General features: G+C 42.9%; 3 protein-coding genes and 1 pseudogene across 14 annotated transcripts in view; 3 read left to right on the forward strand and 1 right to left on the reverse strand.

Moving 5' to 3' along the window:
- The first annotated feature begins 338 nt into the window (after positions 1–338).
- TMEM150C (transmembrane protein 150C) lies at positions 339–88,952 on the forward strand. 2 transcript variants are annotated; one of them, XM_033214272.1, is made up of 9 exons: positions 339–377; positions 854–1,031; positions 68,510–68,599; positions 69,744–69,797; positions 69,933–69,965; positions 70,066–70,133; positions 76,682–76,809; positions 82,935–83,112; positions 87,725–88,952. In XM_033214272.1, the coding sequence occupies exons 2-9, from the start codon at positions 952–954 to the stop codon at positions 87,931–87,933; spliced, it is 840 nt and encodes a 279-aa protein (XP_033070163.1). In that variant the 5' UTR covers positions 339–377; positions 854–951; the 3' UTR covers positions 87,934–88,952. The 2 variants fall into 2 exon arrangements, with proteins under 2 accessions (XP_033070163.1, XP_033070164.1); XM_033214273.1 differs by lacking the exon at positions 339–377 and having other exon boundaries at positions 980–1,287.
- On the forward strand, positions 76,986–82,427 carry LOC117086243 (annotated as a pseudogene).
- Positions 88,953–111,493: 22,541 nt separating the features above from the next.
- ENOPH1 (enolase-phosphatase 1) lies at positions 111,494–143,174 on the reverse strand. Of its 3 annotated transcripts, none has more exons than XM_033214283.1 (6): positions 143,051–143,174; positions 127,627–127,728; positions 124,795–124,997; positions 120,445–120,577; positions 118,163–118,286; positions 111,494–112,580 (listed from the first exon to the last, which is right to left on the reverse strand). In XM_033214283.1, the coding sequence occupies exons 3-6, from the start codon at positions 124,917–124,919 to the stop codon at positions 112,441–112,443; spliced, it is 522 nt and encodes a 173-aa protein (XP_033070174.1). In that variant the 5' UTR covers positions 124,920–124,997; positions 127,627–127,728; positions 143,051–143,174; the 3' UTR covers positions 111,494–112,440. The 3 variants fall into 3 exon arrangements, with proteins under 3 accessions (XP_033070174.1, XP_033070173.1, XP_033070172.1); XM_033214282.1 differs by having other exon boundaries at positions 142,824–143,120; XM_033214281.1 differs by having other exon boundaries at positions 142,795–143,114.
- A 676-nt stretch (positions 143,175–143,850) lies between these two features.
- HNRNPDL (heterogeneous nuclear ribonucleoprotein D like) overlaps positions 143,851–144,179 on the forward strand; it is a 5,294-nt gene continuing 4,965 nt past the window's right edge. For 8 of the 9 annotated variants that reach the window (XR_004437933.1, XR_004437934.1, XR_004437935.1 and 5 more), the window contains exon 1: positions 143,986–144,179. This exon is cut by the window's right edge and continues 290 nt beyond it. Coding sequence is in view for 6 of the 9 variants with exons in the window: in XM_033214274.1 (XP_033070165.1) it covers positions 144,027–144,179 (153 nt within the window). In the remaining 3 variants the exon portion in view is untranslated. The other variant, XM_033214276.1, reaches the window with a different exon arrangement.

The following is a 144,179-nucleotide window of genomic DNA, read 5'->3' on the forward strand; positions in this document are numbered from 1 at the left end:
GCCGAATTGGAGAAGATTCTTAGAAACACCTGGTTGGGACGGGCGCGGTGGCTCACGCCTGCCAGCACTTTGGGAGGCTGAGGCGGGCGGAGCACTTGAGGCCAGTTTTGAGACCAGCCTGGCCAACGTGGCGAAACCCCGCCTCTACTGAAAATACAAAACTTAATCGGGCATGGTGGCTGGCGCCTGTAATCCCAACTACTCAGGAGGCTGAGGCGACAGAATCGCTTGAACCCGACAGGCAGAGGTTACAGTGAGCCGACATTGCGCCACTACTCCAACCTGGGCGACAGAGCAAGACTCCGTCCAAAAAAAAAAAAAAGGAAAAAGAAAAAAGGGAATACCTGCTTGGAGAGACAGCAGTTTAAAGGAGACAGGTGTGGTACGGAAGTCCCCAGAAGAATGGAGGGCAGACTGACAAAGGCGGATTGATAAAGGAGAGCCCCCTGTGGGAGGCCAAAGAGGCTGTGTTTGGAACCTAGGCTCATGATGAGCCTGAGATAAAAGTGGCATTGATCCATGCTGCTGCAAGAGGTCACTGACATGGTGCCATGGGGTCCCATGGTAGCTTGGGGGTCTGGGGTGGGGGAAGCTGTCAAAACGCTGATGAACATAGTTTATGACGGACTCAGACGAGACCCGGGGAGGAAAGCTGCAAGGTGGCGCTGGGAGGGCAGCTTTGGTGTCTGCTGTTCATTGCCAGGGTCAGAAGTTGGCTCTGTGTTTGTTCAACAGGATGGTAAAACAAAAACAAAACAAACAAACAAACGCGGGACAGCGCTGAGTGGAGGAGAACTACATTCAGCCAATGGGCATGAAAACGAATTTTAGCTGCTTTGTGCAAAAACCCTAGGTGTGCGGACGAAAGGGAGCCACGCAGAAGGTTACAACAGGTCAGGAATAAATAACCACCAGGCGGAGGATCCCAGATTCCGTCCTTCCTTTTGTTGGATGAGGAGTGCCAGGCAAACGCGTCCACAAAGGCTTCGGAAGGAAGCGGCTCGCCTGTCCACACCCGGCTCCTGCCCCGGGTGACTATTAGGGCCCCCGGGGGGTGGCATAAGCCCGAGACCCAGGGGATCAACTCTCCCCGAAGGCCTAGCAGCGGGGACCCCAGAATAAGTCGGGGGCGGGCCCCGGCGCGGCAGGAGGGGGCCGGGCGGGCGGGCGAGCAGATCCCACCCCTTCCTGAAGGAAGCGCCCTCCCCGCCGCGACTGCTGCCGCCTTCGCCGCCGCCGCAGGTCACAGCCCCTCGAGGCGATAGCGGCCCCGCCGCACCAGAGCAGGTAGGCGCGGCGCCCCCTCCCCTGCCCGGGCCCGTCGCGCAGCCAGGGGGCGTCCGGCCCGGCCCCGCGCGCAGCCAGCAGGCGGAGACCGGGGACGGCGGGGGCTGCAGCGCTGCTGGGGCGGCTGGGTCCGCCCGGCTGCGGGGCCCTGCTCGGCTGCGGCCCCCTCCCATAGCGTCCTGGGCGCGGGGCCTCGCGCTCGAGCCCTCCGCGGGCGCACGCTTCCCGGCGAGTCCAGGAGTCTGTGCCGGCTCTGCCCCGCGCGTTGCGAACGCCCGAGCCGGCGCGCCTTGGTCCCAGCAGCCGCAGTGCCGCCAGCCCGCTTGCCCGCTCGCCCGCTGCGGCCCCGGCCCCGGCCCCGTCCTTTGACAGGTGTCCCCACCCCATCATCTCGTTATCGGGTGGACTCGGGTGAGAAGCGACCCCAAGTTTGACCTCCCGGTCCCTTCACTTTGCCGTTAGCCAGGTCAGGCTGGCTCGGGAAGCAGGGGATCCGGGAAGGAGGCACTAACTTGCTTTGCCCTGTGTACCGCCCTCCACTCTAAATGCACAGTCTTCTTTCCTTTCCTGGGTGCATACTTGGGAAGAAATGGGATTTTTGGTTTTTCGGCGGGAGGCTGTGGTAGGTGGGTTACCTAGGCTCTTTGGTAATCCGCTGCAATGAAAAGTGATTAGCTTTGGGTTCTGGAGAGAGTCTTTGAGTGGTTTTCCCCTCCTTAAATGAATCAAATGGAGAATGAGAGGGTTTTCCCATTTTAAATTCATACTCCTTTTCTCTCTACTCATTCCTTTCCTCCACCCCTACCCCTGCAGCACTTTATGATGTCCCAAACATTTCACTGGTCCTTTTGGTCAGATTTATTCCAGCCACACCGCCTTTCACGGTCGGGCCAGGATTGTGACTGCATGTGGGAACAAAGCTCAGGTAGAATGGAAGTCCATCCTCCCGAGTGAACCCATTCCGATGTCCTACATGCGAGGTCCTATTGGGGAACCAGATATACTAATGCCATGTTGAAAAATAAAACCAAACAGTTATTGGATCTAAAACAATAACAAAGCCTAAATGGCAGGATCAGTTTCTGCTTCTTTCTCTGCTTGAACCAAAGACATTTTAATAGTGCAGGGCATGAACTCCATTCTGGTCAGCAGTTCATCGAAAGGATACTTGAGTGTGGGTGTATAAACTCCATCGTAGCAGTCATTAAACTGGCCTACTTAAAGTTTCCTATTCAAGGAAAAATTGTTAGGCTCATATATGTGACCTATCAAAGAATTTTAGTCTCAGCTCTCATGTATCAAATCCCAAACTTTTTCTTGTATGTGTTCTAGAGACTCCATATTTCCAGGATTAACTATAGCTGTCATCTATTAATGAGCTAGAAATGTGAGTTTAATCTTCAAGGCATAAGCATAGGAATTTTAATGGTGCGTTCCTTATACATTATTTAATAAATGTTGCAAGTCCCCCAAGTTGGAAGCTTACAAACTGGACATGGTAAATAAAAGGGTAAAGAAGTTTTGCTAACAATAATAACCAGTTGATAGATGTTATGACATTCACAAATATATTAAAGTATTTGAAAAACACTTTAATGCATGTTTATTATAGTCTGCCATTAGCTGAATGCAATCTGTTTGGATTATTTAAATCGGCATTTAAGTCTTCAGAGCAATTGCTTAATTTGTGCATTTCTCACAAATGCCTTTTCCGTGTTGCTTTGTGAGGGGATAATCTGCTCTATGGAGTAATTTTTTTTTTTTGCATGAACACAATAATGCGTTATATTTAGCCTTTGTTGTAGATCTACCACAATCATGTTCACAATGACCTTGCAGGGGTTTTTGTGCTCACTTTACCTGCTTTGCAGTTGTCAAGAGGGAAGGCCCTTTGCTTTACACTCTTGTCTATCTTCCTGCTTTGTCTCCCTTGTGACCCACACCTCTTTAGTACAGTGGGTCAGATTAGCAGGGCAGCCTGGAGTCATGAGAGAGGAAAAACTAGCTGGCCCCTGCAATCTCAGCCATTTGGTTTCACTGTAATCCGGCCATTTGGGATCAGTTCAGTAACCAATTAAGCAAGACAAACACTGACAAGATAATGTGTTACTTCTCAGTCATTCGCTTTCACAGAAGAATCGGTAACGCTCAGAATCAGCACTACAGTGTGATTAGGTTCTAGTAAGGGTCAAATGAGATGTATGCTGAAGTTCCCAAAACATTATAGTTATTGTCCAAGTGTTATTGAATCCGGATCTAAGTTCATGAAAAGAGTAGGACTAGACACAGGTGTGTAATAAGTGTGCCCTACTTTTTTGTTTGTTTTTGAGACAGTCTTACTCTCTCGCCCAGGCTGGAGTGCAGTGGCACAATCTCAGCTCACTGCAACTTCCGCCTCCCGGGTTCAAGCTATTCTCCTGCCTCAGTCTCCCAAGTAGCTGGGATTACGGGCATCCGCCACCATGCCTGACATTTTTTGTTTGTTTGTTTTTCTTTTTTTTTTTGTATTTTTAGTAGAGATGGAGTTTCACTATGTTGGTCAGGCTGGTCTTGAATTCCTGACCTCAACTGAACCACCCACCCTGGCCTCCCAAAGTGCTGGGAATACAGCCATGAGCCACCATGCCCAGCCCCTGTCACACACGTCCCTGTGAAGAGAGTCCACCAACAGGCTTTGTGTGAGCAACATGGTGTTTATTTCACCTGGGTGCAGGCGGGCTGAGTCCGAAAAAGGAGTCAGCAAAGGGTGGTGGGATTGTCATTAGTTCTTACAGGTTTTGGGATAGGTGGTGGAGTTAGGAGCAATGTTTTGTGGGCAGGGGGTGTATCTCACAAAGTACATTCTCAAGGGTGGGGAGAATTACAAAGAACCTTCTTAAGGGTGGGGGAGTGCAAAGAACTTTCTTAAGGGTGGGGGAGATTGCAAAGTACATTGATCAGTTAGGGTGGGGCAAAAATAAATCACAATGGTGGAATGTCATCAGTTCAGGCTATTTTCACTTATTTTGTGGATCTTCAGTTGCTTCAGGCCATCTGGATGTGTACGTGCAGGTCACAGGGGATAAGATGGCTTAGCTTGGGCTCAGAGGCCTGACAGCCCTTACTTATTTTAACTATAAAATTTTACTCCTGGAGCTGATGGTGCCATGTATCTTTATGCTTTTCATAGTTGTTTAACTATTTTCAAACTTATTCAAAAATTATTGGAACTTTAAGTTATTGTTATCACCAAATATCATTTCCTGGTATGTTTAGATTTTTTTTTTTTTTTTCTGGTATGTTTAGATTTTGAAAGACAACTTGTGGCAATGGAAAATCAATCATCATGCAAAGAGATTTTTAGATCAGCTATTTGGAACATTTTGAGATAATCGTGAAATCTTTGGCAGTAGCCTTCAAATTCAGCCCCAAACTGTTCTGAGTCAAACCAGCTCTGGTAGGTAGGGCTTGAAGCTCTTTTACCAAGTGAGAAATGAATATTTTCCTTTTTGGCATCTATAAACAGCCTGTTCCAGATCAGTGCTGTCCAAAAGAACTTTCTGCACTGATGGACGTGTTCTATAATCTGTCCAGTATGATAGCCATGAGCCACATGTGGCTATTGAACACCTGAAATGTGGGCTAGTGTAATTGAGGAACTGAATTTTAAATTTTATTTAGCCTTAATTAATTTAAATAGCCACATGGGGTTAGTGGCTACCATATTGGGCAGTATAGTTCTAAATTTTCTCCCCACGTTTCCTAGAGAGATAGCACTTAAGGGCAATTATCTTTTAATTAGAAAAAAAAAAAGTGGCAGTTGGCATTGATAATACTAGAATTGAGATTTGACTTCATAATCCTATTGCTATGAAAAACCACTTGTGAGGCCACGTGCAGTGTCTCACGCTTGTAATCCCAGCACTTTGGGAGGCTGAGGCAGGTGGATCATGAGGTCAGGAGTTCGAGACCAGCCTGGCCAATACAGTGAAACCCGTCTCTACTAAAAATACACAAAAAAATTAGCTGGGCATGATGGCAGGTACCTGTAATCCAAGCTACTTGGGAGGGTGAGACAGGAGAATCGCTTGGACCCGGAAGGCGGAGGTTGCAGTGAGCCAAGATCATGCCACTGCACTCCAGCCTGGGCGACAGAGCTAGACTCCATATCAAAAAAAAAAAAAGAAGAAGAAGAAGAAAAGAAAAACCACTTGCACTTGCTCTGAAGAAGATATTTTGTGGTGAAGTTCAACTCTACTCTAAAAACAGTTTCTCTTTTTAATTTCTATATGTCTGCTAGCCCCAATAATAAGCAGCACCCAGAGTTGTTTAGATGCTTGGCCCCTCATGTTAATGTTCATGAACTGGAGCTTATTTGCTCTTTTGCACATTATAGATCATGTATTCTTAGAGTCAGTTTCTTTATGTTTCAATTTTTCAAGGGAGAGGAGGTTCAGGGAAAGGTAGGAAGTAGGTAGTGATGCACATCTCTCGCGCTCTTCCCTTGATTGCAATCACAGAGACCCTGTGAAAAGTCTGACGAATGGGTACTCCTGGCTCCAGGAGCAGCTGAAGTCTCTGCCTCTATTGAGCCCTTCTTGTCTGGTTTCTTTCTCTTGGGTTTCAAACCCAGATCCTCTTGCTCAAGTCCAGCCTGTGGAGATTACCAAATCCACTTAAGGTATAACCTACCATTATTTTTAGTAAAACCATAAAAATGGGATTTGATTTAACATCAACCATGTTGTTTCCATTTTTAAACTAATTTGCTCTGATTAAAACCATTATTTTGATCATAGAGAGGGACATGTTGTTAATTAGACTGTTTTACAAGACGCTGCCTCTCATGTTTCTTGGGTGAGTGATGCTCCCTCACCCAGCATAAGTATCTAGGGTATTTCTGTCCAGGCCAGGGCTCAGGGTCCTGGGGGTTCCCCTCCTCTGGAAGGGACTCTCCCTCAATCAACTATTTAAACATTTATTGACTATGTTTGTGCCAACTAATTAAAGTATAGATTGAAATAACCCCCAAATTTTCCGTCTTGAAGGTATTAACACCCGTGATAACATTTCCCAGATTAGTGTCCATCCCATAGGGTGATGGGGGTGCTTGAATAAATGTTCCATATAATCTTTTTTATTTATTTATTTTGGAGATTTACAATGCACAATAGCATGGTAAAGCATCTGAGATGAGATACATATACTTATTTAATTTTTTATTGTTAATGTTTTCTGTTCTTTTCTTTTCCCTTTTAGTAGAGACAGAGTCAGGCCAGGTGGGGTGGCTCACACCTATAATCCCAGCACTTTGGGAGGCTGAGGTGGGTGGATCACAAGGTCAGGAGATCGAGACCATCCTGGTGAACATGGTGAAACTCCGTCTCTACTAAAAATACAAAAAAATTAGCCACGCGTGGTGGCGGGCGCCTGTAGTCCCAGCTACTCGGGAGACTAAGGCAGGAGAATGGCATGAACCTGGGGGGCGGAGCTTGCAGTGAGCGGAGATCGCACCACTGCACTCCAGCCTGGGCGACAGAGTGAGACTCTGTCTCAAAAAAAAACAAAGAGAGACAGAATCTTACTCTGTCGCCCAGGCTACAGTGCTGTGATATGATCATATCTCACTGCATTCTTGAACTCCTGGCCTCAAGATATCCGCCCACCTCAGTCCCCCAACAGCCCCCCAGGTAGCTGGGACTATAGGCGTGTGCCACCATGCCTGGCTGTTAGTGTTTTCAAAACAATTTTTCTTACAACACTTACTGTAGTATTTTTCAAATTACGTGTTTGGGTTGTAAAATCAATTGAACAGGTTAGGATCAGCATTTTTCTTGATGAAATAAAATGTGTAATAGAAGTGGTCGCTGTGCGTCCTTCTTAGTGAGGGTTACTAGTGTTTGATGAAACTTTGGCTCCTCCATGTATAACAAGTACCAGGCCACAAGGCAGTGGAGAGTAGTGGTTAAGAGCACTAGAGAGGCTGGGCACGTTGGCTCACGCCTTAATCCCAGCACTTTGGGAGGCTGAGGCAGGTGGATCACTTGAGGTCAGGAGTTCAAGACCAGCCTGGCCAACATGGCAAAACCCCATCTCTACTAAAAATACAATATTTGCCAGGCGTGGTAATGTGTGCCTGTTATCCCTCCTCCAAGAAAAAAACAAACAAACAAACAAACACTAGAAAAACAGGGTCCTGAACCCCTAGGTTCAAATCCTAACTCTGCGTCACTCAGTCCATATGTAATAAGCAGCATATATGCATATTTATTATTTGCATTATTATTACATAAGTGTATATGTGTATACTGGTTCATGATGTAAAATATTGCCTATGAAACTAGGCTTGGGATCCACTTCAGGAAACACTGACCTAAGACAAAAATAATAGCTAACAGTGAGTAACATTATTGCGTGCTTACCAAGTCCTCCATGCTGAATGCTTTACATCTGTTATCTTGTCTCTCACAACAGTCCTTTGATGTAGGTATTGCCATTATCCTGCAGTACCTACATCCCAGTAAGTAGTGAAGGCAGAATAGGAACCCAGGCAGTCTGGTGACGGCCCAAGCATTCAACCACCTCACCTCCCATCTTACCATGTGATAGTGATACATAGATGGACACCTACAAAACTGTGAGGTTCAAAAATTGTAGAGCATTGTACAAGTACAGAAATAAGCCGATGCCAGTTATTTTCTGTATAAGAGGAGGCCTGATGGGTGACAGGGGAGTCACTTGCACATTTAGGCAGGAAGAGACCTCACTACTGCCAGCCTGTGGTCTCTGACGGTTAATGTCCTTGAAAAAGCAGCCGTATGCCCAAAGAAATGTGCTTGTCCCAGAGACTGACTACAGATTGTGTCTCCAGAGCTGTCTTCCTTCCCTCCTAACCACTTCCTAACTTCTGCACACATTTGTTTGTACAAATAGGACAAATGGTCTAAATAGATACGTCCATCTTATAAATCTACCACTATTTACTACATCCTAAGTTGTCTTTTCAAAATCACCTCCTGCCCACAAGTGCCTCGTGACATAGTTTTAATAAAATAAATAGAAAACAATGTTGTTTTAAGAATTTCACATGACAAGAGAAGTCTTGAAAGTGAGGCTGGAAATATTTTTTCTCCAGTGCAATCTAGAAAGTAAAACTAATTTCATTTTGGAACTAGATTTCAGTTTTCCTTAAAGGTCAAACTTAATGTAATTGAATCACTTGAAGTCCATAAACTTTGTCAGGTAGACTAGAAGAAACAACAGCTTGCCATCATGCTTACTTTTCTTTAAAAAGTACAGAAGCTGTGTCTAACATGTGAAAAATTCTAAAGCTATTCAGATTTTGCTCAAGGCTGTAGAATCGTCCATCTCTGAGGACAGTGATCCAGACTCTATCTGTGGAATACAAAGGAGCAAGATGAACTGCCTTTGAGAAAACATTGAGAGTTGGGTAATACTTTTAGACAAGTGTAGACAAAGCTTAAGAAGTAACTGTGCTTAACTATGGCAGTATAGGAAATTAGCCCATAGTTTAAATGATGTTATTTAACTCTGAAGCAATTATAATGAATTATAATGACAATCAACTGAATATAAACATAAATGTCTCCAAAAATAGCATAGCTTTACTATTCATCAAATATTTTGTTTATTAACAAAGTAGATTTCTTACTCTTTTTTTACGCTTATGATGACTTGACTGCCAAAGAAATATTTAAATGGCAATAAGTGGAAGTTTTAAAGCATAAATTAAAACTGTATGTAGCTAAAATTAACATTATGTATTTTTTAAACTCTGCTGGTTGATAAAATAGTCTTTCAAGTTATTTTCATTCTGTTGATTCATGAGTGAATAGTGTTAATTAAGAAATGTTCAGCTGGGCGTGGTGGCTCAAGCCTGTAATCCCAGCACTTTGGGAGGCCGAGACGGGCGGATCACGAGGTCAGGAAATCGAGACCATCCTGGCTAACACGGTGAAACCCCGTCTCTACTAAAAATACAAAAAACTAGCCGGGCAAGGTGGCGGGCGCCTGTAGTCCCAGCTACTCGGGAGACTGAGGCAGGAGAATGGCGTGAACCCGGGAGGCGGAGCTTGCAGTGAGCTGAGATCTGGCCACTGCACTCCAGCCTGGGTGACAGAGCGAGACACCGTCTCAAAAAAAAAAAAAAAAAAAAAAAAAAGAAATGTTGATACCATTGTAATGCAATCCAAATAGAAATAGTATTTTTTTTTACTGAACTTGAAGTATTTGCAAATTAAAATTAGAATTCTGTAATATAATCATCCTGGAACTTCTAATGGAAATATACCTCCTGGAATTTCTAAATTCTAGTTTGCACTAAAACTTAAAAGTGTATTTATATAGAAACACTGATAACTAAAATATACCTACATGTAGTAGCAGGAATATCAACTTGTGGGTGACATTTTTTTCTGCCTTTGTGGTAGTATGTTCCCACATACCATAGACTTCAAAAGTATGGCATTTTGAAACATTTTCCAGTCTTGTCATTGACAGCACAGTGTTCACAAAAACCATATTTATCTCCTGTATTTTTAGCAGCTAATAGAATTGTTCTTGAGGAAGCTGATTATCTTTTCTATGACATTTTGATTGGTGTTTCCCCATTTTAATTTCAGCTTACATGTGGCATAAAATTGATTTATATGAAAAGGAGTGGCTTGCCATTTTATAACAAAATTTTCATTGTATATGTATGCACATAAAAATAAAGACGAAAATTCTCCATTAACTGATTCGCAGAACGATATAGTTATGATCAAATAGTGGCACATCGTGATCTTTTAAGATCAAGCCACTGACCCAAATCAATGTTCATTTACAGAGCCATAAATGTAGCAATTCAGAAATGTTGCTTTTTATTAGCTATCGGACAATATTTGTGAATTCCCTAGCACAGTCTCTGGCTCAAAGTAACTTTTATTTTTCACTCTTGTTTCTTGTTCATAACACAGGTTCTAACTTATTTTATCACATGAGAAATTAAAGAGGATTGTTCTGGATGATAACTGCTCCCCTGTTCAGTGTCTCAGAGTTAGAAAATGCCTTTGGAAGGCACGCGATTTATTTCTTTAGAGTCTTGGCTTGACCACAGCCATCACAGAAGGATGAGACTCCATTCCACTTTGGCCTATGAATATTTTATATTAGTTCTCGACATATTGTTTGTCCAGGCCAACTTAACATGACTCTGATGTTGTACCTTAAGGCTTACTTTGGTTTTATCTGGCTTCTAGTTTGCTTGCTTGTTGCATATTTACCTTGCCTTTCCAAATAAATCACTATCTCTTTGTGTTTAGAAATTTTATTAAGTAAATGTTTTTGTCTTAGGGCATTTGATGGTTTTTCGATAGGAGTCAGCTATTTTGTAAATAAAGTCCAATTGGAACACAGCCATACCCATTGTTTACATGTTACCTGTGACTGCCTCTACATGGACACTGAAGAGTTGAGTAACTGGAACAGAGATCATGTGGCCCATAAAGGTGACAATACACTGGCTTGCCTGTTGTTGACTGAATTTTTAATTTTGATTAATTCAAATTTTAATAGCCTCTATGGCTACTGGACAGCAGTTTCAGATGGAACACAAAGGTGTGCTTTCCTCCAGGCCAGTTAACTATGTGATTTGGCTTCTTGTGCTGCCCTAAGATGAAGCACCCTTCCACTGGGTTCTTCAGACAGACCATTGACCTTTGCCCATGGCTGGCCTGGGCAGACCCTGGAGTGAAGAAGTTCTTGATGAGGTGCTACCTTGGACAGCACCACAAACCCGGAAGAGATGGCAAGCCAGGCAGGGGGCAGAGGTTCTCAACCATGGCTGCACAGTAAAATCATCTGAAGAACTCTACAATTCCAGCTGCACCCCAAATCTATTAAATCAGAATCTCTGGGTGGGTCAGGGAGCTCAGACACCAAACTTTTTTTTTTAAAGCTTCCCAAGTGATTTCATTGTGCTCTACTGGCTGGGCAACATCACAGGTGAGCAAGATAGCCTGTGTACTTCAGAATTCCACCATGTCATCACAGGCATGCGTATGAGCAGATGGGCAGGGAAATGGACACATGAAGGCCAGTGGACCCCTAGCTTAGCTTAACAGGAAGGCTGTCGTGGGGACCTGTTTTCCCACCTGGTTTCTCTAGCACCAGGACCCATTTGCTCAGTAGGGCCAAAGTGTAGATTTGTGTGTGACAGGGGTGAGCTTCAAAGAAGGAAAAATGTAGGATCTTCCAACTCACACATCCAGTGCTTTCCACTTATATATTCAAAAACATTTATAGAACATGTTTTAACCCATTTTTGTGTTGCTATAAAGGAACACCCAAGGCTGGGTAATTTATAAAGAAAAGAGGTTTATTTGGCTCCTAGTTCTGCAGGCTGTACAAGAAGCGTGGCACCAGTATCTGGTTCTGGTGCGGGCTTCAGGCTGTTTCCACTCATGGTGGAGGGTGTGGGAAAGCCAGTGTGTGCAGAAATCACATACTGAGAGAGGAGGCAACCAGACAAAAGGGAGGGAGGGGCCAGGCTCTTTTTAACAGACAGCTTTCTTGGGAACTCATAGAGTGAAAACTACTGTGAGGATGCTACCAAGACATTTATGAAGGATCAGCCCCCATTACCTAAACCCCTCCCATTAGTCCCCACCACTAACATTGGGTATCAAATTTCAACATGAGGTTTGGAGGGATCAGATATCCAAACTATACCAGAGTGCCTACTGCATGTTTAAGATATGCCACACTTATTCAGTCTAGTGGAGTGACCGCCATGTAAACAGTTACCATACAGTGGAGTATGCATGCTAATTGAGAGGCATCCTAGGGTACCATGAGAACACAAGGGGCAGCCGCCCCGGATAGATAAAGGGAGAGACATCATGTGGTGCTTTCCAGAGGTGGTGACACCCAAGCTGAGTCTTTTAGGATCAAAAAGAGTAGTCACGTGAAAAGGTGAAAATAAAAAGCAGATACACACTGGGATGAGGCTGTGGCTGACTTTTCTATCCCTCTAAGTCTGAACACTATAAGACAGCTCCTTCCTAAGGAAGACTCTCTCTGCTATTTTAGCAAACCTCATGGAGTGTCCTTATTTTAACTGGCCTTTACGATTTACTCATTCATTCATTCATTCATTCAAATATCATTTACTGAAGCATTGATATGTGTAGACATAATCTAGGTATTGGTGGTAGAGCACTGAACAAAATGGACATTTCTGTCCTCGGGGAGCTTTATATTATAGTGGGGAAGACAGACTGTAGAAAAATAAATAGTGTAGTGTATGCTGTATGTGCTATGGAGAAAATAAATCATGGTAAAGAATTTAGGGTTGCTGGAGAATGTACTCTAAGTCTCATTGCTGAATGAGGCAACCCCCTTCCACCCTTTCTCATCCCAACTCTTCATTCAGCTCCCAGTCACTCCTGTTTATTTCTTAAATAACTGACAATCTGGCTCCATGTCTTCCTGTACCTCCCTTTCTCCCCCAACTCTTGCAGTAACCTATGGCAATGACATCATCCTAGAGGGTCTGACCGATGAATTCAGCCTCAAACTCCATTGGACCTTCTTAGCATCTTCACCCCCACTAAACCATACCTACTCACTCTCAACCCTCCACCCAACTCTTGTCTGGCTGCTATTTTTTTCACCTCAGAAATCTTAACCCCACTATCCCATTCTCTGAACATAACTGTGCATCCTTCCAGCTCTTTCATACCCTACCTCCTCAATCTCTTTTTTCATTGAGACGTCTAGTCTCTTGACTTCCCTCAGCTGCCCAAACTCTTTCTTATAGATCCATCTGTATCTCTGTTTTCACAGGCTATAAAGAACTGCCCAACAGTGGGTAATTTATCAAGGAAAGAGATTTCTTTGACTCATAGTTCTGCGTGACTGGGGAGGCCTCAGTAAACTTAAAATCATGGCAGAAGGGGAAGCAGGCACGTCTTATATGGCGGCAGGTGAGAGAGAGAGCGTTCATGAGAGAGAGCATGTGAAGGTGGAACTGTTAAACACATATAAAACCATCAGATATTGTGAGAACTCACTACCATGAGAACAGCATGGGGGAACTGCACTATTGATCTAATCACCTCCCACCAGGCCCCTCCCCCAACACATGAGGATTATGGGGATTACAATTCTAGATGAGATTTGGGTGGGGACACAGAACTAAACCATATCAGCCTCCTTTCCTCAGAGAATATGATATCCATTTTTCTTTGTGTTTAAGACCAGTGCATCACCTGAACCTCTAATACCATCTCCTCTCACCTCCTTTGGGTCCGGGGCTTTTGCTCTATTATTATATTCCTCTCTTCTGTGGTCCTGTACCTCTGTCTGCTCTTTGCTAGCTCCTTCCCATCAGACAGGCATTTGCAAGTTTCTTCCATTCTAAAAAATAATTCTCCTGGGTTAAATAAATTAAGGTAGATCTCTACAATAGAATACTATGCAGTCATCTAAAATATTGACGGAGTTGTATATATCTCCAATAAAGAGACGAGTACAAAAAGAAGTGAAAAAGTTTAAAGAGCTTTGTTAAGTGATTTAGTTTGCAAATTTTATTTACTTACATGTTTAATCCTTACTTGTGGTAGAATCCACATAACAGAATTGACCACCTTCACTATTTGTAAGTAGTCCTAAGTATTTTAACATTGCTGTACATGCAATCTCTAAAACTTCTTTCATCTTATAGAACTGAAACTCTATACCCATTAAACAACTCCCCATATCCTCCTACCCCTTAGCCCCTGGCAACCATTGTTCTACTTTTCTCTATGAATTTAATTTCTCTAGATACCTCATGTAAGTGGAATCACAAGGCATAGTATTTGTCTTTTTGTGGCTGGCTTATTTCACCTAGTGTAATGTCCTCATGATTCATCCATGTTGTAGTATGTGTCATAATTCCTTCATTTTTTAAGGCTGAATAATACTCCATAGTATATATACCACATTTTAAATCATTTTAGTTTTGAAGAAAAATATTTTTGTTAGTATATGTAAATGTGTATATTCATATGAATAGATTACATGCAAACATGCACACATATATATTTGTGCAAAGGATTGCACATCAAATGTAACAGTGGTTATCTCTAAATTGGGGATTTTTTTTTAGTACTTCTCATCTTCTTCTTTATCACCATCTCTACCTTGTAAAGTATTTCCAATGAGCACATTTTCCTATAGTGAAAGCCAAATGAGATTACCCCTCCATGGGTCTTCATTGGCTGCAACGCCATTACCCCCAGGATGGGTCACTTGCCCACCTCTCTAGCTCACCTGTCACCACTCTCTGCCTTACTCATGATTCCCTGAGTGTCACAAACTCTGTTTCCTGCACACACAAGTGGTTGGGTGCCTTGTAGCCCTGCCCATGCCCTGGTATCTGCATGCAGTGCCTCCTCACCAGCTTAAAGCCTTCACATCCCTGAAGACCCAGCCCAGGGCCATTGCCTCCTCGCTTGCCCACCACCTGCCCCAGTGCTGGGTTAGTTTCCTCTCTTTGGAGCTCCCTGGTTTCCTGTACCAATTTCCAGCTGCTGCACTTGTTTCCTAATTAATTATCTATGAGTTGCATGGGAGTGGGACTGTGTCTTCGTATTCACACCATCTAGCACAGAGCCCAGTCAACAAGCTCAGCAATTTGGGGAGCCACTTTTGGTTGAGAGGGACTGAATTGCAGCATGCTAAGAAAGGCAGCTGGGAAAGGAGATGGAAGACTTGCTCTGGGGCCCTTCATTCCACAACACCCTGCTGCCCCTTGCATGAACAATGTAAATATTTTAAAATGTATTACATTTTATTAAAAATAAACGAGATGTTACTGAAAATAAATTTGATGTTTAAATGATTGAAAAACTACATTTTAATTTTTTAAGTAATTTCAGCTGTTTAGGAGGTACATGTCCAAGTTTGTTACCTAAATATATTGCATGATACTGAAGTTTGGGATACAATTGTTCTCACCACCCAAATAGTGAGCGTAGTACCCAATAGTTAGTTTTTCAGTCCTTGCTATCCTCCTTCCCCTCTCTGGTAGTCCTCATCTTTATGTCCATGAGTACCCATTGTTTAGCTCCCACTTATGAGAACATATGGTATTTGTTTTTCTGTTTCTTCATGAATTCGCTGAGGATAATGGCCTCCAGCTGCATCCATGTTGTTGCAAAGGACATGATTTCATTCTTTTTTATGACTGTATAGTATTCCATGGGGAATATGTACCACATTTTCTTTAACCAGTTCCCCACTGATGGGTACCTAGGGTGATTCCATGTCTTTGCTATTGTGAATAGTGCTGTGAGGAACATGAGTGCATGTGTCTTTTTGGTAGAAAGATATATTTTCTTTTCGCTATATATCCAGTAAGAGGACTGCTGGGTTGAATGGCCGTTCTGTTTCAAGTTCTTTGAGAAATCTCCAAACTGCTTTCCACTGTGACTGGACTAATTTATATTCCCACCAGTAGTTCCTAAGCATTCCCTTTTTTCTGCAGCCTTGCCAACATTTGTTGTTTTTGGACATTTTGGTAATAGCTATTCTAACTGGTGGGAGATGGTATCACATCGTGGTTTTGATTTGCATTTCTCTGATAATTAAACCTTTTTTAAATTATTTATTCTTTGAGACAGAGTCTTGCTGCAATGCCCAGGCTGGAGTGAAATGGCACAATCTCAGCTCCCTGTAACCTCTGCCTCCCTGGTTCAAGCTATTCTCCTGCCCCAGTCTCCCAAGTAGCTGGGACTACAGGCGTGTGCCACCATGTCCGGCTGATTTTAGTATATTTAGTAGAGATGGGGTTTCACCATATTGGCCAGACTGGTCTTGAACTTCTGACCTCAAGTGATCCACCCACCTTGGCCTCCCAAAGTGCTGGTATTACAGGCATGAGCCACTGCACCCAACTGATTAAACCTTTTTTTTTTTTCATGTTTGTTGGCTGCTTGTATGTCTTTTTTTGAGAAGTGTCTGTTCCTGTCTTTTGCTCATTTTTTATTTGGGTTATTGTTTTTTGCTTGTTTAATTGTTTCTTATAAATTCTGGATATTAGACCTTAGTTGCATGCATAGTTTACCAACATTTTCTTCTCCCATTCTGTAGGTTGTCTACTTTGTTGATAGTTCTTTTGCTGTGCAGAAACTCTTTAGCTTAATTAGGTCCCACTTGTCAATTTTTGTTTTTGTTGCAATTGCTTTTGAGAACTAAGTCATAAATTCTTTCCCAAGGTGTTCCTGGATGGTGTTTCCTAGGTTTTCTTCTAGGATTCTTATAGTTTGAAATCTTACATTTAAATATTTAATCCATCTTGGTTAATTTTTGTATATGGTGAAAGGTAGAAGTCCAGTTTTATTTTATTTTATTTTATTTATTTATTTATTTATTTATTTATTTTTGAGATAAAAAATACCCGCCAGCACGCCTAGTTAATTTTTTGTATTTTTAGTATAGACGAGATTTCATTGTGTTAGCCAGGATGATCTCGATCTCCTGACCTCATAATCTGCCCGCCTCAACCTCCCAAAGTGCTGGGATTACAGACGTGAGCCACTGCACCCGGCCCCAGTTTTATTTTTCTGCATATGGCTAGCCAGCTATCCCAGCACCATTTACTGAGTAGGGAGTCCTTTCCCCATTGCTTATTTTTTGTCAATTTTGTCAAAGATCAGATGGCTGCTGGTGTGTGGCATTAATTCTGGGTTTATTCTGTTCCACTAGTCTGTCTGTTTTTATACCAGTACTATGCTGTTTTGGTTACTGTAATCTTATAGTCTGAAGTTGGGTAATGTGATACCTCTGGTTTTGTTCTTTATGCTTAGGATTGCTTTGACTATTCCAGCTCTTGTTTGGTTCCATGTGAATTTTAGAATAGGTTTTTTCTAGGTCTGTGGGAAATGACATTGGTAGTTTGATAGGAATAGTGTTGAATTTGTAGATTGTTTTAGGAAGAACGGCCATTTTAATAATACTGATTCTTCCAATCTGTGAGCATAGAATGTTTTCCATTCGGTCGTGTCATTTGTAATTTCTTTCAGCAGTATTTTGTAGTTCTCCTTGCAGAGATCTTTCACCTCCTTGGTTAGATATATTCCTAGATTTTTTGTTTTGTTTTGTGTTTTGCAGCTGTTGTAAATGGGATTGTGTTCTTGATTTGGCTCTTAGCTTTTTTTTTTCTTTTTTTCTTTTTTGAGACAGAGTCTTGCTCTGTCATCCAGGCTGGAGTGCAATGGCACAATCTCAGCTCACTGCAACCTCCACCTCCTGGGTTCAAACAATTCCCATGCCTGAACCTCCCAAGTAGCTGGGAAGTGTGTACCACCATGCCCAGCTAATTTTTGTATTTTTAGTAGAGACAGGGTTTTGCCATGTTGGCCAGGCCGTTCTCAAATTCCTGGCCTCAAGTGATCTGCCAGCCTCAGCCTCCCAATGTACTGGGATTACAGGCATTAGCCACTGTACCTGGCCAAGTTTATAGGATTTTCTAAGTATAGATTCATACCATCCACAAAGAGAGATAGTTTGACTTTTTCTTTTCCTATTTATTATCTTCTTTCTCTTGCCTAATTACTGTGGCAAAGATTTCCAGTACTATGTCAAATAGGAGTGGTGAGAGTGGGCATCCTTGTCTTGCTCCAGTTCTCAAGGGGAACGCTTCCAGGATTTGCCCATTCAGTATAATGTTGGCTGTAGGTTTATCCTAGATGGCTCTTATTATTTTGAGGTATGTTCCTTCAATGCCTAGCTTCTTGATTTTTATCATGAAAGAATGTTGGATTGTATTGAAAGCTTTTTCCATATCTATTGAGATGATCATATGGTTTTTGTTTTTAATTCTGTTTATGTTGTGAATCACATTTACTGATTTGCATATGTTGAACCAGCCTTGCATTCCAGAAGTGAAGCCTACGCGATCATGGGGAGTTAACTTTTTGATGTGCTGCTGGATTCGATTTGCTGGTATTTTGTTGAGGACTTTTGTGTCTATGTTCATCAGGGATATTGGCCTGTAGTTTTCTTTTTTTGTTGCATCTTTACCAGATTTTGTTATCAAGGTGATGCTGGCTTCATAGAATGAGTTAGGGAGGAGTCCCTCCTCCTTGATTTTTTGACTAGTTCCAATAGAATTGGTACCAGCTCTTTCTTGTACATCTGGTAGAATTTGGCTGTGAATACATCTGGTCGGGGGCTTTTTTGGTCGGTAGATTTTTTTTTTAATTACTGCTTCAATTTCAGAACTTGATATTGGTCTCTCCAGAGCTTCACTTCCTGATTCAATCTTGGAAGCCTGAAAAAAAACACTACATTTCAATCTTTTTTTTTTTTTTTTTTTTGAGGCATAGTCTTACTCTGTCATCTAGACTGGAAACAGTGGTACAAACATGGCTCACTGCAACCTCGACCTGCCTTGCTTAAGCCATCATCCCACCTCAGTCTCCCAAGTAGCTGGGACCACAGGTGTTCACCTCCACACTTGGCTAATTTTTGTGTTTTTTTGTAGAGTTGAGGTTTTGCCATGTTGCCCAGGCTGGGCTCAAACCCCTGGGCTCAAGGGATCCACCTGCCTGGGCCTCCTAAAGTGCTGGGATTACAGGCATAAGCCACTGTGCTCGGCCCTACATTTCAATCTTAATGTTACTGGTCAACTCTGGTGCTTATGCTGGGTCGGGTGGGCAGGGCCTTCTATTGTGTTGGGCCCATCAGGCGTGTTCAATAAGTATCTGTTAACTTCCTTAATAACCCTGCTAATTCCCTATGATCAAACTTCTCTTCCTTAAATTCATCCACTTTGACAGGCTGGGACAAGAGGTATTTAAGGGCAAAGGAGGCCTCTATTATCATCCTCCAAGTCATGCTATAGTGACTAGCTGCTCACACTTACATGTATGTTTGACCTTATGGGAAATAAAAAGAAATCAAAAGATCTGCTACTGACATGGCACCTACGGTGTTTAAGCACCTTAGTAAGTGAAAACTTAATGAATATTTGCTGCACTTGATGTTGCCAGCTACGTCTAGTGAGGGGCAGTTAATATCCGATTGTTCATAATAGTGGTTCACACTGACAAACTCAGAAAGGCCATCAAAATTTGGTAAAACAAATCTTGCAAGATGGTATAGTTAGGTAGTTTGAGAACATTTTCTTACGTATCAAAGGAGGATCTGTAGGCCTCCCTTAAGGGGCATTGAAGGGATAGAAGGAAAAATAGAAAACGGTTTTAATTACTGTAGAAGTGAACTGACTGGAGTGGTCTTCAGCTTCTCAGCCCACAAGGGTTTCTCTTGATTTTCCTTGAAAGAAGTGGCCCTATGTGAATGATTTACCTAGAGCATCTGAAATAATTTTAGGAAAAATACTGATTGATGACAGGACATTTCATGTTTGAAATGATACATTTTTTAGCCCTTGAATGAGTATGTGGTATATTGGCATAGGTAACCTGTACTCTGCACCAGAGTCACAGCCTCTTCATTCAATGTTGTCTTCATCCAAGATCAGGCCCTTTTTGTAGAAATCTGGCTAGTTAGTTCTGTTTTTTATATTGTTGTTTTCTTTCATTTTTGTCTAGTAGGCCAGAAAAAGAAGTAACAACGTTACTTGGAATAAGCATTAGACTTGCAGATGTAATATCAGCATTCAAGTCCTGGCCTAATCACCTGCTATATTGGCTGTGTGTTTGGATAAGTTATTTATTTAAGCTTAGATTTCCATTTTTCAGCAGTAAAATGTGGATATACTTGTCTTTCTGGCTCTCTAAACTGTATGTGGTTGAAAGTAGGGATCATGGCTCATCCACCATTGGAAACTCAATATATGGGATAGATCCTTGCAAGTAAGAACTCTGTAAATATTTGTTGAACAAGTAAGATTGATCTTATCTACTTTACAGGTTGTTTTGAAGAGGAAGTAGAATGAGAAGCAGCAGAGTGTAGTGTTAAGAGCACAGGCCCTGGAGTTAGACCCCCTGGGCCCAATTCTGGTTCCAGCATTGCCAGGAATGTGATGTTGGACAGGTTATTACTTTTGTGCATCTGTAAAAGTGGATCCTAGTACCTACCTCCTAGGGTTGTTGTATTGGTTGTGCCTGGCACATAGTAAGTGATATATATATAACAGTCATTAATATAGTGCATGAAACGTTTTGCAAAGTGCTATTCACATAAAGGTAATATTTATTCCATGTGGTCTTGCCACTATTGGACACACTGTGAAGTACTTTCAGTACTGTGTCTTTCCCAGTCTTAACTAGTGGTAACTCCTTTCAGTTTCACATTTTCTTCAGTCCAGCTAGTGTGTCTTTCACCTGGATCCATTTAATGACACTGATGATCACCTTGATGCAAAGTATAAGCTTCCAAGAAGGACTGAGCTTGAACTGACCTGCCTGGAACTTCTACCTACTGTCTTCTTCCACCACTTATTTAGAAATAAGTCTGATAACGCCATGCATTACAAATTTTTAAGACAATGTTAAATAACCATGGTTTGATGTGTGAAAACCCTGCAGTAGTTTCCACACTGGTTTCCCTACCTCCTGCCTTTTGGCCACTGGAGGCTCGTGCATAGGTCCTGCTTACCTCATCTTCCCTGAACTTCACTTTCACAAGGTCTCCCTGCATCCAAGAGCCCTCTTGAGTGACTACTTGTTTACAGGACCAAATCCAAGCTACAGGGATTGGCATTCAAGGCCACGTATAATCTGAACCCATTTTATTTGTCCACATTTTTCTTCCAGTTCCTCTCTTATGTAGACTTTTACTGCCCACTGATGTGAACCATGTCCTGTCTTCTTCTGTTTTTGTGGTTCCCACATTGAAATGCCCTCCCTGGCCCATTCTATTTATTTACATTTGTACACAGCTTTAAGGCCCACTTATTCCATAAACCTTACCTTTTCCTAAACATTGACTGGCTTCCTCCTATATTTTTGCATTTGGTTATATTTAAGAGCTTTATTAGATGCCATTTTGTATTAATATCTTCTTGTTAAAGACTCAGACCAAGTTGATAATATTAAAATTATTATTATTATTATTTCTTTTTTTTTTTGAGACGGAGTCTCGCTCTGTCACCCAAGCTGGAGTGCAGTGGCCAGATCTCAGCTCACTGCAAGCTCCGCCTCCCGGGTTCACGCCATTCTCCTGCCTCAGCCTCCCGAGTAGCTGGGACTACAGGCACCCGCCACCTCGCCCGGCTAGTTTTTTGTATTTTTTTAGTAGAGACGGGGTTTCACCGTGTTAGCCAGGATGGTCTCGATCTCCTGACCTTGTGATCCGCCCGCCTCGGCCTCCCAAAGTGCTGGGATTACAGGCTTGAGCCACCGCACCCGGCCATATTAAAATTATTATAGGCTTTCCAGTTAGGCATTTAGGAAAACTGTCCTTGTTTTGTATGTGTAAGTAAAAAAATAAATGAATAACGTTTTTCTCTTGGCAGCTGTATTTCCACCTCACTGAGTGTTAAGTATAGCCCTAGAGTCCAGACCATATGCGGTAAAACAAAATAATATTATAGAGCAAGGCAGGGCTGTTACTATTATGGGAACCATAAGGATATATTTCTTGACTTTTTATGGGAACCATAAGTATATATTTCTTGACTTTTTAGAATACATGAGACTTGGGCTGTTTTAATATATCATTATTTCATCACTATTAAACCATGGATAGAGTGTTGAATTAAGAGCCGGAACTCCACCGTTATTTAAGTACATAGTGGGAATTCAGTATTTAAGTACATAGTGGGAATTCAGTAAATGTGTACAGATTGATTTGTGGCTTGCTTTGGGCTCCTCACTGATTTAGTGTGATTTGTACATTTCAAGTCATTTCTTTGTACTAATTTAGAATATCATCTAATACTGAGGTTTTATTAAATTTAAGAAATAATGAAATAAAATGTTGTTGCTAGAGTACGAACATATACATCCGTTATTATAATCAACATCCTTTTCCTTTTCTTTCCCTCTCTCTGTTCCTTCTTTTTCTTCAGTTTTTTCACATCGATGGTTATTTGAAATGAGGACAGCAATGAGCTAGGAGCTGTATAGATGTGTAGATGAATGAAACATTGCCTCCTCTCTCTAAGAAATTACAGCTGAGCATAGCAGACGTACATGTGAACAACTATGGTCTACCCATATTATAAGATTGAATCAAATCAGGGTTAAATATTTACATAAGAAAACTTTGGGGAAATACAGAGAAAGGAATAGAAGGTTAGAAAGTATATAACTTATAATAAATCATCTTTACTAAGCTTCTAGTATGTGCCAAACCCTGCACTAGATAATTAATTATGTGACTGCATCCCCACAGCAAATATTTGAGGTAGGTACATTAATCTGCTTTTCAAAAATAAATAAATTGGAATGCACTGTGATTAAATAAATTGCTTAAATTCAAACAGCTAGTAGAGACAGAGCTGGGATTCAAATCAACCTGTCTTAGAAGAGTAAGTTCACAAGATCTATTGTACGTCATGGTGACTAGAGCTAATGACAATATGTCGTATACTTGAGCATTGCTAAGAGAGTAGATTTTAAGTGTTCTCACCACAGAAAAATAACTATGTGAGATAATGCATATATTAATTAGTTTGATTTATCCATTCCACAGTGCATACATATATCAAAACATCATGTTGTACACCATAAATATACGTAACTTTTATTTGTCGATTAAAAAACAGCACACAACAATAAATCAACCTGTCTTTATGTCAGGATAAAAATATACTAATTATGTAAATAAAAATGTTTCAATGGGTGCTTCTTTTAAATACCACAGAGCTTTGCAAGGGTTTGCATTTCCCTAGAAGGACTTAGCCAGGATAAAAAGGAATAAGATGCAAAATATTAATATAAATAATAATAATGCTTAGAAGGAAAAAAGCAAAACCTTTTTAAGAAAACACCCTTCAGTTCTGAAGCTTCCCAGGTAGTGAAACACTAATTAAAAGAATAGGTAATAGCCAGGCGTGGTTGCTCACACTGTATTCCCAGCACTTTAGGAGGCTGAGGTGTGGGGAGGATTGCTTGAACTCAGGAGTTTGAGACCAATCTGGGCCACATAGTGAGACCCCATCTCAACAAAAACATCAATAAATTAGCCAGGCATGGTGGCATGCACCTGTAGTTCCAGCTGCTCAGGAGACCTAAATGGGAGGATTGCTTGAGCCCAGAAGATTAAGGCTGCAGTGAGCCATGATCACACCACCACACTTCAGCCTGGGCAACAGAGCAAGACCTTGTCTAAAAAAAAAAAAAAAAAAAAAAAAAAAAGGTAGAAACATTGAATGACTATGACTTATTTGGGCTTAGACACCAATTTTATGTGCAAGTGTTTGCCTCAACAATTCCTTCTTCCAGATGAACATTAGAAACATTGTCAAATTCCAAATTAATCTCCTTAATTTTTCTATTGGATTATCTGATATCTCTAAATTTGGCAAGAGTGGTTTTCTTCACAGTATTCTATTAATAATTTACCTTCCGGCCGGGCGCGGTGGCTCAAGCCTGTAATCCCAGCACTTTGGGAGCAGACGGGCGGATCACGAGGTCAGGAGATCGAGACCATCCTGGCTAACATGGTGAAACCCTGTCTCTACTAAAAAATAGAAAAAACTAGCCGGGCGAGGTGGTGGGCGCCTGTAGTCCCAGCTACTCGGGAGGCTGAGGCAGGAGAATGGCATAAACCCGGGAGGCAGAGCTTGCAGTGAGCTGAGATCCGGCCACTGCACTCTAGCCCGGGCGACAGAGTGAGACTCCGTCCAAAAAAAAAAAAAAAAATAATAATAATAATTTACCTTCCAGGAACATTTATTCAAGTTTTTGTGTCTCTTAGTAGTTTTGTGGGGTTTGTTCATGTAAATTTCTTATAGGTAGTCCTCAATATTTTATGGGTTTTGTTGATGTTGTAAATCTGTTTCCATTTTTTTCTGTATATTTAAAAGTTTTTTGGATTTTTATCCTTTATCCAATTCATTATATGAACAGTCATTAATGCCAATAATATTTTAGTCAATTCTCTGGTCTTGCTGTTGCAGATAATAATTCTATGTTATTGTAATTAGACCCCTTATTTTTGTTTCTCATCTTACTGAATTGGTAGAAACTGCCAGAACAGTGTTAATGATCATGGTAATAGTACTCATTCATCCTAATTTTGTTTAATAGGAAAGCTCTCCTTTCACCCCAAAGAATGATACTGGATGATAGTTTGAAAAAGAGAGATACTCGGCCGGGTGCGGTGGCTCACGCTTGTAATCCCAGCACTTTGGGAGGCTGAGGCGGGTGGATCACTAGGTCAGGAGATTGAGACCAGCCTGGCTAACACGGTGAAACCCCGTCTCTACTAAAAATACAAAAAAAATTAGCCGGGCGAGGTGGCGGGTGCCTGTAGTCCCAGCTACTCGGGAGGCTGAGGCAAGAGAATGGCGTGAACCCGGAGGCGGAGCTTGCAGTGAGCTGAGATCGCGCCACTGCACTGTGGCCTGGGCGACAGAGCAAGACTCCGTCTCAAAAAAGGAAAAAAAGAAAAAGAGAGATACTCATTATAGAGTCTTTCTATTCCTGGTTTTCTTAGCTATTTTGTAAGGAATGATCACTGAATTTTAGCCAATGTCTTTTGTGTTTGTTTGTTTGAGACAGGGTCTAGCTCTGTTCCCCAGGCTGGAGTGCAGTGGCGTGATCTCAGCTCACTGCAGCTTTGACCTTCTAGGCTCAAGTGATCCTCCCACCTTAGCCTTCTGAGTAGCTAGGACTACAGGTGTGCAGCACCACACCTGGCTAATTTTTGTATAATATTTTTTGTAAAGTTGAGGTGTCGCCATGTTGCCCAGGGTGGTCTCAAATTCCTGAGCTCAAGTAATCTGCCCATCTCAGCCTCCCAAAGTGCTGGGATTGCAGGCGTGAGCCACTGCACCGGGCCCCTCAAATGTCTTTTTAACATCCTTTGAGTTGATTCTAAGGCTTTGACTCATTAATATATTATATGTTGATAATAACAACTATAAATTTTCTGGGATAAACTCTCCTGGGTCATGGTTTGTTTTTCTTCTAATATATTGTTGACATGCTATTTTCTATTTCAGATTTTTTTTTTTGCCCATCTTACTTATCAGGGCAATAAGTATATATCATATGTAATTACATTTGAGGATCACATTGTACATACACTTTTATATCCTGAATTTTCTGCACACGTAAGCATTTTCCTATGGCATTAGAAATTCTTCAGAAACATATTTGAATGGCTGCGAATTAATTGTAGGTACATTATAACTTACTCCTTCCCCTGGTTTTCATGGCTTCAAGCTTTTTTCTAACTTTCTGCTGTTATAAAATAATGCATAGGCCGGGTGCGGATTATCATGCCTGTAATCCCAGTGATTTGGGAGGCTGAGGTGGGTGTATCATTTGACGTCAGGAGTTCGAGATCAGCCTGGCCAACATGGTGAAACCCTGCCTCTATTAAAAACACAAAAATTAGCCAGGTGTGGTGGTGGGAGCCTGTAGAGCCAGTTACTCAGGAGGCTGAAGCAGGAGAATCGCTTGAACATGGGAGGCAGAGGTTTCAGTGAGCCAAGATTACGCTACTGCACACCAACCTGGGTGACAGAGTGAGACTCTGTCTCAAATAAAATAAAATAAAATAAAAATAATGCAGAGATGAATATCTTTATATATAAACCTTTGTTCACATCTTGGATTGTTTCCTTAGTGTATTAGTTTCCAAGGGCTGCCACAACAAATTACCACAGACTTTGTGGCTTAAAACAGCAGAAAGTTACTCTCTCACAGTCCTGGAGGCCAGAAATCCAAAAGCAAGTTGTCAGCAGCGCCTTGCTCCTATTGAAGGTTCTAGGGGAGAATGCTTCCTTGCCTCTTCCAGCTTCTGATGGCTCCTGGCCTTCCCTGGCAGCAGCATTCCCATCTCTGCTTCTGTCTTCATGTGTGCTCCTTCCCTATGTGTGTCTATTTCCTCTCCTCTTTTGTGTAAGGACCTCAGTCATTGGATTGAGGTCCCACCCTAAATCCAGGAAGTTTGCTTCTCAAGATCCTTAACTAATTGCACCTGCAAAGCCTCTATTTCCAAAGAAGGTGACACTCACAGGTAATGGGGATTAGGTCTTGGACACATCTTGTGGAGGGACACAATTCAGTCCAGTACACTTACTGTGAATTTGTGTGAGCAGAAATACGAAGTCAAGGATGGGAGCATTTTTAAGCCTCCTGATACTTATTACCCAGTTGTTTTCCAAAGTGTGAAAGCACCTGCTCATTTATCATCAATGGTATGGAGAATACCCATTTGTCTACCTCTTTACCTGCATTAAGTATTACCATTTTAAAAAATATCTTTTCTTCTTGGTTAGAGTAAAAATGGAAATTCATTATTTTAAAATGTCTTTAATAATTGGTGGAGTTGAACAAAATTTTTGTGTATTATGAACATTTGTAGTTCTTCTGTAAAATCTTTGTTTACATCTCTTGCCCATTTTTCTTTTGATGTATTAGTGCTCTTCTTATGGATACTACCATTATATATGAAGAATATTAGCCAGTTCTTTGTCATATTGCTTATAAGTATTTTTCTGGTTTGTCATTCACCTTTTAATTTTGCAGAATTTTAGCTTTCTGTGGTCAAACATATCAATATTTCATTGTTTTTTTAATGGGGTCTTGCTATGTTGCTCAGGCTGGTCTCTAGCTCCTGGGCTTAAGTGATCCTCCCACCTCTGCCTCCTGAGGAGCTGGGACTACAGGCATGCACCATCATGCTTAGCTATTCTTTCTTTGTTTTTTAACCTAGAAAATGCTTCGCTATCCAGACATTAGCTAAATATTTACCTAAGTTTTCTAGCCATGTTATAGTTTTACACTTTGACTCTTTATTTCACCTATAATGTGAAATAATTATTTCACATAAGGTGAAATAATTTCACCTATAATGTGTGTGATATGAGTATCTAAATAGGTGGGTCATTTTTTTCCCTATTTAAAAATTGATTTTCCCAGCACATTTATTAAATAATTCTTTTTTTTTTTTTTTAAGACGGAGTCTCACTCTGTTGCCAGGCTGGAGTGCAGTGGCGCTATTTCGGCTCGCTGCAACCTCTGCCTCCCAGGTTCAAGCGATTCTCCTGCCTCAGCCTCCTGAGTAGCTGGGATTACAGACGCATGCCACCACACCCCGCTAATTTTTGTATTTTTAGTAGAGACAGGGTTTCACCATGTTGGCCAGATGGTCTCGATCTCCTAACCTCGTGATCTGCCTGCCTTGGCCTCCCAAAGTGCTGGGATTACAGGTATGAGCTACTGCGCCCAGCCTAAATAATTCTTACATTCCTCACTGATTCCTTTAAAGCAGTTGTTTTCAACCAGAGGTGATTTTTGCCCCTCCCCACAATACTCCCAACTCTGCCTGGAACATTTGACAATGTCAGGAGATATTTTTGGTTGTTGCAGCAGGGATGGGGGTGCTACAAACATCTAATGGGTAGAGGCAGGTATGGTGGTAAACACCTTAGGGTAAACAAGTCAGCCCCCACAACGAGGGATTATTCAGCTAAAAATGTTAATAGCTCCTCTTCTGAGAAACCCTATTTTAAAGATTAACTTACACTAGCAATCTTCCCCATATTAGATATTCTTTAATACTCAAACCACTGCGGCTACCCAGTCTAGAACATACAAAAAGAGCTGCTCATGTGAGAAACAGCTCAATTGCAGGCCAATGCCTACACTTCCTTGAGTGTTCCCTTTTTTCTTCCAACTTGAAGGCCCTTTTAGATGTTTTATTACATATTTATACATATGGGCCACACATCCTGACTGCGAATTGCACGGTTTCTCCTTGTCACTGTACCTCTGAGGTGTACCTGTGGCCTCCCCACCTGAATTGCTTCTATACCATTGCTACAGTTTGAATCTCCCCTCCAAATCTCATGCCAAAACTTAATTGCCATTGTGATTGTTTTGAAAGGTAGGACCTTTAAGAATGATTAGGTCATGAGAGCTTCACCCTAATAAATGGATTAATGCTGTTATTGAGAGAGTGGGTTAGTTGTCACGGGAGTTCAGCCCTGTTTTTCTCCATCTTGTGCTTGCCCTTCCCCACCATTTGACGCCTTCTGCCATATTCCGTCCCAGCAAGAAAGCCCTCACAAGATGCAGCCCCTTGATCATGGACTTCTCAGCCTCCAGGACTATGAGCCAAATCAACTCCTATTATTTATAAATTATCCAGGTTGTGGTATGCTGTTATAGCAACAGAAAATGGACTAAAACCACCATGTAGCATCAGATTGATCCAAACAAACCCTCCAAACTGGGTGAAAAAGATGCAGCAGTTCTCTGGTGAATGCAAGAATTGACACAGAAACAATTTTACTTCTGTAACTTAATGTAGGAGTCTGTCTTGGTGCTGTTTATTCAGTTCTGTTGATTTGTTTGCTGGTTTTTTTTTTTACAAAACCACATTATTTTTATTACTAAAGTTTATGATATACTTTCTTTAAATACTTTGTGTTTAAGTGTATTATACACTTTAACATATGTTAGGCCAGCCCCCTTCATGGCTCTCATTCTAGATGAAGTTGGAATGTTCGTGGAATTTTATGAAACCTACATAAAGCTGTGGTTTCTAAATTTTAATGTGTATTACAATCACTTGGGGAGCATGTTATGACAAGTTTCTTGAAATCTTACCCTCCCTCTGCGCTGATTCTGTAAGCTGGGCATCTGTAAACTAGGAATCTGCATTCTAATCAGCATCTGAGGTGATTTTTGAGGCAGTAATCCTTGGACCCCATTTAGAGATACACTGCTGTAAAGTAATCTGCACTAGAATTGGTAACTTTTTGCTGTCTCTCCATTTATTTGGGATGTCTTTTTATCTTTTAGCAAAGGTTTCCCTTTATAGGTTACATCTTGCACATTGTACAGGCTTTTTTCTATTATATCTTGTAATTATTTTTGTGAGTACACAGAAAAGCTGTTGATTTTTAGATGTTTATGTTGTATTCAGCCACTTTGCTAAGCTCTGTTGTTAAATGTAATAGTTTTTCAGTTAAATCTTTTGCAGGGGTGAAGTGAGGGGCTTGGTTGGTAAATAAGCCTATCACGTGGAAACAAATTATTTTTGCCTCCTCCTTTACAGAATTATACCTAGCATTTCTAGCTGTTCACATTGTCCAAGCTTCCAGAACACTGCAAAATAAACACTAATAGAATCCACCCATAATTTGTTCCCGATTTTAAAGGGAATGCCTCTATTATGGTTTCATAGTTAAGAATGGTGCTATTTTAGATAGGACTTTAAAAAAATTACATCAAGGAAGTAGCCTTCTAGACCCAATCTTCTTAAAGCTGCTTTTAAAAAAGAGTATGTATATACTCTTACTCAATGCCTTTTCCGTATATGTGACATTTTCCCTTTTTTTTTTTTTTGAGATGGAGTCTCGCCTTGTCACCCAGGGTGGAGTGCAGTAGCACAATCTCGGCTCACTGCAACCTCCGCCTCCTGGGTTCAAGTGATTCTCCTGCCTCAGCCTCCTGAGTAGCTGGTACTATAGGCATGCGCCACCACGCCCAGCCAATTTTTGTATTTTTAGTAGAGGTGGGATTTCACCATGCTGGCCAGGATGGTCTCCATCTCCTGACCTTGTGATCTGCCTGCCTTGGCCTCCCAAAGTGCTGGGATTACAGGCGTGAGCCACCGTACCCAGCCTGACATTTTTCTTTCTTTAAAAAATGCATGTATTAATAAAATTCCTAACCCATCCTCACCCTTATGAAATAACTTATAGTAAGTTGTGGTGGCTTACTCTTGTTGTATATTCTTTTTTTTTTTTTTGAGACGGAGTCTTGCTCTGTCGCCCAGGCTGGAGTGCAGTGGCGCTATCTCAGCTCACTGCAAGCTCCGCCTCCCGGGTTTACGCCATTCTCCTGCCTCAGCCTCCCGAGTAGCTGGGACTACAGGCGCCCGCCACCTCGCCCGGCTAGTTTTTTGTATTTTTTAGTGAGACGGGGTTTCACCGTGTTAACCAAGATGGTCTCGATCTCCTGACCTCGTGATCCACCTGCCTCAGCCTCCCAAAGTGCTGGGATTACGTGCGTGAGCCACTGCGCCTGGCCTACCCTTTTTATATATTCTAAGTTTTATTTTCTAGAATAGCAATTTCTCACCAACTGTGAGAGGTTTTGTTCTAAAATGTAGCTTGCCTGGCAGAACTCCAGTTACTAAAACCAAGATTTCAAAGGGGATTAGGGATAAAGCACCAACTTTGGTTTTGAATATGCAACTAAATTCAGTAATGTGAAAGTTCTAGATGGTAACCTCTTCTAAAACAAACCAAATTTGTTACTATTGAAACCTGGGCTGATAGGTAACTTTTTTCCTGATTTACACTCTTTCATTGTGCAGAAAACATTTCTGTGGCTTTATATTTTATTGAGAGGCTGATGCTTTGGACTTAGTCTTCCTTATTTGTTTCTACAAATCTAACTAACTACTCTTTGAACTATGGCCATTTAAAAAATTATCAAAGTACTTACTGGCATGTTTGGGAAAGCTGTCTGACAATCCATATATTGAAAAGATGGAGTTAAAAGAGATCTTTCTGAAGTACCAATTGATAAAACTGCTTACAAGATCTAAGGACAGTAATAATTGATGTCTTTTTTGTCTGTTTAAGACATAAACGGTGGATATGTAAAAAAATTGATAAGTAATTGTAAAACTGCCTCAGCTCAAAACAGTGAGAGTTGATATATTTTACTCAGAAATAAAATTGGCCTGTAGTTTTCTTTTTTTGGAGATATGCTTATCAGTTTTTGTCATTGGAAATAGTCTATACAAAAGTTTGAGTAGCTTTCCATAATTTTCCATATTCGAGCATAATTGATTTAGCATTAAAATTAGCTTTTCCCTAAAAGTTTGCAAGTGTTAAAGGATAGCTGTCAGAAAAATATAAATTCATGGCTCTCATACAAATATATAAACGAATGCATTACTTTATGGTATACGTTAATCAGTGAGGGAATCAGGCAGATGTTATAACCAGTTCAAAAGAGAATTCAGAAAGTGGACACATCTATGGACCACCAACATTGATTCATAAACAAATATTGAAATACATGTGCAAATGGAAGCAAAAGTGGTTGTTTTGTGGGAGGGTGGGAGAAAGAAGAGTCAATTAAACGTTTACTTGACAGAACAGAATTTGCATGTCTATAGACAAGAATTATTTTGCATTGCTGTTACCTATAACTTAAAGTTCTTTGTATATACAATTATAGATGTATGTATATACACACATATATACACACACATACCCCTATCAGTAGAAATATATATTATAGATACTTTATAACACTACTTTGCGTATCTTCCTTTTTAAGACACTTGATGTGTCAATTTTCTGTGGTGGAGATAGTGGTTTTAGAAGCAGCTCTAGGATTTCTTCATGTTAATTTTGCTGTCTTAAAAAGTTCATTGATTATTGCTTTTACTTTGTTATTGTCACCCTCATGTGTTTCCTCATGTGTTTCTTTCTAAATTCATGAAGAGGGTGCATCTTTTGCTCTTCCTTCCCTCCTTTCTTTCTCTACTATAATGAAAATATCTAAGACCACGAATTTATCCCTGAATATAACCTGGGCTGCATCTTCCTACATATTTGACAAATCTAGAAATACTTGCATATCAATTTTTATTCTCACCAGCATTGTCCTTTTAATTAAAAGTTTGCTAACTTGATAAGCAAACATGTTATCTTGTCTTATTCATACTCTCTTTTCAGTTCTCCACTGGCTTCCTTTTATCAGCCTGTACAAATGCTCAGTACTAATGTGCTGTTTTACTGTAGCTCCCTCAAAAAAAAAAAAAAAAAAATCTTTCTTTGATCCTGACTGATCTTTGAACTATTGCTCCATCTGTTTGTTTACAGCCAAAATTCCTCCCATCCCTTTCTCAACTTAATTATAACCTGGTTTCTGACCCAGTGCCCTACTAAAACCTTTGATGCCAATGTCACCAGTGACCTCTGAATCCAGCAGATTCCTCTCAGTGCTAGTCCTGGTTGAACTCTAAGGACATTTGACATTGTTAACCACCTCTTTGTCTTGCACCTTTCTTTCCTTGGCTTTCACGATAACATTCTTTCCTCATTTTCTTCTATTTCCATGCCTTTTTTTTTTTTTTTGAGACAGAGTGTTGCTCTGTCACCCAGGCTGGAGTGCAATGGCATAATCTCAGTTCACTGCAACCTCCACCTCCCAGATTCAAGCAATTCTCCTGCCTTAGCCTCCCACATAGCTGGGATTGCAGGTGCACGTCACCACACCCAGCTAATTTTTTGTATTTTAATAGAGATGGGGTTTCACCATATTGGCCAGGCTGGTCTCGAACTCCTGACCTCAGGTGATCCACCATGCCTGCCCCTTCTATGACCATTTTTTCAGCCTCCAGTCCTCCATTGCCCCCTAAACATGAGTGTTCTCCTTGGCTCCATCATTTCTTCTCATTCTACATAGTCCACCTGGGTTATTGCAACAGTGACCTTTACTTGAATCAGCACCTCTGTGCAGCTGACTTCCAAACCTCTGTCTTTAACCTCTTCTGAACTACAGGTTCTGTTTCTATCCTTGTATTTCTCTCCTAAATGTCTCGAAGGCATCTCAGTGCAGTTCATCCAGACTTGGGTTTCCTCGGGCATCTTATTTTTCTTCTTTTTATTCCCATCTTAGTTACTAGAGCTTTACTCCTTACTAAGTCTCCATCTCTACTTCTTTTTATTTTGCTTTATCTGCCCTGCCTTGGCTCCATTAGCCATTGATATGGTTTGGATCTGTGTCCCCACCCAAATCTCATGTCAAAATGCATCCCAGTGTTGGAGGTGAGGCCTGGTGAAAGGTGATTGGATGATGGGCGGTGTTTCTAATGGTTTAGCACCATCTCCCTAGTGCTGTCTCATGATAGAGTTATCATGAGATCTGGTTATTTAAAAGTGTGCGTTACCTCCCCCTTCACTCTCTCTTGCTCCGGCCGTGTAAGGTGTGCTTGCTTCCCTTCGCCTTCCACCATGATGGTAAGTTTCCCGAGGCCTCCCCAGAAGCTACTATGCTTCCTGTACAGCCTGCAGAACTGTGAGCCAATAAAACCTCTTTTCTTTATAAATTACCCAGCCTCTGGTATTTCTTTATAGCAGTGTGAGAATGGATTCGTACAGCCATCTACCTTTTATGCCATTGTATATTGGCTGCCGAGCACTGCTGGAGAAAAATTCTGTGGAGACAAACTTAGAAACTCCAGGCAAATTTAGGCCTTCAGTGTGGAACAGGATGTTTTTTTTTTTGAGATGAAGTCTCACTCTGTCACCCAGGCTGGAGTGCAGTGGTGTGATCTCGGCTCACTGCAAGCTCTGCTTCCCAGGTTCATGCCACTCTCCTGCCTCAGCCTCCCGAGTAGCTGGGACTACAGGTGCCCGCCACCACATCTGGCTATTTTTTTTGTATTTTTAGTAGAGACGGGTTTCACCATGTTAGCCAGGCTGGTCTCAATCTCCTGACTCCATGATATGCCCGCCTCGGCCTCCCAAAGTGCTGGGATTACAGGTGTGAGTCACCGTGCCTGGCCCCTGTACAGGATGTTTTTTATAAGTCTGTTCACCCTCCTCACGCCTCAGTGATTACTCCAAACTCACATCTCTTCACTCCCCTGTATCTCTCACTACCTGCTGTCTCCCTTGCTTCCTCCATCCCTCCTTTGCCCTCCCTCTGACTCCTCCTCTCTCTCAAGAGAGAGAGTTATCTTTGCGTTTTACTTTCATGGAGGAAATGGAGATTATCAGGCATGATCCAAGCCTTTCACTTTCCTGTGTCTCAGCCCTCCCCTCCTGGGCTGAGAGCCACTCTTCTGAACTCTCCTGCAGCACATGGAGCCCTGCGCATTCCCTCCCTCTCTCCATACTTTCAACCTCTACTTCTTTCCTATTGACCATAAAATATGTTCAAATCTTTATTATTATTATTATTATTTTTTTTTTTTTTTTTTTGAGACGGAGTCTCGCTCTGTGGCCCGGGCTGGAGTGCAGTGGCCGAATCTCAGCTCACTGCAAGCTCCGCCTCCCGGGTTCACGCCATTCTCCTGCCTCAGCCTCCCGAGTAGCTGGGACTACAGGCGCCCGCCACCTCGCCCGGCTAGTTTTTTGTATTTTTTAGTGGAGACAGGGTTTCACCATGTTAGCCAGGATGGTCTCGATCTCCTGACCTCGTGATCCGCCCGTCTCGGCCTCCCAAAGTGCTGGGATTACAGGCTTGAGCCACCGCGCCCGGCCATCTCTATTTTTTGAAAAGCAGATTTCTCTCTTAATTTTTAGGTAGGTCTCCCTTTACTCATGCCTGCACATCTTTCCTTTCTTTCACAGCCAAGCTTCTCTTGAAAGTAACCCACTTTCACTTTCTCTACTTCCCCACCTCCCTTTCATGTTAAATCATTGCAGTGGGACGTCTGTCTCCACAGTCCTGCTGAAACTGCTCTGATAAAGGCCATCAATGATCTACTCACTAGCCAATCCCTTGGCCTCTCTTCAGCCCTCACCTGTGGCATTTGAGACATTTGACCTCCATAACAAAACTCTCATAGGTGGGCATGGTGGCTCATACCTATAATGCCAGCACTTGGGGAGGGCAAGGCAGGAAAATCGCTTGAGCCCAGGAATTTGAGACAGCCTGGGCAACATAGTGAGACTCCCATCTCTAGAAAATGTCAAAAAAATTAGCCAAGCATGGTGGCATGTGCCTGTGGTCCCAGCTACGTGGGAGGCTGAGATTGTAGGATCTCTTGAGCCCAGGAAGTTGAGGCTGGAGTGAGCTGTGATTGTGCCACTGCACTCCAGCCTGGCCAACTGAGCAAGACTCTGTATCAAAAAAAAGAAGAAGGAAGGAAGGAAGGAAGGAAGGGAGGGAGAGAGGTGGGGAGGGAGACAAAAAACAGCTCTCTCTTGTGCTTCTGCTGTCTCTCTGATCGTTCCCACTCCCCTTCCTTGGCAGCATCACCTTTGTCCTCCCACTGCTGGTGCTTCTCTGTCTTTGGCTCTCCTGTGCTCTGTGCTCCTCTCCCCTGCCCTCCTCCTGACTCCTCTCTCCCTTCACACACTCTCCGCGTGTGCTGACTGCCCTCTGCTTTCATGCTCCCTCTATTACCACTCTGTGTAGACTCCCAAATCAACACATCCAGCCTGACCACTTACCTGAACTTGAGACCCCGGTTATCTCCTGCCTTCTGTACATTTCCACTTTTGTGCCCCAAAGACACCATAAAACTTGATCCATCCAAGACGGTAGGTAAAGAGGACAAGGACACTTTGGGAGGCCAAGGTGGGCAGGTCACGAGATCAGGAGTTCGAGACCAGCCTGGCCAATATGGTGAAACCTCGTCTCTACTAAAAATACAAAAATTAACCAGGCTTGGTGGCACATGCCTGTGGTCCCAGCTACTCAGGAGGCTGAGGTAGGAGAATCACTTGAACCCAGGTGGCAGAGGTTGCGGTGAGCCAAGATCGCACCACTGCACTCCAGCCTGGGTGATCGAGTGAGACAATGTCTTAAAAAAAAAATAAAAATAAAAAGGACAAGGAAAAGTAACTAGAAATAGTAAGAGAGAAAGGAGAATGAGAGAGGGGGCTGTGGGCAGGGGAAATACATTTCCAATGAATTTTTATGGCTGTCTCCATTTGCCTCTGCTCTGTTTGGAACACATGCCATCTTCATCCCCACGTTTCTTTATTAGAGCTGTGGTTCTCAAAGTGTGGTCCCCAGGCCAGGAGCACATCAGCATCATCTGGGAGCTTTGTAGAACTACAAATTCTCAGGTCCCACCTGGGGCCTACTGAGCCAGAACTTCAGAGGTGGGGCCCAGCAATTTCTGTTGAAACAGCCCATGCAGGTGATTTTGATGCCTGCTAAAGTTTGAGAGCCGCCGCACTGGTGAATGGCTCATTCTTTATGGCCTAGCATCAGTGCTGCTTCACCTGCAGAGCCTTCCCTGGTCCTGTCAGAACTGACGTTCTCCTCCATGTTCCTGTAGTACTTTATTCATACCAATTATATCGCACTTAATCTATTATAGTTAGCTCTTTGAGAGTCCTCCTCCCCCATAGATTATGAGGTCTAAGGTTAATATTAATCTTTGTATTTCTAGCACCAGGCCTGGTGCCTGTGAAAAGTGAACATATATTACATTATCACAAATTACTTTTATTTTCCTGCTCCTATGACCTCTTTTCACTCTCTCCTTGCCTTTTCTTCCTTTCTTCTTTCCTTGAACCTGACTTCTGGATACGAATAAATTACCAGAATGAGACCTTACCATGCAGAGGCAATGTTTTCGTTGGATTCAAGCTTTCAACCCCTTTATATCTATCTGTGTCAGGGTTCAAAGAGAAGCAAAACCATGGTGGATACACACACAGTTCACAGAGATTTGAGCTTACTTAATTGTAGAGCTGGTTAAACTGTGTGAAGCTGTTTTCTTCACTTCTGCTGCTGGAGCTAGAAGTCTACTGGACAGAGTTGGGAAGGGAAAGATGGACGGGAAGGAGGCATGGCGGGAGAGCACAGGGAAGCCACCTGCCACAAGCTCAGCTAGAACTCATGAGCATCAACCCAGACCCACAAGGACACTGGAACCCGGTCAGCCCTCATCAACCTTGATGGTGTGAGTGTCCTGCAGAAAGAGGGTACCTTTCATCATGGAGCTAAACACAGTCCTGACCCAGCAGAGAAGCTCAAGAAGCATCGAGAGGAAGAGGGAGCAGTGGCAGGCCCAGCAGATGCCCCACACCAAGTGGGGGAGCCGCAGAAAACAAGTTTGTGTTTGAGCTGCAAAAGCATGTGCCCTGATCCTTAGAGCATAAGAACAGAATGGCTTTGAACATCTAAAATTATTCCACAATAAAATGGGAACATTTTTAAAAAATGGCTGCTGCTTCACTTTCACCTCCAAATTACGTGTGAAAATGTCTCTTGTACCCATTCTAACCAGAAACACACAGGTCAGGAAACTCTGGAAAACACAGGTCAGGTGAGCCAAGGTGACACAGTACAAAGCCACCACAATATCTCATGACTGAAGCTGAAATACCTGAGGTTTACTCTCTGAAGTAAAATAGGAGATACGGGCAATTATTTGAAAAAAAAAAAAGACCCAGTATGGTCTAGGTGATGAGGGAAACCTTTCCTAGATTGGCTGACAATGGAATCAGTTCTGGAAAGATGGGTAAGAATTACATGGGGAAGACATCCCGGGAGACAAAATCATGATTCTTAACCGAAGACCCTCGGTCACCAGTGAAAGGCATAATTATGCTCAGTATGTAGTCTTTACTGAGGTAGGATAGACTTTAGAAAGACTATCAGTAAGGATCGAAAGCAAGGCCGTCGAGTTTTAATTAATTAGAAGACCATCTAAGCATTATAATTAATTGAGAGGTTTTTGTAAGTGGCGAGTGTCATAAGGGATAATAAAGTTTAGTTGTAGTGATAGTAGCCGAGGAGCCTGGATTCAACTGCTTACTAGCTGTGTCACCCTGAGCAAGATATTAAACCTCTGTAGGCCTTTATACATTTGTATACAATTATACATTTGTAAGTTGGCAGTAAAAATAGTCTCCACCTTACAGAGTTGCTGTAAGGGATTAATAAGAGAATCCATGTAAAGTACTTGGCAGAATGTTAGGCACAGGGCATATGAACTGCTGCCAATATCCTGTCATCATTGTCATCATCATTATTATTGTCATTATTATTATTTCCCAAAGAAATACTTGTTTAGGCAGGGTGAGTCCAAAGGCCAAATGATATGTTTGACCATTCAAAGTACCCGGCCAATTGAGCAGATAGGATCTAGCGCTGATTGCCAGAAGAAATGTGTTCTACTTGTTCTTATTGCTTCCTTGGATTCAAATATAGTTGTCCTCATCTCCTCATCCACAACCCCAAAATGTTTTTCTGTACTTTCCTATCAAAGTTTTTTATCTTGGGCGGGCACAGTGGCTCACACCTGTGATCCCAGCACTTTGGGAGGCCACAGTGGGAGAATTGCTTGAGCCTAGGAGTTCGAGACCAGCCTGGGCTAAATGGTAAAACCCTGTCTCTACTAAAAATACAAAAATTAGCCAGGTGTGGTGGAGTACACCTGTAGTCCCAGCTACTGTGGAGGCTGAGGTGGGAGGATTATGTGAGCCCAGGAGGTGGAGGCTGTTGTGAGCCATGATCATGCCACCTCAGTCCAGCCTGCATGACAGAGCAAAACACTGCCTGAAAAGCAAAAAACAAAACAAAAGAAGAGGTTCTTTTTCTTTTGCCTAAGAAATGGGCTTTGCAGCCTTTTTCCACTACCTGCTTTTATCAGGCCTTGGGCAAGGACAGTTTTACAACCCAGGGAACAAACCACAGCCACCCTGCCGATTCATGAGGCTGTGTGCATGTGATCATATGGTCTCCCTGTGGCAGAATTTAGGGACTTGTCTTGTGGGGGCTAGGAAAACGGAATAATGTCTATCCACAGTCGTGGGTGTCATTTTGTAACCATATTCAGAAGCTGTTAAGCATTTTTCTGCCAGAGAGAAAGGGCTGGATATCTTTTCATCTTTGTTAAACAGTGAAAAACAAAGAATGGAATGTTATCTTTTAATTAAAGAGCTATTCTACCCCCCTTTCTTTATCCTGATTATCAAGTTTTCATAAATCTTTATCTCCTATAAATCTTCAGTCTCATCCCTCCCACCTCCCATCGTTAATTAGACTTTCTGGTTTGTAGCCACTTGAAGTGGAGAAAAATCACTGAACTAGACTTTGGAAAGAATACAGTTCTGGTTTTATTACTCGATTTCAGGATTGATCGGATCCTCAGAATGTACTTTCATTTACATATCTACCTTTTAAAACAAAATCTACAGATCCTATCAATGCAACGATTTTTTTTCTCCTTTACCAAGCCCCAACTGACTTTATTAAACACACAAATTCACTAGCAGAGTACATTTTAAAGTTTCTATTCATTGAAAGGTGTGTACTGCCGGTCCTGTCTTAGCTGGGTTTGCAAGAATGAAATGCCTCAAGCATTCTTTCTATTGTTGCCTCCTACCTCCAAAATATTTCTTGAATTCATTGATTTCACAATGCTTGATTCAGTATACAATGTTCTCTCTCTGAGAACATTGTGATAGGTTCCTCCTCCCCCGGTACTGTAGCCATGCTGTAATCCTCCTCATCAGTAAAAATCCTTCTCATTTGGTTTGTAATCACAGCACGTTTCTCTGGCTTTGTTTGAACGGTCCCTTACCCAGAATGCCTGTCTAGCTTTATCTACTTGGTGAATTCCTTCCAGACCATCTTAATGTCATCTCCTCTAATTCATCTGTCCCAGTTTCCTCTGGTGGGATTATGCTTGCCTTACTCTGGGCTTTGTAGAACTGGTTTGCATTATCAAAGTTGCTACATTTGCATGCGTGATTATGTAATTATGTCTGTCTCCTCCTCTAGGTGCTTTCAGGTCAGAGTCTGCCTTTTTCATAATTGTACCTTCCCACTGTAGCAGGACGAGCCACAGACAAAACTCCTCAGACACCGAGTTAACGAAGGACGGTGTTTATTTGGCTGGGGGCCTAGACAAGAATCCTGTCTCAAGAGCCGAGCTCCCGGAGTGAGCAATTCCTGTCTCTTTTAAGGGCTCACAACTCTAAGGGGGTGCGCGTGAGAGGGTTGTGATCGATTGAGCAAGCAGGGGGTACGTGACTGAGGGCTTCATGCACCGGTAATTAGGTTGGAACAAAACAGGACGGGGATTTTCACAGTGCTTTTCTATACGATGTCTGTAATCTATGGATAACATAATCAATTAGGTCAGGGGTCGATCTTTAACTACCAGGCCCAGGGTGTGGCATCGGGCTGTCTGCTTGTGGATTTCATTTCTGCCTTTTAGTTTTTACTTTTTCTTTCTTAAGAAATTGGGCAAAAGACAATATGAGGGGTGGTCTCCTCCCTTACCACTACCCAACACAATACCTGACCCAGGGAAGGCAATGGGTAAATACTTGTCAAGTGAATGAAAATCTCCTTCTTCAGTGGTTATATAAATAAGAAGGAAAGACATAATAAAGACAATTACTTGAGTAATTTTCTGCCGAAACTAAAGAAAGAATTTGTTTGTGATTTAAAAGAAATGGGTAGTCATTCACAGCTAAATAATGAAGTGTGGGGGTCCCAAGACACATGTCTCTCTTTTTAGAAACGTCTACCTAAATGCACAATGAATGTTTTTGGAAAAAAAAAACAGATTTTGTTTTCAACACAAAAATCGAAAACTAAAATACTTCTGAAATAAACTTAGATTCTGCAACCTAATTTTGAATTATGGTCATGTTTTAGTTGTTGTGTTTTTTTGTGTTGTTTTTTGCGTGATCTCGGCTCACAGAAAGCGCCACCTCCTGGGTTGACGCCATTCTCCTGCCTTAGCCTCCTGAGTAACTAGAACCACAGGCTTTCACCACCACGCCCGGCTAACCTTTTTTTTTTTTCTTTTTTTTGTATTTTTAGTAGAGACAGGGTTTCACCCTGTTTGCCAGGATGGTCTCGATCTCCTGACCTCGTGATCTGCCTGCCTCGGCCTCCCAAAGTTGTTGTGTTTTAATAAAGTAAGTTATTTGAACCCGGGTGTGGTGGCTCACGCCTGTAATCCCAACACTTTGGGAGACCGGGGTGGGCAGACCAGCCTGGCCAACATAATGAAACCCCCATCTCCACTAAAAGCACGAAAATTAGCCAGGTGTGGTGGCAGGAGCCTGTAATCCCAACTGCTCAGTAGACTCAGGCAGGAGAATCGCTTGAACCCAGGAGGTGAAGGTTGCAGTGAGCTGAGATCACCTCACTGTATTCCAGCCTGAGTTATTTTTAAAAAAAGGTTATTTGTGTTGTAGGAGTTATTAAGAAATTATTTTAGGCAAATAGAGAGGAAAAGGGGTCTCTGGGAAGTTTTCTTTTTTTTTTTTTTTTTTTTTTTTGAGAGGGAGTCTCGCTCTGTCGCCGGGACTGGAGTGCAGTGGCGGATCTCAGCTCACTGCAAGCTCCGCCTCCCGGGTTTACGCCATTCTCCTGCCTCAGCCTCCCGAGTAGCTGGGACTACAGGCGCCCGCCACCTCGCCCAGCTAGTTTTTGTATTTTTAGTAGAGACGGGGTTTCACCGTGTTAGCCAGGATGGTCTCGATTTCCTGACCTCGTGATCCGCCCATCTCGGCCTCCCAAAGTGCTGGGATTACAGGCTTGAGCCACTGCGCCCGGCCAAGTTTTCATTTTTTAAAGCATTTCCGTAAAAGTTTCTTGTAAGGCCCTGGCTCTTAAAGCCAGGTTGGCAACCTTTGATATACAAATTCTGGCCATTAGAAACTGGATCCGGGCCGGGCGCGGTGGCTCAAGCCTGTAATCCCAGCACTTTGGGAGGCCGAGATGGGCGGATCACGAGGTCAGGAGATCGAGACCATCCTGGCTAACACGGTGAAACCCCGTCTCTACTAAAAAAAAATACAAAAAACTAGCCAGGAGAGGTGGCGGGAGCCTGTAGTCCCAGCTACTCGGGAGGCTGAGGCAGGAGAATGGCGTGAACCCGGGAGGTGGAGCTTGCAGTGAGCTGACCTCCGGCCACTGCCCTCCAGCCTGGGCAACAGAGCGAGACTCCGTCTCAAAAAAAAAAAAAAAAGAAAAAAAAGAAACTGGATCCACCCAAAATGGCGATTCCTGCAGCCTTCTGGCCCTTGCCTTACATGTTCCTGGCAACACGGCCGCTCCCACATATCCCCACGTGTGTAGAGCATCATGGCCAATGTGTTTGCATATTAAAAGGCTAGGGTGAGAGGGCCAGCTTTTTCGCAGGGCTATGTAAATGACATGCCTAGTCAAACCAATCCCCTGAGCCCTATGCAAATCAAACACGGCCTCCTCCAGCCTCTGTATATATACCTGACTGGTATCTGTGACAGGTGGGGACCTTCTTTTTTGGTTTTGGAGCACCGACCCCCATCCCTCTGGCTCTGTACTGGGGAGCCTTTTCCTTCTGCCTTTCTCTTTTCTTTCTTGCCTATTAAACTCCTTAAAACCACTCCAAGTGTGTCCGTGTCGTTTTATCTAAACTAGCATGAGGACCAAGGACCCTGGTGTTCCTCCACTCATCAAAGCCGTATCATTTGGACACTACCCTCTGACAAAGATTCTTCGTGTGACTAAACTTTAGTCAGGGCTTCTGAACCTTCTACTGGGCCCACCTGTGAATGCCTTGTAAAATCCAGTTTTAGCAAAAAAAATCCCAGCCTTCAATACCTCATCATTCCCCATGTCAGCTTTCTATTCTCCACCATCCCCTAGGTGCCATCTGATCACCCTGGTGTCTTCGGCAAGAATCCCGTTAGGTTGGTTTAGCCGGAATCCCCTCTTACCCCTGATATTTCCTCTTAGTAATTTTCTGTCCACTGCCCCCCTACCCAGCCTCTTGGCTATAGATTCCCACTTGCCCGTGTTGTATTTGGAGTTGAGCTCAGTCTCTCTTCCTAACTGCAAATTGCATTGCAGATGTCCCTGTACCTGTCTCCATGGTCCTGAAGAAAGTCAGCCTTACTGTGCTTTAACAAGTCTTATTAAACGTTTTTTTCTGTAACATCTGTCTTTCCTTTCATTCTTTTATCATTGTGCAGAACCTAAAGACCATACATCATGCTGTCTGATGCCTCTCAGGGAAGTATAAATTTTGATTTCATGCATTAAGATGCTGAATTTCCTTTGTACCCAAATAAACCTACAAGCATCTCTTTTCCTTTGTAATTTTATCATTTAACTCAGCGGGAAATAAAATTGCCAGGGCTCCTGCCGGCTAACTGATTGCCAGCATGTGTTCTGCGGCGTCTTATTGGAGCTTACTCCCATCTTCTCAAAGCCATTTCGAAAGTGTCCAGTGTTTTTGTCTCTCCACATTGTTTCACTTTCGTTGCTTGTGGATTTTGGTGAGATAACCAGGATTGGCCACACTCAGTCTTACCATTTCAGACCAGAGGACTCCCAAGGCAGGGAGCTGTGGTTAGAATATGGGGGTGGTAGTTCTTCCTGTAGCCTCCTAACCTATTTCTACCTCTCATGTTTTTATAGTTTTGGAGAATACCATAAACAAAGAACAATTTTTTTTTTTTTTTAATAAAGGTCTCGCTCTGTTGTTCAGGCCTGGAGTACAGTGGTGCAATCATGGCTCACTGCAGCCTCAACCTTCCAGGCTCAAGCAATCCTCCCACCTCAGCCTCCCAAAATGCTGGTATTGCAGGCGTGAGCCACTGCACCCAGCCCAAAGAGCAAATTTAATCCTCCAAGCATCACCTTCACCTTATCACTAACAAGTCAGTGCTGCCCATTGCCCAAGTATGGCCCCCTTCAGTGCCCCTCCTGAGCATTCTGTCCTGGCCCCACACAGTCTGACTGGGGATGCCTCACTAACCTCACCTCCCACTAATCTCACCTCACCTCACATCTCCTCAACCAGTTACCTGTGTGTCATCCCCTCTGCATCACCGAGTCTTCTCCACAAACATTTTGCATTTCCCATTCACCAAGATACTCTTGCTGATAGCCTTCCATTCCCTTTCAGTATCTTACAATTCTGTTTATCACGCAAGGCCCAGCTCGAATGCTACCCTCTCCGTGGACCCTGTTCTAATCCCCATGGGCAGAATTAATCACTCATACTGTGTAGACATAAGAATTCATCTTCTATGTGTGTATGGCAATTTTCAGGCTGTTCCGCATGCTATAGTTACTTGTTTACGTTTCTGTTCCCTTAGCCAAGGCTTCTGCTTTTGTTTTGCCTTTTTCAATCTTGTATTTCCCATTTTGTAGCACAGTGCCTTTCATTTATTCTTCGCCAGATACTTATTGAGCACTGCTATGGGTGAGGTCTTGTTTTAGAGACTGGGGAAAAACAAAGAGCAAAAGGTAAAAATCCCTACCCTCGTGGAACTTGCAATTAGTGAAAGAAGAAAGTCTGGGATTAAAATAGATAAAATGTAATATTAGGTGCTATGGAGAAAAATATAGCAGGGTGACACAGGGAATTCTAGGGGTGAGGGGATTTTCAATGGGATGCTCAGGGAAGGCCTCGCCAAGAAGGTACCATTTTGGCCAAGACTTGTGGTAAGGGAGAAGCCATGTGCCTTTCTGGCGGGACAGGGGACAGTACACCATATGTGTGGCCTGTGCAGGGCGGTGTCTGATGTGTTCGAGTAATGCAAGGAGACCGGAATGGCTGGAGCCAGGGGTGAGTAGTGGGTAAAGTCAGAGAGGAAGGGACAGGTGCTCTGATGTAGGGGCTTAGCCAGTTTTTGTGTGTGTTTTGTTTGTTTATTTTTAGAGACAGGGCCTCACTTTGTCACCCAGGCTGGAGTGCAGTGGTATGATCATAGTGCCTATTGTATCCTCAGTTTCCTGGACTCAAGACTCTGCCTTCTGAGTAGCTAGGACTACAGGCACCTGCCACTACACCTGGGTAATTTGTAAATTTTTTCGTACAAACGGAGTCTTGCTATGTTGCCTAGGCTGATGTTGAACTCTTACCTCAAACAATCCACCCACCTCTGTGTGAACCACTGCGCCCAGCCTTAGCAGGGTATTGAGCTAAAGGATGACATGATCTGATCAGTGCCGTCATAGTATCTCCCTGGCTGCTGTAGCAAGGAGTAGTTCAGTTCAAACTCTTATTTTGGCTCAGGATTTTGGGCACATTGAATGTGGGTTGTGGAAGAAATTGAGGTGTCTAAGATTATCTCAAGGCTTTTGGCCTGAGAAGGAGGAAGGATGGAGCCACCATTCATGGAGCAAGGCAGACTGCGGACAAAGCAGGTTTGGGGAGCAAGATCAGGAGGATACCCGTGGGTGCTGACATAGAAAGGTGTCCACATTGCATGGTTAAGTAAAAAATTTCACACTTACACATATGTGGGGGAGAACCTGGGAGGATGTATATTGAAGCATTAACAGTTAACTGTTTTGGGCATGGCACTACTGGGCGTTTTTACTTTCCAATTATGAATTGCACGTCTATATAATTCACCAGTCCAGATAATATAAAGGTAACAAAAATGCCTAAGACCAGTCTGCCCAGGTCCACTGTCCAAGCCCTCAGAGTGACAGGTTTCTTTCATCATTCACTAGAAGGCACACAAACTGCAGACCACCTCACAATGACAAATTTATAAGACTTTTGTAAACCAGAATAGAAATGTACAGTAGACCCCTTTATCAGCAGTTTCACTTTCCACAGTCTCAGTTACTCATAGTCAACTGAGGTCCAAAAATATGAAGATATTTTGAAATAGATGGGGAGGAGTATATTCACATAGCTTTTATTACAGCATATTATTATAGTTGTTCTATTTTATTATTGTTGTTACTCTCTTACTCTGCCTAATTTATAAATTAAACTTTATCATATGCATGCATGTATGTATAGAAAAAACATCGTGGCCAGACTCAATGGCTCATGCCTGTAATCCCAGCACTTTGGGAGGCTGAGGCGGGTGGATCACTTGAGGTCAGGAGTTCAAGACCAGCCTGGCCAATATGGTAAAACCCCATCTCTACTAAAATTACAAAAATTAGCTGGGCATGATGGTGCGTGGCTGTAATCCCAGCTACTTGGGGAGGCTGAGGCAGGAGAATAGCTTGATCCTGGGAGGCAGGGGTGGCAGTGAGCCAATTTTTGGCCACTGCACTGTATCCTGGGCAACAGAGTGAGACCCCATCTTGAAAGGAAAAGAAAAGAAAGAAAAAACATCGTATATATAGAGTTTGTTACTATCCAAGATTTCAGGCATCTCTTGGGGGTCATGGCATGTGTGTGTCCCTTGTGGATAAGGGGGTACTACAGCATTCACCATGGGGCTAAAGCAACAGTAGTCATTTGCTTAGGAAAATCCTTTCTGGTGAGTAACTCTGTTCAGAAAACCATATTGTAGGCCAAAAGGTGACATGATAAATATAGATTTACAACAAAAGAAGTGAGGATATTTGTGTCGAGCAGGTTTGGCAGATTGCTGTTCTTTACTGTCAGGTTGTTTCTTTCCAGAAGGCTAACACTTATCCTCTGAATCAGAGAAGCTTTCTCCCCCGTATGGCGCTGTTCAGACACACTGAGAATGCTCATGGTTCAACTTCTTCAGTCAATGAATCTGCCCTTAATTCATCCCAGGCGACGAACAATTCAAGATATTGGGGGGAGTATAACTGATTTGAGAATCTAAATAATATGCTATAAATAGTTTTCTAAGGAAAAGAACAGATTATCTAATAATTGATGAGCTACTTCTATTTTTTTTTTTTTTTTTTTTGAGACAGAGTCTCGCTCTGTCGCCCAGGCTGGAGTGCAGTGGCCGGATCTCGGCTCACTGCAAGCTCCGCCTCCCGGGTTCCCACCATTCTCCTGCCTCAGCCTCCCGAGTAGCTGGGACTACAGGCGCCGCCACCTCGCCCGGCTAGTTTTTTTGTATTTTTTAGTAGAGACGGGGTTTCACCGTGTTAGCCAGGATGGTCTCGATCTCCTGACCTCGTGATCCGCCCGTCTCGGCCTCCCAAAGTGCTGGGATTACAGGCTTGAGCCACTGCGCCCAGCCTGATGAGCTACTTCTAAAAGAAGAATATTCTCTCAGTCCATTTTTTGTACTCTACCAAGTACCGTAGAGCTGCTTTAAAGGTGAATTAGTCAGGTTCCATTGCTGGGAAGGAAGTGGTGCAGGCAGGTGGCAAGTCCTGAAAGGTACAGCAGTGCCCATTGTCTAGAAACTGGGCAGCCAAACCCCAGTAGGGAGGAGCTTGCTGGTCTAGGAATGGTAAAGGGAACAAAAGGAGAAATCCCTTGTATGTCTCAAAGGATGATTCCCCCAACCTCTGCCCTGCCCTACTCTCCCACCTGGGAGAGGAAAATAGTGCCAACATATGATCTGCTTCATAGGGAAGTAGAGGCGGCTGAAGAAGGCAGCTGGCATAAAAAGCTGTAAAGGGACAGCCAGGAGAGGACTGTCCTGTAGAGGTAACCCAGGACCAAAGCCCAGTGCATCCTGGGTCTGGTAAGCAACACTGGAGCCTTTGGAGAGTCGCTGAGGGGCACGGTGGCCAGGGGCCAGGGCATGGAGCAGCTCATGCCGGTCACTACTTTTTTTTTTTGAGATGGAGTCTCACTCTGTCATCCAGGCAGGAGTGCGGTTGCGTGATCTCGGTTCACTGCAAGCTCTACCTCCCGGGTTCAAGCAATTCTCCTGCCTCAGTCTCCCCAGGAGCTGGGATTACAGGTGCCCACCAATACACCCACCTAAGTTTTGTAGTTTTAGTAGAGACAGAGTTTCACCATGTTGGCCAGGTTAGTCTCCAACTCCTGACCTCAGATGATTCACCCACCTCGGCCTCCCAAAGTGCTGGGATTACGGACATAAGCTACCACGCCCAGCCCAGTCACTACTTCTGAGAATGTTTGCTAGTCTCTGTAAGGAGAGTTGGGAAACATGTCAGTCCTCTTAGCAGTACGCTTGCAAGTTGTTAGAATATGTTATTGCTCTACGTGCTTCATTTTCTTGGTTGCTTCATTTTCTTGGTTAACTATGGAGCCACTTTTGCTGATGACTGTATAGTCAGAGTTTTCCAGAGAAACAGAACCAATAGGATATATGGAGATATTTAAGAGGAGATTTATTATGAGAATTGGCTTAGGCAATTATGGAGGCCAGAAGTCCTATGATGTGCCATCTGCAAGCTGGAGACCCCATAAAGCTGCTGTTACAATCCAGTCCAAGTCTGAAGGCCTGAGAGCAAGGGGAGCCGATGATGTAACTCTCAGTCCGACGCTGAAGGCCTCAGAGCCTGGGAGATGTGCAGGTATGTGTCTGGGGTCCCAAGGCAGAGACTGGAGTTCTGATGTCCAAGGGCAGTAGAAGATGGGTGTTCCAGCGCAAGAAAAGAGATAATTCATCCCTCCTCTGCCTGTTTGTTCTATTGGGGCTCCCAATGGATTGGGTGATGCCTTCCCACATTAGTAAGGGTGAGTTTTCTTTACTCAGTCTACTGATTCAAATGCTGATTTCTTCCAGAAACGTCCTGACAAGCACACTCAGGAATAATGTTTTACCAGATAACCTGGGCATTCTTTAGCCCAATCAAACTGACACCTAAAATTAACCATCACAATGATCTTCCTGCTTTTGCTCCTGTTTCTGAGGACACACTCTTATTCATATCCTGTAACCTTATAAGTGCTTAAAATAAACATGAAATGTTATCATTGGTGGGAAATGAGAGAGGATTTGAGGAAATAGGGAAGGTTGATCATTTACAAGGTCTGTTCCAGGTTGGTTTTTGTACCGGGTACTGTATGAAGTGAGAAACTGCACTGAGTCACCTTTCACGAGATGTGTGGAGCACCAACAGGCTTTGGAAGGACAGGCATCAGGCAGTTAACTGCATTTTACAAGTCCCTGGTCTCACTGTTTTTCATTCTGGTGATGTAGTGGTCCTAAGCGTTCTGGGGAATTCGGGTTCTGAGTTGTTGATTAATTCTTCTGGCCATAGGAAGGATGCAGGATGATGTACAACCTTCCCCATCATCGGTGCGAACTCCAACAAGAAACCTATGATCTGGTATATTTCACATGTGTTTTGTCCTTCCAAAGAAGTCATCAGCGTAAAGTAATTTCTAAGAGACTATTTTAAGGATTTGTTCCTTCTACTTCACCAAGAGGACATTAAAGCATATTCTACATGCTCTGTCAGGTTTCTCACTGAGTTCCTAAGCAGTCATCTTTCAGCTAGACTAGATCTGCAATTTTACCTTCTTTTCCTGGACCACAAGTGGGATGGGCATCAGTGGTACTGAGACAACCATTTATAACAACAATAATAGCTTCCAATTATTGAGTGCTTGCCATGTGCTTGTCAAATAGTCTCATGTATGTTAACTCCCTTAATCTTCACCGCGGCCCTAGGAAATAGGTACTTTTATGATCCCCATTTTATGGATGAAAAAATTGAGGCTTAAAGAAGTTTAAGCAGTTTGTGCAGCATCACCCAGCTACTAAGTGGCAGAGCCTGGATTTGAAACCAGAGATTCTGGATCCAGGCTATGTGCTCATGGTTCCTGCTCTGTTCTGAATTCCCATTAGAATGGAGCATGGAAGAATTATCATTTTGGCTATCACCCTGGTATAACACATCCACTGAGCAGCCAGTTTGAGGAGGAGGTCCGAGTTTAGAGTTTGGGGCTTGATGGTCAAATGCATTCGCCTGGCATTTCTCAGTCTTTGTGTTCTACCATTAGCCACATAAGATTCAACCTGAATTTGCCTCTCAGGTTCCCATCTCTTAAGCTTTCTGGGCCTGTCTGTCCTCTGGGGATCTGGGTGGTGCATTTCTTGTTGTGCTCTGGTTTGCTTCATGTTTGGTTGTTTCTCTTCACTGAGCCAGGCCTGAGGTGTGGATGTCAGAGCCTAGCAAGGAGAGCCAGCATTGTGAAGGCTCGCTGTTTGTTTTGGCACTTGGAGCTGTGACTATGGGCCAGAAAGAGGGTTGCTGTGACGCTATTTCAAAGCTGTAGACCAGGGGCTTCCAGGCACAAGGATCTCATTTTCAGTTAGCTTGTGGTCAGGCTGCCCTACACATTTGGCTTTTTGGTTTGTTTGTTTTTGCTTTAGGGATAGGAAGGCACATGAAATCACTGCATATGGCTGAAGGACTAGAAGGGATTCTTTTTTTTTTTTTTTTTTTTTGAGACAGAGTCTCGCTCTGTTTCCCAGGCTGGAGTGCAGTGGCACGATCTCAGCTCACTGCATCCTCTGCCTCCTGGGTTCAAGCGATTCTCCTGCCTCAGCTTCCCAAGTAGCTGGGATTACAGGCGCCGGCCACCACACCCAGCTAATTTTTTGTATTTTTAGTAGAGACATGGTTTCACCATGTTAGCCAGGCTGGTCTCCATCTCCTGACCTCGTGATCTGCCCACCCCGGCCTCCCAAAGTACTGCGATTACAAGCGTGAGCCACTGCACCCAGCCAAGAGATTTCTTTAGAACTGCTGAGTCAGTCATATTGGGAGTAATCACCTCACTATATCATCTATAAAATGAAATTAGTCATGTTACCTATACATTCCTATACTTCTCAGGGGACTGTGCTGAGTAAAATACAGTGAAATATTTAAGGAAAATGTATGTGTGCATATTTATAAAACCTTTCTAAAAATTGTATATGTCAAAGATGGGCCACTGCTAAGTGAGGAACCCATTCCCTGGCCTTACTTCCTCCCTGTGCTGAGGGGAAGCACGCAGTCACTTGGAACTCTTGGGTATCAGTGGATTCACCAGAGTAGGGTTCTGTTAAGTTAGTGTCACCTCAGAATCAATGTACCTCTTAAGTAGCTGATGAACAGAGTGACTTTGTCCTTTTTATAGAGAATAGGGTGAAACATCAGGTAAGGTGTTTGGGCTTCAATTAACAGAGTATCTGAATGTATTAGCTAGAGTGAAAGATTCAGCTGCTATAACAACAATAAGGCAACAATAATGTGGCTTAAAAATGAATTTTTTTTTTTTTCATGTAACAGTCCATGGTGGCTATTTTAGATCACTGAGGGGAGAAGGGTCTCATGATAGCCAGGCTATCTACAGCATAGCTCCTGTCTTTTGGTCATCATGTCCCAGTTCGTAGGAAATGAGTACGTGCCAGGGAGGCTTACATTCCATTGGCAAGAATTAATTCAGTGGCTACTTCACAGTGCAGAGGAAAATGGGGAGAGTCATGTAGCCAGGCAGCCATGTGCCTAGCTATTCTTCAGACACAGTGGAAGAAGAGAAGAATGGGTGTTCATAGTCAGCTGGCCGTCTTTGCTGGAATCAGTGTCTCTGACCACCAAGAATCAGTGAACACCCCAATTTCTACACATAGAACACACTTGCTTCATCCCAAGGGAGACAAACCAAAGCCCCATCCAGTGAATGCACTGCCTGAAAGTCCATGGTCACTGGGTAACATATGAATTATTTCCATTACGTTCCGGCATGGTTCCTGATGGTCTTGCAACCTGGGAACTAAAAGGCAAGTTATCTCCCCACTTCTGTACTCATACTCACACTCAATAAACCACGGTAGAACAGGGAGCAGAGAAAACACAATTAAAACTCCCACTGGAAAAAGAGGAGGAGGAAATGCACACAGCAGCCCCTGGTCCATAGCAGGGCTGGGATCCTGCGGCAGGCAATGGGAAGGGCCCCTGCCCCGGCGGAAGAGGAGCTGCCCTGACTAGATTCTGGTACTGTTCTTCAGGAGAGCCCTTACTCATGCTCTTGGTGTCCCTTGGCTTTGCCCTTGGGGAAGGGGCTTCTCTGTGTTCAGTTTCCTCCTTCACCAAATCTAAAGTGGGTGCTGGGGTTATCCCCTCCTTAGTGGCTGTTCAGCTTTTGCAGCCCACTGCCTGCTGGTGCCAATTTGGAAGTTTGAGAGTGCAACAGTCATTTTACTGGCTTGGCTATGGTCCCTTTGCTAATGCAGTTCAGGTACTCAGAACTTCCAGCCAGTTCACATGCCAGCCTTCTCTCCCAACCTTCTTTCCAAGACCTGGGCTATCTGCCTGCTTTATTTCTTTGCTTCCTTGCCCTCCATGTTTTCCTCTTGCAATGTAGTGGCAGCTACATGGAGCGCTCTGAGACAGCAGACTTGGGAGGGAAGGCAGAACCCTTATTTTCGTCTCCAATCTCTTGCTGTTTGAGGTATAGAAGTTATTGGCTTTTCCAACCCTTCAAGACACCAAATTTCTAAACTCTTTCTTTTCTTTTGTATCTCTCTTTGCAAATCAGTCTGGGTAGAGGCTCAATAGAAATGTAGCCTGCTTTCCAAGTTAGGTCAGGTGACAGGTTTTTTTTTTTTAAGGTCAACAGATTTTGTTGGTACACACCAGATTTTAGTCACACATTTTCCTTATGACTGTCTTTTTTAAAAACTGTGGTAAATTATCATGACATTAAATTTATGATGTTTAAGCGTGCAGTTCAGTGCAAAACTGAAACTCCATACCCATTAAACAATAACTTCTCATTCCCACTTTTCCCCCATCCCCTGACAGCCAACATTCCACTTTTGCTTCTGTGAATTTCACTGCTAATTCTGTGAATTTCACTACTTTTGTGTCTGGCTTATTTCACTTGGCACAATGACTTCAAAGTTAATCCATAATTCAGCATGTATCGGAATTTCCTTCCTTTGTAAGTCTGAATAATATTCCATTGTATGTCTATACCACATTTTATTCACCCCTTCATCAGTTGATGAACACTTGTTTTCCACCTTTTAGCTATTGTGAGTAATGGTACTATAAACATAGGTATGCAAATATCTGTTCAAGTCCCTGCTTCCAATTTGTATGGTTATATACACAGAAGTAAAATTTATGGATCACATGGTCATTCCATTTTTAATTTTTTGAGGAACTGCCATACCATTTTCCAGCAGCTGTAACATTTTGCATTCCCAGCCACAATGCACAAGGGTTCTAATTTCTCCACATCCTTACCAACTCTTGTTACTTTTTTTTTCCTTTTTATTTTTAATTATACTTTAAGTTCTGGGGTACATGTGCAGAACATTCAGATTTGTTACATAGGTATACACGTGTCATGGTGGTTTGCTGCACCCATCAACCCGTCATCTACATTAGGTATTTCTCCTAATGCTTTCCGCCCCAGCCCCCTACCCCCTGAAAGGCCCCAGTGTGTGATGTTCCCCTCGAGGTGTCCATGTGTTCTCATTGTTCAACTCCCACTTATAAGTGAGAACATGTGGTGTTTGGTTTTCTGTTCCTGTGTTAGTTTGCAGAGAATGACGGTTTCCAGCTTCATCCATGTCCCTGCAAAGGACATGAACTCATCCTTTTTTACAGCTGCATAGTATTCCATGGTGTATATGTGCCACATTTTCTTTATCTAGTCTATCATTGATGGGCATTTGGGTTGGTTCCAAGATTTTGCTATTGTGAATAGTGCTTCAACAAACATATGTGTGCGTTTGTCTTTCTAGTAGAATGATTTATCATCCTTTGGGTATATACCCAGTAATAGGATTGCTGGGTCAAATGGTATTTCTGGTTCTAGATCCTTGAGGAATCATCACACTGTCTTCCACAATGGTTGAACTAATTTACACTCCCACCAGCAGTGTAAAAGCATTCCTATTTCTCCACATCCTCTCCAGCATCTGTTGTTTCCTGACTTTTTAATGACTGCCATTGTAACTGGCATGAGATGGTATCTCATTGTGGCTTTGATTTGCATGTCTTTAATGACCAGTGATACTGAGCTTTTTTCATGTTTGTTGGCTCCATAAATGTCTTCTTCTGAGAAGTGTCTGTTCATGTCCTTTGCCCACTTTTTGATGGGGTTGTTTGCTTTTTTCTTGTAGATTTGTTTAAGTTCCTTGTAGATTCTGGATATTAGTCCTTTGTCAGATGGAGAGATTGCAAAAATTTTCTCCCATTGTATAGGTTGCTTGTTCACTCTGATGATATTTTCTTTTGCTGTGCAGAAACTCTTTAGTTTAATTAGATCCTATTTGTCAGTTTTGGCTTTGGTTGCCATTGCTTTTGGTGTTTTAGTCATGGAGTCTTTGCCCATGCCTATGTCCTGAATGGTATTGCCTAGGTTTTCTTCTAGGGTTTTTATGGTTTTAGGTCTTACATTTAAGTCTATAATCCATCTTGAGTTAATTTTTGTATAAGGTGTAAGGAAGGGGATTACAGTTTCAGTTTTTTGCATATAGCTAGCCAGTTTTTCTAACACAGCTAATTAAATAATAATTTAATTTTTTAATAATAAAATTAAATAGGGAATCCTTTCCCCATTTCTTGCTTTTGTCAGATTTGTCAAAGATCAGATAGTTGTAGATGTGTGGCATTATTGCTGAGACCTCTGTTCTGTTCCATTGGTCTGTATATCTGTTTTGGTACTAGTACTATGCTGTTTTGGTTACTGTAGCCTTGTAGCATAGTTTGAAGTCACATCCGTGTGATACCTCCTGCTTTGTTCTTTTTGCTTAGGATTGTCTTGGCTATGCGGGCTCTTTTTGGGTTCCATATGAAATTTAAACTGGTTTTTTCTAATTCTGTGAAGAAAGTCAATGGTAGCTTGATGGGGACAGCATTGAATCTGTAAATTACTTTGGGCAGTATGGCCATTTTCATGATACTGATTCTTCCTATCCATGAGCACGGAATGGTTTTCCATTTGTTTGTGTCCTCTCTTATTTCCTTGAGCAGTGGGTTGTAGTTCTCCTTGAAGAGGTCCTTCACATCCCTTGTGAGTTGTATTCCTAGGTATTTCATTATCTTTGTAGCAATTGTGAATGGGAGTTCACTCATTATTTGGCTGTTTGTCTATTATTGGTGTACAGGAATGCTTGTGATTTTTGCACATTGATTTTGTATCCTGAAACATTGCTGAAGTTGCTTATCAGCCTAAGGAGATTTTGGGCTAAGACGATGCGGTTTTCTAAATATACAATCATGTCATTTGCAAACAGAGACAATTTGACTTCCTCTCTTCCTATTTGAATACTCTTTATTTCTTTCTCTTGCCTGACTGCCTATGTAGAATAGGAGTGGTGAGAGAGGGCATCCTTGTCTTGTGCCGGTTTTCAAAGGGAATGCTTCCAGCTTTTGCCCATTCAGTATGATATTGGCTGTGGGTCTGTCATAAATAGCTCTTATTATTTTGAGATACGTTTCATCAATACCTAGTTTATTGAGAGTTTTTTGCATGGGCCGGGCGCGGTGGCTTACGCCTGTAATCCCAGCACTTTGGGAGGCCGAGGCGGGCGAATCACAAGGTCAGGAAATTGAGACTATCCTGGCTAACACGGTGAAACCGCATCTCTACTAAAAACACAAAAAATTAGCCAGGTGTGATGGCGGGCACCTGTAGTCCCAGCTACTCAGGAGGCTGAGGCAGGAGAATGGTGTGAACCCAGGAGGCGGAGCTTGCAGTGAGCCGAGATCGCGCCACTGCACTCCAGCCTGGGTAACAGAGTGAGATTCCGTCTCAAAAAAAAAAAAAAAAAAGAAATAAAGAAAACAGTTTTTTGCATGAAGTGTTGAATTTTACTGAAGCCTTTTTCTGCATCTATTGAGAAAATCATGTGGTTTTTGTCATTGGTCCTGTTTATATGGTGGATAATGTTTGTTGATTTGCATGAGTTGAACCAGCCTTGCATCCTAGGATGAAGCTGACTTGCTCATGGTGGATAAGCTTTTTGATGCGCTGCTGGATTTGGTTTCCCAATATTTTATTGAGGATTTTTGCATCGATGTTCATCAGGGATATTGGCCTGAAATTTTCTTTTTTTTGTTGTGTCTCTGCCAGGTTTTGGTATTAGGATGATGCTGGCCTCATCAAATGATTTAGGAAGGAGTCTTTTTATATTGTTTGGAATCGTTTCAGAAGGAAGGGTACCAGCTCCTCTTTGTACCTCTGGTAGAATTCGGCTGTGAATCTCTCTGGTCCTGGGCTTTTTTTAGTTGGTAGGCTATTAATTACTGCCTCAATTTTAGAACTTGTTATTGGTCTGTTTAGGGATCTGACTTCTTCCTGATGTAGTCTTGGGAGGGTGCATGTGTTCAGGAATTTATCCATTTCTTCTAGGTTTTCTAGTTTGTATAGAGGTATTTATAGTATTCTCTGATGGTAGTTTCCATTTCTGTGGGATCAGTGGTGATATCCCCTTTATCATTTTTTATTGTGTCTATTTGATTCTTCTCTCTTTTCTTCTTTATTAGTCTGGCTAGCGGTCTATCTATTTTGTTAATCTTTTCAAAATGCCAGCTCTTGGATTCATTGATTTTTTTGAAGGGTTTTTCGTATCTCTGTCTCCTTCAGTTCTGCTTTGATCTTAGTTATTTCTTGTCTTCTGCTAACTTTTGAATTTGTTTGCTCTTGCTTCTCTAGTTCTTTTAACTGTGATGTTAGGGTGTTGATTTTAGATCTTTCCTGCTTTCTCCTGTGGGAATTTAGTGCTATAAATTTCCCTGTAAACACTGCTTTAGCTGTGTCCCAAAGATTCTGGTACGTTGTGTCTTTGTTCTCATTGGTTTCAAAGAACTTACTGATTTCTGCCTTAACTTCGTTATTTACCCAGTTGTCATTCAGGAGCAGGTTGTTCAGTTTCTGTGTAGTTGTGCAGTTTTTAGTGAGTTTCTTTTTTTTTTTTTTTTTTTTTTTTTTTTGAGATGGAGTCTCGCTCTGTGTCGCCCGGGCTGGAGTGCAGCGGCCGGATCTCAGCTCACTGCAAGCTCCGCCTCCCGGGTTTACGCCATTCTCCTGCCTCAGCCTCCCGAGTAGCTGGGACTACAGGTGCCTGCCACCTCGCCCGGCTAGTTTTTTGTATTTTTTAGTAGAGACGGGGTTTCACCATGTTAGCCAGGATGGTCTTGACCTCCTGACCTCGTGATCCGCCCGTCTCGGCCTCCCAAAGTGCTGGGATTAAAGGCTTGAGCCACCGTGCCCGGCCTCTTTTTTATTTTTTTTGAGATGGAGTCTCGCTCTGTCGCCCAAGGTGGAGTACAGTGGTGTGATCTTGGCTCACTGCAAGCTCCGCCTCCCAGGTTCATGCCATTCTCCTGCCTCAGCCTCCTGAGCAGCTGGGACCACAGGTGCACACCACCACACCCGGCTAATTTTTTGTATTTTTAGGAGAGATGGGGTTTCACCGTTTCAACCAGGATGGTCTCGATCTCCTGACCTTGTGATCTGCCCACCTTGACCTCCCAAAGTGCTGGGATTACAGACATGAACCACCACGCCCAGCCTTTAGTGAGTTTCTTAATCTTGAATTCTAATGTGATTGCATTGTGGTCTGAGAGACTGTCTGTTATGATTTCTGTTCTTTACATTTGCTGAGGAGTGTTTTTTATGTGGTCAATTTTAGAATAAATGTGATGTGGTGCTGAGAAGAATGTATATTCTGTTGATTTGGGATGGTGAGTTCTGTAGATGTCTATTAGGTCTGCTTGGTCCAGAGCTGAGTTCAAGTCCTGAATATCCTTGTTAATTTTCTGTCTTGTTGATCTGTCTAATATTGACAGGGGGGTGTTAAAGTCTCCCACTGTTATTGTGTGGGAGTCTCTCTTTGTAGGTCTCTAAGAACTTGCTTTATGAATATGGGTGCTCCTGTGTTGGGTGTATATATATTTAGGATAGTTAGCTCTTCTTGTTGCATTGATCCCTTTACCATTATGTAATGCCCTTCTTTGTCTTTTTTGATCTTTGTAGGTTTAAAGTCTGTTTATCTGAGACTGGGACTGCAACCCCTGCTTTTTTTTTGCTTTCTATTTGCTTGGTAGATCTTCGTCCATCCCTTTGTTTTGAGCCTATGTGTGTCTTTGCATGTGAGATCAGTCGCCTGAATACAGCAAACTGATGGGTCTTGGCTCTTTATCCAGTTTGCCAGTCTGTGTCTTTTAATTGGGGCATTTAGACCATTTACACTTACGGTTAATATTGCTATGTGTGAATTTGATACTGTCATGATGCTAGCTGGTTATTTTGACCATTAGTTGATGCAGTTTCTTCATAGTGTTGATGGTGTTTACAATTTGATATGTTTTTGCAGTGGCTGGTACTGGTTGTTCCTTCCCGTGTTTAGTGCTTCCTTCAGGAGCACTTGTAAGGCAGGCCTGGTGGTGACAAAATCTCTCAGCATTTGCTTGTCTGTAAAGGATTTTATTTCTACTTCACTTATGAAGCTTAGTTTGGCTGGATATGAAATTTTGGGTTGTAAATTCTTTTCTTTAAGAATGTTGAATGTTGGCCCCCACTCTCTTCTGGCTTGTAGGGTTTCTGCAGAGAGATCCGCTGTTAGTCAGATGGGCTTCCCTTTGTGGATAACCCAACCTTTCTCTCTGGCTGCCCTTAACATTTTTTCCTTCATTTCAACCTTGGTAAATCTGACAATTATGTGTCTTGGGGTTGCTCCTTTTGAGGAGTATCTTTGTGGTGTTCTCTGTATTTCCTGAGTTTGAATGTTGGCCTGTCTTGCTAGGTTGGGGAAGTTCTCCTGGATAATATCCTGAAGAGTGTTTTCCAACTTGGTTCTGTTCTCCCTGTCACTTTCAGTTACACCAATCAAGGTTTGATCTTTTCACATAGTCCCATATTTCTTGGAGGCTTTGTTTGTTCTTTTTCATTCTTTTTTTCTCTAATCTTGTCTTCATGCTTTATTTCATTAAGTTGATCTTCAGTCTCTGATATCCTTTCTTCCACATGATTGATTCAGCTATTGATACTTGTGTATGCTTCATGAAGTTCTCGTGCTGTGTTTTTCAGCTCCATCAGGTCATTTATGTTCTTCTCTAAACTGGTTATTCTAGTTAGCAGTTCCTCTAACCATTTTTCAAGGTCCTTAGCTTCCTTGTGTTGGGTTAGAACATGCTCCTTTAGCTCAGAGGAGTTTATTTTTACTCACCTTCTGAAGCCTACTTACGTCAATTCATCAAACTTATTCTCCATCCAGTTTTGTTCCCTTGCTGGCGAGGAGTTGTGATCCCTTGGAGGAAAAGAGGCATTCTGATTTTTGGAATTTTCAGCCTTTTTGCACTGGTTTCTCCTCATCTTTGTGGATATATCTACCTTTGGCCTTTGATGTTGGTGACCTTCAGATAGGGTTTTTGTGTGGACGTCCTTTTTGTTGATGTTGTTGCTATTCCTTTTTGTTTGTTAGTTTTCCTTCTAACAGTCAGGCTCCTCTGCTCACCTTCTGTTGGAGTTTGCTGGAGGTTCACTCCAGACCCTGTTTGCCTGGGTATTACCAGTGGAGGCTGCAGAATAGCAAAGATTGCTGCCTGTTCCTTCCTCTGGAAGCTTTGTCCCAGAGGGGCACCCACCAGGTGCCAGCCAGAGCTCTCCTGTATGAGGTGTCTGTTGATCCTTGCTGGGAAGTGTCTCCCCATCAGGAGGCACGGGGGTCAAGGACCCACTTAAGGAGGCAGTCTGTCCCTTAGCAGACCTTGAGCACTGTGCCGGGAGATCTGCTTCTCTCTTCAGAGCCGGCAGGCAGGAACATTTAAGTCTGCTGAAGCTGCACCCACAGCTGCCCCTTCCTCAAGGTGCCCTTCCGAGGGAGGTGGGAGTTTTATGCATAAGCCCCTGACTGGGGCTGCTGCCTTTCTTTCAGAGATGCCCTGCCCAGAGAGCACTTTTTGTTTTTTGATAATAGCTATCCTACTGGGTGAGGTGGTACTTCATCTTTTTTGAAGTGGCTTTTTAAACTTCTAAAAATTTTGGTGAAATATATATAACAAAAACTGCCATTGTGACCATTGCTAAGTGTATAATTCAGTGGCATTAATTATATTCACAGTGTTGTACAACCATCACCACTGTGTCTCTAAAACTTTTTAATTACCCCATTGATGAAAATATTAAGTGAATTTTAGACATTATGACAATTGGCTGCTAAATACTTCAGTATACTCCTCTAGAAAATGGACATTTTCCTGTACAATACAATCCTGTTATCATATGAGCCTTCACTCATTTTCCATTGGAGAGAACTTATAGGGCCACACTTGTTGCAAAGGAGGCTGTGAAGTATAACGTAGGTGAGCAGCCGCTTGCCAAATTATAATGGAAGGAGAGAGAGTGGATTTTGATGCTCTACCACCCTAAAGTAATAAAGCAGTAATGACTTTTTTTTAGTAGTTTGAAGGTAGGTGATATTGAGCATTTGGTAGTGTCTTAATGATGTTATCAAGGACTCAGTTCTTCCCACCGTCTAATCTGCCATTCTCCATATGTTGACTTTGGGTCTTCATGTTTTTTTGTCTCGTGATTTCATTATGGCTGCCGTAGCACTAGGTGCCATGTTTTCACTATAGCATCCCAAGTTGGAGAGAAGTAGGGTGGGCAGAAAAGAAACAATCCACTATCAGGGATGCAAACCCTTCCCATTTGCTACTCAGTAGACTTCCTCTTGCATCGCATGGGCCAGGTTAAAAGGAGTCTGGAAAGGTACTTGTTAAAGGAAAATGAGATCATTATGATTGGCTTAACAACTCATGACCTATAGCCTTGGGCTGAGCACATTGCTGTCCCTAATAAAATTAGACTTCTATTAGCTAAGAAAAAGAGGAGAAATGACTGTTGGGTTGGCAGTTACATCTGCCACATGTAGGCAATATTTTTATTATTATTAAAGATATAAACGGACTCTGAAGAGGATCTTGGCATAGAAACTCTAAGACAGTATTATTGAATTAAAGTGCTGGTAGAAGGGAATTCCTTCTGGGATTATTCTGTCAATAGTGTAGGGACAGGCCAGGTTCAGTGGCTCACGCCTGTAATCCTAACACTTTGGGAGTCCGAGGCAGTTGGATTGCTTGAGCCCAGAAATTCAAGACCAGCCTGGCCAATATGATGAGACCCTGTCTCTACAAAAATTAACTGGGCATGGTGGCACATGCCTGTAGTCCCAGCTACTTAGGAAGCTGAAGTGGGAGGATCACCTGAGCCTGGGGAGATTGAGGCTGCAGTGAGCCATGATCATGCCACTGCACTCTAGCCTGAGTAACAGAGTGAGACCCTATCTCAAAAAAAAAAAAAAATAGTGTTGGGACAATGTGCTCCATTGATTTCTGAGAAAGAGAATCCTTAGGTCACTGGCATGAAAGGATCCCTATAGTCATCTGTCAGTTGAATGAAGGTGATTGCTTTTAGAAATCAAGACAGCATTGGAGAAAAACTAGTTGCCATTGGTTCTACTTAGGAATCATCATATTCTTTTGGGAATGGTAATGTTTAACAGAAATCCTTTACTACATGTTGTTTCTTGCCAGCACTTATGAAAAATGTGGGAGGCCGGGCGCGGTGGCTCAAGCCTGTAATCCCAGCACTTTGGGAGGCCGAGACGGGTGGATCACGAGGTCAGGAGATCGACACCATCCTGGCTAACATGGTGAAACCCCGTCTCTACTAAAAAACACAAAAAACTAGCTGGGCGAGGTGGCGGGCGCCTGTAGTCCCAGCTGCTCGGGAGGCTGAGGCAGGAGAATGGCGTGAACCCGGGAGGCAGAGCTTGCAGTGAGCTGAGATCCGGCCACTGCACTCCAGCCTGGGTGACAGAGCGAGACTCCGTCTCAAAAAAAAAAAAAAAAAAAAGAAAAATGTTGTGGGAACAGGGGGATTGACCTCATTAATTGAATAATATTGTTTGTATCTGTGGATGGAGGGAAGTCGTATAATCTTGTTTTTTTTTTTTTTTTTTTTTTGAGGCGGAGTCTCGCTCTGTCGCTGGGACTGGAGTGCAGTGGCCAGATCTCAGCTCACTGCAAGCTCCGCCTCCCGGGTTTACGCCATTCTCCTGCCTCAGCCTCCCGAGTAGCTGGGACTACAGGCGCCCGCCATCTCGCCCGGCTAGTTTTTGTATTTTTAGTAGAGACGGGGTTTCACCGTGTTAGCCAGGATGGTCTCGATCTCCTGACCTTGTGATCTGCCCGTCTCGGCCTCCCAAAGTGCTGGGATTACAGGCTTGAGCCACCGCGCCCGGCCGGAAGTCGTATAATCTTAAGGTGACACCAGGTCACCTGACTATTATGCCTTCCCAAACTTAGGATTCAGTGAAAACAAAATTTTAATTGTTACCAGAACAAGTGTGACATTTGTTGGTTGTATTGCATATCTCCCCAGGCTGATTTATATCTGAGAGCCTGCAAACATTTTAGGGGAAAAACAAAAGAAACAGTCCTCATCATTACCCCTTATAATTACAAATGAATGATAAGATAATACAAGCCCTTCACATTTGCCCATGACACAAAAGAAAAATAAGATTTACAGGTGGTTAAAAAACAAACCAAGGATGCTCTTGGTTCATGGACACTGTGACAGTCGTGGTCATGATGGGTGACTCGTTCATCATTTCTGCTTCATTCCAGTTGGCCCTAAGAGCAGAATGAAAAATTACTGTAGCAGGGAACTCATTTCCTGATAAATTACAAGACAAAAAAAGAGAACCAAAGACCCCCAACAGCACTTTCAGCATAATACAGTTAACGTTTATTGAAATGCTGGCTAACATTTGTTGTATGCCAGCCACAGTTCTGAGTGCTTTAAACATATTTTCAATCCTCATAAAAACCCTATAAGGTAGATACCATTATTATTTCCACTTTGCTGATGAAGAAACTGAGGCACAGAGAAGACTTAACCGAGGACACAAAACTAGTAAGAGGCAGAGCTGGATTCCAAGCCCTGGTGGCCTGGTTCCAGAGTCTGTGAACTATAGCTGCCTCTCTCCATTGCCCCAGGCAGGACAAAGTCCTTCTGTTTATAATAAGCAAGTCCTTTCCAGCTCTTGGAAATATAAACTACAATGACACTTCACAGTCATTGTTGTAACTGATTCTCACGAATCAAGTTTTTTTTTGGTTTTTGTTTTTTGTTGTCGAGATGGAGTCTTGCTTTGTCCCCCAGAATGGAGTGCAGTGGTGCGATCTCGGCTCACTGCAACCTCCGCCTCCCGGGTTTAAGCGATTCTTCTGCCTCAGCCTCCCAAGTAGCTGGGACTACAGGTGCGCGCCACCACGCCCAGTTAATTTTTTTGTATTGTTAGTAGAGATGGGTTTCACCATGTTAGCCAGGATGGTCTCGATCTCCTGACCCCATGATCCGCCAGCCTTGGTCTCCCAAAGTGTTGGGTTTACAAGCATGAGCCACCGCACCCAGCCCTAATAAAACTTTTAAAGCTGTAAATGAAGATTGGGCTTTACTTTTCCATTTGTAGCTTCCATTTCCATTTGCAGCTTGAAAAAATAGAAAGTTTGTCTTCAAGGATTAGCATGGGTAACAGTATGCTTTGTTCTTTCACTCCGTAGCTTCAGTAGCTAATAATGTACAAACTGTTTTGAATTTGATGATAAAAGTATGAATAATCATGTGACTTTGACTTTTTATTTATATATTTGTTTATTTTTTGAGAAGGAATCTCATTCTGTCACCCAGGCTGGAGTGCAGTACAGCAATCTCAGCTCACTGCAACCTCTGCCTCCTGGGCTCAAACGATTCTTTTGCCTTAGCCTCCCGCATAGTTGGGACTACAGGTATGTGCCACCACACCCCGCTAATTTTTGTGTTTTTACTAGAGATGGGTTTCACCATGTTGGCCAGGTTGGTCTCGAATTCCTGACCTCAGATGATTCGCCCACCTCAGCCTCCCAAAGCGCTGGGATTTCAGGCATGAGCCACCCCACCTGGCCATGACTTTGACTTTATAAACACCCCCTTTTCAAACCAACGAAAGGAGTTAGAGTCTTAAATAATAAATTAATATGGGCTTATAGTAACACTCTGTTCAATTCCACAAAATCGTACATTTTCAATTCGCCAGGTGTTCTCTTGGATATTTGCAGCTTGAAGACTTCCAGAGCAACAAAAATGTCAACAGTGGGAGCCTCTGAAGACCTCATGCTACAGGTCATTTTCTCTCAGAGGAACAAAGAGAACTGCAGGGATGTCAGGTCACAAAGCGAGCATAGAAGGTGGGGATTTTCATCATCTGACTCATAGTGTTCAAGAGCCCCACTGTGCAGTCTCACTCACACCACAGATTGAGTAAAAGAGAGTGAAGATAACTCAGACTTAGGGAATGACATTTATTGGAAGAAAAGAACATGCGACAGAAATATACAGAGAGTTTGCAGTATTGGCTCTCTAGGAAGATTTAGCCATCTGGATGACAGCTTTGCAAATCATTTGGATAAATGATACCATTCGGAGGAGAGTCTTCCAAAGCAAATCTAAATGCCAGAACCCTTTCAAGAAAGTTTATGCAATTCTGGCTTTTTTCCTCCACTTTTTAGAAGCTCATGAGGTGACGTTGTCCTAGATATAATTAACCATTTAGGACATAGGAAGAATTATCTTTAATTTTTTTACTGTGAAGTATTATTGAAAGATTAATATAAATAGAGTAAATATTATGTAGAATATAAAAGAAGTATGGGCCAGGCACATTGGCTTACGCCTGTAATCCCAACACTTTGGGAGGCCAAGGAGGGCTGATCACCTGAAGTCAGGAGTTCGAGACCAGCCTGGCCAACATGGTGAAACCCCATCTCTACTAAAAATACAAAAATTAGCCGAGTGTGGTGGTGGGTGCCTGTAATCCCAGCTACTCAGGGGGCTGAGGTGGGAGAACCACTTGAACCCAGGAGATGGAGGTTGCAGTGAGCCAAGATTGAACCCCTGCATTCCAGCCTGGGCAACAGAGTGAGACCCCATCTCAAAAAAAAAAAAAAGTATAATTCAGAATGTAAAGATACAACAAACCAGGTGTGGTGGTGCATGCCTGTAGTCCCAGCTACTAGGGAGGCTGAAGTGGGAGGATCTCTTGAGCCCAAGAGTTTGAGTTCAGCCTGGACAACATAGTGAGATGCCATCTCTTTAAAAAAAAAAAAATGCTGGCCAGGTACGGTGGCTCACGCCTGTAATCCCAGCACTTTGGGAGGCCGAGGTGGGCGGATCACGAGGTCAGGAGTTCGAGACCAGCTTGATCAATATGGTGAAGCCTTGTCTCTACTAAAAATACAAAAATTAGCGGGGGCGTGGTGACAGGGTGCCTGTGGTCCCAGCTACTCAGGAGGCTGAAGCAGGAGAAACGCTTGAACCTGGGAGGTGGAGGTTGCAGTGAGCCAAGATTGTGCCACCATGCTCCAGCTTAGGCAACAGAATGAGACTCCTTCTCAAAAAAATAAAATAAAATGAAGAAAAATTTAAAAAATAAAAATAAAAATGAATGCAAAGACAAAACTATTTTAGGAGTATGGAATATTCCATTCTTCTCCCCCTCTTTCCTTTAAGAGGCAAGGGGAAAATTTACTCTTCTAGCTGGGAGGAAACTGGTTGATTTAGCTCAGGGAAAGAGTCAAACTTATTCTTGCTAGGAAATATAAGTAAAGTTTGGGTGACACTTTCTAATGTGACTAGAAGCAATGGACCAGTTTATTTTCATGGTGTCTGGAAGGATGCAAGAAAGAGATCCATCTCCTACTTTTAACTTTAATTCTCAGGCAGCAGTAAGGCAAAGTTAACAGAGTTAATTTGGCCATGGGCAGTGGCTCACGTGGGTGGATCACTTGAGCTCAGGAGTTCCAGACTAGCTTGGGCAACATAGTGAAACCTTGTCTCTACAAAAAATACAAAACATTAGCCAGGTGTGGTGGCTTGCAGCTGTAGTCCCAGCTACTTGGGGGCTGACGTGGGAGGATCACTTGAGCCCAGGAGGTTGAGGCAGCAGTGAGCTGTGATCGCGTCACTGCACCCCATCCAACCTGGGTGAAAAAGCGAGATCGTGTCTCAAAAAAAATAAAAAGATAAAGAGAGTTAATTTAATAATTGTTTATCCTTTGCAAAAATGTACTTTCAGTCAAGTATCTGAACTTGTCAAGCCAAGGCAGCTCAGAGAGTTGTGAAACTAAACCAAATTAAACATTCATCTCCAGGAACCTCCTGGAATCCTTCCCCAGTACCTGGAGCAGAGAGCACATCAGAGTCATTTCTCTATTGCAAATTCTTTAGTCAAAATATAAGCTGACAAGTGCAGGTAAGTGAGAATCAGTGGCTAAATGGGACATCCCAGTACCTCGGGCCAGGAAATTAGTATTAAAGCTATTGTAGCTTGATGCCATGGTCTTAGAATTATCTTGTTAACCCTCTTCACTCTACCTCCCTGCTTGAAAATTTCAATTTCCCACACAGACATTCCTAAAAGGGGAGCCAGCATGAGTATTTGTCCATTTGACAGTTGTGCCTCTCATTGTACATTAATAAGTTGTCATTCTGATTTATTCAGCAATCTGTTGTAACAATAGTTAACATTTTCTCTGGGGCTGATAATTTTGAGTACATTGGATCATTCTGTTTTTGCAAAGGTATAAAATACCAGACTTGGCTGAACCTCCAAGGTACTGCCACTCTGTCCTTGATGTCCTTCTCCCTCTCTTTGCATTCAATAGTGTTCATTTAGTTGAATCTCACAATCTAGGAGTTGAAAGACATTTCAGCTCCTAGATTCTGTAAAACCATAAGAAAATGGTGTTACAGATTTAAGTAACGACCCAGACCCGATTAGTCAGTTATTGGGAAAGCCGAGGTTGGGAACCAGATCTCCTAAGCATCTCGGCTGTACTCATCCTATTAGAGGGCCCTATTTCAGTGACAGACCTAGAATAATTGGTTTACATACTCAACCATCACTCCTATTTTCTGTGCTCCCTCTACATTTGACTACTTATGGAATTATTTTTGTTAGCATAATGGAGAGCTTTATTATGAGCCCACAACTTTTTGGACATAAATAAATGAATAGAGACTGACTAGCAATGTTGTGTAAGCTTAAAATGTTCACTCTTCTTCCATATTATATAAACTAGAAAGCCATGGACCACTAATTCATACAATAGTTTTTATATATTGCATAGAATGTTACCTATAAATAGTCGTATTCATTAGACCTCGCCTCAGTATTTCCACCACCTGGTATAGTACCTGGCACAGGTAGGGTGTCTATAATTTTGAGTTGGATTGTATTGGATTAGATTCATTGCAAATTAAATTATTGAAAGTGGCTCTAATGTCTTTCAACTCCTAGATTCTGTAATTTATTTAACACCACTGCCCAGATATGTGTTTAGACTAAGGCACACTGTTGAAAGACACTATTAGGCCCAGTGTCTATCTCCTAGTCCGAAAGATCTACGTAATCAGGTAGACCCGTTTAGGGAACTGAGACCTCCTGAGATGTTGCAGAAGGGATTGTTTTGGCATCCTGAAGTGACCATCATGTTCCCTGTCTTGTCTCAACACTTGGAGGGTCCAGAGAGTCCCAGCATGTGAAAGCAGTTGTCTTGGAGGTATTCACAAATCGGGCAGTGCTGGTTCAAACCCAGTAAACAAACTTGCTTTAACTGCAAAAACTTGTAAAAAATTGTAAAAACTTGTAAAAAATTGTAAAACACTTGTTTTAATTGTAAAACTCAAAATAAAGAGCATTGATATCTCCCTAGAGGTGCCATTTAATCACATTATTCTTCTGATTGTCAGGTCCCCAGTGTTGGTTACTAGGGCACTTAATTTTCTTAGAACAGGTGTTTTTGCCACAAGGATTATGTTGGCATCCAGTGTCTCAGATAGATTTTGTCTGGCAGGTAAGACATAAAGTGATAGTTATTTCTTTATGTTTAATACTGATAATTTTTCATAGACACTTCTGGAGCTTCTAGTTTTCACTTCATTTATGTGTGGGGGATTTTTTATTTATATATTTTTGTAACATCCAAAACGCCAGACATATGTATTTTTTCATTGTGTTTATTAGCACTAATTTAAAGTTATACACAATGCATTGTTTTATAGAGCATTCATCTTTAGTCTCCTGAGATTGCTGCTCAATAACATGTCATGAGAAAAGTTCAGATTTGCAAAGCATTTGTCATTTCCTCCTGATAAGTGCTAATTTATTTAGTAATCGTTTGTTTTTAATACCTTCGTCTGCCAGCCTGTAGATTTATGTACATGTCAGATCCATAAATACATAAATGTTAATATTAGCACTAAAAGTAGGTTGAAGTATACCTTTGGTACTTAGCTCTTCTAGTGAAAGTCCTAATCTAACCCAAACTCTTTTGTCTTTTCTTAAATGTATCGATACTTATACAAGGATAAATGTTTTTATGAAAAATTTTCTGGCCAGGCACTGAGGCTCATGCCTGTGAGGCTTTGGAAGGCCAAGGTGGGAGGATCACTTGGGGCCAGGAGTTCAAGAACAGCTTGGGCAACATAGCTAGACCCCATCTATACAAAAAAAAATTAATTAACTAAAAATAAGTCTTCTATTAGTTCTCAACTAAAACTCTGGAATATTTAAGCTAGATAACAATCATCCATGTTAACTGTTTCAGGGATTTCCCACATGAGTAGGTGGGAATGATGATACCAATTTGAATCATGGTTTCATAAAATACACTTTTTTTTTCAGTTAGACTAAACTTTCTATCTTGAAAGAGTGAAGTAAATGTTTTGCCTTAATTATTAATACCTATTTATTTTATTTCAGTGGTACAGGCATGGATGGGAAGAAATGCAGCGTATGGATGTTCCTACCTCTTGTATTTACTTTGTTTACTTCAGCTGGATTGTGGATAGTGTGAGTATACGCTCATTTAATTATTTAAGGATTCAGGTGCAATGTAGATAAAAATGTAAACCTTAATAGTATATGGCGGCCAGCCACAGTGGCTCATGCCTGTAATCCCAGCACTTTGGGAGGCCGAGGCGGGCAGATCACTTGAGGTCAGGAGTTTGAGACCAGCTTGCCCAACATGGCGAAACCCGGTGTCTACTGAAAATACAGAAATTAGCCAGGCGTGGTGACGCATGCCTGTAATCCCAGCTACTCAGGAGACTAAGGCACAAGAATCACTTGAACCCTGAAGGCAGAGGTTGCAGTGAGCTGAGATCACGCCACTGCACTCCAGACTGGGCAACAGAGCAAGACTCTGTCCCCATCCTGAAAAAAATAGTAGATGGCATATCTATATGACTGTATTTATAAATACTTTAAAATAATATATTTTACTAATTCAACCTTGCTAAAGTCCTCATTTCTTTCCCATTTTCTGTTAACCAAAGTAAGTAACAAGAGTGAGTAATAATTATGCAAAGCAGATGGTGAAGAATACAAGTTTATTTTGTGTTCATGTGTTCTTGTTGTGATGAACATTTTGTAAACTGGTTATTTGAATTAATTATTTACAAGATTTTTGAATTTGACGCTAATATGCTGTGGATTCCATCTGCAGTCCAGTTCATAGTCAAGTTATTCATGACTGGGTCTGATATGCTTATAAAATGAATATCATTATATCAGAAGTCCTGGCTTACCACAAAATGTTCCCACGCTTGCTTATTTTAGGTAATATTCACCTTAAGAAAATTATTTTAGTTCCTTAAAGTTTGTTAGGAAAGGTAGGACACATTCCTGAGAAGTTAGAAACTGAACTCTAATTTTAGTTTGCTCAAAGTTATAAGGTCTGTTTCCTTGTTCTCTAGTTTCCAGTTTATAGGCATGGCCATTAATTTGGGGGATGTTTTGAAAATTAAGGAAATATTACTAATAATGACATTTGAGCTTCAAAGAACTAGATGAGCTATGGGTAAAGAATTGTAAAAGAGCATTTCTCAGTTAGAAACAGTGAATATGAATTAGTGCAGTTAGTTTAATAAAACTGGGAAACAAATGATTCTTTTTTTCAATTTCTTTGTTCTATAAACTTATTCTTTTTTGATAGATACTTCATAGCTGTGGAAGATGACAAAATTTTACCATTAAATTCAGCTGAAAGGTAAAGTTTATCTGTGGGTATTTCATTGTTCGTCAATAGATTTGGCAAAAACTTTCCCACTGGGAAGGTTAAACTGCACAAATGACAGTGCTTTAACCTGAACTTCTGTGTTTTTTTTTTGTTGTTGTTATCCAGGAAATCTGGTGTGAAGCATGCACCATATATAAGGTAACCCAGCAATTCCCTTCTGTTCTGTGGGACCATAGGAAAAGTTAGGAGGATCATAGATTTTGATATAGTAACTATAAAACATTTCATCTTTTTCAAGCATTGCAGGTGATGATCCTCCTGCAAGCTGTGTGTTTAGTCAAGTTATGAATATGGCAGCCTTCCTAGGTAAGAAGAGTGTAAAGAATGCTTTATGTGCTTTGGTACATTTCTTTCTTATTTTAAATTCTCCCAAACCCTTATCGAAACAATAGGGGGCTTAGTTGATCATTTAGTATCATATCACGTCAGTATGCTGAAGCCAGCTCTTTGTCTTAAAGGTCTTTTTCTCTCATACATCCATTTATGTTCACCCTGCTGTCCTTACATTTTCTCTTCCCTTTACCATCTTTATCATTCAGATACTCTTGATTTGATTTATTTTGCTGCATAAAATAATATATTTCATGGTATAAAATCCTGCATGAGAATGTAATATTGTATAAGACGTTTGCTTTGAAAAGAATGCTTTATTTATTCCGTCGCTAGCAAAGATGAAAAAAAATGCATGGGCTTTGTGATATTTGTTGATGTGTGTAGATACTGTCTTTAAACCTAAAGGTCAATATTAGCATTAGGATTACACTCTCTCCTGTGCCTGTAGACATAGTAAGCTGGCAAATGGAGAAGTAGGCTTAAAAATAAGAAGAAGAAGAAGAAACCTTTGGTACTCATATTTAGCCCCAGTTCCTTACTTTTTCTTTGGGGTCCAAGACCCTCATGTAATATTCTGTCCCTCTGTGAGTGCATCCACGACCCTGCATAGTCCTCCGGAGATGGTGGGAACCAGCCATGCACTCTATCCTTTTTCACATCTACCTTGTATACCATCTCCTCAATGTCAGACTTTCCCAGTGTCTCTCCAAGAGTCAGCTAGCTGTCACTGTCAGCATGCTGTTAGGAAGGACCAGAGACAGCCCACCCTTCCCACAATGGTGTTCTGGAAGTAGTTCTTTTGATGGTGAGACTTTCACTCTAAGTAAAAGGTAGTAGTATTACTGAGGGAATATTCAACCTTTATGGGACATGTCCCCCAAAGAAGTAACCTGTTATTTCACCTCCCCCGCAAAATTCCTACTCATTCTTAATGTGTTCTTTTTTAATGTTTGCTATAAGAATGGGAAGACCTTTAGAAGTCAGTGGAAAATCAAGGGAGATGGGTGGTCCAACAGGCAACACAGGCAGAAACTAGTTGGTTCAGAAAGCCCAGAACATTAGAAACATGGAGAATGTTTCCCATCAGGCCCATCAGGACTCTCTTGAATCTGTAAGCTTCAAAAAGAAGTACACTGGGGAGCTTCTGTACAGTTAACAAGATTCTTCCCTAGAGCTAACCACCTTTCCATCAAAGCCCTCCCCAGCCTTCCCCAAAGCATATCCCATTTGCCAAAGCAGGAAGCATCTGGAAGGCATGGGCTGCTATACTACCACTAAGGAGAAAGTTAAATATACCCTGATGCGGGGGTTGCTGAGTCTTTAAAAAAGCTCTCCTCTTTATGCCCCTGGCAGTCAGGACTTTCACAGCCTAGATATTTACAGGTATCAAGATGGATGGCACCTGCAGCATCTGGTGCACCCGTGGGCACCAGGGCCAGTCCTGGGCAGTCAGGTTTGGTTGTCACTGCTTTCAGCCTCAGAGCTGCCAGGACCTTTATATGCGCTCCTTTTTTCTACTCTTGACACCAGTCTTCTGAAAAGACCTAATAAACTTATTCATCCCAAGACATAAATAGCTGCTAAGGAACATTCACATTTAACAGAGCGCAAAGCCCCAAGAGTGAACCTTGAATGGCAGGGTCAGGGACCTTTCCTGGCCCCTCTGCCATCATAGCACATAGGCTTGCAGGCTGCCATCTATTCGTATGATCATCCCACAGGGGGCAGCAACAATAATTAATAGCCATCATTTCTATTCCAGGAACAATGCAAAGCGCTTTGCAAATACTACCTCATTTAAGCGTGATACTCAAGTCTGGAATATAAAAAAGCTGTCACCAGCTGTCTGTCCTCCACTGGGCTTTAAACAAACCAGTGAGCACATTGGAAGCCACATATTGTTTCCTTTGTATGCTTAAGACAAATTGATATTTCCCAGTAGTCTTTAAGTGTATAATTTTAAAAAACCCAGTTTGTATCACTCACAAGTTTATCCAGTTATAAGGCTTATAATTGACTAATTACAAAAGCATTTCCAAAAACAAAGCAATGAAAGCAAGATCCCCTCTTCCAGATGACATTTGTCATCATCTTATTCTCCAGTCCTTCCTGCTCCACCAAGAAGCAATTAAGCTTTTGCTAGCTCTTGCTCTAAGGTATTACAACATCCAGTGTTTATTCTGTATTATCGTTCATCATTTTCAGTACCATCTGGTAGACATAAAATTGATTAAGATTAGTGTTCAATGGAAGCAAACCAACAAGTATTTATTTATCAACTCTGACAGTGAAAAAGAATCAGTTTACTAATGATTCCTCCTCTTAACTGTGGATACCTTCATCTCCCCAGGCCCGCCCTTGTTAGACTTCAGACTATTATTTTAGTCTACATAACTGACTTTAAGAAATAACCCACACCGCCTATCAGTCACTGCTTTTCAGCAGCCGTATAGATTATAATTTACAATCTAAAACTGAGTGAATGTAGCATGTATTAAAATTAGCAAAGATATTTTATCTTTTTTGGCAGACTAATCAAAGATTGAATGCTCAATTATTTTCTTTAGAGAATTAGTTATGCTCTTTGTCTTGAAACTGCATTTCTTTCCACGGGGTGAGAGAGAAAAAGACCTAAGACAAATTTCTTCAAAGGAATATGATTTCCTGCCCTGGGGAGGTTGTGAGGATAAAGCTAATAACTGAATGATTTCAGTCACCTAATAGCAGCCACTCTCCCTTCAGGCAAAACATATTGACGGCTGTGTTCTACTGCAGTCATAAATAGGAATTATTCATGCATAAAGAGTAAAACTAAACAAAACAAAACAAAAATTTGGCTAGGTACCAGTTTAGATCTGCAAGGAAGAGACGTTATTTTGAGTTTTGAACTTTAAGAACCCAGTCAGACTCAGAATTTAAAATGTAGTTAGAAAAATCAGCCATTATTTGATTTGCACTCTTTTAAAAATAGACAGGAAAATTAAGTAGGGGACACCTCTGTATAGCAAAGGACCGTTCTAAATACCAAAACCCACAGAAGGATGAGTTTTTAAAATCTTTTCTGAAACTGTTAGTGAAATCTAAAACTTTTAATGAAACAAAAAAATATATCTATTGATCAGAACGTGAATGTGGTAAAAGCTAGCATATATAAAGATGGCTTTGAAATGGCCTGTAAGTCTTTTTCAAGAAGGTATAATTAAATCACTACTTGGTTGAAAATGGACTTCATAACAGTCCCAGTCTGCCTCCATTCATACCTAAGTGTTAGTAAAACTGTTATGGGGCAAAATCTTTATTAGATCAATCGTTCTAAAAATTCAGCTAGAATCTATTTTAAAAGGAAAGCTTGCCTCCCCTGATCTGATTAATAATGGAGTTAAGAGGTAAAAAAGGGCAAAGTGTGGTGTTTAGAATGCAATTCTGGAAGTTAGGAGTGTTGGGTTAAATCCCTGTCTTCAAATTGGTTTCTGTTTCCTGCTGAATTTCATAATTTGTTCATAAGATAACTTACTATTCATATTACAAATAGGACAGCTAGCAATGCAGGGACCTGGAGATGTTGCATGTCCTGTGTTTACTGGACAGAAATAGATAATGAAGAGAGCGGCCATCAACTCTGTTCCCCTGGGCATAAAGGAACAAACTGTTTGGCTGGGTGGGTCAACATGAAGAGCCATTTCAGGAACTGGGTTTAGGGCTTAGGTCAAGTTCCAGCACCATCCTATCCCACAAAATGGCCAGAGAGAGTTTTCAGTGGTCATTAAAAAAAAAAAAAAAAAAAAAATTAGCCAGCCAGGCGCGGTGGCTTACACCTGTAATCCCAGCACTTTGGGAGGCCAAGGCAGGCAGATCACAAGGTCAGTAGATAGAGACCATCCTGGCTAACATGGTGAAACCCCATCTCTACTAAAAATACAAAAACATTATCTGGGCGTGGTGGCGTGCGCCTGTAGTCCCAGCTGCTCAGGAGGCTGAGGCAGGAGAATCACTTGAACCCAGGAGGAGGAGGTTGCAGTGAGCCAAGATTGCGCCACTGCACTGCAGCCTGGCGACAGAGAGACTCCGTCTGTATCATAGGCTCATGCCTATAATCCCAGCAACTTGGGAGGCCGAGGCGGTCAGATCACCTGAGGTCAGGAGTTCAAGACCAACCTGACCAATATGGTGAAACCCTGTCTCTACTAAAAATACAAAAATTAGCTGGGCGTGGTGGTATGGGCCTGTAGTCCCAGCTACTTGGAAGGCTGAGGCAGAAGAATTGCTTGAACCCAGGAGGCAGAGGTTGCAGTGAGCTGAGATCATGCCACTGCATTCCAGCCTAGGTGACAGAGTCAGACTCTGTCTCAAAAAAAAGAAAACAAAAATTAAGTGTGCTGTCTTAGTGTCTTGTTATTATGTCCTAACAGCCATACATAACTCATTAGAAGGATATCTTATGGTGCCTGTGTTGAGCTCTCTAGGCTTAATCTAATGACTTCTTTAGCTGATGACCACTTTGTGATGGAGTGCTGTGTGTTGAATTACTCCTCTCCCCTGCTCCTCCTCCTGTTCTTATCCAAAATTAGTAAGACATTGTGACTATTTTTCATCCTCTAGGATAGTTATTGTTGTTGTTAAAGACTTCAGATATAATTCCTACCTAGGTCCCTCAAACCAATAGTTTGAGAAACTATTGTTAACCCAGGTATAATGTATTAATTTTCCGATCAACAGTGGATACTAGCTGAAGCATATACTAAAGTATATATCAGGGCTGAACAATTTGAGATTTTTATAAATCATGATTTATCTCTATTTTGTTTCTAAAATCCAAATATTAATCAAGTTTTATACCACTCTTTGATCAGAAGTACTTAGAACAAAAAGTCAACTTATCGAGCTTAAAGCCATAGGGTTACACTATGAAATTTAACATACTTGGGAAATGCAAATTTATGGATAGATTTTCTTTATTAATGACTACTAATAATGGCCTGTAATCAAAGAAAAACCTTTAGCAAATAATTACCAACTTAATTGCTGTATAAATAAGGTAATTCTTGAATTTCTAATTGTCTTTCCTGCTGAACCTTAATGTCAAAATAAATTATCTTAGTAGTAAGTTTGTTTCCTTACATGTAGATATAATTTACATTAATTGAAAGTGATTTTTCATCATTTATTGACTAACCTCTGCCAACTCTTTGTATAAATATGAAAATATCTCTGCACTAGGCAAAAAAAAAAGGTCATCCTTAGATTAGGGCCTTGAGTATGGACTATCCCGAGGTTACTATTAGAAGTCAATTTGAAATTGAAATCTAAGTAACTTCCCTCATTCTCTCTTCAAATTCTCCAATACCAATTTGCTTCAAAAGATAGAGTGGACTTTTAAAAGGAGTAATTAATATTATTTTCAGGAATTAAGTTTTCTTGATATACTAGGTACCATTTCCAGTACATATCAAATCTCTCAATCTGCTGTGTTCAAATACAGGTTTCATATGTGTGAATATTGTAACTTCTCTAATTTAGATTAACTATCTTTGTTGTTTGACAGTGAACACCTCCAAGTAGAATCAAAGGGAAGTGAGAGTAAAACCAGTAATAAAGGAACTTGTACACTTCCCATTATTTTTCTTCCTCTCCCCAGGAATGGTTTATGGCACTAGCACCAGTAGTTTTGTCTAGATGTGGTAACCTTGTCTTCTTCCCATTATGTTCCTACCCTATCATTATTTTCCACACTATTCTAAGCTAAAGAATGACTGAGTTGGCCGGGTGCGGTGGCTCAAGCCTGTAATCCCAGCACTTTGGGAGGCCGAGACGGGAGGATCACGAGGTCAGGAGATCAAGACCATCCTGGCTAACACGCTGAAACCCCATCTTACTAAAAAATGCAAAAAACTAGCTGGGCGAGGTGGCGGGCGCCTGTAGTCCCAGCTACTCGGGAGGCTGAGGCAGGAGAATGGCATAAACCTGGGAAGTGGAGCTTGCAGTGAGCTGAGATCCGGCCACTGCACTCCAACCTGGGCCACAGAGCGAGACTCCATCTCAAAAAAAAAAAAAAAAAAAAAAAAGAATGACTGAGTCAGTCTGTCTTTATCCCATCTTATATGTTGTGTGCCAAGCCTCTGCAGTGCTCTCCTAAGCCAGTCTGTCCTGTGCTGACCTTGTTTTTGAAAACTCTGAGAACACCATTCATAGTCCTATCATCCTTGCCTCACCTAAGTAACATACGGCCCTGCTGCCTCGAGTCCTCTCTGCCTCTCTGCTTTCCCCAGATTGGGTGTAATAAAACATCTAAATAATCATAAGCATTGCATGGAAAGTTTCTCTGAAAAATTGTGGATCATTCCAGAGATGTAAAATGTACTGCGGTGAAAAGTTTAATTTTGCACATTGTGGCTTTAGAATTCTCCCTCTTACCTAAGAAAATAGTGCAGCAGCAAAATAATAATATTCATAATAGAATTCTGCCTCACAGTCTAGGTGTGTGATTTAATTTCTTTCATTTGAAGACTTTGCTTTACTCCTAGCCCTTGTGGTAGCTGTTCTGCGCTTCATACAACTGAAACCGAAGGTTTTAAACCCGTGGCTGAATATTAGTGGATTGGTGGCGCTGTGTCTGGCTTCCTTTGGAATGACCTTACTTGGTAATTTTCAGGTACTTGATTTGACCTTTTTCACCTCCCTCTGACACTGGTAAGACCTTCACTTGTGAGATTATCAACCCTATTGAGGTATAATCACCATATGGTCCATATAATTCTGCACAAACCTTTTTTTTAAAAAATTAGGACTCTTTTCCATGGCACCTCGGAGGCGTTCAGCTATTTCAAGATGAAGCTGAACATCTCCTTCCCAGCCATTGGCTGCCAGAAACTCATTAAAGTGGAAGATGAACGCAAACTTCGTACTTTTTTTTTTTTTTTTTTTTTGAGACGGAGTCTCGCTCTGTGGCCCAGGCTGAAGCGTGGTGGCGAGATCTCGACTCACTGCAAGCTCCGCCTCCCGGGTTCATGCCGTTCTCCTGCCTCAGCCTCCCGTGTAGCTGGGACCACAGGCACCCGCCACCACACCCAGCTAATTTTTTTTTTTTTTTTTTTTGTATTTTTAGTAGAGACAAGGTTTCACCATGTTAGCCAGGATGGTCTCCATCTCCTGACCTCGTGATCCGCCTGTCTTGGCCTCCCAAAGTGCTGGGATTACAGGCGTGAGCCACCGCGCCCGGCCAAACTTCCTACTTTTTATGAGAAGCCTATGGCCACAGAAGTTGCTGCTTAAGCTCTGGGTGAAGAATGGAGGGTTATGTGGTCCGAATCAGTGGTGGGAATGACAAACAAGGTTTCCCCATGAAGCAGGGTATCTTGACCCAGAGCCGTGCCCACCTGCTACTAAGGGACATTCCTGTTACAGACCAAGGAAAGCTGGAGAAAGAAAGAGAAAATCAGTTCGTGGTTGCATTGTGGATGCCAATCTGAGCGTTCTCAACTTTGTTATTGTAAATAAAAGAGAGAAGGCTATTCCTGGACTGATACTAGGGTGCCTCGTCGCCTGGGGCCTAAAAGAACTAGCAGAATCTGCACACTTTTCTTTTTTCTTTTTTTTTTTTTTGAGACAGAGTCTCACTCTGTCAACCAGGCTGGAGTGCAGTGGTGCCATCTCGGCTCACTGCAACCTCCGCCTTCCGGATTCACTCCATTCTCCTGCCTCAGCCTCCCGAGTAGCTGGGACCACAGGTGCCCACCACCACGCCCAGCTAATTTTTTGTATTTTTAGTAGAGACAGGGTTTCACCGTGTTAACCAGGATGGTCTTGATCTCCTGACCTCGCGATCTGCCTGCCTAGGCCTCCGAAGTTGCTGAGATTATAGGTGTGAGCCACCGCTCCCGGTCAAACTTTTCAATCTCTCTAAAGAAGATGATGTCTGCCAGTATGTTGTAAGAAAGCCCTTAAACAAAGAAGGTAAGAAACCTAGGACCAAAGCAGCCAAGATTCAGCGTCTTGTTACTCCATGTGTCCTGCAGCACAAACGGCAGCCTATTGCTCTGAAGAAGCAGTGTACTAAGAAAAATAGGGAAGAGGCTGCAGAACATGCTAAACTTTTGGCCAAGAGAATGAAGGAGGCTAAAGAGAAGCGCAAGGAACAAATTGTGAAGAGACGCAGACTTTCCTCTCTGCGAGCTTCTACTTCTAAGTCTGAATCCAGTCAGGAAAAAGATTTTTTGAGTGACAAGATCAGACTCAAAAAAAAAAAAAAAAAAAAAAATTAGGAACATTGGTTCCTAATATGCACAGGTTCTCCAGAGTTCAGCCTTTCTAATCTCTCAGGCTGGTCTTCCTGAGTTCTCTTAAGCATGCGAGGGTGTTAAATATGCCTATGAAATACAGTGTGGCTACTGAGAAAAGCAGCTACTAGAACAGCTGTATATTTTCTACAGAGGATTTCCAAGTGGTTTATACTTTTTTCGTAACAAGTTGCATCCTAATGTACCCTTCTAGAAAACTAATAGGATCATTGCCTTTCTATAACTAAACACCAAACATCCTTTTTGGATAAAAGCATGCTTTCAGATTAGCAAGTTTATGCGGAAGTCAAGTTTGAAAGCCCAGAATTTCTCTAGAACGCTTATGGCTTGTATAAAGATATACTACTCCTAACTCTTCTTCCTAGAAATTCAGAAGCCCAAGGTCACAACCTTTAAGCATAATTTTCCTTGCCAATACCATCACCCAACTCTTGACAAGAATGACTTTATTTGTAAAATAGACAAGGAAACCTCTGTACTATGATAGTGGTTGACTGATTTCCCTCCCTCCCCACCAACCTCCAACCTATGCTATTTATACTACTGCTAGAAACTTCCTCCTTGTGGGCAAACACTGATCCTGACACTCTTCCCCCTGTCTGTTGAATGAAACCCCCAAAAGCATAGGCATTAAAGACCCTCAGCATTCTAGTGTTAATTTAGTAATGTTCCTAATGAAAATAGTAGTGGATTTTCTAAGGCCATTTCTTGTCCTACCCTCAGCACTGCTGATTCATTCCCAAATGAATGGATCACTCATTTGCAAAGACTTCCCCTGGCACATAGTAGCAACCCAATAAGTATTTTTTGCTTGGCGAGTTGTAAATGGGCAATCCCACCAATTCCTCTAACTTTTCTATCTCCCATCTATATCCAGCTAAGCAACCAGAAAGCTGCATTCTTAGAATATATTGGCTGAGGCAGTGATTACCAGGAGAATATTTGACAGTTTATCCTGTTACGATCCAAAATGTAAGGCAAGGCATGGGGCATTTTAACTGAAATTTTGGTGGGAGTGTTTCCCCCACTTGCCGGCCTGTGCTGAGGGTACAGGCATGTTGTGAAGTGCTCAATCACTATTGTTTCTCTCAACCAGGGCTTTGATGAGTTACTAAGAACACATTTTGTTCTTTACGGAAGTCCTAGAAAACTCCCCAAGATTGGGTGGCTTTGGTGAACCACAAATACCCAAGACCATGAATGTTGACACTACTTATGAAGAACGTTTGCTGAAATATAACAGAGTACATGAGAAATGACAAATTAGTTTCCCATGGAGAAACCAGGTGGCTAGTATATGGGATGGGAGACAGACTTTTCAATCGATCCCTCATTATAATTTTTTTAAGTTTGAACTATGTAACTATATTATCTTGTTTTAAAGATTAAAAATAATAAATGAATAGATTTATATAGCTTGGAAAACCAATTTTCTAGAAGCAAAGTTTGATTTCAGGTATCATTATTTTGAATAATTTTGAAAATATATCTTTTGAACTACGAGAGAAAACATGGCTTCTTCCAAAAAAGAGGTAAAAATCCTACAGCCAAAAACAATAGAAAAAAGGAAAGTAATATTGATTTGATGCAACCATTATGAACAACAATGTCAAACAACAAAACATCTGAAGGCAATAGCAATTCAAAAAAATAATACTTTCACAATGGGTTTAAAAGCCATATCTTCAACAATAGATTTTACTTTCCTATATGTGCAATTAAAAAATATATGTTGAAGAAAAGGAAAAGGAAGAAAAAATTTTTTAAATATGTAAATATATAATAGTGAACTTTTATCATACCACCGTGCTCTAGCCTGGGCAACAGAGCAAGACCCCATCTCCAATACATGTATATGCATACAAACATATACGCTAGATTTGATGAAGACGTGGATAGACTTTGTTTTTTCTTTTTTTGAAGAAGTGGATAGTCTTGGTGAAGTATGATTCACTAAAAAAAATTATGATCTAATGGTGATAATCTGAAAAATATGTATATTTACATATGTATATATGTATATATACACATGAAAATACAAAAAGAGTTTTAAGTGATGGATATATTTTTTAAATATCAGTGGGTAATGATTTGGGGAGTTTACATCTATAACCCCCAACAGCAATACCCTAAATGGGAGTCCTCTATAAAAGCCTTGAGTATGAATCTTCAAATACTGTTGTCCTACTGTGGGTCTCTATATGTGGCAAAAGCTCATAGGTGACAGTTTTTCTTATTACTATGGGAAAATAAAACAAACAAAAAATTCTCATTAACAATGAATTAGGGCCGGGTGTGGTGTCTCACGCCTGTAATCCCAGCACTTTGGGAGGCTGTGGCAGGTGGATCATCTGAGGCTGGGAGTTTGAGATCAACCTGGTCAACATGGTAAAACTCCATTTCTACTAAAATACAAAAATTAGCTGGGTGTGGTGGCATATGCCTGTAATCCCAGCTACTTGGGAGGCTGAGACATGAGAATCGCTTGAACCCAGGAGTCTGAGGTTGCAGTGAGTGGAGATCGCACTACTGCACTCCAGCCTGGGTGACAGAGTGAGACTCTGTGTCAAACAAACAAACAATAACAACAACAAAACAATTACTTAGGCCAGGCACCATGGTGGTTCATGCCTGTAATCCCAGCACTTTGGGAGGCTGAGACAGGAGAATCACTTGAATCTGGGAGGCAGAGATTGCAGTGAACCGAAATCATGCTGCTGCACTCCAGTCTGGGCGACAGAACACTCCATCTCAAAAAAAAAAACAAACAAACAATGAGTTAGTCACATTACATAGACGGGCCAGTTTTGTAAGAGTGAAGAACAGAGCTTAAAGAGTTTTAGTTGTCTGTACCAATTAAATATTGACTTCCCTAGAATTGGCTGTCCTCCATCAGTAAATATATATTGGCCAGGATTGATGGCTCACGCTTGTAATCTCAGCACTTTGGGAGGCCGAGGCGGGATTACTTGAGCTCAGAAGTTCATGACCAGTCTGGGCAACGTAGGGAGACCCCATCTCTATAAGAAAAAAAAAAAAAAAAGATAAAAAATTAGCACTCTCCTCCCGCTACCAAAGGTGCTGAAAGGAAAGAAGGCCAAAGTGAAGAAGGTGGCTCCGGCCCCTGCTGTCGTGAAGAAGCAGGAGGCCAAGAAAGTGGTGAATCCCTGGTTTGAGAAAAGGCCTAAGAATTTTGGCATTGGATGGGACATCCAGCCCAAAAGTGACCTTACTCGCTTTGTGAAATTGCCCCACTATATCAGGCTGCAACGGCAGACAGCCATCCTCTATAAGCAGCTGTGATTAACCTCTGTAAGTGTTTCCTGCAACTAACCAGTTCACCCAGGTCCTGGACCACCAACCAGCTACTCAGCTGCGTTCGCTAGCCCGCAGGTACAGACCAGAGACAAAGCAAGAGAAGAAGCAGAGGCTGTTGGCCTGGGCTGAGAAGAAAGCTGCTGGTAAAGAGGACGTCCCCACTAAGAGACCACCTGCTCTTCAAGCAGGAGTTAACACTGTCACCACCTTGGAGGAGAACAAAAAGGCTCAGCTGGTGGTGACTGCACACGATGTGGATCCCATCAAGCTAGTTGTCTTCCTGCCTGCCCTGTGTCGTAAAATGGGGGTCTTTTACTGCACTATCAAGGGGAAGGCAAGACTGGGACATCTAGTCCACAGGAAGACCTGCTGCACTGTCGCCTTCACACAGGTTAACTTGGAAGACAAAGGAGCTTTGGCTAAGCTGGTGGAAGCTATCAGGACCATTTACAACAACAGATTCGATGAGATGAGATCCTCCGTCGCTGGGGAGGCAATGTCCTGGGTCCCATGTCTATAGCTCATATTGCCAAGCTCAAAAAGGCAAAGGCTAAAGAACTTACCACCAAGCTGGGTTAAATGTACACTGTTGAGTTTTCTGTACATAAAAAACAAAGTAATACAAATTTTCCTTCAAAACAAAAAAATTAGCCAGGCATGGTGGCGTGCACCTGTGGTCCCAGCTACTCCAGAGGCTAAGGTGGGAGGATCGCTTTGAGCCAGGGAGCCATGATCATGCCACTGTATTTCAGCCTGGGAGACAGAGTAAAGACCCTGTCTCAAAAAAAAAAAAAAAAAAAAAAAACGAAACACACACACACACAAAAGCAAAAACCATGTCCAAATCCCTGGTGACATTTTCTTAGCCTGGGAAGTTTGGGGTGTATGCTTGTAGAAACATTTCTTTTTCTGTAACTCTCCTGTTGTTTTCTTTTACTTTTTCTAAACAAATGTTTTTAAGGGTTGGGGCTATTGTTTATTTCCTTCATCCCCTCAGAGTTCAAACCATTTGAGAATAGAACAAAGAACTAATCTTTCCACAATCCATTATCCCATTGTTGGGATATTTCTTTTCCTATCTTTTCCCCTCATATATTCCTTCAACTTGCCTGTCTTCTTTGCTGAATGGGCCTTCATGTGTCATTATCCATTCACCCCTAAGCTCACGAATGATGAAGAAATCCATAACGTCGGAACTTCCTTGACCTTTGGATTTGGCACGTTGACCTGCTGGATCCAGGCTGCGCTGACACTCAAGGTCAACATCAAGAATGAAGGACGGAAAGTTGGAATTCCACGAGTTATTCTGTCGGCGTCTATCACTCTCTGTGTGGTCCTCTGTATCCTTTGAATGTGAAAAGGTTCTTTTGCCAGTGAGATGAAAACAAGGAAGTTGTCTCTGTGGCAGAACCCAGTGGGTTAGGATATTCTGCCAGATTATCTCAGAATCTTAAGGCAAAACAAAGGTAAATGGGTATAAAAACAAAAACTCTCAGACCGATTTTTCATGCCAAAGGGGAGATGGAGAAATAAAAATAAAACAAGGTCTGCCCTCTCCAGATTGTTTCAGTCTTCAGGAATGGTATCATACACTCTCCTTTCACTAATGATGTAAAAGTTCTTATTTGTGAAAATCAGAGAATGCATAGCCAAGGGAGAATTGTCATTTTTCTCTCCAGCTTAAAAAAATTCATTTGTGATTTTATTAATGGCCCTGTTATTTCATTTCATTTGTAGCTCTGAAATGAATTTCAGAGGACCAATACCTTTATATCTTTCCGGAAAACAATGAAGTTTTCTGGAAGACAAATTCAAGCTGTAGATTAACGCTGCGTGTGTAGTTTTCCTCAAATATTTCAGGTTTTGGGGTATTATACATTTCCCTTCTTCCCCTCAGAGTTTGAACTAATTGAGAGTAGATGCTAGGAGCCAGATGGGGATGAAGAAATCAGCCTTTATCCTAGTAAGGAAAGGAAAATGCTGCAAGTCTCCTCTCTCACACCTTGGAATTCAACTTAACCACCCAGTGACAAGCAGAGAAGCCAGGGAAAGGCAGAGGAGAGCACCTCACTCCGCTTAGCCCCACACAGATCCCAGAGAGAGTCTAGCTTAGGATGGAGTGCAGTGACCTCACCTACTGGTAGTGTGGTCCAATAGAAGCCTGCCAATTCCCATCCCACCAATCAAATCAGTCACTCATTCCCTGGCATGGAGTAATCAGAAGTGTTCAACACTTTCGGAGGTGGAGGCAGGAGGATCACTTGAAGCCAGGAGCTCAAGATCCACCTGGACAACAAAGAGAGACCCTGTCTCTACAAAAAAAAAATATATATATATAATTCAGCTGGGTGTTGTGGCAAGCACCTGTAATCCCAGCTACTGGGGAAGCTGAGGTGGGCTCGCTTGAGCCCAGGAGTTTGAGGCTGCAGTGAGCTAAGATCGACTCTGTCTCTAACAATCAATCAATCAATCAATCAATAAAAAAGGCCTGGTGCTGTGGCTTATGCTGTAATCCTAGCACTTTGGGAGGCTGAGGCAGGAGGGTTGTTTAAGTCCAGGAGTTCAAGACCAGCCTGGGCAAGATAGCAAAACTTGGTCTCTATAAAAATTTATTTTAGAAAAATTAGCAGGGTGTGGTGGTGTGCACCTGTAGTCCAAGCTACTTGGGAGGCTGGGTGGGGAGGATTGCTTGATCCCAGGAATTTGAGGCTGCAGTGAGCTGTGATCATGCCACTGCAATCCAGCCTGGGTGACAGAGTGAGACCCTGGCTCAAAAAATAAAAGGCAAAAATAAAAGAAATGTTCACTCCAGGAAGGCCCTCCTCAGGAAACCAGAGAAAGGAATCAAGGTTCCTAAAGGGTATATTGTACAGAAAACACAATTACACATCTTCAGTCATAATAATCACCAATATTTAGACACTGTGCTAGGCATTATTCTAAGTACTTTAAATGTGTCAACTCTTTTTATCCTCACTTAACATGTAAGAACAGTGAATCACAGAGAAGTTTAATTTGCCTAAGATCACACAGATAATGTGTGGTGGATCAAGATTTAAACTCAGGCTCAGCTCTTGCACTCTTAACTACTACAGGACCCCAAGTTAGAGAAAGTAGCTTTAGAATGAAACAATGGCATTTGCAGCAACCTGGTTGGAATTGGAGAGCATTGTTCTAAGTGAAGTAACTCAAGAATGAAAAAGCAAACGTCCTATGTTCTTACTCATAAGTGGGAGCTAGGCTGTGAGGACACAAAGGCATAAGAATGACACAGTGGACTCTGGGGACTCGGGAAAGGATGGGAGGGGGATGAAGGATAAAAGACTACAAATTGGGTACACTATACACTGCTTGGGTGGGGGGTGCACCAAAATCCCAGAAATCATCACTAAATAACTTATTCATGCAACCAAACACCACTCCCCAAAATCCTATTGAAATATAAATAAATATAAATAAGAAGTTCAAAAATAGCTAGAAAAAAATAAAGTATATCAATTCAAAAAAAAGAGAAAGTAGCTTTAAAATATGAATAGAATCAGACCCTAAGATGAGGGGGGAAAAGAATAAAATATGAAAACATACATAGTTCAGAGCCCATTCTATAGTTAGTGGAGTATTTGGACTATTTATTTCTTCTTCATTCACAAATTCCCATTTCACCATTTTGCTGATTTTTCAAAGCTCTACAGTCATGTTAGATAGAGAACATTTAAGGACTTAAGTTCAAGCCAAAAAACTTGGTTCTTGCTAGCAACCTAATAAATACTCTATGAACAAAAAGATCAAAACTCTGCCAATATAAGATATAAGGAGATATGCTTTCTCCATTAATTTAAGTAATAAGTTAATATTGCTTTGGCAATATTTTGCACCCTTGTTCAGAAGAATGTGCAGGCTTTAAATTATTCCGAGATGTTTTTTGTGATTTAAGACAGGGTCTCATTGTGTCACCTAGGCTGGAGTGCAGGGGCATGATATTGGCTCACTGCAACCTCTGCCTCCCGAGTTCAAGCCATCCTCCCATCTCAGCCTCAAGAGTAGCTGGGATTACAGGCACACACCACAACACCCGGCTAATTTTTGTAGTTTTAGTAGAGACGTGGTTTCGCCATGTTGTCCAGGCTGGTCTCGAACTACTGGGCTCAAGTGATACACACTGCTCAGCCTTACAAAGTGTTGGGATTACAGGCATGAGCCACCTTGCCCGGCCTATCCCAAGTTTTGAGCTTCCACCAAATGCTTCCGTTTCATGGTTTCTGAACATGTGGAATCTTTTTTTTTTTTTTCCCCTTTGGTTCTCAGGTGAATGGATTAAGGCCCAGTCAGAGCAAAGTTTGGCTGAAGTAATTTCACACTCTTGCTCTCTGAAAATTTCCCGATTTCAGGTCTTGAAGATAAAACTAATTCTAAGGAGACGTTTCTGATCTTTCTAAGTAAATGTATTTAGTTCCTCAGACACTTGGCCTTTCACTAAAGCATGCTATAAACTTTTTACCCTTCTTCCCAGCTCCTCCCTCCATTTATTCTGTTGTGTATATATAGATACAGATACACACACACACACATTCCATATATATCCAGGCGTAAGGGTCTCATCTGTTTTTCTTTTTTTGAACATGGGGCCTTGCCGTCACCCTAGCTAGAGAGCAGTGGTGCAGTCATAGTTCACTGCAGCCTCAAACTCCTGGGCGCAAGTGATCTTCCCACCTCAGCATTCCAAAGCACTGGGATTACAGGCATGAGTTACCCCACCTGGCCTCATCTGTTTATCATACAAGTTTAAACGTGATATGAGGAATGAAACTAATCTATACAGTATTGTCTGAAAGACAATAGTAAAAATTAGAAGAGACAGATGGGCCAGCCACTCAGACACTGTCAGTAGCACTGCAGAGCCACACACAGCTTACATGTCGGTAGTTAGTAATTTCATATGTTCGAAATTATTTCTGCAGATATGAATTCATAGTCATTTGCAATTTGCAGTGCTTTCTTCTTTTTTTTTTTTTTTTTTTGAGATGGAGTCTCGCTCTGTCACCCAGCTTGGAGTGCAGTGGCCAGTCTCGGCTCACCATTTGCAGTGATATTTTTAAAATTAGCTTTATTTTGGCTGGGTGCGGTGGCTCACTCCTGTAATCCCAGCACTTTGGGAGGCCAAGGCGGGTGGATCACCTGAGGTTGGGAGTTCGAGACCAGCCTGACCAACATGGAGAAACTCCATCTCTACTAAAAATGCAAAATTAGCCGGGCATGGTGGCGCATGTCTGTAATCCCAGCTACTCCGGAGGCTGAGGCAGGAGAATCGCTTGAACCCAGGAGGTGGAGGTTGCAGTGAGCCGAGATTGTGTCATTGCACTCCAGCCTGGGCAACAAGAGTGAAACTCTGCCTCAAAAAAAAAAAAAAAAAAAAAAATTGCTTTATTTTTCTGGCCAACTAATTACTTTGGAATTGTAATCCTTTTTCTAATCTCCCAGTTTTGTAAGCAGCTACAGAGTACAGCTGTTGAATACATGGTGCAGGAGTTAGAGTGCTTGTTTGAGTCCAGCTCAGCCAATTAATACCTGTGTGACCTCAGGCAAGTTACTTACCCATTTGGTCTCAGTTTCCCTATTTTTTAACAAACTGACAATTATTTGGATAAGACAGTATTTAAGGGCAAATAGAACATGTAAAAAAGAGAAACAAAAATAATGATAATAGGATTGTTGTGAGGATTAAGTGATACTGTCCATGAAAGCACCTAAAAGCATGTCTACCACCAAATAGAAGCTCAATAATGTTAACTGTTAGTATTCATACAGATTTTCCTGTTCAACAAGCTCTAGCAGGCTACCAGTTTTGCTAGTGAGGAGGAGAGCCAGACTTTTCCTATAATCTGTCTCTGCCCTGAAAAGATTCCAGTTTTAATGTGGCTGATGAGGGTATTTTCCTTGACTGCTTCTCCCCAGACTTCATCCTCATGGCCCAAAGCATCCACATGTACGCAGCCAGGGTCCAGTGGGGCCTGGTCATGTGCTTCCTGTCTTATTTTGGCACCTTTGCTGTGGAGTTCCGGCATTACCGCTATGAGATTGTTTGCTCTGAGTACCAGGAGAATTTCCTAAGCTTCTCAGAAAGCCTGTCAGAAGCTTCTGAATATCAGACTGACCAGGTGTAACCCATCAGATTTTCCTTGCTGGTGAGGTGGGTGTGACGGTGGGGGAGGGGCCAGTAGGACACACTCACAGGACTTGACACAGAACCTCATTTCTCAAACACACACACACACACACACACACACACGTTCATGGCCACATTTGCCAAATGAGCTTTTCAGGGCGAGTTATTTCTTTAATGAAAAAGCACAAGCCCTTATGTGTCGACATACACGCTGTTACACTGAAAATATATGCACGACAGAGCAAGAAGCTTGTGCATGATCACTTCTTATCCTTCCCCTTCCCAGCACTCCCTCCTCTTCCCATTCTCTCCACATGGCTCAAGCACCCTACTGAGTAGGGCAGGCCAAATGTTCCTTGGGAGTAATGCCAACTCCTGAAGTTGCCTTCAGGTCCAAAGGGCTTGGAACCAGCTCGTGAGGAAGTTCTGAATCTGGCACTAATATTCTTGAATGGATAATAGTGTATCATCGAATAGGACAGAAATTGTATTGAGATGTGCCCCTGTGTCGCCTGTGGAAAGGCATGGTGACTAGAACTTACCCACAAAAGCCCCCTTCGTCGTGGTTCAGTGGTCTGCTGCGTGGATCCCAGGAGAGACATGGGCCACAGACTGTGAAAGCAAAGCCCGCCACCGTGATCTGGACTTGATGCACTGTAACTGAGAATGATTTCCAAATGTGAATATGTATAGGGACGTGGTCTGCCAGGCCCAGAACAAGAAGGGGGCAGTGAAGGTATGGTTTAGTGTTTGCTTTCATAGTATGCCATGTACAATGTTTTATATTTCATAGTTTATTTTTCTTTTAAGTAACTACCATGAGTCTCTCTAAGCCTCATGGACAAAGATGTAGACCAAATGCAAGAGCTGAGCTTGCTTTGGGTTCAACCATGATCAAAGAAAAACAGAGGTCACTGGCAGGCTTACATTGGAAGCTATGAAAATATCACAGAAAAATGGAAAGAAATATGGATGTGCAGAGGTAATAAAAAGAGCTGCTGCTGGACATTTATCAAAGATAGGCATCTTAGAGTATCTTGTTGCAAGTCCAAATCAGGGGAGACTTTTTAAATATATATCTTTTGCTCAAATTTAGTAGGTTTTTTTTTTTTTTGATTAAGGGCTTTTCAAATGTGGAATTGATAGAATCCGATTGAAAGAATACCCTTCCTAAAAACCAAATGGACACAGCTGGCTCCCCTGCTAGCCAACCCGCAGTTCCCAGTTCCCACCTGCTGAGTGTTCAGAACTCAGACTGTAGGTGTGAGCTTTTGAGACTGTGCTTCATGAAGAAGAACAGAATTCCAAATTCAAACTGTGTTGGAGTGAGCCAAGTGGACAGACCCTCCATGAGTGCACTTTCTTTCAAGAAATCCCCAGATTGACCCCATAGAGGTCTGGGATTACATGGAATATAATATGAAAAACATTTTTCAGGCTGGGCGTGGGGCTTATGCCTGTAATCCCAGCACTTTGGGAGGCCGAGGAGGGCGAATCACCTGAGTCGGGAGCTCGAGACCAGCCTGACCAACGTGAAGAAACCCTGTCTCTACTAAAAAAAAATACAAAATTAGCTAGGTGTCGTGGCGCATGCCTGTAATCCCAGCTACTCAGGAGGCTGAGGCAGGAGAATCACTTGAACCCGGGAGGCAGAGGTTGCGGTGAGCCGAGATCAAGCCATTGCACTCCAGCCTGGGCAACAAGAGCGAAACTCCATCTCAAAAAAAAAAAAACAAAAAACATTTTTTAATTCAACCCAAGGTCTGAACTTCTTGAGGAAAAGGTCAATGTCTTTTCATCTCTGTATTTTTCCCCACCTCTTAGCACAGTGCCTGGCACGTATTAGGTGCTCAATGAATGTCTGTTGAATAGAATTATTGATAATTTAAGGGTAGGAAAAAGGAGTGTCAGAGAGAGACTCAAAGATGCGTGAGGGAGCATGGAAGATGGCTGTTTCATGTGAGACAGGAATGAAAGAAGTCATGAATAGGGATCAGATGGGGGAGTGAGAATCCCTGTAAGTAAAATGTGAGGAAAGGAGCAAGCTGAGAACAAGATTGTCCTGTCAAAAAGGCGTCTTACTGTAAATAGTCCAAGGTGACATTTGTTAGTTTTGAATACTGCTTTTGGGTTTTTTTCCTTTTCATATTTTAAAATTTTTATCAAAGAACAAAGACTTATGTAGTTTTCTTTTATTCTACACAATCCAAATTAAACAGCTTTTGGTGATGCAACTGTACACTTTCTTAAGAATATATCTAATACAACATTTTAGCAGAACCAAGCAATGACTGACATTATTCATTGGGATCTGGTCACTAAATAAAATTCTTTTATGCATAATTGTGATTTCTTTGTCTCTTACACCACTATTTCTTCTCTAATATTAAAACATGTGAAAACTCTGTCAGATATTATGTTAAAAATTAACTTGTGTTATATTGGTAGGGTGTTTTCTAACACCATCAACCAATTCTGTGATTTTCCCGGACACCAATTGAGTATCTGCAATTCAATTCTGACACTACCCGGGGTTTGTGTCAGATTCCACAGGTTTAAGGGCTGAGTCCCACAAGACTGCCTCACTTCCACTGCCAGGCACAAATACTGGGCCCACAGGTGACCCTCACTTCTGTCCAGATTGGCTACAAAGTCGAAGGGGCTCCCACACACCACCCGCTTAAGGTTCAAATAATTTGCTAGAACAGCTCACAGAACTCAGGAAAATCCTTACACTTGCGGGTTTATGATGAAGGCTACAATTTAGGACGAGCCAAACTAAAAAGAAGCAGAGAGGGCAAGGCATGGGGAGGTGCCTGGAGCTCCACGCCCGCTCAGAGCACATCATCCTCCCAGCACCTTGCTGTGTTCATCTACCTGGGAGCTCTCCAAATCTTAACCATTCAAGAGTTTATTTTATGGAGCTGGATCTCCAGATGCCCTCTCTCCCCAAAGCTCAAAGGTCAGCAGGTGTTTCTGCTGACCAGCCTGAGCCTGAGGTTATCCAGGGGGCCCCACCCTAAGTGACCTCATTAGCATAAACTCAAACTTCAAAGGTTTCAGAAGTTCTGTGCAGGAACTGGGGACAAAGACCAAATTCAGCCATGCACCCATAGCAATGTTTCAGTCAAAAATGCACTGAATATTAAGACAGTGGTCCCATAAGATTATAATACCAGCTAGACGTGGTGGCTCACGCCTGTAATACCAGCACTTTGAGAGGCCGAGGCAGGCGGATCACCTGAGGTCATGAGTTCGAGACCAGCCTGGTCAACATGGTGAAACCCTGTCTACTAAAACATACAAAATCAGCCAGGTGTGATAGTGCGTGCCTGTGATCCCAGCTACTTGGGAGGCTGAGGCAGGAGAATTGCTTGAACCCAGGAGGTGGAGGTTGCAGTGAACCGGGATCACACTATTGCAGCACTCCAGCCTGGGAGAGAGAGCGAGACTCCATCTCAAAAAAAAAAAAAAAAGCAAACTTACAATGAGGCCACGTTTTATCATCTGTGTTATTTGCTCGATTTTCTCTACCCCTGGTGTGGAAAAGTAAAATTTTTGTATCCTGAAATGTATAATCTACTGGTTATCAATGGAGACTGGATACCACTGTTTATATTATTTTTGTATTCAGGCATTGCTTCCTCAGGATAGGTTAAGTTTTGCTGTCCCAACATAAAACTAATAAAACTAAAGTTTATTTCTCATACTGGATGTCTATCCAAGTTCAGCAGGGGGTTCTGCTCATTGTAACAACTCCAACCTTGGCTGATAGACGTTTCCTCTTGGCACATGCTCCCACAGTTGCTCATGGCCAAGGAAATGTGGCAGACTGCTCCCTGGCTCTCAGAGCTCCTGCCAGGAATGGCAAACGTTACTTAGCTTACATTTCACTGGCTAAGGAAACCGAGTGGCCTTCTCTATGCATGGCACTCCTACCATGTGCCCACAATGGGAGATGCATTTGTGAACAGCCCAGTGACCACCACAGGATCCTCAACTTCTTTAGTCATTGTCATTCCTTTGAGGTGCAAGTTCCAAAGAATCATTAGAGAAGCCATCACAATTCAGAAATAGAGGAAAGGGACCATCTGTGGGGTTGGCACTATTCAATTCTCAGTGCTTTTCTTACTGTACCTAGATCCATAAGCAACACTTCACAATTTGATCACCCCCTTGCCACCTCTCTGCTTAAAACTTTGTTACTTGGCTCTCAGAATATTGTGCCCTTTTAATTTGCCTCCTGCTTCCCTCTCCACCCAGCGTCTCTGCTGGGCCACTTTCTCCCTGCCATCCCAACACTGGAGTACCCCATGGCTCCGTCCTGACAACTCATCTTACCTACCCACACTCAGTCTCTGAGTGACCTCATCCAGTATTCCAGTTCTAAATATTGCCATGGGCTGACGTTTCCCAAGTTCTCCAGGCCAGACCTCTATCCTCAGTACCATAGACCTGTGTCTTCAACTACCCTTACAGCATCCTCACTTGAAAGGCATCCCAAGTTTAACACATTCTGATCTAATCTCTTTAAAAGCATTCCTCCCACCCAAGGTAGAGACAACCCATCTTTCAGTTGCTTACACTGAAACTTTGGAGCAATCCTCATCTCTTCTCTCTTGCACACCCCAAATCCTCTCTGCTGTACCTTCAAAGTATACTAGAATCCATCCACTGCCACTGTCTAGTCCAAACCACTGCTATCTCTCCTGGATTTTTATAATAATGCGTAAAAATTACTCTCTCTTCTTCTATCATCTGCTAAGGTGTGTCCTCAATATAGAAGTCAAAATGATCTCTCTCAAAGCTAAATTAGGCCTGACGTGGCTCATGCCTGTAATCCCAGCACTTTGGGAGGCCGAGGAGGGAGGATCACTTGAGCCCAGAAGTTCAAGACCAGCCTGGGCAACATGGTGATACCCTGTCTGTACAAAAAAATAAGCCAGGCATGGTGGCACACACCTATAGTCCCAGCTACCCAGGAGGCTGAGGAGGTAAGATCACCTGAGCCTGGAAGGTCAAGGCTGCAGTGAGCCGAGATTGTGCCACTGCACTGTAGCCTGGGCAACAGAGTGAGACCCAGTCTCAAAAAAAACAAAGCTTAGATCATCATCTCTCCTCTGCTTAAAATCCTCCAGCACTCATCACTCGGCACTCAGAACTCCTCGTACTCAGTGAAAACCCCAGTCATTAAAATGCTCTACAAGGCCTAACAAAGTCTGCCTTTACACCTTTCCTTCTCTCTGTTTCAGTCCCTCTGCCTCCTTGTGTTCTTCCAACAGTCAGGCATGCTGTGGCCACAGGGCCTGATGTGGTCTGGCCGTGTTCCCACCCAAATCTCATCTTGAACTGTAGTTCCCATAACCCCCATGTGTCATGGGGGGGACCCAGTGGGAGGTAATTGAATCATGGTATTACTGAGGGTCCTCGTTCTTAAAGCTCCAAAGATGGTGGCGGGCAGCTTCCAAAATGACAGCAAGCCTCTTTTCTCTGACCTGGGGTTCTTGGCCTCACGGATTCCAAGGAATGGAATCTTGGACCATACGGTGAGTGTTACAGCTCTATTCAGCTTGATTAGGACGAACCCCAGGCACTTAGCCCACGCAGGAACAATGGTGAGCCTCTAGCCCAATTGGGAGCAGCAATGGGCACCGCCTCATTGGATCAGAAGTGCAGCGGACACCCTGCGGGATCCAGAGGGGTGGAAGTCAGTGGTGGTGTCTGCAACAACAGCAATCAGCAGTGGTGGAGAGCGAGCAAAAGCTTAGTTCGAATGGGAACAAACTAAGCTCGTGTGGGGCTTTCAGGCATAATTAGAAAAGCATGTGAAAAGATGCGGGCGCGGTGGCTCACGCCTGTTATCCCAGCACTTTGGGAGGCTGAGGCGGGCCGATCATGAGGTCAGGAGATTGAGACCATCCTGGCCAACATGGTGAAATCCCATCTCTACTAGAAATACAAAAAATTAGCCAGGCGTGGTGGTGGCATCTGTAGTCCCAGCTACTCAGGAGCCTGAGGCAGGAGAATGGTGTGAACCCGGGAAGCGGAGCTTGCAGTGAGCTGAGATCGCAGCACTGCACTCCAGCCTGGGCGACAGCAAGACTCTGTCTCAAAAAAAAAAAAAAAAAAAAAAGGAAAAAGCATGTGAAAAGAGTTCCCTCAGTCACAACTTAGTGGCTGGGAGAAGTATCTAGTGACTGGCTGTCCTAGGACCCCTCGGATAGTTACAGATCTGGAGGACAGTTGTCCAGGACAGGAGAGTAAGACTGAGAAGACCACGCCAGTGTCCAGGAGCAGGTAACTTCTTGGCCCTCAATGGTCAGGCATACCCGGGGCTCTGTGAGGGTGATGGCATGGGCTGGCACTTGTCCCGGGCAACCTCAGTCCTGCTGCTGTATCATCTGGTTAGTGGTTTCTGATTCAGAGGATCTTCGTCCCCTGGGGCAGTGGGCCTTCCAGTGATTCCCCTGACATAAGGGGCATGGATGAGGGGACGGCTTATTTCTATTTGGACAGTCTTTTTTAAAGTGTCCTTGTAGACCGCACTGGAAGCAAGCCTTATTAGGCATTCGATTTGCCCGGCTTTTCCTTTTTCCGAGCCTCCAAAGTCCAATTGCCTGAGGGCCATGACTAAAGCGGTGGCCTTTTTTTTTTTTTTTAAATCTGGTTTGTCCCGTTCCACCTGCTCCTCCTCATTCTATTATAAAAACCAAGGTTGCCAAGTTCAATAGGATTTCTAAGTTTTGCTCCGGGCCTAAGGTGCACTTTTAAAGTTTTTTTCTAATGTCTGCAGCTGACTGAGTGATCAACTTATCCTTTAAGATTAGTTGGCCTTCAATAGAGTCAGGTGACAGAGAGGTATACTTTCTTTTCTTTTTTTTTTTTTTTTGACGGAATCTTGCTCGTCGCCTAGGCTGGAGTGCAGTGGCGCGATCTTGGCTCACTGCAAGCTCCGCCTCCCGGGTTCACGCCATTCTCCTGCCTCAGCCTCCCGAGTAGCTGGGACTTCAGGCGCCCGCCACCATGCCTGGCTAATTTTTTGTATTATTAGTAGAGATGGGGTTTCACCATGTTAGCCAGGATGATCTCCATCTTCTGACCTCGTGATCCGCCTGCCTCAGCCTCCCAAAGTGCTGGGATTACAGGCGTGAGCCACTGCACCCGGCCCAGAGAGGTATACTTTTCCAATGCCTCCCTTAGTCTCTACAGAAAGGCAGTAGGATTTTCTTCCTTTCCCTGTGTTATAGTGGACATCATTGAATAATTCATAGGCTTCTTCCTAGTTTTCCTTAATCCTTCTAGCACGCAAGTTAACAAATGTCTGCAGCACCAATCTCCGTGTTCTGATTCTATGTCCCAGCAAACTGCTTGCTGGTCTGTGGGGAATCAGTCTCTTTCCTCTGTTGTCATCCTATCATTGACCTGACTGAGATACCAGAGATCACCAAACTCTCAGGCTGCAGTTATGATGCACTTCTCTCATTTGGGGTTAGTGTCTGATCTAGCAGTAACATTATATCTCTCCATGTCAGATCAAAGGATAGTCCTAACCCTTGTAAAACATCAATATAGCCATCAGGGTTATCTGAGAATTTACCTAGGTCTATTTTAATTTGCTTCAAGTCAGAGAAATAAAAAGGTACATGCACTCTCGCTGGGCCAAATTCTCCTCCTCCCACCGCTTGGAGGGGGCATAATCAGGGAATATTGGCACTCTTTGGATCATTGTTTACCGCTTTGTCTATCTCCTTTGGGACCGTTTGCATTGAAGGGGGGTTCTTATTAGTTGGGGAAAGAGCGGGGGGGGGTGGGGGGGACGCTGGGGTAGGGAGGTAGACTCTGAGGACTTTCTGTAGGGCATAAATCACACTTTTTACATAATTGCCAGTTGTTTCTTAATGAAAAGAAAGTTTATACATATGGCACTTCACTCCATGTGCCTTCTTTTCTACAAAAGAGTTCTAGCTATAAGATGGTGTTATAATTTGTACTTCCCTCAGGAGGCCAGGTTTCTTCCCCTTGAAGAGGATATCGTGGCCAGGCCGTACTGCAGAAAAATTTAAGTTGCCTCTTTCTTAGCATCTGAAGGTCAAATTGGTCCCAGTTCTCCAGAATACATCTTAGGGGCATTTTTGCCTTCTGGGGAATGTTTCCCATCTGAAAAAAGAACATAGGGATGCCAGCACCCCTAGCCATTTTCCGATAAGCATTAGTCCTAGAGCGTCCTCCATGGTCCTAATGCTTATTCCTTTCCAGGGTGCGTAACCACCCATGGATGTCTGCTTATTGGATTAGTTATGCTCACTGTTGTAGCAGTCCTGCACCCCTTTTCCCACCTTTATTGACCACAAAGAAAGGGGTCCGGGCTGCTGGATTCTAGTGGTCCTTCACGAGCGAGCCTAACATTGCCTTTGCACTCAGGGGTGAGTTCTAGAGCTGGGCTGGGTTCCTGAGTATTTCCTAACAACCCAGTTGCCCCATCAAGATGCATTCCCACAAACAACAGTTCTTATGCAAATTCATTTCAGAGAGGGTGTGGGTAACCTTTTGAGTCAGGATTGAGATAGAGTTTTTTGATTCTGTAAGTACTTTAAGGCTTGGCTGAGTGCAAACAGCTCCCACGTTTGAGCAGACCAATTATTAGGCAATTTTCCTAACTCGCTTCTACAAGAGTTTCCCTCAATTACTGAATACCCACTGTGTTTTTTTTCTCAATCACCTGGGAGGAACCATCTATCCTCCTGTCCTGAAGGGGGTTCCTCCTAGGTCTGGTCGGACTTTTGTATGGTAATTAAGATTTAAATCCACTGTTAGGAAATCTGCTGGGTTAAGGGAATTTTCATTGGTTAATGTTAAATTATCTTTTTTTTTTTAACAGAATAGTCCTACACTTTAAGATTTTTGAGTTAGTAAGCTACCCTTTTTGCTTTTTTTTGACTTAGTATAGTTTTGAATTGTGATGTGTGCTCACAATGAGGTTTCCTCTAAAGGCTAATTTTCTACTTTCTTTTGTTAGCAAAGAAGTTGCTACTACTGGGATCTCTTTCTTTCTCTCTTTGACTTTCTGTCTCTCTCTCCCTCTTTGAATCCCTCTTTCTCTCTCTCTCTCTCTCCTCTCTGTCTCTCTCTCTCCTTTTCTTTGTACATAGATTTTGGGAACACAGTGGAAGGACGTTCACTCGTTGCCCCCATTTGCCACCATAGGAATATGCACCTCCCTTTTAATTTACTCTATTCACTTTCATCCTGATCTATTATGTTGTTGTAGACCTAGTTCCAGTTGTTAAAGTACTGGGCCATCAGTTCTAAGGCCCTGGCCAAGGAGTCAAGGCTTGGAGATTGTATTGCAGAGGGGCAAGCTGGGTAGAAATTGGGGGAGGAGAGCATCCTACACAATGGGAGAGCAATCCTCCTAGCCATTTACAAACTTGAGGACCTGGCAAGGGTGGTGGGGGAAGGGGTCTCACATAACTGCCCATGTCGAGAGCTGTATACCTAAATTGGGAGGGGCACCAGGGACAAGACTCCCTGGGTTCATGGCCTAGATGCCTAAGGACACGGGGTAGAGCTTCACTAGATCCTTTTGGAGATACAACTTGCTCTAATGCTTGGGAGAGGAAGTGAAAGTCTGAAGTATTAGTACCTAGGAGGCAGGGATTGGAGGAAGTAGATTCAGACGTAAGCAGAATTTTGGGGCTACACTTTCAAGAAAGTCATGGTCAGGACCCTGAAGGTATGGGTCAGAAGGAAAGCTAGGGGCGCATGCATGGGCGCCTGTTGAGTAGAGACTTCTGGCGCAGCCGGGAGATTTGGGGATGACAGCTTTCTGCCTCTAGTCAGCCCTCACCTTCCCCAGGAAAACTGAAAGCGGAAGCTGGTTCCAGGCAGACCAATGCTCTCAACCCCAAAGGGTTGGGGGTTGTTAGAAAGCCCTTTCCCAGACAGCCTCACACCTGAGTCTTAAGCCCAGGAGCCACACTAATTGTTTTTTTAACTGGCTGACAGGTGCCCGGTATTTTCCTCCAATTCTAAGGAAGGATAGAACAGAACAGCAAGTGAAAGTGGCCCAATATTATTCACCACTTTGGAGAGTACCATCTGAGTCGCCAAAATGTTATGGGGGGCGTCCTTGGTCCTTGTTCTTAGAGCTCCCAAGATGGTGGTGGGCTGCTTACAAGATGGCGGCAAGCCTCTTGTTCTCTGACCTGGGGTTCTTGGCCTCACAGATCCCAAGGAATGGAATCTCAGGCCATGCGGTGAGTGTTACAGCTCTATTCAGCTTGATTAGGATAAACCCCAGGCACTTAGCCCACGCAAGAGCAATGGTGAGCCTCTAGCCCGATTGGGAGCAGCAATGAGCACCACCTCGCTGGATCAGAAGTGCAGCAGACACCCTGCCGGATCCGGAGGGGTGGAAGTCAGCAACAGCATCTGTGAAGACAGCAATCGGCAGCCCTGGATGGTGAGCAAACGCTCAGTTCGAACCGGAACAAACAGGGACCAGAGAGAGTGCAGTTGCAAGATTTAATAGAGTGAAAACAGAACTCCCATACAACAGGAGGGGACCCAAAGGGGGTAGCCCTTGCTGGCTCAAATGCCTGGGTTTATATCCCAATCATGGTCCCTCCCCCTGTGCTCTCAGGAGATAGATGATTGGCTATTTCTTTACCTCCTGTTTTTGCCCAATTAGCATTTTAGTGAGCTCTCTTTACTACCTGATCGGTCAGGTGTGAGCTAAGTTGCAAGCCCTATGTTTAAAGGTGGATGCTGTCACCTTTCCCAGCTAGGCTTACGGATTCTTTGTCAACCTAGGAAATCCAGCTAGTCCTGTCTCTCAATGGGGGTGGTTACTCTCATGCTGTTCTCATGATAGTGAGTTCTCACGAGATCTGATGGTTTTATAAAGGGCTTTTCCCCACCTTCGCTCTGCATTTCTCCTTGCTGCCACCATGTGAAGAAGGACGTGTTTGCTTCCCCTTCTGCCATGACTGAAAGTTTCCTGAGGCCTCCCCTGCCATGTGAAACTGTGAGTCAATTAAACCTCTTTCCTTTATAAATTAGCCAGTCTCAGGCAATTCTTCATAGCAGTGTGAGAAGGAACTAATACAGTGCCTTTGCTGTGACCTCTGCCCTGGGCAGTCTTCCCCTAGATATTTAAATCTCTCACCTTGTTCACCTACTCAAATGTTACATTCTCACTGAGACCCCTGACCTCTCTAAAATTCAACCCCTGCAAGCCCACCCCTGTACAATCTATCCCTCTTTCCAGTTTCATTTTGCTCTATAGCATTTTTTTTTTAAAACAGGGTCTTGCTCACCCAGGCTGGAGTGCAGTGGCACCATCTTAGCTTACTGTGGCCTTGATCTCCTGGGTATAGCATTTTTTAAACATGGTCCTGTAATCAGTTAAAATTCTAACATCCACAATACTGAGACATTTTATTCTTTTTGTTATTATCTGACTCTCTCTACCCCTAAAATATAAACTCCAGGAGGACAGAGATTTGTGTCTGCCATATATTCAGCCAGTACTTAGAACCAGTGGTTGGCACATAGGTAAGCACTTACTATTTCTAAAATAAATGACTGGTAGCTGCCAACCCCCAACTCCAGATGTTTTTAAAATATTTGGTCTATTAGATATGAGCTGCTCAGTCATTCAAGGCATTTAAGAAACAGTGCTCACACCTGTAATCCCAGCACTTTGGGAGGCTGAGGCGGGCGGCTCACGAGATCCGGAGATAGAGACCATCCTGGCTAACACGGTGAAACCCTGTCTCTACTAAAAATATAAAAAAATTAGCCAGGCGTGGTGGTGGGCACCTGTAGTCCCAGCTGCTCAGGAGGCTGAGGCAGGAGAATGGCGTGAACCCGGAAGGTGGAGCTTGCAGTGAGCCAAGATCACGCCACTGCACTCCAGCCTGGGCGACAGAGGGAGACTCTGTCTCAAAAAAAAAAAACCAAAAAGAGAAACAGTGCTATTGTAATCAATTTTGGAGGATACAATTGTCCTTGTGCTAGTCCCATCAAACAGCTTTCTAGGTCTGGAGGAAGTTCTAGATTATAATTTTTTTTTTTTTTTTGAGACAGGATCTCGCTCTGTTAGCCAGGATGGTCTCGATCTCCTGACCTCGTGGTCCGCCCGCCTTGGCCTCCCAAAGTGCTGGGATTATAGGCATGAGCCACTGTGCCCAGCTAATTATAGTTATTTTTTATGATGTCTGCAGCAACTAGTACATGTTAAATACCCAAATTCTAAATAAGACTTGAAATATCCTTATGCAAACTCTGTGTTAGTACCTGATTGCCTCTCATGTAGCTTCAAAATAAAATATTAAGGATAACTAAGTCCTTACTTGAGAAAACTAAATGTGTTTCATGTTTTTAAGACAAGAAACTGCTGGGCACAGTAGCTCATGCCTGTAATACCAGCACTTTGGGAGGCCAAGGCAGGAGGATCATTCGAGCTCAGGAATTTGAGACCAGCCTGGGCAACATGGCAAAACCCCCTCTCTATCAAAATACAAAAAAATTAGCGGGTATGGTGGTGTGCACCTGTAGTCCCAGCTACTTGGGAAGCTGAGGCAGGAGGACTGCTTGAGCCTGGGAGGTCAATGTTGCAGTGAGTCAAGATTGTGCCACTGCACTCCAGCCTGGGTGAAAAAGTGAGACCCTGTCTCAAAAAACAACAAACAAAAAAACAAAAAACAAAACAAACAAAAAAAGAAGCTGAGCTGACTCTTTAAGTCATACTCAGATTTTAAAATTTAACTCATCAAAAACTCTCCCCACAGGTCAGGCACGGTGGCTCATGCCTGTAATCCCAGCACTTTGAAAGGCTGAAGTGAGTGGATCACTTGAGATCAGCAATTCAAGAGCAGCCTGGCCAACGTGGTGAAACCTCATCTCTACTAAAAATACAAAAATTAGCCGGGCGTGGTGGTGCGTGCCTGTAATCCCAGCTACTCAGGAGGCTGAGGCAGGAGAATGGCTTGAACTCAGGAGATGGAGGTTGTGGTGAGCCGAGATCATGCCACTGTGCTCCATCCTGGGCAACAGAGGGAGACTCCATCTCAACAACAACAACAACTACTCTACCCACAAATGCTATCTGGGTCAGAATAAAGAAAAGATGTAAGGTATTCAATGAATATTTCTGTATAAAGCAGAACTAAGGGATTTATTTACCAGTCAATATTAGAATAACATCTAAGATGACTAGATTTTTGTAAACCATATTTAGATTTGTAGCCAGGGATAATTAAGAGCACTGGGGGGAAAGGGCTTTGACTAGACACAGGAACAAGTGGGTTCAGTGACTAGAAGTACTCCAGATAGAGACTAGCTGGTGATTTGCTTTTTGCATTGTCCTAGGAGACAGCTTTCTCAAAGTACATTTGATTTCCTTATCATATCCATAAACATTATCATTACTTGCCCTTGGAAGGCTTTAAGCAGTACGCTTTTCTAGTATAAAGCTGAAAGCACTATGTCTATTATTGGCAGTCTTTTTCTATTGTGGCATTTTATTGTGTAGGAATAACCAGTGGAGCTTCAAGCACAGGCTGCTAGGAATGGGAAGAAAACGAATTGGAGAGACACTGTGCAAAAGACAGCAGGTGTGACTTGCTGCCTGTGGAGGAGGGTGGAGGGGAAGAAAGCGTCAGAGACATTCTGAAGGTTCAAGCCTGCATGACTGGGAAGATGGGGACACTTGCAAAATGTAGGAAGACAAGAGATGCCACCATCTGGAAGGAGAGAGGGAGAGAATGATGAGACAATTTTGATGTTCCTAACTGCATACCCCAGCACAGGCCTTTTAAAAAGCCTCGCTGTGCTGAAAGGGATGAAAAAGCCTGTCCACTGCTTAGTACTAGTTGATTCATGTTGGCTGCCAAACAGATTATCACAAAATGTAGTGGCATAAAGCCACCATTTATTACACTCATAGATTCTATGGGTCAGGAATTCAGACAGGGCACAGCAGGGACAGCTTTTCTCTGAAGTCTGGGGTCTTTACCCCAGAGTCTGAAGGCTGGATGCTGGAAGCATCTGAAGGTCAGCGTGTTCTTGTGTCTGCAGGTCAAGGCTGGCTGTCAGGTTGAGGCCTTAGTTCTTCTCCATATGGGTGAATCTGGGCTTCTCACAGCATAGTAGCTGACTTCCCCAGAGCAATTGTCTAACCCCAGCTCTTGAAAAAAGTGAGTCAGCTAGAAGCTGTATCATAACCTAGCTTAGAAAGTTACAAAGCATGGCCTCTGTTGTCCCTTTTTGGTTGGAGCAGTCATAAGTCCTACCCAGACTCATGGAATGGAACATAGGCCCCACCTCTTGGTTACAGGAGTGTCAAAGTCACATTGTAAGAAGAGCATGTGGTGTGACATCCGTGAAAATGGAAGAATAAGGAACATCAAAAGTCCTTCCAAAAAAGCAACAAATAAACTGACAAAAACTGCCAGAATCAACTTTTTCAAAATTCTAGAACCTAACCAAAAGCTTACAGCAACCAGGAGGACTTAATCAAGAAAGTCTGAAACTACTTTTGCAAAAATTATGAGTGAGGGAAATCTAACATAACTGACTCCATCTTCCTTCTAACCTCACAAACTGTCTTTGCTCATTCCAGGCTAATGATAGGAGGAATTTAGTATTTACTTTTATTTTTCTTTTTTGAGACAGGGTTTCACTCTGTCACCCAGGCTGGAGTGTAGTGACACACTCATGGCTCACTGCGGCTTTGACCTCCCAACCTCAAACAATCCTACTGTCTCAGCCTCCTGCATAGCTGGGACTACAGGCACATAACCACCATGCCCGGCTAATTTTTGTTTTGTTTTGGTAGACAGGGTTTCATCATGTTGCCCAGGCTGGTCTTGAACTCCTGGTCTTGAGTGATCCTCCCACCTCCGCCTCCCAAAGTGCTGGGATTACAGGTGTGAGCCACCGTGCCTGGCCTACGAATTTATAGTTTAATTTTAAAACAAAGATGAAAATAGTTCCATCTCATAACCCCCTCCTTGCTCAGGACCAAAACTGCCTTTGTAAAACTAATCAAAGGCCACAAGCTTAGAAGTGTGATAGGGCCCTGAATTCTGCTAAGATGTAGGCACAAACTCATTGTGTCTTCTGCTAAGATGTAGGCATAAACTCTAACCAGTTGTTTTATAACTTGCCTTTTTAAAACTCTTTACTACTCAGAAGTCACATAGCCACTGGTCACAAGATTTGTAACTTCCCCAAATGCCCCTGTGGATAACATCACTGTTGTAAAACCTAAGACTGATGTTTGAGATATTTTTCAGATTTGAATGCTGTATGGACCAACTGGCACCACCCAATCAAAAAAGTTGCACCCAGATATCAGCTCAGCAAAAGACAGTATCGACCCCCTATGATTTCATCCTTGACCCAACCCATCAGCGTTACTCATTCCCTAGCCTCCTGCCCACCAAACTGTCCTCGAAAAACCCTAGTCCCCGAATTCTCAGGGAGGTGGATTTGAGAATTATTTCCTGTCCATCGGCTTGGTGGGTCCTGTGATAATGAAATTATCCACTGCAACACTCCTGCTGCTCTTAGTGCATTAGCTTTTCTGGGCAGTGGGCAAGAAGAACCCAGCTGGGTAATTACAAAACTACCTGAATCTCAGCAAAAGCTCAGGAAGCTCTGTGGTGTTTTAAGTTACCCTCCTTCTACCCCTCCACTCCTGTGCTCAGTGATGATGGCCTTGAAGGTAAAAGCCCAGGTTTCTAGTACAGGTAAGAATGCCAGAAGGAGCAGAATAATGGATCTCATTCACAAAGGACTGTGGTCATTCGTTTTGGGCTGTGCGTTTGTCTGCTTGGGCTGCTGTAACAAAATGCTACAGACTGGGTGGCTTAAACGACAGAAGTGTATTCTCTCACAGTCCTGGAAGCTAAAAGTCCATGATCAAGGTTCTGGCAGATTTGGCTTTTAGTGAAGGCTCTTCCTGGCTTGTAGATGTCACCTTCTCAGTGGGTCCTCACATGGTGGAGAGTTCTCTGGTGTCTCCTCCTCCTTTTATAAGGCCGCCAATCCATTGGATTAGGGCCCATCCTTACGACCTCATTTAATCTTAATTGCCTCCCAAAGGCCTTATCTCCAAATATAGTCACATTGGGGCTTAGCTAGGGCCTCAAGATATGAATTTGTGGGAACACAATTAAGTCCACAGCAACTTATCTGGTCCTAGCTGAATGGACTTACCATTATCTTGCCTAACTTGGAACCCTGCCAATTCTGAGGCAGCTACCAGGGTCCTTTGATAAAAGCAGTTAAAGGCAAATGTATTAATCACAACCCTGGAACAATGGATAACAGGTGGAGCAAACAGCAGTCTCACCAAAACACTTGACAGAAAAGGCTAGTGATGCTTTGGTGAACAAGGGCTTTGAAAAGCTCTGACATTCTTGGTGTTATGGGTTGAAATATGTCCCCTCCACCACAAAGATATGCTGCATCCTAATTCCCAGTATGTCAGAATGCAACCTTATTTGGAAATAGAATCATTGCAGATTTAGTTAGTTGAGATCACACTGGATTAGGGTAGGCCCTTCCTCTAATATGATTGGTGTGCTCATAAGATAGCTTTGTGAAGACACAGACACACAGGAAAAAATGCCATGTGAAGACAGAAGTAGAAATTGGAGTCATGCATTTATGACCCAAGCAATGGCATGCATTGTCAGCTGTCACCAGAAGCTACGTGGAATGCAACAGATTCTCGCTTAGTGCCTCCATAGGACACTAACTCTGCCAACACCTTGATTTCAGACTTCTAGCATCTAGAACTTAGGGAGGGTGAGTTTCTGCTGCTTTAAGCCACTCAATTTGTAGTACTTTGCAGCCCTAGGAAACTAATACAATAGTTAAATATTAAAAGACAGTATAAATGTATTTGTTGTTTGCTACTCCTTTTTCTCCTATCTGATTTAAAATACAACTGCATAAAGCAATAGTAATAAATCTATGTTGATGGGTACACAATATATACATGTGTAATTTGTGACAATAACAACATAAATTGTTGGGAATGAAGTTATGTGGGAGCAAAGTTTTGTATACTATTCAATCTAAAGTGGTACTGGCCAGGCGCGGTGGCTCTTACCTGTAATCCCAGCCAGTAGGGAGACTGAGGTGCAAGAATTGCCTGAACCCTGCAGGAGAGGCAGAGGCTGCAGTGAGCTGAGATCACGCCACTGTGCTCCAGCCTGGGGGAGAGAGTGAGACTCCATCTCAAAATAAACAAACAAACAAAAACTAGGGTGGTATTAATCAGAACTAGAATGTTATAAATATATGTTAATTGTACCCTCAGGGGAAATCACTAAGAAATAATTCAAAAATATATATTAAAAGAGATGACAGTGCTGGGCACGGTAGCTCACGCCCGTAATCCCAGCACTCGGAGGCCGAGGCAGGCAGACCACCTGAGGTCAGGAGTTCAAGACCAGCCTGGCCAAGATGGCAAAACCCTGTCTCTACTAAAATTACAAAAATTAGTCAGGTGTGGTGGTGCACACCTGTAGCCCCAGCTACCTGGGAGGCTGAAGCACGAGACTTGCCTGAACCTGGGAGGTGGAGGTTGCAGTGAGCCGAGATTGTGCCACTGCCCTCCAGCCTGGGTGACAGAGCAAGACTCCGTCTCAAAAAAGAAATGACAAGGAAATTAAAGCAGTATGCCAGAAAATATCTAGTTAACACAGAAAATGGCAGCAATGAAAGAAGTGAGGAACCAAAAAGATACACAAAATATAGAAATCAAATAGCAAAATGACAGAATTAAGTGCTTGTCAGTAATTATATGTCAATGGTTTCACCTCTTCAATTCAAAGGCAGAGGCTGGCATCATGAATTAAAACATAATCCACTACATACTATCTACAAAAGACACATTTTGGATTCAGGACAGAAATAAATAGAGGATGGTAAAAGAAATTCGGCTGGGCTGTAATCCCAACACTTTGAGAAACCAAGGCAGGCAGATAGCTTGAGCCCAGGAGTTCGAGACCAGCCTGGGCAATAGAGTGAGACCTCATCTCTACAAAAATACAAAAATTGGCTAGGTGCGAGGTCGCACACCTGTGGTCCCAGCTACTCAGGAGGCTAAGGTGGGAGGCTCGCTTGAGCCTGGGAGATTGAAGCAGTAAGCTATGATCTTGCCACCACACTCCAACCTGGGGCCACGGAGTGAGACCCTGTCTCCAAAAAAAAAAAAAAAGATATTCCATGTAAACAGAGGGTGAAGTGGCTACAGTAATACCAGACAAAATAGACTTTAAGACAAAAACCATTACAAGAGACAAAGAAGGACATTATAATATTAAAGAAGCTAGCAAGAAGCTATAACAATTATAAACATATATACACCTTACAATAGGGCAGCAAAATAGATGAAGCTAAAGAGAATTGAAGAATAGACAATTTAACAATAAGAGAGGGCACATTCAATACTTCACATTCAATAATAGAGCAACTGGACAGAATATAAACAAGGAAACAGAAGATTCAAACAACACTACAAACCAACTAGACCTAACAGATATACACACAGAACACTCCACCCAACAACAGCAGAATTTAAATTCTTCTCCAGTGCACAAAGAATATTCTCCAGAATAAACTATGTTAGGCCACGAAAAGTCTTGTTAAATTTTAAAAGATCAAAATCATACAAAGTATGTTCTCCAAGTATAGGGGAATGAAATTAGAAATCAGTAACAGAAGGAAATTTGGAAAATTCACAAATACGTGGAAATTAAACACTTAAACCACCAACGGGTGAAGGAAGAAATCACAAGGGAAATTAGAAAATATATTGAGACACATGAAAACAAAAACACAACATACCTCAACCTATGGGATACAGTGAAAATAATGCTCAGAGGGAAATGTAGAGCCGTAAATGCCTACATTAAAAAAAAAAAGAAAATGGCTGGGCACAGTGGCTCACGCCTGTAATCCCAGCACTTTGGGAGGCCAAGGCAAGCTGATCACTTGAGGTCGGGAGTTCAAGACCAGCCTGGCCAACATGGCAAAACCCTGTCTCTACTAAAAATACAAAAATTAGCCAGGCCTGGTGACAGGTGCCTGTAGTTCCAGCTACTTGGGAGGCTGAGGCAGGAGAATCGCTTGAACCTAGGAGGCAGAGGTTGCAGTGAGCTGAGATTGAGCTACTGCAGTCCAGCCTGGGCAACAGAGCGAGACTCCGTCTCAAAAAAAGAAAAAAAAAAAAAAAACTCGCAAAACAATTACGTAAGTTTCCACATTAAGGAATTAGAAAAAGAAACGCAAACTAAACCCAAAGCAAGCAGAAGGAAATACAATTCCAGTGGAAATAAACAAAACAGAGAATCAACAAAACCAAATGTTCTTCTTTAAAAAAGATCAACAAAATGGATAAATTTTTAGCTAGAACTCATAGGCCCTTCTCACCTCAACTTAATCTTACTTCTGTTCCCACCACTCCACTTAGACTGCACTTGAATAACTCAAGGGCCACTGCTATTCTCAACTGAATTCTTAGCAGCAATTGATAAATTTGAAGAGTTCCTTCTTCAATGGACTCCCCTGCCACTCTCCCGGTTCTCAACTTCCTCAATGCTCAGTACTTTCCCATCTCCTTTGCTAGTTTCTTTGCTTGGCTTGACCTCTAGAGTTGGAGCCTATGGGCTGTTTAGGCTCTCTTCTCTATCAACAGATGCTTCCTAAGCGACCCCATCCCATGGCTTTTAATAGCATCTCTATGTCAGTGAACTCTCAAATCTGATCTCCAGCCAGGCCAGCATTCTGAACTCTAGATTATATCCAACTGCTCTTCAGTCATGTTGACATCAGTATGTACATCGGCTTTACGTTGTATCAGCAGCACCGCTATTTTTCCTGTAGTATCATCTATCCAGTTGCTTAAGCTAAAAATATAAGAGTTACCCTTTTAAATCCAATCAATCAATAAGTGGTCACTGTCATGTCTAAACCCTATTTTGAATGTTTCCACTTCTATTTCTGCTATTACCACCCTAAGGCAAGCCACCACAATCCCTTACCTTCATTACAACAACAGCCTTCTTAGACCCAGCAGATTGACTCTCTCAAGTGTGAATTTTACCCCCTAATTGGAGAAGTTGGAAAATTATTATTATTATTATTATTTTTTTTTTTGAGGCAGGGTCTCCCTCTGTCCCCCAGGCTGGAGTGCGGTGGCACAATCTCAGCTCATTGCAACCTATACCTCCTGGGTACAAGCAATTCTCCCACCTCAGTCTCCTGAGTAGCTGGGATTGCAGGCGCCCACCACCACGCCCAGCTAATTTTTTGTGTTTCTGGTAGAGATGGGGTTTTGCCATGTTGGCCAGGCTGGTCTTGAACTCCTGACCTCAAGTGATCTGCCCACCTCAGCCTCTCAAAGTGCTGGGATTACAGGCATGAGCCACCGCACCCGACCAGAAGTTGGAAAATTAAAAGCACTTCCCAGACACCCTTACATGTACTTTGGGGTCAGAATTAGACATTGTCAATTAAATGCACTAGCACAAAGTTTGTCAAGAGAATCAAGACAGAGGCAATCTTCCTATTGCTATTGCTGCTGGTAAGCAAGGTCAGAGATGGAAGTGTTCTGTGTGGAGAGGTTCCAACAATGGGACCTGGCATTCCAGAGTCTGGCCAGCGTCGTGGGCATGAGCTGCAGTGGTAATGGTAGCAGGCTTCCTGAGCTAACCACTGTGAGGTGTCCTCTAACTCCACAGACCAGTGGTAGTTGCCCTGACTCTTCTGCCAGTTCTTCCACTGATGTTGTATACACCTAACTCCTTGTGATTTTTGCCTGCAGCACTCAACCCTGATATACCTAACTCATTCTTCCTGCATCCACTCATGCTCACCTATAAACCATTCTCCATTCCATACAGAATTCCTTAAATATGTAAATCACTCAGGTTATCTTCTGCTCAAAATCCTCCAGTGGCTTCTTACCATACTTAGAATACAATTCAAACTTCTTACTGGAGTACAAAGCCCTATCATCTGGCTTCGGCCCACTTCTCTGATGGTATCCAGCCACTGGGCTCTCAATTCCTGAAGCAGGCCAAGCTTTGCCCTAGATCTGTGCTGTGGTGTTCCATCTGCACGGGACATCAGTTCTCCCAGTTTCTTACATGTCTTCCATGTCATTTAGGTTAATGTCACCTTCTCATCATCCCCCACCCCCGTAGTTATTCTACCCTATATTCTCTGCAGAGCACTTACTAGTATCTAATCTTTTCTTGTCATTAGTCACCATTGTCTCTCTTTTCCAGGAATCTATGCACAATGGGAGAAGGAAGGAACTCTGTCCCCTCATAGCAGATCTGGGATGCAAGGTAAATGCTTAATAAATATTTAAGGAATAAATTTGGGTTAAATTTGTAAGGTAGAAATTTTACTTGTTAGTTACTCCAAGTGTCTTAGTAAAAACTCCACATTCTTAATTAGGTTGAGGATAATATCACTTTGCCATCTGTGCACAGGTGGTAGGATAACAAACTTTTGGAATATATTATACTCAACTTTGTACTCAGGGGAATAAGAAAACCCTGAAAACGATCCCTTTTTAACACTGCCGCTGGAAAAAGGGACTATCTAAAAATTACTAATTTTTTGAGGAAGAGGAATATTAGTTGGATTTCATTCAGGATTACTGCCATTTTCCCCAAATTACTCCAACTCTTGCAACATCATACTTTTGGCTTGTAAGGATAAACAAAATAGTTTTCTCTCTCTCAGCTCCATCTGCTGTACTTGGCGAGCGGCGGGGAGGGGGTGGGTGGAGCCTCATATTTGATATCGTCTGGAGAAACAGCACCACCTGCTGGGGAAAGGCTGCCGTGCATCTGCCCTGGCAAGAAGCCTTGTGCAACTACACCTTTCCTTGTGCAACTACACATTTGACGTTCTGCGTAGCAACGAAAACCAGCTTTTCAGACCAAAAGGAAGTCCTGCTACTCCAGAAATGTTGATAAGATTAGAGAATCTTCTGTCAAAGGCTTCTCTTCTAAAAAACCAACCTGGGCTTTGATCCAAGATTGGAAATCAGTGCCACTGTAGGAAAGAGAACAACAGAAGCACATCTGGATTAATAAACAGGAATAAAAACAGTCACAACTTTAAGAGGCCTTTGTCCCCCGTATTCTCTGCAAATAAGAGGCTGAGAAAATTTAGTGCCTTTGTCCTCTTTTTGGAAGTTCCAGAGGTTTTTTTTCCTTACTTCCCCTCATAAGGACTATAAATTCATCTGAATTCACCTTCTAGCTTACTATCCACATTAAAAAAAAAAAAAGTTTTTTAATGACACATAACAACTGTGCATATTTATGGCGTACACGGTGGTGTTTCAGTACATGTATACATTGTGTATCACTACTTACATTCTTAAATAGGTATTTTTCCTCTTGCCAATCTACTTCATCTTTCAAATTCTTCCTAAGACCTTTATCATTTGTGAGTGGGTTTCTCAGGATCTAAAAACGATTCCACTCAACTGGTTTTTCCATTACTTTGCAAAATAAATCTGGTATTTCAACTTTCTCTTCATTCCTGAAATCTATTTATTTTCTATCCTCCTTACTCAGTGTACATGGGTGGTAAAATGCCTCTCCACCTCAATCCTCTGCTGGCTAGATGCTGTGTGCCTTCTGTTTTATTCAATTCCTTTCTAATCTAGATCCCAGTGCCTAATCTTCTCTCATTTCTTCCTTTTCCAACTACTCCTTAAGTATCAAGATATACCCCTTTCTGCCATCTGCCTATGAGCTTTCCAAAAAAAGGTATTAAGCTCATCCTTTTATTATCATTTGTGGCTTTATCATCATTTACAAATTATTCCCATTTCTAAGATTTACCTAAACTCATTTCCTTTCTTTTTTACTCATATATTTTCATAATCCCTAGATTTCTTTTTTTTTTTTTTTTTTTTTTTTTGAGACGGAGTCTCGCTCTGTCGCCCAGGCTAGAGTGCAGTGGCCAGATCTCAGCTCACTGCAAGCTCCACCTCCCGGGTTTACGCCATTCTCCTGCCTCAGCCTCCCGAGTAGCTGGGACTACAGGCGCCCACCACCTCACCCGGCTAGTATCCCTAGATTTCTTAATTGGCTACTAGGTCAAAATTATCAACATAAAATATTTTATATCCCCTGTCCTCTCATAGTTCTAAGACTTCTTTTTCCTTATTCAAAGCATTTCTAAAATTACTCCTCCAGGATTCATGAGTTTTTCTTGATTAGTTAGGAGAGTTAACTCCCTCCTTCAAGCATTACCTTATAGACCTCAAAGTTAAGATTCTCAAAAATGTAAGGAACTCCACTCATATCCTGAATGCTTATTATCCAAATGGAATAGTAACCTTTATGTATACATAACTCAAATAATAACCAATGAATTGCCACTGGCGCTCCATTAAAACACACACATCATACACAATTAAGGTAAGAGCTAAATATTCTTGTTTTTCAGTTTCTCTTTTGCTATGGCGGCATGTGGATAGAGTTCAGGAACCTACATAAAAATGAGTGAAGAAGAAAATGCTTTTATTAATCACAACATGAAATTAACAGACATCCTATTAGAATTAAACCAGGATAAATACTGCTGTTATAAAATTTACATTTCTCACATCCATTCCAGAGGAAAATCTTACGTATTAGGGCTCATCTTAATCTTATGGACTGATTTCAGTAAAACTTTTTAAATAGTAAATAGCAATTAACATATTCTCAAACTGTGCTAAGTAGTTAGAAAGGTAACTATAAAATATATAATGATAACACCCGGCAGCATTAGAACTCTTCTATTAAGAACACATCTCTGTTTTAGCTGTTACATCAGTGTACTTTTTTCACTGGTAAGGCAACTGCTTGCTATGGGTGCCACAATGATTACCAAGTTTCTTCTTAAAAGACACTTGTTTGATCAAGACTCAAGTGAGTTTTCTTTCCCAATTTTGCTCTTTTGGAGCAGAAGGAAATACCTTGGTCTTTGATATATGTAAGGATGAAAATATGAAATACAGCTGTTATAATCTTCTAAATCACAAACAGGGGCAATGAATTATTATTAGAAATAAGTCTTTGAAATATTTCACTTTTAAAATAACAAGGCTTCTGAATAATCTCTCAAAACTAGCTTTCTATTTTAGTACATGACTTGATAAACATAGCACATTAGATAGGTTTTTAGCAATTTCTACAACACTTTGCCCTCACTAAGGGTTAGAGTATGATTTCAAACAATTTCTACATATAAAACATCTTTAAATAAGTTTTGTGTTCACTGAACTGAGACTTCTTTCACTTATGTACCTGTGGAAGTTAATTTGAGCATACACATATATACATACTTGCATACATATGTGTACATGTATGTTTTTTAAGTAAGTTACTTTTACCATTAGAATAAACCTAGACACTACAGGGACAACTCTGGGAACAGTGCGGTCTGCCTTAGCAACCCTGCTCTAGGTTGAGGAAGGCAGGTATAGTTCACTGAAGGATGTGATGAGGCTGTAGTAAGTCTTCTCGTCATCTGTTAATCCTGCGTTGCCTGGTCTCACCACCACAGCTACGTGCACATCTGCTTCCTCAGCAGCACTGGCCTCTGTGAAAATCAAAGGATGTGTGTGTGTGTCAGAAACACCAAAAAATGATGTCTGAGATTTGCATCAAAGCCAGCAGGGGGATGTGGGGATGGAAGAAATGAATTTGGCCCTGATTTGATAACTGTTGAAGCTAAAAGGTGGGAACCCTGGGGTTGACTATATTATTATCTCTTTTATATATGTTTTAATTTTTCCATCATAAAAATTTTAAAAATACATAACTGTACTTGACAGAAGAGAATGGCAGTGTATCCTACACTTCTGAGCTTTATTAAGTACTTATGAACGCAGAAGGATGGAGTCATGTTCTGTCCTACACCTTTCCTCCACTTCCTCCCATCAGCCCATACCGAGAACTGAGCTGTTTCCCAAAGGACAGGCTGTTGGTAATACCAATTAAAATGATATGGGGCTGGGCACGGTGGCTCACACCTATAACCCCAGTACTTTGGGAGGCCTAGGCAGGTGGACCCAGGAGTTCACTTGAACGCCAGACTTGAGTCCAGGAGTTCGAGACCAGCCTGGGCAACATGGCGAAACTCTCTCTCTACAAAAACAGAAAAATAGAAAAATTAGCTGGGCGTGGTGGTGTGTGCCTGTAGTTCCAGCTACTCTGGAGTGCTGAGGTGGGAGGATTGCTTGAGACCAGGAGGTCAAGTCTGCAGCGAGCCGAGATTGCAATACTGCACTCCAGCCTGGGTGTCAGAGACCCTGTATCAAAAAAATAAAAACACAAAGAAGATAATGGGACAAATGGAATCCTATGGTCTAATCAGCCCAAGATATCTGCTCTTACCTCCAGACCCTAAATATGTCATGCTCCCAGCCTAGAACGGAGCAAGTTAGAGTGGGAAACAGGATACTGGACTATGAGAGAGATGGCGCTTACTAGGACAGATAGAACAAAACTGGTGAGAAATCTGGAATACATCCTGTGGAGTTTAGATTTGGTATAAGAGTAATCCCCAATAGTTTCTCAGCCTTTGGAGAAGAGTCATAGCACCTGAATAGATTAACTGCAGGGCAGTCATGCTGAGAGAGTTAAGAAGTTCCCAGGAGACACACTGGGGCTAGCTGTCTCTTCCACCCACCCACCCACCTCAAGTGCCTATTTTCTGTTCTGCCTGTGAAAGGGCCTGTCACCTTCCCAGAGCAAACAGTAATCAAGACTACCCTCTCTGTGTGGGAATGCCTTCTTCAGCCCACCTCTGCAGATGCCACTGGAGAAAGGCAGCTAGCTTCCACTCACCCCTACTTCCTAGCCTGACTGCCCTGAGCAAAGTTTTCATCGTGACTGGCAACCCGGGAATTTGACCAAGTTGAGCCATCACAATCCACGTGGGACTTGACACTACGAGTGGCTGTTCCATATTCAGGCTTCTTATCTAATTCACCGCAGGGCAAGTTTTATCCCTAAGCATCTATTTGCTCTACTATTATAATACTGAGATACATTTTCATACTTGGGTATTATTTGGGATTTTATTTTTTATTTTATTTTTTCAGACGGGGTCTCTCTCTGTCGCCCAGGCTGGAGTGCAGTGGCATGGTCTCCGCTCATTCCAACCTCTGCCTCCCAGGCTCAAGCGATTCTCCTGCCTCAGCCCCCAACAGAGTAGCTTGGATTACAGGCGTGTATCACTACTGCCCAGCTAATTTTTGTATTTTAGTAGACACAAGGTTTCACCATGCTGGCCAGGCTGTTCTTGAACTCATGACCTCAAATGATCCATTCGCCTTGGCCTCCCAAAGTACCAGGATTACAGGCGTGAGCCACCGTGCCCAGCCATTATTTGGGATATTAACTTAGTTTTTCATTCTGCCGCAGCAGTGGAAAGCATGTGGTACCAAAACAGGACCAGAGAGAGAGAAAAGAGCGAGCAGGCAGACAGCGCCCTGCCTCATCCCATCTGCCAATGACCCAAGTTCTGGCCCCACCGCCTAAGCATGCATGTATGGGGCCAGCAGAAGACAAAGGGCAGGAATAAAACTGCCTTACAGAGAATCAAAGGGAGCCAATTTCATTTTGAAGCCAATTTAGGGATTATTTCTATTCTCCAAAATTAGGAATAATTTCTACAACTACAACTGAGGAAAAGGCTTAAGTGAGAAGAGAAAGATCTGAGATTATAGATGTACTATGTGATCCCAAATACAAAAACTAAGTGGCTACAAGAATATGAAGAAACTGTAAGTGGTCTGAGGACAGGGGTTGTAATTCTTAATATGGAGATAGAGCAAAGGTCCGGGGATCACAAATTGAACTGTGCATTTAATCCCAGAATTGGCTGGCTCTGAGCAGAGCACTCGCCACAAACCAGACCCTTAATTCTAAGACTGCAGAAATTTACCATCCAAAGTGCTAGGGAAATTAAATATAAGCAAAACTATAGACTTCCATCTCCAACAGCCTGAATGGTTAAAGAAAAACAATTCACAGATTAAATCAGCTAAACTCACCAGAACAAGGCCTATTTCCTTTTCATAAGAAGCAAAACATAGTAAAAGGTTTTCAAATTCCCATTCTTCACAGGAACTGGTAACACATACCCACCCTTCACTGATAGTAATGACCCCCCTCCCTACCACTCTAAGCCCCTCAAAATCACAAGAGTATACTGAAGTTTCAAATCAGGAAAAGGTTTCTATACAGAAAAATGATAGGCAAACATTTACAGTGAGTTCAAAGTAGAGGCCAGGTGAAATGGTTGTTGCTAAGGCTAATGCTCACTGACAGTACATTTCACATGGCCTGGCTACCTAGTCATTATACAGTGACCCTTGAAGCATTGTGTCTGTGCATCTGTCAGTCTCTCTTCCAGTGCAATCAGATATGTAAATATAAAGCTTTCCAGAAAGTAGAAAAAAATGAGCTGAGAGTTTGTAGAAATGCTTAAACACACAGGACATGGGCTGATCCCTGCCAAATCTTTTGAGTTTTCAAATCTCGTCAATTAACATCTAGATTTAAAATTCCAGGCCAGCTGTGGTGGCTCACGCCTGTAATCCCAGCACTTTGGGAGGCTGAGATGGGTAGATCACCTGAGGTCAGGAGTTTGAGACCAGCCTGGCCAACGTGGCAAAACCTCGCCTCTACTAAAAATACAAAAATTAGCAGGGCATGGTGGCGGGTGCTTGTAATCCCAGCTACTCAGGAGGCTGAGGCAGGAGAATCGCTTGAACCTCGGAAGCGGAGGTTGCAGTGAGCCAAGATTGTGCCACTGCACGCCAGCCTGGGTAACAGAGCAAGACTCCGTCTCAAAATATAAATAAAAATAAAAATAAATAAAATAAAATTCCAGTCTAGATTAACCAAGGACTGAAATTTAACAAAGACATTAATAATGACTGAATGTCTATTGTATGTCAGATAAAATTAAGCCTGCTCTGCCTCTATTTCTCTAGAAAAAGTTATTAAAACTTTTTAAGATATTAGATGACCTATGCTGATTGTTTTTAAAACCGCTTAGCAAATTAGTATCTGCGTACATACCTACAACTCTTGCCTATCTCAATAAACCAAAAGCTCAAGGGTCAGCAGAAGAGAAAGAACAGTTCAAACACACTACCTCAGGTAAGGCACCTTTACCAGAAGCCTGGATTTTCCTTTGAGTCCTAGCTCTGAAAATCTCAGGAGTGACATTAGTTCCATAGTAACAGATAGGGAGGGCTGGAGAGAGGACTCCTGCCTACAGACTGCTGAAGCTGCTACCAGGAGGCCCCAGGAGTCATGTGGAGTTGACTAAGCAAAAGAGCATCCTCCTCCTCTCCTCCGCCCCTTTTCCCTAATCCCCTTCCCCAGCCTCCTGTCACAGACACAGTTTTCCAAGAGCAGCTGCACAGTACACAAAGCCCTGCTTTGGGGTAAAAAGAAGGTATGATTTCAGGCCTGGAGAAACTTGCAACCCATCGCAGAATGGAAGAAACACAAGTATGCGGAGCTGCCCTCAAATACAAGGGAAATTATAAACCTACCAAAAGTAGGCTCAGTGGGTGATGCACTAACACTCTAAGGAGAATGAATGCTCAATCACAAGTTGGAGCCAGGGGAAAGCCTTACCAACCAGGGGCTTTTCAGTAAGAATTGCAGAGGCCACCTTCCTCCAGCATTCTTTACCTTTCACCTGCTTGTTTCCTCATTCACTACTTTCTCCTTCTGTAATTCTCTAGAGGACTCACATTCTTAGGTAGATGCTCGAGTATGTTTTCCATTTGATCAAAACTACTCTTGAAGGCCAGGCGCAGTGGCTCACACATGTGATCCTAGCACTTTGGGAGGCGGAGGCAGGAGGAACACTTGAGGTTAGGAGTTTGAGACCAGCCTGGCCAATATGGCAAAACCCCATCTCTACTAAAAATAAAAAAAAAATTAGCTGGGATGGTGGTGCGCACCTATAATCTACTCAGGTGACTGAGGCATAAGAATTGCTTGAACCCAGGAGACAGTGAGCCAAGATTGCACCACTGCACCCCAGCCTGGGCAACAGAGCAAAACCCTGTCTAAAAAAAAAACTACTCTTGAAATAATGTATATTACCAACAAAGTATGGTATACACTGTTTTGTGCATTCAACCCATAATGTAATAATATACATGCTACTGTTACTATAAACAATAAAGAGGGCCATGCTGAGTAAAAAATATACGTCTCTAAGTGAATCATGTATAACAAAGCCTGAGATTCACAACCTCAGAGATTCCTGGGGAAGGAAGACCGTCTGGCAGGGGTGACTCACCTACTCACAACGGGGAAGTGCATCAATTGGAACGATGGGCAAAATTGCTTAAGCTAATTACAGTTCTCTTTCTCTCCCTCTTTATTTTGGCTGGGTGCATATAGCTGATCTTACTATTGTTAACCGCATTTGATGTAGGTCTACAGTGACTTTATTGTCAACTAACCACCCCTTATACTCACACCTCTGCCTGCATGCTCCTTCCCATGACAATTCCTCTAAGTCTTCCTTTGTTAATTTCCTGTGTCATAGTGTGTATGTGTGTGTACATAGCAACAGGTGGGAAATCATGGACAAGGAGTTAAACGAGAAGAGTTAGTCTTTTCAATGCCACTTCCCCACATGCAACCCCCAGAGTTGGTTCATTCTTTTTCGAGACAGTCTTGCCCTGTCACCCAGGCTGGAGTGCAGTGGTGCAAACACGGCTCACTGCAGCCTCAACCTCCTGGGCTCAATTGATCCCACTGCCTCAGCCTCCCATGCAGCTGGGACCACAGGAGTGAGCTACCACACCCAGCTAACTTTCTGAATTTTTTTGTAGAGACAGGGGTCTTACATTGTTGCCCAGGCTAGGGTCGAACTCCTGGGTTCAAGCAATCCTCCTGCCTAAGACCACAAAAGTGCTGGGATTACAGGCATGAGCCACCATGCCTACCTTCACTGCTGTTTTTTGTTTGTTTGTTTTTTAAATTCAAACATGAACCAGACACTGTTTCTTTATATAAAACTGTAAAACTGATGTTTTAAGGATCCCCATATAGACTTTCTTTAAAGAGGCAATGTATTTGTAGTGCCAGGCCCAGTTCATATCCTGGAGTATATAATATAAGAAGTCTATTACTCACCTCGAGTAACATCTGTCAGAAACAACATGTTGTTGGTTGAGCACCCAATGCTGTCTGCAATCTTTCGGTAACTTTCACTCTCCACTTTGCGTCCAATCTTGGTATCAAAGTGACCATCGACAAGCTGAACAAACAGAAGGTGAGAGACTGACAATACAAATACACTTGCAGTGCCCCTCATGCCTTTCTCTGAACACATGATAATCACGGTTACTTCATTCATTCAGTAGTTACTGAAAATCTACTTAATAGGGAACTTTAAATAAAGATTTTACAGCAACAGACATTTGGAAGAAGAAAACTAGCAGCTTAATATACATAAGATCATTTTATAATCTACCTGGTTTTCACTAGCATTCCTTTTACATCTGAAATAGCTTAAAATAAACATGCCCTACATCCTACCCTTAAAGATGATTTGCACTCAAACTACTTACTGGATTGAATTTTACTCCTGATGAAAGATTCTGAACACTGTCCTTTAATCTTATGGTGAAAAAATTTCTCTAACCTGCCTTATGAATAAGCTATTATTTTACTTACAAGAAATTCTCATTTTCTAATTAAAACATTTTGAAATTCTACCAAGGGCTCATCTATGTCTCTGCCCTCTTGGAAACAATTGGAGTCAAATCTGTAACTTGCTAATTTAAGCAACAGTAATTAAAGTAAGTCCATATTTAGGGTCAGTTACTAAGATGTGATTTTTTGAATGTTTTCAGAACTTTTCACAAACTAAAAACAAGCATAGTAAGCACTCAAAGACAAACTGGGTTTGGCCTATGGGAAGCTAAAAATAAATAAATAAATAAATAAATAAATAAATAAAAAGTAATTTTAAGGTTTTTTTTTAAGTCAAGATTGATTTTGCGTATCTTCTTTTTCTTGCAGTTTGCCTCACTTAGTAACTAGAGAGTAAAATCCTTATTAGTGAACTCAGTAGGTACTTTTGTCCTGTCATGATTGTCACAGAGAGCAGAAAAGAAGTTGTATCTGTATTAAGAGAAGAGTAACCAAGGATTAAAGGGTTTCATTACTGATTTAATATTTGATTTAAAAATAAGACAGAAAGTAGGAAAATCCTAAAATTAGAATATGACAACCTCCAAAGCCAAAGTGTTCTTTGCACATGATAGGTGCTCAATATTTATTTTAAAAACCTGTCTGGCCAAGATACCTACTGTAAGTAACCTATTGTAAGTGTGGTCTATACTCAAGTTACCTATTATAAGTTAAAATTGCAAGGTCAGTCTATATTCCAGTTACCTATTGTAGGTTAAAATAAGTAAAATTTTTGTTGTTGCTGTTGAGACGGGAGTCTCGCTCTGTCGCCCAGGCTGGAGTGCAGTGGCGCAATCTCTGCTCACTGCAAGCCCCGTCTCCCGGGTCACGCCATTCTCCTGCATCAGCCTCCCGAGTAGCTGGGACTACAGGCACCCACCACCACGCCCGGCTTTTTTTTTTTTTTTTTTTTTTTTTTAAGTAGAGACGTGGTTTCACCATGTTAGCCAGGATGGTTGCGATCTCCTGAGCTCATGATCCGCCCACCTTGGCCTCCCAAAGTGCTGAGATTACAGAAGTGAGCCACCACGCCCGGCTGGTAAATATTTATTTTTAAAAAGTATCTGGCCAAGTTACCTATTGTAAGTAATCTATTTTAAGTTGTCTATATTCCAAGTTACCTATTGTAAGTTTATTCAGCTAATCAGCACTTCTTTTTAAAACTCTAAATGTAGTCACTTCTTTCATTGATCACCCCATCCTCCAGGGGGCGCAGGGATGATGACACAGAGGGGCTAGCAAGAATTTTCTCATGTACACGAAATGCAACAGGTTGACGACCTTAACTTATCACTGTATTTAAAAATGTGCCTGGTTCTCCTATAATATGCTGTTTCTTCTTAAACAAAAGTCTCCTGTCTCCACTTTTTTGAGTGCTTTACAAAGTGAACCTGGCTGATACTTCTTCAAAGAGCCAGAAACAAATGAGTGCACCTTGTCCTCTGCTGTATTCAAAAAATCTTTATGTATTTCTCAGGACTGCACAGTCCTGTTTTGCATCCCAACTGATTTTATTTTTGAAGACACAGAATAAACTTTATGTAATAACCTTATATAAAAGAAACTGTAAATACAATATAATTAAAAGTGATTATTTTCTTCTTACCTAATTTTAAACAACCAAAAAAAAAGCATTCTATTAGTTCCAATTAGTTTTCCTTTAACATTCATTATTTCATGCTTTGATAGCATCAAAAAACAAAGTAAACTAGGTAACCTACCTCAAGAATATCTCCCTCCGTAGAGTGCCCAAATAACAGTTTCTGTGCCTCCACACTCCCTGAGGAATAGATGTACACCTTCATTCCAGCCTCTCTCCATTTCCTGACTGCTGGAACTACATCTGCGAAGAACCTAGAGGGAAGACCACTAAGTTAAAATACAGGAACACCTCATCTAGCCATATGAAAACCTGTCAAAACAGATGCCATATGTTTCTCTATTTGTGCCCAAATGGTAACCTGAGAAGCAGCTCCCTGAGACTACAAACTCCTGCAGTTCTAATAAACGTATTGTCCGAGTTCCAGGCTCACAGCAGGTTAGAAGCAACAATCTATGTGGAAAGGAGGATAGTTATGAACAGACAGCCACTAGTGACAGTAAAAAGGGACTACAGATAAAAGGATGAAATGGGAAAGAGTTTTTTAAATTCCCAAAAAACTCAAAAAAGCAAACAACAGCTTTATTATACATAATATAATATATATGTTATAATATAACATAATATAATTTTGGATGTTCTTCATGACAAAGAAAGGTTAAATTATGTCCAGTGTGCTTTAAGAAAGCATGGAAATGCTTTTTTAAAAAGATCTGCACCCAAAATAATCAAAACAAAGTTTGAAGGCTCAAAGCTATAAACTTATGATTAGCTAGAAAATGGAATTACTTTTTTTATTTTGAGACAGGGTCTTGCTCTGTCACCTAGGCTGGAGTGCAGTGGCGTGATCTCAGTTCACTGCAACCTCCACCTCCTGGGCTCAACTGATCCTCCCACCTCAGCCTCCCAGGTAGCTGGGACTACAAGCAGGTGCTACCACCCCCAACTATTTTTTTTTTTTTAATTTGTTGTAGAGATGGTGCTTCGCCACGTCACCCAGGCTGGTCTCAAACTCGTTAACTCAAGTGATCCACCCACTTCAGCCTCCCAAAGTGCTGGGATTACAGGCGTGAGCCACTGCACCTGGCCTGCATTTCTTGAGAACTAAGAAAACAACGTTTTATTATATGGGGAAAAAAATTACGTAACAAATCAGTTGAGACTTGTAGCATCTCACATTAACCAGTCAGCCAAAGGTGTCTTTTTCTGACTTCTGACACTGTCTCTTTTACCAATTCCATAGTGTCTTCCATATTCATGGAGGAAATTAACATCACAGGAGAAAGGTGAAAAGAGAAGCACAAAGAACCTAGGTTGTAGAACCAGTCATCTTTAAAAAATTACCTGGAAAATGTCAGTGGAGTCTTCCTCTTTGTATGTATTAACATGCTTAATATGTTGCACTAATTGAAGGAAAGAGATCAACATATTCAAAACCAGTAGACATATAAGTATGTTATTCTGAGTACTAGTTTGCACTCATGGAGACAGGATTTCTCCTGTCTTCAGCAGTTAGTTGTATAATTAAGGAACCAAGACCAAGAGAAGTAAGGGCTAACTACCGGGTGCACAGTCTCCTGTCTCCACTTTTTTGAGTGCTTTACAAAGTGAACCTGGCTGATATTCCCAGATCACTGGCATATCCTGAAATTCCAGTCCATCCTTTAAAAGGTAGAAGCTCCTTGCAAAGTACATAAAGAAACAACATCTCAAGCCTGTAATCCCAGCACTTTGGGAGGCCGAGGCGGGCGGATCACGAGGTCAGAGATCGAGACCATCCTGGCTAACACTGTGAAACCCCGTCTCTACTAAAAATACAAAAAAAACTAGCCGGGCGAGGTGGCGGGCGCCTGTAGTCCCAGCTACTCGGAGGCTGAGGCAGGAGAATGGCGGTAAACCCGGGAGGCGGAGCTTGCAGTGAGCTGAGATCTGGCCACTGCACTCCAGCCCGGGCGACAGAGCGAGACTCCGTCTCAAAAAAAAAAAAAAAAAAAAAAAAGAAACAACATCTCATTTGACAGAAACACAAAAGAAATATACACAGCTGGAAACAATCTTGGATCTTAGGGTTTACAGCAGGCAATGGCCCAAAATCCTTAGAGGCAAAGTCTTATTAAGAATTTCACGGCTGGGCATGGCGGCTCACGCCTGTAATCCCAGCACTTTGGGAGGCCGAGGCGGGCAGATCACGAGGTCAGGAGATAGAGACCATACTGGCTAACACGGTGAAACCCTGTCTCTACTAAAAATACAAAAAATTAGCTGGGCGTGGTGGCGGGTGCCTGTAGTCCCAGCTACTCGGAGGCTGAGGCAGGAGAATGGCGGTAAACCCGGGAGGCGGAGCTTGCAGTGAGCTGAGATCTGGCCACTGCACTCCAGCCCGGGCGACAGAGCGAGACTCCGTCTCAAAAAAAAAAAAAAAAAAAAAAAAGAAACAACATCTCATTTGACAGAAACACAAAAGAAATATACACAGCTGGAAACATCTTGGATCTTAGGGTTTACAGCAGGCAATGGCCCAAAATCCTTAGAGGCAAAGTCTTATTAAGAATTTCACGGCTGGGCATGGCGGCTCACGCCTGTAATCCCAGCACTTTGGGAGGCCGAGGCGGGCAGATCACGAGGTCAGGAGATAGAGACCATACTGGCTAACACGGTGAAACCCTGTCTCTACTAAAAATACAAAAAATTAGCTGGGCGTGGTGGCGGGTGCCTGTAGTCCCAGCTACTCGGGAGGCTGAGGCAGGAGAATGGTGTGAACCTGGGAGGCGGAGCTTGCAGCGAGCAGAGATCACTGGGCAACAGCATGAGACTCCATCTCAAAAAAAAAAAAAAAATTCTTAGCAGGCCGGGCACAGTGGCTCATGCCTGTAATCCTAGCACTTTAGGAGGCCAAGGTGGGTGGGCTGCCCTGAGCTCAGGAGCTTAAGACTAGCCTGGACAACATGGTAATACCCTGTCTCTACTAAAATACAAAAAATTAGCCAGGTGTGGTGGCCTGTAGTCCCTGCTGTTCGGGAGGCTGAGATACAAGAATTGCTTGAACCCGGGAGGCGGAGGTTGCAGTGAGCTGAGATTGTGTCAATGCACTCCATCCTGGACAACAGAGCAAGACTCTGTCTCCAAAAACAAAAATAGGCTGGGAGAGGTGGCTCATACCTGTAATCCTAGCAGTTTTGGAGGCTGAGGCGGGGCGGCCCACTTGAGATCAGGAGTTCAAGACCAGCCTGCCAATATGGTGAAACCCCATCTCTACTAAAAATACAAAAATTAGTATGGTAGCAGGTGCCTGTAATCCCAGCTACTCCAGAGGCTGAGGCAAGAGAATCGCTTGAACCCAGGAGGTGGAAGTTGCAGTGAGCTGAGATTGCACCACTGCACTACAGCCTGGGTGAAGAGCAAGAATCAGTCTCAAAGCAAAAACAAAAACAAACAAATGAAAAGAATTTCTCAGCAATATGGTATGGACAACATAGCAAGACCACACCTCTACAAAAATGTGGTGGTTCATGCTGCAGTCCCAGCTAATCAGGAGGCTAAGGCCGGAGGATCACTTGAAAGCTACAGTGAGCTATGAAGGCACCACTGCACTCTAGTGTGGATCACAGAGCAAGACCGCAGCTCTAAAAAAAAAAATAGGCCAGGTATGGTTGCTCATGCCTGTAACCCCAGCATTTTGGGAGGCCAAGGCAGGCAGATCGCTCAAGCCTAGAAGTCTGAGACCAGTCTGGGCAACATGGTAAAACCCCATCTGTACTAAAAATACAAAAACTAGCCGGGCATAGTGGTACATGCCTAGTCCCAGCTCCTTGTGAGGCTGAGGTGGGAGGATCAACTGAACTGGGGGAGGTCAAGGCTGCAGTGAGCCATGATCATGCCACTGCACTCCAGCCAACAGAGTGGGATCCTGTCTGAATCAATCAAGAATTTCTCAGTAGTGTAATACTCCAAAGTCTCCTCAGGCAGGAGTGCTTTTAGGAACTCCATAACCAAGACTCAAAGAATTTGTGGAAGTTGCTCAAAAGAGCAAAGAAGAATGTGGTAGTGAGGACATCCTCTGAGTAACCTCAACATGATGGGGAAACAATTTCCTATATCTCACAGAGCAAAAAGCAGGTAATTCACAGTCCAGGGAAGCAGCCCAACAGAGCTGTCACTCATGTGCTAAGAATCAACTATGACTTAGTTCAAGGAAGTCACCATTTTCTAGTAAGCTATTTTAAACGGAGACTTTGACAAGTCCTTCAACCAACCCACAAGACCAGACAGGCAGGTCCGGGTAATCTAGTCAGCTGAAATATTTTAGCCCAGTTTTGAAAAAATGAAACAAAGCTCACTTGTTAGACTTAAAAAGAATGTGGATTTTTATCTATTTTACCAATCATGTGACTTACGCTGGAAAGGGAGACTAGTGAAAAAACATATTTGGATTTGGGACTGGTGAAACGTTTAGGCTGACTCGAGCACATACTCTGCTTTCATGCGCCCAGCTGTGAATGCCGCCCTCCACATGTGGCCCTGCAGCTGTTTGAGTGCAGTGGTCTTTCGATCCAGGGACATCTGCCAGCACACATTATCTACCACGGCCTGGATCATCTGCTGCAGATCATCCACTCCATTCCCAGACGCTGCAGGGATAGGAACAGCCCCATCCAGGTGGGCGTCCTCTTCAGCCTTTAAGTCAGAAACAACATGATGTTTGTTTTTTGCTTATTCAAAATAGAGTCATTTAAAACGAGACCCAAAAACCCAGCAGAACAACTTTCTCCATCATTAGCCCTAGTATGGCTGCAAATTGAAACAGCATATACTTGGGAGCTGATACAAATGATTCCTAAAAGAACCTGGATTAATACATTTGCATTACCTTTCCTTTTGCTAAAAGCTGAAATTTAAACTGAGAGGCATGTTGTTTATGAGACGAGAGAGCACACAAAGATAGAATTAAGACTTGATTTGTTGATTCACTACTGGGATCAACAAACCAGGACTTTAACTCAATCTGTTCATTTTCTCTGCACTATAACTAATTGAGAAAGAAACAAAGAAAATCTCATAAATTAGTTTATGCCTGGAATTCAGTGAAAAGAAGCTAGTGAAGTAATGAGGTTGGTTCACATTCAGTCTCCTATGATCTCCCACATCTTGCAAAAATCCTAATAGCCACTTAGAACAATGACCTTGTGACAAAGCAGCCCAATTTCTAAAGATACATATATACATATTTATATACAATAATGGGGGACTATGTATGTATGTTTCAACAAGGTTTTGACAACAAAAAAAGGTAAGGGAGGGAAGTAAAGTAAGTCCTCATTTAACATCATCGAAAGGTTCTTGGAAACTATGACTTCAAGTGACATGACCTTCTCAAATAATGTCATTTCCTTCAACATCATTTTGTTATAACATTTATGTGGGAAAAAAATTGGTTTTGTTATAGTTGGTTTAAAATTGAAAATTGAAATTGAAGTGCCATTTCACTTAAAGTCAGTTTCCAAGAACCTAAAAACAACATTAAGTAAGGACTCATGTATTTCAGATTAACCCTGAGTTATCCAGAAAATTAAACAAACCCTAATATTCCATGCCCAAAGGACATAACTACATTTCGAATCCTAATTCCTAACAGTAAAACACCTACAGAGAGCATTCCACAGTATCCAATATAGAACTAACTAGAAAATAACTGCCAGTGAGTTAGCTCTGCAGACCTTTTAAGATCTTTGCCATTGAAGCAATTTTAACAAGAAAAACAACAGAGCAGGAGTTCCGTAGCACACAATGTGGAAGGAAAAGACAGACTGATGACTGGTGGGAAGAGAGCAGAACAAAGCACAGGAGACCAAAGGAGGTAAGAGGGCTGGGTCAGAGTGAGCTGGGGTGAGGAGTCTGGAAGGGGAGTATGGGTGTGAGGACCCAGGAGCACTGTAGACGGGGCAGCAGGGACCTGCAGTGAGGAAGGAGGGAGTGCAAAATGATGAAGTACTGTCATGGAGAATGACGTAGCTTGGATGTGTGTCCCTGCCCAAATTGCACGTTGAAATTGCACCATCCTCCTTGATGCTGTCCTAGCAATAATGAGTTCTGGCTGTTTTAAAGTGTGTAGCACCTCCTCTCCCCACTCTCTTGCTCCTGACTTTCACCATGTGAGACGCCTCCTCCTGCTTTGCCTTCCATCATGACTAGAAGCTTCCTGAGGTCTCCCCAGAAGCAGATGCCACTATGTTTCCTGTATAGCCTGTAGACCTGTGAGCCAATTAAACCTCTTTTCTTAAAAATTACCCACTCTCAGGTATTTCTTTACAGCAATGTAAGAACAGACTAATATAGAGATGTTAATAAAAAATGCACAGACTGCTCAAAACCTTTTGCATTCTACCCAGAAAGGGCTTTTTTTTTTTTTTTTTTTTTTTTGAGACAGAGTCTTACTCTGTAGCTCAGGCTAGAGTACAGTGGCGCCATCTCGGCTCACTACAACCTTCGCCTCCCATGTTCAAGCAATTCTCCTGCCTCAGCCTCCCAAGGAGCCAGGACTACAGGTGCCTGCCACCACATCCAGCTAAATTTTTTGTATTTTTAGTAGAGGCAGGGTTTCACCATTTTGGCCAGGCTGGTCTCAATCCCCTGACCTCGAGTGATCCACCCACCTCGGTCTCCCAAAGTGCTGAGATTACAGGTGTGAGCCACCATGCCCAGCCTAGAGTTGCCTATTTCTAGAGCTATTTAAATTGCCTAAAAACGCCATATATTTGCAAACTTAGGCCCTTTCTGGGTGGGCTGGGGGTGGTAAGCTCATGCCTGTAATCCCAGCACTTTGGGAGGCCGAGGAGGGTGGATCACTTGAAATCAGGAGTTCTAGACCAGCCTGTCCAATGCGGTGAAATCCAATCCCCACTAAAAATACAAAAAATTAGCTGGGCATGGTGGCAGGCGCCTGTAGTCCCAGCTACTCGGGAGGCTGAGGGAGGAGAATCGCTTGAACCCAGGAAGCAGAGGTTGCAGTGAGCTAAGATCGCACCACCACACTCCAGCCTGTTCGACAAAGCAAGACGTCATCTCAAAAAAAAAAAAAGAAAGAAAGAAAAAAAACAAAGAGCAACTCCAGAAACAACAAACTGACATGATCCAGCCTTTAATCATGTACTGTGAATTCCTAAGCAGGCAACTCACTAAGTCACTGCAACTTCCATCCCTTACCAAACCAGGGCACTTATTTTACAAAATGCTCATAGCATGTTCTAAATCTCCAGGTACTCTCATTTCTAAGACACTTGGGAATGTAAGCCAGAAATGTCCCAACCTGTTTCCTCAAAAGACTGACATCCTGCTGGCACTCCTCTTCTTCCCAATGTGTCTGCAGGTACTCTTTAACATTTTCTTCGATGTAAGGAAATAAAATGTCCTGGATAAAAGAGTAAAAGAAAATACAAGAGTTAGCTTGTATCAGTTATACAAGATCCAGTTCTTCCACAATCTTACCTTACATAACTGTAACAAATAAATCAATGGAACTCTTTATAAAAATTGCTGCTGTGAATATAAGAGCAAGAAAGAGAGACAGAGGCCAAGAAACAAATAAACCAGACCAAGAGTTGGCAAACTACAACCTGCAGACCAAATCAAGTCCACTGCTTATTTTTGTAAATGAAGTACCATTCTTTTCAGCAGATTATTTGAGTGATATGTACAATAATGTGGTATGCATTGGGGATATAGCTGTGAGCAAGACACACTTGATCCATGTACTCAAGGACCTTTGGTCTAGCCATCTAGTTCCGTAGTTGGGAGACTTTTTCTGTAAAGGACCAGACAGTGAAGATTTTAGGTTTTGCAGGCCCTATGGTCTTGGTTGCAAATACTGAATTCTGCCATTGTGATGTAAAAGTAGCCACAGACATTGTTTAAATAAATGAGTGTGGCTAAATTCCACTAGATGTTACAGGGGACACTGTGCAAGCAGCAATTTATATTACTCTACACAGCTCAGTGATAGCTTACTGAAAGAGCCAAGAAATTTTGAAGATCTAATTACATTAGTTGCCTTGTAAATGTTTAGAAGTTCAAATATGGATATGCTTTTTTGTTGTTTTTTTTTTTTTTGAGACGGAGTCTCCCTCCGTCGCCCTGGCTGGAGTGCAGTGGCGCGATCTCGACTTACTGCAAGCTCCGCCTCCCGGGTTCACGCCATTCTCCTGCCTCAGCCTCCCAAGTAGCTGGGACTACAGGCGCCCGCCACCACGCCCTGCTAATTTTTTTGTATTTTTAGTAGAGACGGAGTTTCACAGTGTTAGCCAGGATGGTCTCGATCCCCTGACCTCGTGATCCGTCTGCCTCCACCTCCCAAAGTGCTGGGATTACAGGCGTGAGCCACCGTGCCCGGCCTATGGATATGCTTTATGGTCACGTGGTTGTTTCAATGAAAAGGTCATAGAATTAATAAAAATCAAACTGTTGTTACAACATTTACTCATCTCCTTTGAAGAAAACAGGTAATAAAAGGTACCTCCTAAAAATAGTGCTGAGAGGCCAGGCCAACATAGTGAAATCCCGCCTCTACTAAAAATACAAAAATTAGTCGGGGCGTGGTGGTGTGCGCCTATAGTCACAGCTCCTCAGGAGGCTGAGGCAAGAGAAACGCTTGAACCCGGGAGGCGGAGGTTGTAGTGAGCTGAGATTGTGCCTGCACTGCAGCCTCGGTGACAGAGTGAGGCTGCCTCTCAAAAGAAAAAAGAAAAAAAAGAATAGTGCTGAGAATACAGCTACATAAAGAAACTACTTTAAAAGCTTTCCAGCAGGGCACGGTGACTCACGCCTGTAATCCCAACACTTTGGGAGGGATCACGAGGTCATGAGATGGAGACCATCCTGGCTAACACAGTGAAACCCCGTCTCTACTAAAAATACAATAAATTAGCCGGGCGTGGTGGCAGGCGCCTGTAGTCCCAGCTACTCGGGAGACTGAGGCAGGAAAATGGCGTGAACCCGGGAGACGGAGCTTGCAGTGAGCTGAGATCGCAACACTGCCCTCCAGTCTGGGCGACACAGAAAGACTCCGTCTCCAAACAACAACAAAAAAAAGCAAAAACTTTCCAAGGCTGGACGCGGTGGCACCAACCTGTAATCCCAGCTACTTGGGAGACTGAGGCAGGAGAATCACTTGAACCTGGAAGCAGAAGTTGTAGTGGGCCGAGATCACACCACTGTACTCCAGTCTGTGACACGGACAGACTGTCTCAAAAAATAATAAAAATAATAAATAATAAAACAAAAGCCCTCCAAGGGAACTATACGACGCAAATGATTTGTAGTACTTGAGAACTTAATATTCTTTAGAAAACAAATTAAACAACACAAAGGCAATATTGGTGGGTTTTTTTTTTTTTTTTTTGAGACGGAGTCTGGCTCTGTCGCCCAGGCTGGAGTACAGCGGCCAGATCTCGGCTCACTGCAAGCTCCGCCTCCCGGGTTCACGCCATTCTCCTGCCTCAGCCTCCCGAGTACCTGGGACTACAGACACCCGCCACCTTTATATTTTTAGTGGAGACGGGGTTTTTACCGTGTTAACCAGGATGGTCTCGATCTCCTGACCTCGTGATCCGCCCGCCTCAGCCTCCCCAAGTGCTGGGATTACAGGCCTGAGCCACCACGCCCGGTCCCCATTGGTGGGCTATTATTTCTTTTTTTTTTTTTTGGAGTGCAGTGGCATGATCTTGGTTCATTGCAACTTTCCTCTCCTGGGCTCAGGTGATCCTCCCACCTCAGCCTCCTGAGTAGTCGGGACTACAGGCGTGAGCCACCACACCCAGCTAATTTATTTTTACTAGAGATGGGGTTTCGCCACGTTGGCCAGGCTGGTCTCAAGCTCCCGGACTTGGGCAATCATCCCACCGCGGCCTCCCAAAGTGCTGGCATTACAGGCATGAGCCACCATGCCCGGCCCCACATAAATTTATTTGGCTTTTTATTCTCTAACATTAATAGAGACATAGGCCCAGGCTCGGTGGCTCCACCTGTAATCCCAGCACCGTGGGAGGCCAAGGCCAGTGATCACTTGAGGTCACGAGTTTGAGATTAGCCCGGCCAACATGGTAAAACCCTGTCTCTACTAAAAACAAAAACTTAGCCAGGTGTGGTGGCTGGCGCCTATAATCCCAGACACGAGAATTGCTTGAACCCAGGAGGCAGAGGTCGCAGTAAGCCAAGATCACACCACTGCATGCCAGCCTGGGCAATAGAGCAGGACTCTGACTCAACAACAACAAACAAAATTAAGTGGCTTGATGGTTCCTAAATATAAATCACATCATACAAATAATTAATAAAACAGGTTACAAACAGTATGTAAAGCATAATCTTATTTGGGGGGATATTTAACACACTGAACAAAATATAAGAGAACATGAAAAATGTTTTCAAAGGTTCTCTCTGGGTTATGACATTAAAAAACTTTTTTGCATATCTCTTTTCTACAATAAAAATGTACAACCTTAATAGTGCAAAAAGTTAGCAAAATTAAATGTTAAAAAAAAAAATCAGAGATTGCTGACAGTGCTTTTCTTTTTTCTTTTTTTTTTTTGAGACAGTCTCGCTCTGTCAGCCAGGGTGGAATACACTGGTGCGATCTCAGCTCACTGCAACCTCTACCTCCTGGGTTCAAACAATTCTGCCTTGGCCTCCTGAGTAGCTGGGATTACAGGTGTGCGCCACCACGCCCAGCTGATTTTTGTATTTTTAGTAGAGACGGGGTTTCTCCATGTTGGCCAGCTGGTCTTGAATTCCTGACCTCTGAGATCCCCCCATTTTGGCCTCCCAAAGTGCTGGGATTACAGGAGCCACCACCAAGCTGGCCTGCTGACAGCGTTTTAAACAAAATCACCCCCTACAAAGAAAAATAATTAAAGGCTGTATCCAGAGAATAAAATTACGGGAAATTACATGCAACGGACAAGAAGAGCCAGTTATCTGAGGCAGTATGACTGAGGAATTTAGCAAAATCCAAATTCCAATCAGAGTGACTAGACTATGACTTCAACAGAACAGAGCTTATCAGCACAGGTAGTGAATCAGCTATACTATGATCAATCTGAAGAACCACATTTGTGCTGAGCCACTTTTCTTCCCTGGCTCAAAGTCACTTACTTTGATGATCTTGCCACCTAGCATCTTTCTCTATTAAAGTTAGCCTTCCCATGCAGTCTTCCCACAGATGTTTACTGTCAGATGTCTGTGATAATAATATTAGGAAAATGTAATACATTAGCTTTTTTTAATTTATTGCTTTTCTTCTTCTTCTTCTTTTTGTAGAGACAGAGTCTCACTACATTGCCCGGGTGGGTCTTGAACTCCTGGGCTTAAGTGATCCTCCCATCTCAACCTCTCAAAGTGCTGGAAGTAAATAACTGTCACAAGATCTGATGGTTTTATTTTATTTTATTTATTTTTTGAGATGGGAGTCTCGCTCTGTTACCCAGGCTGGAGTGCAGTAGCACGATCTCGCCTCACTGCAAGCTCCGCCTCCCGGGTTCCCGCCATTCTCCTGCCTCAGCCTCCCCAGTAGCTGGGATTACAGGCGCCCGCCACCACATCTGGCTAATTGTTTGTATTTTTAGTACAGACAGGGTTTCACCATGTTAGCCAGGATGGTCTTGATCTCCTGACCTCGTGATCCACCCGCCTCGGCCTCCCAAAGTGCTGGGATTACAGGCGTGAGCCACTGCGCCCAGCAATCTGATGGTTTTATAAAGGAGAGCTCCCCTGAACATGCCCTCTTGCCTGCCACCATGTAAAACGTCCCTTTGCTCTTCCTTTGTCTTCCACCGTGATTGTGAGGCCCCCCCCAGCCATGTGGAACTGTAAGTTCATTATACCTCTTTCCTTTATCAACTACCCAGTCTCAGGTATGTCTTTATTAGTAGCATGAGAACAGACTAATACACCAAGCTTTGTTTAAATACTTCTAACAATGAAAACTGCTACTTCTTGGAGTGGTCCATGCTATCTGCCAGATAGTTTCAGCAGTTGTGGTATTAGAATTGCTCCTCAAATAGGCTTCCCGAAGACCATAGTAGGAGCTATCAAGAAGTTTCTGCGTTCTGGCTGCCACATGGTCTCAGGAATTAAAATCCTACTGTCCTCATCTTCATGGGGGTAAACAGGGCTGGACCCACACGAGGTATGTAGGTTGAAAACTGAAACCTTAGGAATGAACATCAGATTTCACATATGCATTCAAAATTAATTAATCAATGTTGTACTGGTAAGACAAAAGATAATCCCATTAAGGAGATTAAATTATAATTAGCAAAAGATATGCTGTTATCTAATTAAGTGCAATGAATCACACTGAACAAGGGATGGTTATCAGTACAGAAGGGCTAGTAATTGGAGTAAGGTTTTAAGAAGCAGCACAAAAGAGACAGAATATCTCCATTACCTCCAATGAGTTCCAGAGAGGGAACTTGACTGGCCCAGAGTCCTAGTCCTTAACAGTGGAGGGGAAAGGAAGGCATTCACATTCATCTCCTTGAACTTGCCTAACATCCCTGCAAGGTAAGTCCTTTTTCATAGATGAAGAAACTGAGGTTCAAAGAGGTTTCACTGCAGGTGCAGAGTAAAGCCAGGACTCAAACCCAGGCCTATCAAACATCAACACCTGAAGCCATCCAGCTCTCACGGGTGAATGACTTCAAGGAACACTACTCACTAGGATTATCTAACTCCCTGGATCTTGACAGCATATTCTTTATGGAAATTTCTAATATAGCTTTGATTCCCCAAAGAGGTTTCATACTAAGAAAATGAGAGATTATGGTTCACCCAGCAGTTCTGTAACATTTCCTATCAAGTATCAGCAATAATAACTCAAGAAGTTATAGTAATGGGAGTAACTGCCAACATTTACTGAGCACTTAGTATGACAAGCACTTCTCTTTTCTACCTATAATCACTCCTTTGTGATCTTATCTAATTCCATGACTTTAAATATCATTTATACTAATGATCCCCAAATTCTTACCTTTGGCTTGGACCTTTTCCAAATGCCTACCCAATATCCCCACTTGGATGTCTATTAAGTATCTCAAACTAAACACGTCTGAAACCGCACTCTTGATTCCATCCCTTAATCCTCCTCCTCCCTCTACATATCCACATCACAGTAAATGACAGAGCCATCCTTCTAGATGCTCAGGCCAAAAACCTTAGTCATCTTTGACTCCTTTCTCTCAAACTCCACATCCAACCAATCCATCAGCAAATTCCATCAGCTCTACCTTCAAAATATATTCAGATCCAATCACTTCTCACCACTGTCACTATGAAGCATTCAAAATTTACTCAACTTACTGATAATGCATGGCCTGAATAACGTCATTTTAATCTTCATAATAACCCTATGAAATAGGAGCTCCTACTTCCTCCATTTTTCAAAGGCACATAAAGGTTAAGTACAAATTAACAAACTGGGATTACAGTTTATCAATCAGGTCTTTCTTTTTGAGTTTGTAGAGTCAGATCCCTGGAATCTACTCCCTGTCAGATCAGGGGGTGAAGATCTTTACCCCCATCAAAGGGATCTAATGAGCTTCCTGAACTTACAACGACTTGGACCCATACGAGACCAGCCCAGGGAGTTACCGAGTCTCTTGGAGTCCAAGTATACACAAGCTTAACTGTCAAACACTGTTCTGATAGTGAGCTCCAAAGTCCCACCCAAGGTCTCAATGCTGAAATTACCATTAGTGTCCAAACCGCACACCTTAGTTTCTCTTTACTCAGTAAAGGGGTATCAGGTCCACACTTTTTAGACTTAAGAAAACGAACTTGTTAGGTCACATCATGAATCACTGGAAAGAAAATCAAGCTAAGAAATGAACCCCTCATGCACATACGTAGAAGGCAAACAACCCCCTTCTGTCCTAAACATGTTCTGTCTTGGAAAAGAAACGCATTTTCCTGAAATGGTGTCACCTGGGAAAGGTCCAGAGAGGCGCCAGGAGGGCCTCTGAGGATAAAGCTACCAAGTTTCCACACAACTCTTTAGTGAGCTGATGGGAAAATGGTGCAATAGGATTAGGGCGGGTTGGTTTCCATTGCTCTTCTGACCTGCACCTCCACCAAAACCAATTTTGAAAATCAAATGAGTTGATAAATGTGAAATTCAAACTTTCATATAGAAATAACCTTTTATTGTAAAAAAGAATACTTTTTTTTCTTTAGTGGAGTGGTAGGTAACACAGGGTAAGCTGTAAGGATAGAAAATGTTAAGAACCATCAGACAAAGAAGAAGTAAGCACTTTTCAGGGCTAAACACAGGGTATCATTTTAAGTCTGTACGAGCAAGATAAAATTCAGCCTATGTATTTAAAATACAGGGGTTATAGCTTAAAATTAGTGCCCCTTTTAAAAATTGTTATTTATTTTTTTGATCATGCCACTGCATTCCAGCTCTGTCACCCAGGCTGGAGTGCAGTGGCACAATCACGGCTCACCACAGCGTACCTCCTGGGCTCAAGTGATCCTCCCACGTCAGCCTCCTGAGTAGCTGGGATTATAGGCGCACACCACCATGTCCAGCCAATTTTTTATTCTTTGTAGAGATGGGGTCTCACTATGTTGTTGCCCAGGCTGGTCTCGAACTGCTGGACTCAAGTAATCTCCTCGCCTCGGCCTTCCAAAGTGCTGGGATTACAGGTGTGAGCCACCATGTCCAACCCCTTTTACTCAATCAGTCTGACTATATATCTTTAAAAGATCTCTATGACTTTACTGTGTACCTAGGGAAAAAAACAGAAGGAATATTCACCAAATTCTTAGTGGTCACCTCTGGGTGGTAGGAGCATATCAGGGCTTTCACTCTCTATATCATATTCTTCTTTATCTGCAATTTTATAATCAAGGTGAACTAATTTTCTAGGAAGAATATTTGGGGAGGGTAGGAAAACCTTTCCTCTAGTCTTACATTGACAGATGCAAGTTTCTATAGAATAACATATTTCACTTTTTATCTTAATTTTGTTAATAAAATTTTCTCTTTTATGACATTTAATTTCCATTATCAACTGGTTTCATCCTCTAAAACTTGTACGTTTTGGAAATGTTGAGTCAATGAATTCCAATGCCACTCTAGAAACACTTTCAGTTAAATCATCCAAATATAATAAAGTACCACCTTGAGGAAATCTGAAATAGCAAGGATTGTAGAGTGTGGAAGAAACTGAATCCCAGTCCCTCCCAACCCATTCCAGAATGCATATCACCATCACCCAGCATGCACGGCATGCCTGATATGTTAGCACTATGTGAGGCTCTGGTCCTTGCCCTTGAGGAGCCTTCCATATAGCCTGGAAAAGAGGACACACATCCAACATCACAAGTCAGCTACTGGCTCCGGTAGCAAATACTACACATGGTACTGGCAATGAGTACAGAGGACGTGCTTAAATAGGTCCTTTAGAAGCAGAGGACCTCTTACTTCCATATTCCCACAGCTTAGCACAATAAATAATTTTTTTTTAAGTTAATGAGTGCATGAGCTCCACACTTGGGGAGGAAAAGGTATGACATTCCAAGTTGGAAGAATGGTGGCAGCAAGAAAGGGCATGATTGGAATGTGCATGTTCAGCTATGTAAAGTGTAAAGAAAGAGAGGGATAGAAAGTTGGAAAACTCAATTTGTTGAAGTCTCATCTCACAGCCAATGGGAGACTACAGAGGACTTTGATTGTGCAAAGGTAACCTATTTATGTAACTGTCTTCCTTTCTAGGTTCCCTGAGGGTGAGTTGGGTCTTAAGGACTCTGGATCCCTACCATATCCTGGAACATGACAGGTATTCAATTAAATGTGAGGGAAAGGAAAGAAGGATTGATTAGGCTGGAAAGATTATGCTAATGCTACAATACTGAAGGTTCTAGAAAAATAAGGAACCAGAAATCAAGGCCAGAGGTGCTTTCTATTTTTATAATTTTTTTTAAGACATGGTCTTGCTATGTTGCCCAGGCTGGTCTCAAACTCCTAGCCTCAAATGATACTCCAACCTTTGCCTCCCAAAGTGTTCGGATTACAGGGGTGAGCCACCGTGCCCAGCCTGAATTATTTACTTAATGCAGATTCTTTCGGTTCCAACGATGATGATGATGATGATGATGACATATTCTGTGTGAGAGCAGGATGAACATGACAGTCCCAGCTTTAGGGAACTAACAGGTGGCTGGGTGAGCAGATTGTCTAAGGCTCGTGTGGTAGGCAGCCCAGGTCTCCTGAATCCTAGGTGAGGCCCCTCCCAGCTAGGTGGGACAGTTTCCTTCCAGAGGAGGCTAGAGATGCTTTCTATCTACCTTTTTTTTTTTTTTTTTGAGACAGGGTCTTGCTTTGTCATCCAGGCTGGACTGCAGTGGCACAATCATGGCTTACTGCAGCCTTGACCTCCCGGACTCAAATGATCCTTCTACCTCAGCCTCCTGAGTAGCTGGGATCACAGGCATATGCCACTATACCTGGCTAACTTTTTTTATTTTTAGTAGAGACAAGGTCGTGCTACGTTGCCCAGGCTGGTCTTCAACTCCTAGACTCAAGCAATCCTCTCACCTCGGCCTTCCAAAGTCCTAGGATTACAGGAGTGAACCACCAAGGCTAAGGCTCTATCCACCTCTTGATATACGCAAGACGGTGATTCTCCAAAGGCTCCTCACCTTGTTTCAAGCCGAGTCAACAAAAATCCTCTCACATACTACCATGAATGTAGTTGGGAAACACTGCCCTAAGCAGTAGAAAAGGTTGGGGAGAAGGGGGCAGTGGTTTATCAACCCATCAATAACTACTTATCTGCCATTCCAGTGCTTCCACAAATTCTTAGAGATCAACAATATCCTGCATCTTATTTTTAGCGTATCTCTGCGTAGGGCAATAAGGAGCAGACTAACTGGGAGTAAACATGGTGGAAGTAATTGGAAGCATGGTGGGTTTCAGGAAATGTAAGTTCCCTCTTTTCCTTACCAATCCTTTCTATTTCCTCTCCAGTCTGATACTTCCTGCATTATAATCAGTGTTTCTATAGGACTTCATAATTTTCAAAGGCTTTTGCATTTAACCTTCATCACCACCTTTATAAACAAAACATATCCTAGTAACCCATCCTTGCGGATGAAAAAGCCTAAATCCGTAGACTGAATGAAGATAGGGAAAGAGACTCTATTACAGTTACTGGTGTCAGTAATAAATAGTACAGGTAGAAGAATGCTTCCAGTTTGCCATCCCTTGTAGGCTTTATTCTAGCTGTTTCATCGTGTGGGCAGAGTGCACATCATACACTTCTCAATGCTGGCAATAACAAAAGTAATAATACTTATCAAATGGATGTTTAACCAAAGTTGGGAGATAACTATCAGACTTCAAGCTGCCTTCCTAGAAAGACCATAATTTAATATAGCAGTTTTCATAAGGAAGATGTCAATTGCAACACTCCCCAATTATTATCTTCTAAAACACATTATTAGAATATAAGAGGACATAAATTATAAGCACTGTTAAATAATCAAGAATGAATTCACTATTTCTAAAAATGCTTTACCAGCCTGCACAACCCATTGACACCCCATCTCTGCAAAAAATTTTAAAAACTAGCTGGACATGGTGGCACATGCCTATAATCCCAGCACTCTGGGAGGCCGTGAAGGGAGGATTGTTTGAGTTCAGGAGTTTGAGACCAGTCTGGGCAACACTGTGAAACCCCATCTCTATAAAAAATAAAAATAAGTTAGCTGGGCGTGGTGGTGCACACTTGTGGTCCCAGCTACTCAGGAGACTGAGGTAGGAGGATTGTTTAAGCCTGGGAGGCCGAGGCTGCGGCGAGTTGTGATCGTGCCACTGTATTCCAGCCTGGAGGACAGAGGCAGACCTGGTCTCAGAAAAATAAAAACAAAAAAGAACAAACACCAGAGGTATGTGTCCTGTGGTAAAGGGCAAGGATGGTAGTGGTGGACTTAGATGCAGCGGGAACATCTAAGGAAAACTGGGCTCTGTTGCAGCTCTACTCCCAACAAGTTGCAATGATCCTAAGGCAAGACACAAAGATGTAGTATAAAATGAAAATTTGTTACCATATACTTTTTTAAGACAGAGTCTCGCTCTTTCACCCAGGTTGGAGTGCAGTGGCACGATCTCAGCTCACTGCAACTGCTGCCTCCCAGGTTCAAGCGATTCTCCCACCTCAGCCTCCCCAGTAGCTGGGATTACAGGTGTGCGCTACCATGCCCAGCTAATTTTTGAATTATTTATTAATTTTTTCTTTCTTTCTTTTTTTTTTTTTTTTTTTGAGACAGAGTCTTGCTCTGTTGCTCAGGCTGGAAGGGAGTGGCACAATCTCGGCTCACTGCAACCTCTGCCTCCCGAGTTCAAGTGATTCTCCTGCCTCAGCTTCCTGAGTAGCTGGGATTACAGGTGCCCACCACCATGCCTGGCTAATTTTTGTATTTTTAGTAGAGACGGGGTTTCCCCATGTTGACCAGCCTGGTCTTGAACTCCTGACCTCAGTGATCCACCCATCTCGGCCTCCCAAAGGGCTGAGATTATGAGCTACCACGCCTGGCCTAATTTTTGTTATTTTTAGTAGAGACTAGCTTTCACCATGTTGGCAAGGCTGGCCTTGAACTCCTGACCTCAAGAGATCCACCTGCTTTGTCCTCCCAAAGTGCTGGGATTACATGCCTGAGCCACTGCACCCAGCTTGTTACCATATACTTTTATAGCACAGTACTTCACATTGATTAAAGGACTCTCATACTAACTATGTCATTTAACATACACAGCAGCCAAGCAAAGGAGACAGGACAAACAGGAGGGTCCCATTTCCAAGGCTGAGTGCAGCAATGGAAAAAATAAGAGTTTTTATGAATAAGACAATCTGAGTTCAAATCCCAGGCATCTTCTTCAACTTTTCAGAGCCTTAGTTCCATCCTAAGTAAAGTGTAGACAGTACATACACATGGTCTTTTAGAATGAGTCAAGGATTGAGTACTGCGTGTATACAGTACTCAATGTTTCCTTCCATCATTCCACAGGAGGAAGGACTACAAGTTCACACACCTACTCTGACTTTAAATCTCCAAGTAGATTATCTTTCAACTCCCATGCTCAACCTCTCCATCCGCACTCAGATTCAAGAACGTAACTCAGCATCTCTTTAAAAGGTGTTTAAAAAATTAGTCACTGAGATACTCTACTAAGTTTTTTGTTCAGGTACATTTGTGAAATGTCACTCTCTTGAAATCTCACAAAGTGTGGATGTGTGTATATATGTATGATACTGAAGGTTCTGAGAAGTCATGCAATAAAGAAATCTATTTGCATTCATTCTGACTAGCATTTCCCAAAAGTGCATTTAATGGAATCCTTTATTACATAATTACCATAAACATCCACATAGACCTAACTTTCTTTTAAACATACTTTTAGGAACAATGGTTTTGATAAATGCATGTCTAACAAATTATAATAATAGATTAGATTATAATAGATCAACAATATTAATAACTAACAATAGATAGTATTATAGGACAGGGCACAAGAAATTATCCTTTAAACGAGATCCCTGAATCATTCTTTTGCAGCCTGCATTGAATTTGCACATTGCCTAGCATCAAACTCAGAAAAATTTATTCAAGCAACTAAGATATTTTTATTTTCGGATTTCAGAATAAGTCTGCCACAGACACAAAGATTCCAAGAAGTGGCTCATAATGTCATCTAGCCGAAGACACACTTGGGGAAAAAGGTGGGGGAGGGGTATTATGTTTTGATGCAAAATTGATTTTGTATGAGGTTTCTTACTCCCTAAATCTACCTTCAGATAATGGTAGTATCTAATGATCTAATGCCACATCACTACCTCTCCTGTTCTTATCTTTGGTCTCCTGATGACAGTAGAAAGCAAGAGAGAGCCAGAATGGAACGAGTGAGCTGTTAACTATAAATAACAAAAATGAGGACTCCTTTTTTCTCTGAAAACCAAGAAAGCGGTTACTCTGTCACAATCCAAAAAAAGGAAATTAATCAATCATCAGTATTTGTCCTGAAATTTTCCGCAGAGGTCTCTTGTGTGATTAAAAACGTGAAGAAGGTCAGGCGCAGTGCTCCCGCCTGTAATCCCAGCACTCTTGGGAGGCCGATGCGGGCGGATCACCTGAGGTCAGACCAGCCTGACCAACATAGCAAAACTGTGTCTCTACTAAAAATACAAAAATTAGCCGGGCGTGGTGGTGCACATCTGTAATCTCAGCTACTCAGAAGGCTGAGGCACCAGAATCGCTTGGGGCGGGAGGCGGAGGTACTCCCTTGAACCCGGGAGGTGGAGGTGCACCACTGTACTCCAGCCTGGGAGACAGAACAAGACTCTGCCTCAAAAACAAAACAAAACAAAATGTGGGGAAGAGGCCGGGCGCCATGGTTCATGCCTGTAATCCCAGCACTTTGGGAGGCTGAGGTGGGTGGATCACTTGAGGTCAGGAGTTCGAGACCAGCCTGGTGAAACCGTCTTTCTACTAAAAATACAAAACTTAGCTGGATGTGGTGGCACATGTCTGTAATCCCAGCTACTGGAGAGGCTGGGACAGAAGAATCCCTTGAAGCTGGGAGGCAGAGTTTGCAGGGAGCTGAGCTCATGCCACTGCACTCCAGCCTGGATGACAGAGCAAGACTCCGCCTCAAAACAAAAATTAAAACTGTGGAGAAAATGCTAAACTCGATTTCTTCTGAACCTATGCTAAGATGTCAAGGTACTGTGATTCTTCTAAAAGAATTTTAAGTGGTTGTTATGTTTGGTGTCCTAAAAGCATACATGGATTTTATATTATAACCTACATCAAGAAACTCATTCAGGCCAGGCGCCTTAGCTCATGCCTGTAATCCCAGCACTTTGGGAGGCCAAGAATTCCAGACTAGCCTGGGCAACATGGCAAAACCCCGTCTCTACAAAAAATACAAAATTAGCCAGGCATGGTGGCTCTCCCTTCCGTCCCAACTACTCCAGAGGCTGGGGCAGGAGGATGCCCTAAGCCCAGCGAGGTCGAGGCTGCAGTTAGCTGTGATCGCACCACTGCACTCCACTCCACTCCAGCCTGGGCAACAGAGTGAGATTATCTCAAAGAAAAAAAAAAGCCTCATTCACAGTTAATTTTTTTTAAAAAATGGAAACTAAAATAGAATTTAAAACCCAAGCTGCTCAGTTTCTCGGAAGATGGATTTTTCCTACTTTGTAATATACTTTGTATATCACGACTATGATTGTGTATGCAAGCACCTCTAAGAAGTACTTGTATCTACAATGAATTCTTTTTTTTTTTTTTTTTTGAGACGTAGTCTCGCTCTGACGCCCAGGCTGGAGTGCAGTGGCGCGAACTCAGCTCACTGCAAGCTCCGCCTCCCGGGTTCACGCCATTCTCCTGCCTCAGCCTCCCGAGTAGCTGGGACTACAGGCGCCCACCACCACGCCCGGCTAGTTTTTTGTATTTTTAGTAGAGACTGGGTTTCACCGTGTTAGCCAGGATGGTCTCAATCTCCTGACCTCGTGATCCGCCCGCCTCAGTCTTCCAAAGTGCTGGGATTACAGGTGTGAGCCACCGCGCCCGGCCTGCAATGAATTCTTAAACCTCAGGGAGCCAAATAAAAAGACAAGGCCTGAGGAATTCTTTCAAAAATTAAAGTAACATTTCATATTTACTTATTCTAACAGACAAAGAACAAAGAAGGAATCCGCTAAGTTGTAAGCTGAGGTGCAGACAAGTGCTGGTTCACAATGACATCCTAGAAGGAATGCTCTGGATAAGAGCTTTAAGCGTCTACGATTTTCTGAGGAAAGTGAACGGAATCTAAACGTGTCCTATCGCTCAAAAAAATCAGCGCTGTAGACCACAGAGCCTAACAGAGTAAAATAATACAGCGTGTAGTTTGGCCACTAACAGCAAGAGTGGGAAAGGGCAAAGAGGAACCTTGATTGACCGACACTAGGGCCACCTGAAGACTCATCTAGACACTTCAGTCTTTCCATTTTGAGATTAGAAGCTTCAAGGACCATTAAATCGCTGCCGCTGCCACAACAGGCCCGACGGAGCAGAAAGGCTGCGCTCACCGGCAAAAGTAACCGGGTGCACACCTGCCGGGTGGGGAGGCCCACACGGTCACACCCCGCCCCGGCTTACCTACCCTTCGGCGATTTTTAGCTTCAACTTCCATCCGTTCCCACCCGTCTGGATCCAACCAAGCCCAAGGGCGGGGGAGGGAGAAGCTAGTGCCGCGAGGAAAAGCATCCCCGCAACCCGCCGCAGGCTTTCTCTCCTCCCTCCCCATTCCACAGAAGAGGCAAAGCCACATCGCCTCTCCTAACCCTCGTCTCTAATGCAAGGCCTGCAATACTTAGAAAAAAATAATAACTGTTTTTAAGGAAAAGTAACATCCCCGCTCCCTTCCGCCCCTCACCTTCACGAAAGCAATCGGGGTTGTGGTACCTTCGATATCTAACAGGATCACGGTGACTTCGGCGGGGACCGAAAGCACGACCATTTCCCTACCGGATGCTACGGGACTCGGCCTGCAGTCGGGGAGGGTGGAGGGCGGCGCTGGCTGCGGCTGCGGCCCCCGGTACCGTCCTGGGCTTCCGACGGCCCCGCGCGATGTTGGAGCCAGCGACCAAGTGCAGCCCGCCGCGCGTAGGGAAGAGAACACCTCTGCACACCTGGAACTGGAAAAGGCGGCCGCCCAGGAGCCCCTGAACTCGTGAGCAGGACGGGGCAGGAGCCCGAGACCACGTGGGCACGAAAAGGGGCGGGCCGTGCTGGGTTCGGCGGGGCGGGGAGGGCGAAGGCCCAGCGCCGATTGGTCGCCGTCGGGCTTCCAACGCGATCCGTCAAAATGGGCCTCGAGTGGGCGGGAACAAAGAAGCGAACGCGGGAGCAGGGTACGCGAGAGCGCGCCCTCCGCAGACAGGTTGAGCGAGCGGGAGAGGCCCGGGGCACGTGCAGAAGGGAGCCCCGCGAGTGGCGCGCCGGGGATGTGAGTGCCCCTTGCCCTCTACTGCATCCAGCCCCCTCCCCGCCCACCGCCTCCGTCTTGGCATAGATACAGTCATCTGGCCAGCCTCCGCCCCTCCTCCCGGCCTCAGCCTGCCAGAGAGGCCGCGCGGGGCTCGGGCTTCGGCGGATCAGCCAGGAGGCCTCGCTGCGCCCCCTCGGCCCGCGCGCCAGTGGCCACAGCGGAAGAGACGCCCGCGCTGCGCTGCCCGGAGGGGCCGTCGCGCGCCCGCTTCCTGTTCGGCTGGTTCCTGCCAGCTCGAGGACAAAACACGCGTGCGCGCGGCGGGCGGGCGGGCGAGCGCGCTCGCCGCCTCAGTCGCCAGCGCCGGGCGCAGTCCGCTTTTTCCGGAGTAGCCCGGCCGCGGTGCTAGTCGGTAGCAGCGGCCGCCGCAGCGGCTCCGCACTGGCGAACCGAGGGCAGAAAAAGGCGGGGTTCACGGCTCTTTGGTAGGAGTGGGCTGGACCGGACGCCAGAGACAAAGGCTCCCAAGGCAAGAGGGACTGTGGCCCTGCGTCGGCTCTGTTCGGGACTGCTGACTCCAGGACTTTACGCCCCTTCGTTTTTCTCTTCTGATTCTTCTCTTCTCCCAAGCCCGCGTCCCCTCACGCGTGGCCTCTCTCCTTGCCGGGAGGGCCGCGATGGAGGTCCCGCCCCGGCTTTCCCATGTGCCGCCGCCATTGTTCCCCTCCGCTCCCGCTACTTTAGCCTCCCGCAGCCTCTCCCATTGGCGGCCGCGGGCGTCGCGGCAGCTAGCCCCGCTCCTCCCTTCACTCGCTCCCAGCTCCGCCCGG

The sequence above is a fragment of the Trachypithecus francoisi genome, unplaced genomic scaffold, assembly GCF_009764315.1.
Source record: "Trachypithecus francoisi isolate TF-2019V2 unplaced genomic scaffold, Tfra_2.0 Lachesis_group1, whole genome shotgun sequence".
NCBI lineage: Eukaryota > Metazoa > Chordata > Mammalia > Primates > Cercopithecidae > Trachypithecus > Trachypithecus francoisi.

Bases quoted from the DNA above. Each gene is read 5' to 3' on its own strand.
- TMEM150C (XM_033214272.1), top strand. From the start codon at position 952: ATGAGGAGTGCCAGGCAAACGCGTCCACAAAGGCTTCGGAAGGAAGCG. The intron at 1,032-68,509 runs GTGACTATTAGG...ATTTTATTTCAG, and splicing joins ACACCCGGCTCCTGCCCCGG to TGGTACAGGCATGGATGGGA. The intron at 69,798-69,932 runs GTAAAGTTTATC...GTTGTTATCCAG, and splicing joins CCATTAAATTCAGCTGAAAG to GAAATCTGGTGTGAAGCATG.
- ENOPH1 (XM_033214281.1), bottom strand. From the start codon at position 142,878: ATGGTCGTGCTTTCGGTCCCCGCCGAAGTCACCGTGATCCTGTTAGAT. The intron at 124,998-127,626 runs GTTGGGACATTT...TCTGACTTAAAG, and splicing joins TCAGTCTTTTGAGGAAACAG to GCTGAAGAGGACGCCCACCT. The intron at 118,287-120,444 runs GTAGGTTACCTA...CTGTTTGTTCAG, and splicing joins CGGAGGGAGATATTCTTGAG to CTTGTCGATGGTCACTTTGA.